Below are 110,507 nucleotides of genomic sequence, written 5' to 3'. Positions count from 1 at the left end.
ATCCTCGACAAAACCTTCACCGTCACCCCCAGCAAAGTGGACCCTGCACGTTGCACGCCTGACTCCTGGTGAGCAATTGTGCACGGGGGGGGGGGAAGGGGGGGGGCTCCAGCACTGCAGCACGGTGCTATGGGTCCGCTCAGTGCCTCCCCCTCCCCCCCACAGCATCACAGTGACCGTCTGCTTCGCCTACAACCAGAGCGCCGGTGACCCCACGTACAAGGAGAGGATCAGTGAGTGCACGTGGGGGGGTTGGTGCAAGGCAGCGTGCGTGGGGGGGGGGGGGGGGAAGTGCATTGTGAGGGCACGAGCGCTCAGGTGGGTAGAGGGGTATCTTTGCACGTGTAAGGGGTGTGTGTGAAGGGGGGGGACACACGAGCGAGCTGCAGCCCCATTGCTGTGCCATCCCCCTCCCCCCCAGCCCTGGAATACACCCTGGAGGCAGACAAGGAGCGACACCCCCCCCAGGGTGAGGTTTTTGGGGACGCACTCGGCCACGTTCCGCGGCGCCTTCCGCATGCCTGACACACGCTGCGAGAGCAAGGAGCTGCTGCTGCTGGTGAGAGCACGAGGGTGTTTGCACCGCTGTGCACCAGGGGACGTTGTGCTGTGCATCGATGCACTGGGGGGGGGGGGGTTTGGCTGCAGTTTGTCCCTCCCTGCTGCAGGATAACATCCGTGACAAGCTGCACCCCATCGTGCTCTCCATGAACTACTCACTGGTGGAGCAGCCCCGCAGCTTCCAGCTCGGCCCCCACTCCCTCAACGCATTCCCTGTTCTCAACCAGGACCAGTCCCACCAGAACGAGACCAAGGTGCTATGGGGGGGTGCAGGGAGGGGGCCTGGGGGGTGGTGGGGATGTGACCGAGGTTTTCCCCATGCCAGGTGGAGTTCCAGAAGGAGTGCGGCTCCGACAACAAGTGCTACAGCAACCTGCAGCTGCAGAGTGCCTTCGTCACCGAGCAGAACCAGCCCCTGCCCAGGTGCTGTGTGCTCTGCTCCCCACCCTGCCCCCCCATCCCCTTATCTGTGCCCCCCATCCCGTGTCTGTGCCCCCCATCCCGTGTCTGTGCCCCCCATCCGTGTCTGTGCCCCCCATCCCCGTGTCTGTGCCCCCCCATCCCCGTGTCTGTGCCCCCCATCCCCGTGTCTGTGCCCCCCATCCCCGTGTCTGTGCCCCCCCATCCCGTGTCTGTGCCCCCCCCCATCCCCGTGTCTGTGCCCCCCCCATCCCGTGTCTGTGCCCCCCATCCCGTGTCTGTGCCCCCCCATCCCCGTATCTGTGCCCCCCATCCCGTATCTGTGCCCCCCATCCCGTGTCTGTGCCCCCCATCCCGTGTCTGTGCCCCCCATCCCGTGTCTGTGCCCCCCATCCCGTGTCTGTGCCCCCCATCCCCATATCTGTGCCCCCCATCCCATATCTGTGCCACTCTGTGCCCACGCTGCTCCACGAGTTGGGCTCAGTGATCCCTAAGGGTCCTTTCCAACCCGGGGTATTGATGATTCCATGACATGAGGGCTATGCTGTGCCATCCCACAGCCATATCCACGCTGTGCCATTCTGTACCCTGTGCTTTGCCATCCTGTGCTGCACTGTCCCATACACGTAGCCATGCTGTGCCCTATACATGTGCCCATGCTGTGCCATCCCATATCTGTGCTGTGCCACCCTGTGCTTGTGCTGAGCCAGGAGCTGATCCTTAGGAGTCTTTTCCAGCTTGGGGGATTCTAAGATTACAGAACACAGAATGGCCAGGGTTGGAGGGGACCTCAAGGATCTGAAGCTCCAACCCCCCTGCCACACGCAGGGCCACCAACCTCCCCATTTCACAGCAGCCCAGGCTGCCCAGGGCCCCATCCAACCTGGCCTTGAACACCTCCAGGGATGGACGGGGCATCACAGCCTCTCTGGGCACTTGTCCACGTGATTCAGATCATAAAAGAACAAGTTTATGCTATGCCATCCCATGCCCATAACTGTGCTGCCCTGTCTTATCTCCATCCCATGCCACATTCTGGCCCCATTCCCTGCCCTTCCCATTCCCATTCCCTGCTGCATCCCATCCCTGCCCTGTCTCACCCCAATCCTCATCCCTCCCCAATCCCATCCCATCCTGCCCATATCCCATCCCCTTTCCCTGCCCCATCCCACCCCATGCCCACCCTGTAACACCTCATGACTGCAGCATTCCGATCCTGACCCACTCTGGGTTCTCTCTCCCCTAAAGATGTCCCTGTAGCACTGGGTGTCCCCATGGGTGGGTGTCCCCATAAGCCCCCACCCCCTTGCTGAGCATCCCTTCCCCCCCCCAGGCTGAATGGCACTCAGGTGCTGCACTACAGCCGGGACACACGCAAGCTGCACCTGAGCATCAACATCACCAACACCCCAACCTCTGCCTCCAATGGGGAGGATGCCCACGAGGCTCTGCTCAACATCACGGTGCCCAGCAGCCTCCTGCCCTCCTCTGTCCGCCCCGTGAGTGCCATCTGCCCGCCCTGTTTGGGAAGGGATCCAGGAGGGGGGCACTCTGAGCCCCCTTTTTCATGCCCCCCCCCCTCCCACCCTCTGCAGAGCGGTGCGTGCACCTTTGCGGAGACGGTGCTGTGCGAGTTGGGCAACCCCTTCAAACGGAACCAGAGGGTGAGTGCTGCCCTGGAGCAGGGAGAGGCTGTAGGGGGGGGGTCCCTACCACCCCACACCCACGGAGGGGGGGTTGTTGCAGGCAGAGCTGATCATCACCTTCGAGGCCATCGGCATCACGCTGGACACGCGGGAGGTGGCGGTGTGGCTGGATCTGTCCACGTGAGTGGCTCCGTTTTGGGGCGTGGGGGGGAGAGGATGGGGCAAATGGTTCTGGGGGGGATGCTGGGGTCTCCTGTGCTTGGTGGGGGAGTGCTGGCGTTGCATCCGTCAGCACTGATGCTCTGGGAGAGGCTTGATGTGGTGGGGTTGTGGGCAGGGTGGGGACACGGGGATGTTTAAAGGGTGGCTCTGAGGGGAGCAAAGGGATGGGAAAAACAGCACTGGGGGGGACATTGGGGTCTCCTGTGCTTGGTGGGAACGTGTTGGTGTCACATCCATCAGTGCTGCAGCTCTGGGAGGGGCCAGAGGGAGGAGTGTGGGCAGGATGGGGCACCCTGGAGTGGCACCCTGGAGTGGGGGGCATTGCTGGGCGCCCTGGGGGTGCCAGAAGGGATGGAGGGGAGGGGGAGGGACGTTGGCTTTTCCTGTGCTCGAATGGAAATGCATCTGTGCATCCAGCACGCATACATCTGCGTTGGTGCCCTGTAAAGGGTGGGGGGCACAATGCACGCCGAGCTGGGGGGCAACAGGGATGGCATTGGCACTGACACGGTGCACTGTGTGCAGGCAGAGCACGCAGGACGACCTGCAGCCCGTGCTGGCCCAGCTGCTGGTGGATTACAGCCTGCAGTCCTCGCTGAGCGTGTGAGCGCAGCCCCCAGCCCCCCGCACAGCCCCATCTCACAGCACTGCCTCACGCTCCTCCCCTTCACACCCCCACCCCCCAAATTGTCCCCAGAGCCCCCGCACACCTGCAGTCCCACTTCAGCGGGGCGGTGATGGGCGAATCGGCCATGCGCAGTGAGCAGGATGTGGGCAGCCCACTGGCCTTCGACTTCCAGGTGAGGCTGGGGACATCGAGGGGGGAGCAGTGAGGGGCTGGGGGGGCTCCATCCCCCCAGTGCCACCCCCACGCTGTTCCCCACAGGTGATGACTAAGGGAGAGGCTTTGGGCACGCTGGGCACCATCGTGCTGGGCTTCGAGTGGCCCTATGAGATCCCCAATGGCAAATGGCTGCTGTACCCCACCGAGATCCGAATCAACGGCAACGGCACCTGCAGCCCCCCCCGGGGGGGTCGTCAACCCCCTCAACCTCACGGTGAGCGGCTACCAGGTGGGGGTACCCATGTTTTGTGTTGGGTTCGGCCTTGTTTTGCTCACCCTGTGCCGTGGGGCCGTGCCCACACTGATGGCTTTGGGGGTTTTGCCCCCCCCCTCACCATCACCCAGCTGCTGGAGGATGGGACCCCCACCCGGCACCGACGGGAGCTGGGGGGGGCTGAGCCTGGAGAGCCCCCCATTACCTTGGCCACAGGCAAGAAGGCCAAGTCAGAAGTGCTGCTGGTAAGTGAGGGGGGCTACAGGGGAGGGCTGTGGGCTGCAGAAAGTGGCTTTGGGGGCTGCAGAGGGTGGCTGGGGGCTGCAGAGGGTGGCTGGGGGCTGCAGAGGGTGGCTGGGGGCTGCAGAGGGTGGCTGAGGGCTGCAGGCATATGTGACAAGCTCAGGGTGCAGCTGGGTGCACACACTGCTGGCTGCAGCCACTGGGAGGCAGCTGTCTGCTGCCAGAGTGCTGTGAGCAGCTTGGACATCGTGCAGGAGGCAGCCTGCAGAGCAAGCAGCTGTTTGCATGCACTGACCGTGCAGCAGTGTGTGCATGCAGCAAGTTGGGGCTGGCACGTGCAGCTCTGTGTGCATGCAGTGACCCCAAACTGCACGTCTGTGTGCAGTGCCCTCAGGCTGTGTGTGTGCAGTGACTCCACGTTGCACATCTGTGTGCAGTGATCCCCAACTGCCTGTGTGCAATGACCTGAAGCGTGCAGTGACCCCGAGCTGCACATCTGTGTGTGCAGTGACCCCAAAACTGTGCAGTGACCCCCAACCCACACGCAGCGCACCCCCCGCTGCATTCACATGCACTTCCCTCACCTCCCACCCCCCCCCCCATCCCAACGTGGGGCAATGTGGGGTGGTGTCCCCCCACCTTCCCCCTCCCTCCACCAACCTTGAGGTCCCCTCCTGCCCCCTCCTAGAGCTGCTCCCAAGGCACAGCACGCTGCCTTTGGTTCGAGTGCCCGGTCCCTGCAGCGCAGCACCCCGCAACCTTCCGCGTCCGCGCTCGAGTGTGGAACAGCACCTTCATCGAGGTCAGTGCTGCAAGGGAGGGGGGGGGGGGGCCGAAGGGGATTATTTGGGAGGGATGGGGGGAGTTCAGCCCCGTCCCCACGGTGCTGCTGTCCCCAGGAATACCGCAGCTTCGACCGGGTGAAGGTGGACGGCACCGCCACGCTGTTCCTCCGCACCCATGTCCCCACCATCAACATGAGGAACCACACGGTGCGGGTAAGCAATGGGATGGGGGGGGGGGTCTGATGTGGGGTGAGGGTGAGGGGCAGCTCCCCATGTGCCCCCCCCCCATCCCAATTGCCGTCACCAGTTCTCAGTGGATGTGGATTCGGAGCTGACGGAGGAGCAGCCGCCGCAGGTGGCGCTGTGGTTGGTGTTGGTGGCGGCGGCGGCGGGGCTGCTGCTGCTGGGGCTGATCATTGTGCTGCTGTGGAAGGTGAGAAGGGGGGAGGCGACGGTGCGCCGTCCCATAGCCATATCCACCCCGTGCTGTGCCGCCCCGTATCCGTGCTGCGCTGTGCCAGACGTGTGCCCGTGCTGCGTCATCCCACGCCGATGCTGTGCCACCTTGTGTCCATGCTGTGCCATTCCCTGCCTATGCTGTGCCATGCCATGTCTAAACCTGTGCTGTGCCATCCCATGCCATCCTATACATGTGCCCGTGCTGTGCTGTGGCATCCTGTATCAGCTGTGCCATGCCATCCCATATCTGTGCCATGCCATCCTGTATCTGTGCCATGCCATCCCATATCTGTGCCATCCCGTATCTGTGCTGTGCCACTATAGCCTGTGCTGTGCCAGGAGCTGATCTTTACGAGTCTTTTCCAGCTTGGGGGATTCTAAGGTTACACAATGCCAAGCTTATGCTTTGCCATCCCATACCCATACCTGTGCTGTCCCCATCCGGTGGCACATCCCACCCCAATCCCTGTCCCTTCTCCATCCTGCCCCATTCCCTGCTGCATCCACATCCCATCCCCTGCCCTGTCCAGCCCCGCTTCCCTGTCCCATCCCACCCCGTTCCCCATCCTATCCCATCCCACCCCGTTCCCCATCCCATCCTCTTTCCCTGCCCCATCCCACCCCATCCCTGCCCCATTCCACGCCCACCCTCTGCTGTTCTACCCCCTGCCCTTCCTGCAGAAGGAAGGGGTGCAGAGCTGACAGCCACACCAAGGGATGCTCGGGGATGGTGAGCGGTGGCAGCACCTCCAGCATCCCCCCAACGTCCTCAGCCCGGTGTGGCACCTCCGGGGACAAGGGTGGGGTTGGGGGTCCTCGAAGGGCGCGGGGTCCCCGAGGTGCCCTGAACCGCGTCCCCACCCCCCCACCCCCCCCGCAGTGCGGTTTCTTCCGACGGGCCAGCACGCGTGCAATGTACGAGGCCAAGGGGCAGAAGGCGGAGATGCGAATCCAGCCGTCGGAAACCGAGCGGCTGACGGACGACTACTAACGGGGGTGGGGGGGGGGAAACGCAGCCCCACTGCACCCCCCGGCGCCCGCGCCGCCCGCCCGGTAATGCCCCGCACCCGCACGGGTGGCACCTGACGGCCTCTTCCTCTTCTTCCTCTTCTTCTTCTTCAGCCTCTCCACTCCTTGCCCTGAGGGCACGGGGGGGAGGGGGAAAGAGGGGGGGGTGGTCCCGGCTCTGCTGTCTCTCTGCCCCCCCGGCTCTGCTATTCACCACTCCGGAGCCTCTTTCCGCCCCCCCCCCCCACACACACACGCGCCGCCGCTTGATTTATATTTCTTTTTCTTCCCCCCAACCCCGCAGTGTGACTTCTTCCAGCGGACTCGCTATTACCGGGTGATGCCCAAATACCACGCGGTGCGGATCCGACAGGAGCAGCGCTACCCGCCCGCCGGCCCCCGGCGCAAGAAACACTGGGTGACGAGCTGGCAGCAGCCAGACAAATACTACTGACCCCCGCGTCCCCCCGCTCCAAGCCCCCCGCCCCGGGACAGGGCAGCGGTGGGGGTGCGGTGTGATTTTGCACAAGCACAGCATCGCTCCTTCCCTGCGGCTTGCGTGCTCCTTGCACACCTCTGTGCCTCTTCCACGCTTGGGGGCGGGGGGGGAGCCTCGTGTTGCCCCCCCCCCCCCCCTCCTCCTCCCTCAGCCCCCATTGGTTCCTCCTGAGTGCCTTCCTCGTGGTCCTGTGCTGACGCTCTCCCCCCTCCTGTGGTGGCTCCCCGCGGTGGGACGCGCTGTTGCACGTGGGGACGCGTCCTTGCACATGGGGACACACTCACTGCTCCCCCCCCCCCCCCCCGTACACCCTTCCCCCCCCACACACACTTTGCCTGTGCGCTGGGTTTGGGGTTCCCCCCAGCTTTGTGCTATGGGGGGGGGGGCTCGTGCCTTCCTCCCCTGCTTTCTCCTCCTCATCCTGCACCTTCAGCCCTTGCTGGGGGTGGGTGCAGGATGGGAGCTTGTCGTGCATCCCCTCCCCCCACAGCAGCTGCAGCCCCTATGAGGGGCTCTGGGGGCTGCCCCCCAAATCCACACAGCTCTGGGGGTTAAATTATTCCATGTCTCTCTGTGCGTTTTTGTGTCAAGCTCCAGAGTGGGATCGGTACTGGGGTTTGGGGGGGGGGGTCTGTGCCCCCCACCTCGGCCCATGCTCACCCCCTCTGCTGGGGGTTAATAAAGCCTCGCTCTGGGATTTGTAACCTCTCATCTGCCCCTTGTCTGCTCCGGGGTGGGGGTAAAAAGGGGGGGGGGAGGGTAAAAAGAGGGGGTGGGGGAGTAAAAAGAGGGGGTGGGGGGGAATGGATGCCCCAAAAGGGGAAAGGGTGTGTCAGAAGGGGGGGGAAGAAATACCCTGAAAGGGGAAAATGCTGCAGGCGAGCCGTGACAACAGTGGAGCTGTTCTGTCCCCATGCATGGGGCAGAACCACCACCACCCCCCGTGGGTTTAGGATTGAGGGGAGTCATGCGGTGTGTGCGGGACCGGGCGGCTTAAACCGTGGGAAAAGGGCAGTGGGAGCGCGATGGGCACGAAGGGGTTAATAAGAATGGGCGTGGTCCGACCATCAAGGGGCGGGGCCAGCTAAGGGGCGTGTCCCACGTCAGCCACGGCTGCAGGGCGGCCGCTGATTGGCGGAAGGGCGGTGATTGGCGGAGAGGGGGGGCGGGTTGTTTGCGTGCGGCGGGGGGGGCGTGGCCTAAGGGCGCGGGGTCAGAGGGGGGGGGCGCGGGCGCGGGGCCGGGGGGCGCGGGGCGGCCATGCGGCTGCTGCGATGCCTGCGGAAGCGGGCGGCCCTGGCCGGGGTGCCCACCTACATCGAGCACTTCAGCAAGTTCTCGCCTTCGCCGCTCTCCATGAAGCAGTTCTTGGACTTCGGTGAGTACCGCTCCTCCCCCTCCTCCCCCTCCCCTCCCCCAACCCCGGTGACGGCCCCTCGAATAGTGCCTCCCCTACCGGGGTGCAGCAGGGAGAGAGGGCAGCCCCTCCCCCCCCCCCCTCCCCCCCCCCCCCCCTCCCCCTCCCTCGGCCTGTTGAATTCGCCGTGTCCGTGTGTCCGTGTGTCCGTACCCCTCTGTCCGTAAACAGCCGGTCGGGGGTGGGGCTGCCCGGTGATTTCCACGCCCCCCCCGCCATGGGCACGCCCCCCCCCCCCCCCCCCCCCCCGGCGGCCGCCATCCCTACGCCGGCAAACACCTGAGGTAGGGGGGTGGTCCCCAGGTTGAGACCCCTTCCTCCCCCCCAGCATTTAAGCTCAGGGCCGTATTTACCTGCCCTGCTGAGGTTGGCAGCCGGGTTCCTCCCCGCGTTCTGCCCACGTCCCCCTGCCCGCGTCCCCCCGAACTGCAGCGCTGTCCCCTGGTCCCCATTCCCTGGGGTCTGTCCCTGTGACACCTCCCCCCCCCCCCCCACCTCCCCGTGGGGTGAACCCCATCTGATGGCACCCAATGCCCTCATCCCCTATGATCAAGGCACACTGGTTGTACTGGGCTGTACTGGTTCTCTCCTGCTGAGCTGCCCCCCATGCCTTCAGTGCTCCCAATACTGGAGGAAGATCTATGAGGAGCTGGGGGGGGGGGCGGGGGCTCATCCAGCTGCAGGGCTGCTGCTGACCCCCCTCCCGCCTCCCCCCCAGGCTCCAGCAATGCCTGTGAGAAGACATCCTTCGCCTTCCTGCGGCAGGAGCTGCCCGTGCGCCTCTCCAACATCATGAAGGAGATCAACCTGCTGCCCGACCGCGTGCTGCGCACCCCCTCCGTGCAGCTGGTGCAGAGCTGGTGAGCAGAGAAGCGTGGGGACATCGCCCCCATCGTCAGCTGCTGGGTGGCACCGGGACGGGTCCCACCGTTGGCACCTGCTGTGTGTCCCTATGGGTCCCACTGCCATCCCCCACAGGGGTCTGGTCCTACTGCCACCACCTGCTGGGTGTCCCTGTGGGTCCCACCACTGTCGTTGGCCCTATTCACCTATGGGTGCCACTGTTGTCGCCAGGAGGGGGCCCACCATTGCCACCTGCTGGATGCCCCTATGGGTCCCCCTACAGTCACCCAGTGGGGTCCTGCTGTCACTACCAGATGCCCCTGTGGGTCCTATTGCTGTCACCCGTACGGATCCGGTCCCACTGCCACCACATGTCCCTATAGGTCCTATCACTGTCATCTGGAGGGGTCCCACTATTGTCACCTATCTGCTAATGGATCCCACTGCTGTCACCCATAGGGGTCTGATCCTACTGCTACCATCTGCCAAGTGCCCCCTTGGGTTTCACTGTTGTCACCCAGAGGGATCCCACCAATGTCACCTGCTGTATGCTCCTGTGGGTCCCACTGCTGTCACCCATAGGGGTCCCATCATCAGCCAGGTGGCCCCATGTCACTACAGTCACCCAGGGGGATCTCACTGCCACCATATGCCCCCATGGGTCTCACTGCTGTCACCCACAGGTGTCTGATCCCACTGCCACCACCTGCTATATGGCCCCATGGGTCCTACTGCCGTCACCAGGGGGGGTCCCACCATTGTCACCTGCCACATGCCCCTGTGGGTCCCACCAAAGTCACCCAGGGGGGTCCCACTCCCACCACATGCCAGCTGTCCCCATACATCCCACTGCTGTCACTCAGAGAGTCTTACTGCCACCGCTTGCCATATATCCCTATAGTTCATATTGCTGTCACCAGGACGGGTCCACCGTTGTCCCCTGCCCTGTGCCCCTATGGATCCCACTGCTGTCACCCAGGGGGGTCAATCCCACTGCCACCACCTGCTGGGTGCCCCCATAGGTCCCTCTGCCCTCACTTGCCTGCTGTCCCTGTGGGTCCCACCTCCATGGCCTACACTGATCCCACTGTGACTTCTGTCATTGCTGCCACCTCTGGTGCCCCCCGCCACCGCTGCCAGCTGTCCTCCCCAGCAGGTCCATGGGCTGCTGGTGGGGGTTGGTGGCACAGGACACAGACATCCCGCATAGCAGCACCCATCTCTTAGCCTGGGGTGACAGTGGCTGCACGGGGACACTCACAGGGGTCCTCAACCGACGGTGCTGCCCCGTCCTCCTGTCCCTGCTGTCCCCTCTCTCCCCTTGGCCGGGGGGGGGCTGTGTGGGTGTGCTGGGGGCAGGTTCTGGGTGTCCCTTTAAGGGCGGTGCTGGCAGCCTGGCCCCGCTCCCAGCTCCCAGCCACCACGTGATGAGTTGTTTGTGTCCTCAGCTCTGTGCCAGCACTGCCAGTGGCACTGGGGGGGGGGGAAGGGGGGGGCAGTTGGGGGGTAGCAGGGCCTGGCAGTGCCCCTCTGTTCAAGCACACGTATGGGGGGTGGGCAAATCGCTGTGACCTCCTGGGGGGGGCTCTGTCTCTGCTGTCCCCATGGTTGCCATGCTGTGGGGTGGGGGCACGAGCACGAATCCCCCTCCCCGTGAGCACAGGGTGGTTTAGTAAGGTGGGGTGCTGAGCCCCTGTCCCTTTGTCCGTGTCCCCTCCGTTTGGGGTGGCCGTGGGGTGACCATCTCCTCCCCCAGGTACGTGCAGAGCCTGCTGGACATCATGGAGTTCCTCGACAAGGATCCTGAAGACCAGACCACGCTGGGGCAGTGAGTGTGGGGTGACCCCCCCACCCCCCCCATAGCGTCACCTCTGGCACCACAGCCCCATTTTGTATTCTCCTATGGGGAGAATCCCACCTATGGGAACCCCCATCCCCCCCCCCCCCCCAACCCCAGCTGCCCCACACTCCGTATCCCCCCTCAGCCCCCCCCACCCCCTCAAACCCCCCACTCCCAGGTTCACCAATGCTTTGGTCACCATCCGTAACCGCCACAACGACGTGGTGCCCACCATGGCACAGGGAGTCATCGAGTATAAGGACGCCTATGGGGACGACCCGGTGTCCAACCAGAACATCCAATACTTCCTCGACCGCTTCTACCTGAGCCGCATCTCCATCCGAATGCTCATCAACCAGCACAGTGAGTGCCCCCACCTGCACCCCCCCCTCTGTGTCCCCCCCTCCCAATTCTGTTGTCACCTGGTTGTGCCCCACCAGCGCTGGCCGTCCCCAGAGCATCCCAGTGCTTCTGAGCATCCCATTCCCACCCCCGCTGTCCCTGTCGGTTCTGGAGGCCCATTCCTGCTCTGGGTATCCTCGCCAACCCTGAGCATCTCTTGTCACCCCCTGCGTCCCCATCCACCACCATCCCTTAGGACCTGAGTGTCCCCACCAGCCCTGGACACCCCCTGCTATCCTGACATCAGCATCCCCCAACCCTAAAGGTCGCTGAGGTCATCGATCCCAAGCATCCTGCTGCACCCTCAGGTGTCCCCCCAACCCTCAGGCGTCTCCTCTCACCCCTATTTGTGACCCCCCCCAACCCTCAGGTGTCTCCTCTCACCCCTATTTGTGACCCCCCCCAACCCTCAGGCGTCTCCTCTCACCCCTATTTGTGACCCCCCCAACCCCCAGGTGTCTCCTCTCACCCCTATTTGTGACCCCCCCCAACCCTCAGGTGTCTCCTCTCACCCCTATTTGTGACCCCCCTTCCCCCCCCCCCCTCAACCCCCAGATGTCCCCTTCCCAACCTCCAGGTGCTCCTCCCCCACCCCCTCAGCTGTCCCCACCCCCATAGGTGTCCCCCCCCATCCCCACGTGTCCCCTGCCCATCCCCCAGCACCATGCCCTGCCCCATATCCATCCCCTGCCCCTCTATATCCCTGTCCCCCACATTCCCACCCGCCTTAAATCCACCCTTGGGCATAGATGGGTGCAGCGGAGGGTTGAAGGGGGCAGATCTGGGGGTCCTACAGGGATGATATATGGGGTCCTAACCCCCCCTCCCCTCCTTTCTGTGCCCCCCCAGCACTGCTCTTTGATGGCAGCACCAACCCAGCACACCCCAAACACATTGGGAGCATCGACCCCCACTGCAGCGTGGCCAGCGTGGTGAGAGGTGTGTGGGACTTTGGGGTGTGAAAGTATGGGGTGTGAAAGTATGGGGTGGGGGGGTCAAAGAGGAAGGGGGGGGGGGGGAGAGGCCTTTCCAGCAGCTGAGGGTCTCTCTGATCTCCCTGCTGTGGGATCTTTCCATCCGGGAGCCATCTGTGTCATGAGTTGGGTCAGCAGGTCTGCATTGGGGTCCAAAAATGGGGTCCAAAAATGTCCATTGGGGGTCCAAAAATGAACTATTTACAGGGGGGGGGGGATACAAAAATAAAGGAGCCCCCAAACCTGATGGGAACCCCCCTCTGCATTGCCTTCTGCAGACGCCTACAACATGGCCAAGCTGCTGTGTGACAAATACTACATGGCCTCTCCTGACCTGGAGATCGAGGAGGTGAACGGTGAGGGCTTGGGGGGGGGGGGGGGTAGGGGGCGACCCTATAGGGAATTGGGGAGGGGGCAGAGGGGGGATTTTGGGGTGTTGGGGTTGGGGAAGGTGGTGAGGCTGATGTGTGCCCTGCAGCCAGCAATGCCCAGCAGCCCATCAGCATCGTCTACGTCCCCTCACACCTCTACCATATGCTGTTCGAGCTCTTCAAGGTGAGGCTGCAAATTGGGGAGGGGGGGGTTGAGGGGGTGGGTGGGGGGCTGGGGGGTGTTTGGGGTGTCCAGTAGGTGTCTGGGGGGTGTTTGGGGTGGGGAGAGGGGGCTGCGGAGGTGTGCAGGGGGTGTATGGGGGCGGGGGGGGGGGGTTGTCCAATAGGTGTCCGATGGGTGTCTGGGGGGGTCTGGTGGGATTGAGGGGGGGGGGTGGGGGTCCACAGGGGGCATCCAGGGGGTGTCTGGGGGGCGTCTATCTGATGTCTGTCTGCTGGGATGTTTAGTGGGGTGTTTGAGGGGTGTCCTGTGGGTTGTTTGGGGGGGGGGTCTGGGGGGTGTCAGAGGGGTGTCCAGCAGGAGGTCCAGTGGGTGTCTGGGGGGGGGGGGAGGGAGGGTCTCATGAAGGGGGGTCCAGTGGGGTATTTGGGGGTGGGGGGTGTCCAAGGGGTTTCTGGTGGGTGTATGGCGGGATGCCCAGTGGGTGTCCAGTGTGATCTGCAGGGGGTCCCTAAAGCCCCCTGCCCATAGAACGCCATGAGAGCCACCGTGGAGAGCCACGAGAACAGCCCCCGTCTGCCACCCATCCACGTGTTGGTGGCCCTGGGACAGGAGGACGTCTCCATCAAGGTGTGTTCAGGGTCACCCCCCCCCCCCCCGCCCCGGTCCCCTCCCCATCCCTGCTTGTCACACAGGGGGCTCGTTGTCACCGTCTGTCACCTCTTGCAGATGAGTGACCGGGGTCTGGGTGTCCCCCTGCGTAAGATCGAGCGTCTCTTCAGCTACATGTACTCCACGGCGCCCACCCCACAGCTGGGGGAAGGGGGGGCCCCCATGGTCGGTGCCCCCCTGGTAGGTGGGGAGGGACCTCAGGGTGGGGAAGTGGCACTGGGGGGATTTGGGGATGGCTTGGTGACATCTGGGGGCACTTGGAGTAGCGTGGGGACATTTGGGGGTGTGGAGGTGGCACTGGGGGTGGCACTGATGACTTGGAGTCACTTAGAGAGGCGTGGGGGCATTTAGGGACACTTGGGAGGTGGCCCCGGTGACACTGAGGGTCACTTGGAGTAGCATGGGGACATCTGGGGACATGGGAGGTGGCAATGAGGACATTTGGAGTCACTTAGAGTGGCATGGGGACATTTGGTAGGTGGCAGTGGGGACGCTTGGAGTCATGAGAACATTTGGGGACATGGGAGGTGGCACTGGGAACGTTTGGGGGTACTTGGAGTGGCAGGGGGACACTTGAGAGGTGGCACTGATGACCTTTGGAGTCACTTAGAGAGGCGTGGGGACACTTGGGGACACTTGAGAGGTGGCCCTGGTGACACTGAGGGTCACTTGGAGTAGCATGGGGACATCTGGGGACATGGGAGGTGGCACTGATGACTTTTGGAGTCACTTAGAGTGGCATGGGGACAGGTAGGGACACTTGGGAGGTGGCCCTGGTGGCACTGAGGGTCACTTGGAGTAGCATGGGGACATTTGGTAATGCCTGGAGTGACATGGGGACACTTGGTAGGTGGCTTGGAGTCAATGGGAGTAGCATGAGAACATTTGGGGACATGGGAGGTGGCACTGGGAACGTTTGGGGACACTTGGAGTGGCATGGGAACATTTGGTAACAGTGGAATGACATGGGGACACTTGAGAGGTGGCACTGATGACCTTTGGAGTCACTTAGAGTGGCATGGGGACATTTGGGGACACTTGGGAGGTGGCCCCGGTGACACTGAGGGTCACTTGGAGTAGCATGGGGACATTTGGGGACACTTGGGAGGTGGCAATGAGGACATTTGGGGTCTCTTGGAGTATCGTGGGGACTTTTGGGTGCTTGGGAGAAGGCACTGGGGACATTTGGGGGCACTGGGGAGGTGGCATGGGGACATTTAGGGGTGCCTGGAGCTGTGTGGGCATGGTTCATTTTGGGGCGCTTTGCTGTGACGTGGTCGGGTTTGGGGTTGGCATGGAGAGGTTTGGGGTCACATGGGGGTATTTTGGGGTGATGGGGGGCATTTGGGGATCAGCATGGTGAGGTTTTGGGGGGACAGAAAGGTCCTGGGGGGGTCACCACTGGTATTTAGGTATAGGGGTATTTTGGGGCCACCGTGGTGAGGTGTGGGGGTGGCAATCGGATACTTTGGGGTTACGTGGGAGTGTTTTGGGGTCAGCATGGTGAGGTTTTGGGGTTGCATGGGGATATTTGGGGTTGGCATGGTGAGGCTTAGGGGTTAAGTGGGGTCATTTTGGGGGTGGCACGGTGAGGTTTGGGGGGAGGGGGTGGCACTTGGATGTCTTGGGGTCACAGGGGGGGATTTTGGGGTTGGCGTGGTGAGGTTTGGGGGTGACATGGGAGTATTTTGGGGTTGGGATGGTGAGGTTTTGGAATTACAGGTGGGTATTTTGGGGTTGCAGGGGGGTATTTGGGGTCACCACGGTGAGGTTTTGCAGCAGACTGGGTTCTCTGGGCACGCGTGGAGCGGCGTGGGGACGCGTGGGGTCAGATGGGTGAGCGTGGGGCTGGCATGGGAGTATTCTGGGATGCCACGTGGACCTTTGGGGCTGGTGTGGGGCCGTCTTATAGAGTGCATGGGGCGGCAGATGGAGGTTGGGGACTTGGCAGCGACCTCAGGGGATGCGGCACTGGGGTGGCACACAGACAGCAGCGTTCATGCGGTGCCACCCGCGGTGCTGGGGGGGTGGGGAGGGGGGTGTTTTGGGTGCTGACCCCCATTGCCTGCACCCCACAGGCCGGCTTTGGGTACGGGCTGCCCATCTCCCGCCTGTACGCCAAGTACTTCCAGGGGGACCTGCAGCTTTTCTCTATGGAGGGTTTCGGCACCGACGCCGTCATCTACCTGAAGGTGGGGGCGACCTCCCCGCACCCCTTCCCCTCTGTGGGATCCCTTTGGGGCCTTGCCCAATTCTCCCCCCCCTGTGCCTTAGGCTCTCTCCACGGATTCGGTGGAGCGGCTGCCGGTGTACAACAAGTCGGCGTGGCGGCACTACCAGGCCAGCCAGGAGGCAGGGGATTGGTGCGTGCCCAGCACCGAACCCAAGAACACCTCCACCTACCGTGTGCCATAGGGTGGGGGGCACCGCCTGGACCCCCACTGCGCCGGCACTCAGGTCCAGGAGCTGGGGGGTGGCAGTGGGGCATTAGGAGAAGGAGGGGGAAGCCCTTGTTGTCTCCAGCCCATCAGCCTCAATGCCTGCCCCACGGTGGGCAGCGAGGGCCTCTCCCCCCCCCCCCCCCAGACCAGTTTGAGCAGCAGCACTTTGTAACCCCCCCCCTCTCCCCCGGCAGCACTGGCTGTGGGACGGGACCCCCCCACCCCAAAACTCCTTGCGTTGCACTACTGAGTTGTCCTCACCCCTGTGTGCCCCCTCCCTCCCCCCCCCCCCCCCCCCATGCCCCCTTAGGGGTTGCCCCCTCCCCCCCCTCATACCCTCTAAGGGGTTGACCTCCCCCCCCCCCCAAGCATGCCCTGACCTTCTAGGGATTCTGCCCCCCCTCCCTCCCCCAATGCTGACAGTAAATTGGGTGTTGACTGAGTGCCTGGTGTGGTTTTTTGGTCTCTCACCCCCCCCTCTTTGTGTCTTCCCCACGGCAAAGCCCTTTCTTCCTGCTCTCTGTGCCTCAGTTTCCCCACCCTGGGATCCCCATGGGGTTGGGGGTGTCATAGGGTGGCACCTGGGGGTGGTGGTGACAGGGGGAGGGACAGCCAGGTTTGGGGACAGGAGCTGCTCTCTTCCAACTCCCCCAACTCCAGCACAGAACCCCCCCTTCCCCCCTCTTCACCCCACCAGTCAGGCTCACTCTGGTCGCTTTGCACTGGCCCTTCAGACCCTTTTATTTCCTGGGGGTGTCCCATGCCGCCAGCGGGCCGGGGGCTGAATGAGGGGTGTGGGGGGGTGATGGGGGTCAGCATTTGCTTACCACACCTCAACTGGGGATGTGTGTCTGGGGGGGGAGGAGGGGGGTCAGGCCATGCACTGTCCTCGGTTGGTGCCGCAGCGCTGAGGGGTGGACGAGGGATGGCAGTGACCCCCCCCAGACCCCTTGGGGTGGGGAGGATTAGCTGGGATTGAGGGGGGGAAATGAGATGGAGAGAGGGGTGGGGGGGGGGGGGGGTGTCCAACGTGCTCTTTGCATCCGGAAGAGGGGCCCACGGGGGGAGGGGGGGTCCGCTGCGTGCCTGTGGGGTGCAGGGGTGCAGGCGGGGGGGGACACCCGTGTCGCTCTGTGCCCATCTCAGCCTGGCACCGCGGTCCCTCGGCCACGGTGTGCGCCATGCCGGGACCGGATGTCCCCTGGGGTGATGGCTGTGGGCAAGGGATGGGGTCTGGGGGCTCTCTCCTGCCCCCCCCTCCCCCCCCCCCCCCTAGCTCCGCCGCTGCTCCTGGTCCCTTTTCTTCTGCTTCTCCCGCTGCTTTTCCGCCTTCTCCTGGGCTTTGCGCTCCTTCTCCGCTGCCAGGCTCAGCTCCTTCAGCTTGCGCTTGAGCACGGCGCGATCCTGAGAGCTGCCCACGCCCAGAGCCTGCCAGCACACCGCTGCCAGAAGGGGCACGCGGCCCCCCCCAGCCCAGCTTCGGGGTCTGCCCCCCCCCCCTCCACCCTATTCACCAGCCCTGTGAGGGCTCTAGAAGCCAGTCTGTTAGGCTGCCTGAAGCCTGTCCTGCCTTCTGCCCCGCAGAGCAGCTCGTTGGGGTACGTGGGACCGGCTGTCCTTTGAGCTCCATGATGTGCCTACAGCCAACCCACAGCTGTCCTGTGGAGCAGGCTGTTGGGGTACCTAGAACCTGTTGTCCTTTGAGGAGCCCGTTGGTGAACCTGGAACCTCCCAGTCTCTGTCTCATGGAGCTGCCTGTTGGGTCATCTAGAACCTGGTGTCCTCTGCATCCATTGGGTTACCTAGAACCCACCTAGATCTCCTACCCCATAGAGCTGCCTGTTGTGGTACTTAGACCCCAACTAAACCTGCCCTGTTGAAGAAGTCCATTAAGGGATCTAGAACCCACTCAGACATCCCATCCCATAGACAGAGTCGCTTGTTGGGGTACCTAGAGCCTTTTATCTTCTGATGAGTCAATTGGGGTACCTAGAACCCTCACAGACCTCCTACCCCGTGGAGCACCTTGTTGGCACGCCTAGAAGATCTTGCCTCATGCATCCCTGAAACCCCCCACAGGTGTAGGAACCCTCAAGTTCCCTACCTTGAGCTTGGCCCCATCGAGGTGCAGGAGCCGGGGGCCATCGATGCCATGAGCCGAGAACTCCTCCACGTACTGCTCCAGGCTGAGGCTCTCCAGCCACTGCCCGACCTGGTGGCACGTCCAGCCCATGGCCGCGCCGGGGGGCTCATCCAGGAACTGGGTGTGTGATCCAGGTGTTAACAGGGGACGTGTGGCACCCAATGGCATCAAACTCATTCCCCCACCTCTGGGACTCACCTCGTCTGAGGACTGTGACAGCGTGTGGTAGGGGTAGGAGCACTTGGTGGCAGCAGGGCCGGGCAGACGAGGGCTGGAGCTGGGCGGTGGGGAGTCCTCACTCAGCGTTGAGTCCTATGGGGCAGCGAGAGGAGCAAGGGCTGGACCCCAGAGCAGCATGCAGCCCCCCAGCCCCCTTCCTGCAGCCATCCTCCCTGCTGGGCTCCGACATCCCAGTTCTCTTTACCCTACTGAGCTCCGATTCCCTCCCCTACCCAATCCTATGCTGCTTCCATCCTCCCCCCAAAGGTGTCCTGACTCTATAGGGCTTTGATCCCTTCCCCTAGAGTTAGCTTGATCCTACAGGTCTTTGATTCCCCCCCTTTGCTATAGGTATCTCGACCCTATGGAGCTTTGATCCTCACCTTCCCCGTAACTTCCTTCACTCTACAGGGCTTTGAACTTCTCCCCAATGGCCATTTTGACCATATGGGTCTTTGTCCCTATAGTGACTCAAATCCTAGGGACTTCGACCTCTTCCCCTATAACTGCTTGAGCCATAGGGGCACTGAGTCCTGGATCCTGGCCCTGTAAGGCTCCTGTACTCCCGTCCCTACAACCACCCACCCCAATGGAGATTGGAGACCACTGGCACTGACCTGGGAGGCAGATTTGGCAGGGCTGAGCCCATCGTGCCGGGGGGAACTGGTGGGTGATGCAGAGCCAGGTGAGGCTGAGCCCCGGGCACCATCTGAGAACCAGGAGAAGGGCAGGAAGGGTGACCCCGAGGGGCGGCCGGGACCTTCTGACACCTCCCTGGGAACAGAGCTGTGTTAGGGTCCCAGAGCTGCCCCCTGTGATGCACAGGGCCTGGCAGCCCCCAATGTGGGGTAGGGGTCTCAACCTGCTGCCCATGGACAGGCGGTTGCTGCCCTTCTCCTTGCGGCTCTTGCTGGAGGATGCCCGGCGAAGGGTGACCCTGTGTGGGAGGGGCTGCTTTGGTGGACAGCTGGGTTCCCAGGGGCTGTGCTCCCCACAGCCTCCATCCATCTGTCCATCCACCCACCCATCCACCCACCCACCCATCCATCCATCCATCCATCCATCCATCCATCCATCCATCCATCATCCATCCATCCATCCATCCACCCATCCATCCATCCACCCATCCATCCATCCATCCATCCTTCCATCCATCCATCCATCCATCCACCCATCCACCCATCCATCCATCCATCCATCCATCCTTCCATCCCTCCATCCATCCATCCATCCATCCATCCATCCATCCATCCATCCATCCATCCATCCCTCCATCCTTCCATCCATCCATCCATCCATCCATCATCCATCCATCCATCCATCCATCCATCCATCCCTCCATCCATCCATCCATCCATCCATCCATCCATCCATCCCTCCATCCATCCATCCATCCATCCATCCATCCATCCATCCATCCATCCCTCATCCCTCCATCCATCCATCCATCCCTCCATCCATCCATCCCTCCCTCCATCCATCCATCCATCCATCCCTCATCCCTCCATCCATCCATCCATCCATCCATCCATCCATCCATCCATCCATCCATCCATCCCTCCATCCATCCCTCCATCCATCCATCCCTCCATCCATCCCTCCATCCATCCATCCATCCATCCATCCATCCATCCATCCATCCATCCATCCCTCATCCCTCCATCCATCCATCCATCCATCCCTCCATCCCTCCATCCATCCATCCATCCCTCCATCCATCCCTCCATCCATCCATCCCTCCCTCCATCCATCCATCCATCCATCCATCCATCCATCCATCCATCCATCCATCCATCCATCCATCCATCCCTCATCCCTCCATCCATCCATCCATCCATCCATCCATCCATCCATCCATCCATCCCTCCCTCCATCCATCCATCCATCCATCCATCCATCCGTCTCCACACCTCTATGGAGACCCCTCCTCCACATTCCCACCGCTCCCCACCACCCATCCTTCAACCCTCCCCACTTCTGGCTCTCACCCCAAATCCAGGAACTTTCTCCTTGTCTTCTTATCCAGCCCCACGGTGGGGCTGGCCGGCTCGGGGGGGCTCATGTCCCTGCTATCATCTGCGGGATGAGGATGGGGTGTCACCCTACGCCCCCCACGCCAGGATGTGGGCAGGGGGCCGGGGGGGGAGGAGCTCACCTTCGCTGTGCCGCTGGAGCCACGCATCGCGGCGGGCGAAGCCGGGCGAGCTGTCGGAGCTGGGGCAGGACTTGGGCGAAGGTGTCCCCGCCAGCCCCTCCTGGGACGAGGCGTTGGTGAGGGGCCGATAGCGGCCGAGGGGCGGCGAGGGGGCCGGGGGGGGATCCCCCAACACCCTGCACACCGCCCCCGCCTCGAAGGAGAACTCCGAGCGGGAGGAGGGCGAGGGGGCCAGGAGCAGCGGAGCGGCGGGGGGCGAACGGCCGGGGGCTGCAGGGCTGCCCTCGGCTCCCTGGGTGGGGGCACAGGGCAGGGTGGAGGGGGGGGGAGGGGTCAATCCCCCCCCCCGTCGGTCTCCCCCTGGGGGCTTCCAACCCCCTCCATCGGTTCCCCCCTCCCAGAGGCGTCTCTTTCCTCCCACCGTCCCCTTCCCCACGTCCTTCCCTGGGCGCGGTGCCCCCCGGCTCTCACCGCCGCCTCCAGCCCCTCCTCGCCCTCGGTGGAGCTGGCGCTGTCTCGCAGGCGGGAGCGCGAGGGCCGGTGCCTCCGGCTCTTGGCTAACAGCCGGGCTCGAGCCTTCTGCAAACTGCTGTCCAAACGCGGCGTCTCTGGAACCACAGCGGTAAAATCTGGGGGTGAAAGAGAGACCGGGGCAGAGAGAGAGAGACGGACAGACAGACGGACAGGGGAGGGACAGGGGGAGGGGGTGTGCGGGTAGGGATGGATGGACGGATGGGTGGACATGCGGGTGGGCAGAGTTGCATGGATGGGGATGGATGGACGGATGGACGGGGATTGGTGGGGATGGATAGGGATGGATGGAGGGATGGGGATGGGGTATGAATGGATAAATGGGGATGGAGGGATGGGGATGGATGGGGGGATGGACAGATGGATGGGGATGGATGGGGACATCAGGATTGGTGGAGATGGATGAATAGATGAATGGGGATGGATGGGGATGGAGGGATGGGAATGGATGGACGGATGGATGGATGGATGAATGGGGATGGGTGGGGATGGATGGACAGATGGGTGGACAGATGAATAGGGATGGGTAGACAGATGGATGGATGGATGGATGGATGGATGGATGGATGGATGGATAGATGGATGGATGGATGGATGGTTGGATGGATGTGGATGGATGGATGGATGGATGGATGGATGGATGGGTGGTTGGATAAGGAATAAGAGATAGGGATGGATGGATGGGTAAGGTCAGGTTAGGACATGGGATGGGACAGCAGTGGAGGGACAGATGGACATGCAGTCAGGAAAAGAACAGCCCGGTGCAGAAGGGACAGAGGGACAGCAGGGCGTTGGAGGTAGGGCAGGAATCAGAGGACAAACGGGATCCCAGTGGGAAGGGCAAAAGGGGAAGGAGGGTGTTGGGGATGTGGGTGGGTGGGGAACCGCGGTGGGGGGGGAAGGGGGGGGACAGGGGAAGGAGGGACAGAAAGAAGAGTTCAAAGAGAGGCCCGGTGCGTGCGGTGTGGGGTGTCCCCATCAGCCATGGGCCTGGTGCTCTGCGTGGGGTCACCCCATGGCTGAGGGGCTGAGTACCACCCTGCTGTGCCCCAACCCCACGTGTGGCTCTGTGCCACGTCCCCTGCTGCGTCCCCGTGTCGCCGTGGTTCTGAGCGCAACCCGGGTGGCCCAAAAGTGTGTCTTTGTGCCTCTTGTTTGTCCTTCTCTCACCACTGCCCTATAAGCATCCCCACGTCTCTGTCCTGCGTTCATCCTTACACCCATCCCAACGTGTCCCTCTGCCCTACACGACTCCACACCCCTGCTGCCCTATATGCCCCATGCGTGTCCCCTCCATCCCGATGCCCACACGCACGCTGTCCCCACGAGGTGACCCCCCCTCACATCACCACTGGCAGGCAGGAAGGCATCGAGGGGACCTGAGGGGGGCCGTGTGGGGGACAGCCCCCATCACAGGGCTGCTGCACCCCACAGCCCCCAGGGAACTCACCGAAAACCTCATCTGCATCCTGCAGCTTGGAGACCGACATGGTGGGACCGGGCTGGGGGAACAGGCAGGGAGCAGAAGGGGGGAGGCAAGGAAGGAAGGGGGGGGGATGAATAATGATGTCAGTATTTATGTACCGGTCAGGAAGGGGTTAAATCCCCCAATGTTTTGGGGGATGTCACAGCTGGGGGGAGCTCCGAATGGTGGCATTGGGGCGGGAAGGGGAGGGGAGGGGAGAGGAGGGGGGGGGATGTGAACCCGACTCCTCCCTACCCCCGGGGAGGCCAATGCTGGGAGGGGGCGGCGGTAAGGGAACGTACGGGGGGGGGGGAAGGGGGGGGAGAGGAGATGTTGTGTGGGGATGGGGGTGTACCGAGGGTGGGGTGTACCGGGGATGCTCCATGGGGGTGGCGGTGTACCGGGGATGCTCTACGGGGATGGGCCCGCCCGGGGGTTACGCCCTGCTCCCCTCCCCACTCACCCGCGCTCCTCGGGCATCCTGGGCGCCTCCCCCCCCCTCCGGGTCGGGGCCGAACCGGGCCGAGCTGAGCCGGGCCGGGGCTGTTGGAAATCGGGCGAACCGAGCCGAGCAAAGCGGAGGGCGCTGCGGAGCGGGGCCACCCCGCCGGGCCGGGGGCCGCGGGGGGGGGGGGAAGGGGGGGGAATCAAGAGTGGGAGGGGGGACAGGAACCCGGAAGCGGCCGTGGGGGTGGGGAGGGAGCTGGGGAGGGGGGGGGGGGGGGAGGGGAAAGATGGGGGCAGGGATCCGCCGCCCCGCCCCGCCCCGCCCTGCCCGGTGCGGTGCGGTGCTCGTGGTGCTGAACGGACAGCGCCCGGCAGCGCCGCGGGCACGCGCATGGCTTGCACGCCCCTTGCACGCGCGCACTCGGCTTGCACGAGCAGCCTCCCCCCCCGCAGCCCTCCCCCTCCCACTCCCCCCCCCCCTCAACCCCGCCGTGCCCCCCCTGAACGCGCGGAGGTCCCGGTGCCCCCGATGCCCCTCATCCCGCTCATCCCTCCCAACCCTGCCTGCACCCCCCGGATCGCTCGCTCTCCTCCCAGTGCCTCCCCCCCCTCAGCCTCCCATTCTTCCCAGCGACCCGCCTCAGTCCTCCCAGTATCCCCCAATCCCTCCCAGTTCTCCCAGTGCCCCCCTCACAATCCTTCCTTGTCCTCCCCACCCCTCCCAGCCTCCCAGCGACCCCCGTTCCGCCCAATGCCCCCCCCATCCTTCCTACTGTTCCCATTGACCCCCACTTCTCCCTCTCCATCCCTCCCAGTGCCCCCCCCATCCCCCATAATCCTCCCCATCCTTCCCACTCCTTCCACTGACCCCCCCCCCCCAGTTCTCCCAGTCCCTATCCTTCCCCCTTCTCCCATTGATCCCCATCACTCCCAGTCCTCCCCCCCACAACTCCCAGTGCCCCCCCTCCCCATCACCCCCCACTCCTCCCATTGCCTCCATCCTGCCCAGAAACCCCCCCCCCAACCGCCCACCCCTCTCACTTCCCTTCCGGCGTGACAATGAGGAGCTGGGGGGGGACAATGAGGTGCGTTTATCTGTGGGGGGGGGGGGGGGAGGGGGGGTGCAGGGCTGGGGGGGGGGGGGGGATGCGAGGACGTTGCGTTACAAAACGAGGACCGGTACATACATACGTACATATATATATAGTATATACACCCACAGGTATACGTGTGAGATTAAATAACCCCAGCACCCCCCCGGGGCTCGCGCTCCCCGACCCCCCCTTAAATACTTCCCCCCCCCCCTCCCTCCCCTTCCCACAATGTGGCTCCAATCCAGTCGGATCCCCCCTCCCCACCACCCCGCTGCCCCCCTCCCCACCCCCCCCCAACTCTCTGCCCCTTCCCAGTATAACCGCCGCTGGCTCCCAGTTGCCCCCACATCCAGTTACTGTCGGAGACTCAGTACTTTGGGGGGGGGAGGAGTGGGGGGGGGGGGGGGGGCAAATAGAAACAAAAACTAAAGGGGTTCCCCCGCCGCCACCACCACCACAGGATGAGGGGAGGGGGCTTCCGGTGGGGGGGTGGGAGGGGGGGGGCGCCCCAGAGAAATACTGTGATTTACTGGGGGTGTATTTACAATTGGGGGGGGGGGGGGCACCACCTCCTGGCGTTGCTCCCCTCACTGGAGCGGGATCCCCGTGCCCCCCCCCTGCAGGGAAGGCAAAGCCCTGGGCTGGGGGAGGATGAGGTTGGCAAGGGCAGAGCTTGGCGAAGGCTCTGTGCGTGTGTCCCGTGTCCCCCCCCCCCCCCAGCACCTCAGTGGTGGCAGTGGGTGTGTATGGGGCGGGGGGGGCGGTGGACCCCCCCCCAATATAGAGGGGCTGAGGGGTCCCAGCACCTAGCTCAGTGCGGGGGGGGGGGGAGATGGGGGCAATTCCATGTGGGGGCACACAAAGGCAACCCCCTCCCCCCCCGCCCCCCCCGGACAGTGCTCCAATGGAGTCCCAAGAGGAGGGGGTGGCGATGGGGGGCTTCCAGCCTACCCCCTTTTTCTCCTCAATACGGTTCACATTTCTGGGGGAGGGAGATGATTTCTGTTTGCCCCCCCTCAACAATGTCCAGGGAGGGGGGGGGGGGGAGAGGGGGAGGGGTCACATTGAGAGGAGGGCGCTTTTGGGGAGGGGGAGGCCTGTGGGGGTCGTGCCCCCCCCCCAACCAGTCCATCACGTTACCACGAGACTCACACTGGACAGACACGAATGTGGGGTGTCCGCCCCCCCCCCCAAATAAAACCCTGTTTGCATCCCCCCTCCCCCTTCTCTGTGTGCCCCAATGGGAGGTGGGGGGCACCAGGAGGCCTTGCTGGGATCTCACCTCCCCCCCCCAGTGAGAAGGGGTGGGAATGGGGGACAGAGGGGCTGAGGGGAGAGGGGCAAACCCCCCCGCGCCCCCCCAAATCGCTGCGGTTTGAGGGTGGTTTAAGTCGGGTTGGAATTTTTCAAGGTCTGCAGCTTGGCCTCCAGTTCGGAGATCTGAAAAACAGCAAAGGGGAGAGGTCTCAGAGGGGGGGGGGGTGGGGGGCACGGAGGGGATGTGGGGAGGAAACGTGGGGCTGGGGGGGGGACGGACGACAAGAGGATGGGGACACCGTGTGTGGAAGGCGTGGGATGGGGGCGTGGAGACGGGGATGGGGGGACAGAACTTGGAGGACGCAATGGGGGGGGGACACGGAGATGCTGGGTGGGGGACGAGGGGGAAAGGATGGAGACACGATTAGGGAGGAACAGCGCAGACAGGGGAACGGGGTGGAGTATTGGGGGGACAGTGTGGGATTGGGGGGCGGGGATGGGGGGCTGCAGCCAGCTGGTGGGTGAGAGGCTGTGCGTCATCTGGGGGTGTTTGAGGAAGGGAGGGGAACACGGAGGGTCCCCTGGTGCCCCCCGGCCCCACACCGCAACCAATGGCACTTCCCAGGTGCTCCGGGCTCCCGGGGGATGCGGTGACCCCGTAGGAGATTTGCTATGACCCAGCACAGCTCTCTGATCCCTGGTTGGGATCTGGTGGAGCCAGCATGGAATCTCAGCGTGACCCACGGTGGGATCCAACATGACCAGCATGGGACCCGGCTCCAGGCTGAGGATCAGGTTTGACCCAGAGCCTCGCACACATCTGCCAGGACCCATTGTGGGATCCCATGAGCGCAGCCCGGGATCCGGCACCCAAAACAATCTCTTTTGGTCCATGGGGGGGAACGTCAGACCCTGCAGGATCCAGCACAGCCCAAGGTCTGGGCAGATCCACCGCCATCCCGTGCGGCATCCAAACGCCTGGAGGAGGATCGGGCAGCGCCCAAACGGATCCCCTCGATCCGGGACAATGGGAGCAGAATCCGTTGGGTTGGGCAGATCCATTGCTGCCCAACGTGGGATGAGGAGCAGAGCGGAATTCCTGCGATCCATGGCGGGAGCGGCGAGGTGGGAGCGGCGGTGCAGCGGGACCGGGCGGCGGTGGAGCCATGGCCGGATCCGGCCTTGCCCACGGTGGCCCCGGGGCTCAGGGGCAGCCCGCATCCCGGCACCCGGTGCCCACCTTCTCCTGCAGCTTCTCCATCTCTTCCTTGTGCGCCAGCTCTGATTCTTCCAGCACCCTCCGCTGCGCCGTCTCCTTCTTCAGGAACTCGATTTCCCTGCGGGGAGACAGAGTGTGGGTGTGCGGCGCTGGGATGGGCGTCTGTGCCCCCCTCCTTGGGGCAGGGAGGTGGGGAGGGGGATGCTGGGGTTTGGGTGTAGAGGATAATCTGTGCCGTGGATCTCACAGCGGGCGGTTTCTCCTCAGGGTTTGTCTGCAGAGAGAAGGGGTGACCAGGGAGGTTTTGGTGTCCTGAAGAGGAATGGATGCCCAGGGGATGCTCCACGAATAGGGGCTGGATGGTGCATGCCCAAAGGATGGTCCGTGCCCAAGGGATGTTCTACGCCTAAAGGATGCTCCATGCCTAAGGGCTGATCCATTGCCCAGGATAAAAAAGGATGCCCTGGAAGGGTTTGGTGCCCTGAAGAGGAATGGATGCCCAGGGGATGCTCCATGTGTAAGGGATGCGTGATCCATGCCCAGGGAATGGTCTATGGATAAGGGTTGGATGGTCCATGCTCAGAGTATTGTCCATGCCCAACAGATACTTCGTGCCCAGGGGTGTTCTATGCCTAAGGGATGCTCCATGCTTAAGGGATGATCCATGCCCAGGAAAAAAAAAAGGATGCTCAGGAAGGGTTTGGTGCCCTGAAAAGGAATGGATGCCCAGGGAACAGACCATGTGTAGGGGATGGATGGTCCATGCCCAAAGGATGCTCCATGCCCAAGAAATGGTTCATGTCAAGACAAAAAAGGATGCTCTGGAAAGGTTTGGTGTTCTGAAGAGGGATCAATGGCCAAGGGATGCTCCATGCCCTGAGGACGGATGGTCCACGCCCAGAGGATGGTCCAAGCCCAACAGATGCTCCATGCCCAAGGGTTCATCCCTGCCCAGGAACAAGGGGTACCCAGGAAGGGTTTGGTGCCCTGAGGAGGAGTCAGTGGGATGCTCCATGCCCAGGGGATGGTCCGTGCCCAACAGACGCTCTATGCCCGCAGATGAAGGCAGCCCAGGACACCTTCAGTGCCTCAAGGAGGAGTCGATGCTCACGAGACCGTGGCAAAGGACAGAGCTGTGCCTGGCGAGGAGGTGCTGCCTCACAGACGGGTCTGCACCAAGGGCACGGCCCATGCCCGGGAGATGGACTCTGCCTGGGGTGTGAGTCCCAAGGGACAGCGCGTATCCAGGACGAGGGGTGCCTGGGAGGGGGGTGGGTGCCCCGGGAGAGGATCAGCAGCCAGGGCCCTGCCCTCACTTTTGCTGGTACTCCTTGATGAGCCGTTTGGCCTTGCTGTACTTTCGCTCCAGGGTCTGGTACTGGGCCTGTGTCTCCTTGAGGTGCTCATCCACCGCCTGGCACAGGTTCTGTGCCTCCATCCAGTACCCCTCCAGCTTCTCCATGCGCTCCTTGTTCTCCTCCACGCTCTGCTCCAGCTGGGCCTTCTCAGCCCGCCACCGTGCCTTCTCCTGCTCCAGGCACTGCAGCTGGGGGACAGCAGGGTCAGGGCACGGCAGGGCACAGCATTGCATGGGATGGCGTGGAATAGTGCAGCGTGGGATGGCTTGGCTTGGCCAAAAAAGCAGATATGGCATGGCATGGAGTGGCATGGGATGGAATGGCATGACCGAAGAGCAGGTGTGGCACAGCACGGAATGGAACAGCATGGAAAGGCATGGCATGGAAAGGCATGGCATGGGAAGGCATGGCATGGGATGGAATGGCATGGGATGGCTTGCCATGGCCAAAGAGCAGGAATGGCACAGCATGGCACAGTGTGGCACAGCACCTCTGGGTGGGCTGTGGGGGAGAGGTGTGGGGATCTAGGGGGGGAAATGGAGGGATGAAGGAACTTGCTCACCTTCCTCTTCAGCTGCTGGATCTCCGCCTCGGTGACAGCATGCTTGATCTGGAGCTGCAAGAGGAGCCGGGCATTTGCAGGGTATGGCAACATGGTGGGACACCCCCACCCCACCCCCATGTGCCCCCTGGGCCCTCCTCACCTCCTTGAATTTGTGCACCAGCTTCTCAGGGTCCATCTCAACGGGGGAGAGCGTGTCCTCGTTCTCGGCCAGCTCGAACACCTCGATGGCCATCTCACTGCTGGGGAACATGGGGCTCATCTCCTCCTCCTCATCCGTGGCGTATTCCCCTGTCTGCAGCGGTCACAGAGCAGCATTGGCACACAGCAGCCCCCCACCCAGGGAAACCGAGTCAGCCCAGGCAGTGAGGGCCACGTCTGCGCTGCCCTCACCTCCTCATCATCCTCAGTGTACTGCGTGTAGCGCTGCTCGATCATCTCCCGCTGCCACCGCTCCTGCTCCAGCGTCTGCTGGATCAGCTGGGCCACCTCACTCTGCTCACCTGGCTTCTCCCGCCCGATGAGGAACCTGTGGGGACAGCGGGCACTCGCCTGGGGACAGCTTAGGGCACGGGTGGCGGCAGGGAACCGAGAGTGGGGGCAATGTGCTGAGTGTGCCCCCCAGGTGGCACAGCTGGGGGGAAAATGGAGAGGCTCAGATGGGGACGTGGAGGTGGCACAGCTGGGGGACAACTGGGGGACTCAGATGGGGGACACTCAGGTAGTGACAAATCTGGGAGGACATCACAGGGCCTGTGTCTGAGATAGAGGGGCATCCTACGCTGTCCTGGGGGGGATTTGTGGGAGCAAAGTGGCACAGGGCAGGCAGTGGGCATGGGAACAGGAGGGAGCAGGGATGCTGTGGGGCAGCATCCCCACTGCCGGGATGCAGTGGGAGCGCTGTGGGGGATGCCTGCCCCCACATCCCCAGCCCTGGGCCCTACCGGACACGGCCCTTGGTGTTCCTGAGCACGGAGGCAGCGAAGCTCTGCGTCACTCCCACCAGGCTGGTGCCATCCACCTCCACGATGAGGTCGTTCACCTGGATCCTGAGGACAAGGGGACCGTCACAGCGCGACCGTCCCCTGCCCAACCCCCAGACACCTCCCAGCTCCAAATGCCGCCAGCAGGAGCCAGGGTGGAGTTTGGGGGTGGGCATCCCATACCTGCCGTCCCGGTGGGCCGCCCCTCCCTCCGTCACCGTCTTGACGAAGATGCCCAGCTTCTCCAGGCCCATGTCAGCCCCTGCGCCCATGCCGATGATGCTGATTCCCAGCCCTGCAGCATCTGTGGAGACAGAGATCCGTGTCCCAATGGGGCAGCAGCAAAATACCCAGGAGCAGGAGTCACCTCAGGGTCCTTCCCAAGGAGCCAAGTGAGCCCCGGAGCACAGGACAGGGATGGGACCCACCTTTCTCCAGCTCCACGGGGAAGAGGTCGAGCCGCTCCACCCTCTTCTCCAGCTCATACTCTGCTGATGCAGCCATGGGGTCAACATCTTCATTGCGGCGGTCGTAGTCCTCATTGGAGTAAGTGCTGAAGACCTGAGGTGGGAGGGAGGTGGTGAAAGGGACGGGGCATGGGGGTGGTGGATCCTAGGAGCCATGGGAGAATCTCCAGCACAGCACACGGTGGGATGAGGAGGAGTCTGAGGAAGAATGGAGGGCTTGGGATGTGCTGGGAGATGGGGGTTCTGTGCTCTGCATCCCGGGCTGGATGGAGGGATGGACAGATGGATGGGCGGATGGAGGGATGGAGGGAGGGGTGGTTGGACAGACAGATGGACCAAGCATAGATGGGTATGGACGGATGGATGGGCAGAGGGATGGGTGGATGGGTGGGAGCCAGATGGGGCGCACAAGCAGTGGCTGCTCCAAGTCACGCAATTTGGGGGTGCAGACCTGACCATTGCCCTGCTCCAGCCTCATCCTCCTCCCTTCCCCAGCGAGGGACTCCCCAGCTCCCAGCCCAGCATCTCCTCAAGGGCCAAAGCACTACAGCAGCCAGGAAGGGGACAGTTCTGCCCTCCTTTGCACCCCACAAGTGCTGTGCACACCAACGCAATGCTGTGCTCCAGACTTGGGGGGGGGGGGGGTCACCCAGGCACTGAGTGTGGCAGATGTCCCCAGAGGGGCCGCAGTGCTGCAGGGCGAGTGGATTAGGGCTAACACCACGCTGCTAAAGCCTTGCACAAAGGGTATTAGGGATGAGTGTCAAGGGCCATCGCACAAAGCCTGGTGACACCGAGACAAGCAGGACCCTCCGGGGTGGCACCCCCAGGGACAAGCCGGGTACCTGCCCCACATCTGCACGGGGTACCCAGAGGGGTCAGGTATGGCCCCTGCTTGTCCCACTGTGCCCCTGAGTGCTGTCCCCAAGTCCTCGGAGTGCTGGAGACGTGCAGGGGACCTGGAGCAGTTCCCAGAGGAGACACAGAAGGAGGGAGCAAATGTGCCAAGGGAGGGGGCTGGCAGCAGGGACCCCCATCCCCACTCTGCAGGCGCTGGGGGTGTCCCCAGGTGCTCCCATGGTTTGGGGGCTCGGGATGCTGACAGGTGCTGGGACAACTGTGTGCCCACCGCACCCCACAGAGGGACAGAGCAGGGGACAAAGACGGGGGGGAGCAGAGCACCCCACAAAGCACATCTGCACCTCCACAGCAGGGATTCCTTCCTGGAGCCCAGACGGCCGATCCCCGCCGTGCAGAAGCCCCGGCGCACAGCCAGCAGCGCGCGGCCACCATGGGACCCCATCCCCACGCGGTGCCACCACGGTGCCAGCGTCCCATCCCAGGTGGGGCCACCCACCCGCCGCTGACTCAGAGCCAGAATATAGGCCGTGCTGCTATAAATAACCCAGCCAGGCACAAAGCAATTTCTGTTCCTCCAGCCGGGGGGATACGAGCACGAGAGAAAGCCCTGAAATGACGGCACGGCCTCCATCGCCCTCCGTGCCATCGCTGGCACACGGTGGGGGTGATATGGGGACCCCAAATCCCAACGCTGTCCCCCGTGTGGGGACAAGGAGGGGGATGAGCAGCTCTCGCCGCTGGCACCCGCCCACCCGTGAGGCACTTCCCTTTCCTCCACTTCCCGAAATGGTCCCAGTGCTGAGCCCAGGGGGGGTGGGCATCAACCTTCCCTGCAGGGGTGGCAGTTTGGAGGGAGACCCAGCACTGACAGGTCCCGGGGACCAGGTCCGGCCCGGTGGCACCTGGCAGGATCTGGGGCCTGGATGAATATTTTGCTCATTCCCTCCCAAAATGAGTCCCAGCCCGCCCTGGTGCACCCTGGTGGGTTGGAAGTGCGTGCCATCAGATCCCAGTGTCCTCCACGTGCCACCAACACAATATCTCACAGCCAAGGTCTCCACCCCATTCCGTGTCCCTTTCCCCTCCCCACGTGGCCGTGCGTCCCCAGCAGCACAGCTCCCAGCTTCCCGGGGGGCTCATGTTGGGCACATCGCAGACCCTCTGCCCTTCCCCATGCTGGGCCATCAGCATTCCATAGAGGCTGCCCAAGCTTGGCCATGGCCAATTGGCCAGGAGCTTCCCATCTCCATGGCTTCCAATCTCATCGCTGGATGATCGGGGACCCCCAAAACTCCCCTCTTCTCCCTTCTTTGGAGACCCCAAAGCACCACGGCCGGACTCACCTGGATGGGCGCCGTGCTGAACTGGATCTTGCGATTGGGAACGGGTTCCTCTTCCTCAGACAGCCCCGGGATCTCCATGCAGCTGGATTCGGGCTCGTAGAGCCCATCCGCCTCCTCATCCTCATCCAACCCGCTGCCCCCCGAGTCCTCCCCGAGCCCACTGTAGGCACTTATGTCCACCAGGTCCGCCTCGGAGAAGTCCTCCTTCTTGGACTCATCGTACAGCTCGCTCTCCTCCACCCGCTCACCCTTGCCTCCCTCCTTGGCGTCGGGGGGCTCCTCACCCCCATCCAGGCACGGTTCGGGGACCACCGACCCCTCGGCCCCTTTGGCCACCTCGGCCGCAGCCGCGGGCTCCTTCACCTCCACCTCCGCCTCCGACTCTCCGCTCTCCTCCACCTCCACAGGTTTGATCTTGCAGACCTCCTGCACGCGCGGGACGCTCCCATCCTTCTCCGCCGACCTCGGCGCTTTGCCCATCACCTTCTCCTCCTCCGCAGGACGCGGCCGTGCGGGCGCAGCGCTGCCTTCTGCGCAGCCCTCGGCTTTGCCACCCTCTCCGCCCTGCAGGAAGACGCGGGACCTTTTGCTCACCAGCTTGGAGTTGAGCGGCCCTGCGCGCCCCGGCGTCTTGTGCAGGTTGTTCCTCAGGTCAGCCTTCTCGAACACGGCGCTCAGCTGGCTGACGGTGGGCGACACGGCCTCGGTGTCCAGCTTATCCAAGGACTCGGTGCTGCCGTTGAACTTCACCACCACGTCCAGCTTGCGGTCCTGGAAGCCGGCGCGCTCTTTGCGCAGCAGCAGCTTGGTGGTGGTTTCCTTCTCCTGCGGGCTCCTCTCGAAGATCTTACGGGTCTCCTGCAGCTTGGAGAAGGGTTTGTCGGGCTTGGAATCGAAGCGGCTCACCCTCTCGGACACGCTGGTGCCCAGCTTCAGCGGGCTGCCCTGCTCCATGCCATCGCTCAGGCTGCCGGCGCGGGGCAGGGAGAGGCGGACGGGTTTCTCCTTGCCCTTGGCCAAGTCGCAGGCGCCCTCGGGGCCCGGCGCCGTCCCCATCTGCAGGAACATGTTCTTGATGCGATGGACGTTGGAGCCATACTTCTTGCTGCGGGCTTTCTTGCCGTCCTCGCCCTCGGCATCCTTTGTGGGCTTCAGGGCCTGGATGGTGGCCTCGTACGCGTTGCGGTGCGGGGACGCGCTCCTCAACCCCCCGCTGCCCGCCCCGCTGCCCGGGGCCCCCCCGCTGCCCCCCGGGGCTGCCGCCCCGCTCGCTGCCTCCGTCCTCAGCATCCTGCCCCGAAACCTCCGTCACCGCCGCGCCGCATCGCCCGCCGCCCGCTGGGCACGGGGAGGGGGCCGTGCTGGGGGGCCGCGGGGACCCGGTCAGGCCATCGCCAGCCTGGGGGGGCCCAGCGCGCCCCCCCCCTCCGCCCCGGCCCTCCTTCCTTCCTTCCTCCTTTCTCCTCCTCCTCTTCCCCTTTCTCTCTGCGCTGGTGATGGAGCGCTGCCGCCCGCGATCCGCCCGCCCCGCTGCCCGCAGAGCCCTCTGGGTCTTAGCGACGCTCTCCTGCTCTTCCTCTTCCTCACCGCTGCGCTTCGGCCTCTCTGCTGGATGCCCACAGCTCTGTGTGTGTCCCCCCCGGCCCCGGAACGCTGCTGGCGCTGAGCCTGCTGCCACCGGCGTCCCCTCCCCTCAGCCCCCCGCTGTCCCACTGCATCCCTTCCACATGGTTGGGACCGCATTTCTCCCCCCCTCCCTTGGCACTGTGCGTTGTCCCCACAGCCCAGCGCCGTCCCCACGTCCACCCCCTTCCCCCGAGGCTTTCAACCCTCCATGCCCGGGGTCCCCCATGACAGCTCTGGGAACCCCCAGCGCTGCCCCTCTGCATCCTCAGTTCCATCCCCACAGCCTCCAGGATGGTCCCTGGGTCTCCCCAGTTCTGGCCAAGTGCCCCCCACCTTTGTACACACACCCCCCGTCCCCATACCCCCCCCCCCCATCCCTGAGTCCCTCCAGTTTTGTTCCCTTGTGCCCCATCCCATATCCTCTCGGTGTTAACACCATATCCCCCATTCTTTTCTCCATGTCCCCCCCTGTCCCTGTGCCCCTGCTGGCTGTCCCCACGTCCCCCTCTCCCATCCCTGTGCCCCTCCAGATTTGCCCACGCATTCCCTGCTCTGATCCCTTTGGTCCCCATGAACCCAGAGCTCCTCCAAACCCTGCTCTGGGGTGCCTCTTGATGTCCCTATAGGGTCCCCATTTGGTTTCTGTTTCCATAACCCCCCGCCCCCCTCCCCAAGGCACTGCCAACCCACCCACACCTTGACCAGGGGGTCAGGTGGAGGAATATTTTGGGCTTGTTACTGGGGTTTTACTCCCTTCCCAGTGCATACAGACACCGTAGGAACCAGAGCGCACAGCGCAGCCCCACTTCGGGGCCCTTTTATGACCAGCGCCCCCAAAACAACCGCACCCCATGCAGGCTGGGGGCCAAAACGGGGACACCACCCCCCTCCCCCACCAAGCGCCATCCCCACAGGCCCCTGCATGAATGCAGACGAGGGCAGCAGGACCCTGCAGCGCCGGCCCTTTGTGCGTGACGCGATGTGACGCAGCGCAGAGCGACGGCTCCCCCCCGACCCCCCCCTTCCCCTTCCGCTGCAGGGCCTGCTCACCCCCAAAGCCCTACAGCATCCCCACCCCCCCCTCCAGTCCCACTCACTGCTGGGGGAGCCTTGGATCTCCACCCCGTGCACGCACATACATGTGCACACGCGTGCTCTCCATCCACCCCTGCGCACACGCGTGTGCAGCGCACCGCTTCTGCTGTGCTGGCAGGCACTCAGCTGTCCCCAAGTGTCCCCACATCCCGAGGTGACGCGTCGTGCTGTCGTGCCCCGTTGTGGCACAAAGCCATCCCACTGTGCCCCACCACGTCCCTTCATCCCCACCTCACTCTGCTGGGCCCCACTGTGCTCCGTCGTGCCCCATAGCGCCCTGCTGTGCCCACCTGGATCCTGTTGTGCCCCACTGTGCAACGCTGGGCCGCACTGCTCCCCGTCGTGCCCCACCGTGTCCCGTGATGTCCTGTTGTGCTCTGCTGTGCCCAGTTACATCCCCCTGTGCTCTGCTGTTCCCTACGGCCTCGCTGCACCCCGCTACACCCCACTGCATCCTGCTGTGCCCCACTGCGTCCTGTCGTGCCCTCTTGTTCCCCTCAGTGGCCCCACTGTGCACAATCCCACACCACTGTGCCCCACTGTGCCCCACTGTGCCCCCCCCACCCATGGTGCTCTGAGCCCTTTCCGACCCCCCCACTCATCCCACAGCCCAGCTGCCATTCTGCCACCCAGGAGCGGTGGCACAGGGCCGGGCTGGCAGGGGTTTGTCCCATCCATTCCCCTTCCCCCCCCCCCCCCCCCCCCAGACGGGGCCCCCCTCCGTGCCACCCTGCTGTCACTGTCACTCAGGCGCTGGCTGTGCTCCCAGAGAAGATGGAGGCGGCCGCCCTGCTGTGGCTCTGGGCTCTGGCAGGCGAGTGGCAGCCCCAGCAGCAGCGTGGGGACACGGCTGGGGGTTTCCCCATGGGGAGGGGGGGTGGGGGGACCCTCAGGGGTGGGGGGTGCCAATGGGAGAGCTGGGTAAATCCATCCAGTCCTTGGGGGTGGGGAGTTGGTGACAAGGGGACAGAGGGGACAGAGGGGATCCCTGTGTTTGGTGGGAGCAGGGTGAGGGGAAGGGGCTGTCCCTATCCATGTCCCCGTCCCCATTCTTGTCCCCCTCCCCAGCACCTCCTAAATATAGCTGGCACTGTTGGGACACGTGTCCTGGGGGCGGCCACGTGTGCCGCGGGGCTGCTGGAAATGGGGAAACTGAGGCAGGGAGGAGCTGTGCCTCCACTGTGGCTCCAGCCCTGTTCCTGACCGCAGCCCTGGCCCTGGGGGGCACCCAGACCACCTTGGGGGGCACCCAGATCTCCCTCCCCGACCACCGCATCTCCCTCGAGACTGGAGCCATCTTTGTCCATGAGCTGGAGAGAGAGCTGTTCCAGGAGGCCTTCCTCAGTGAGAGCGAGGAGGAGGATGGTAAGGATGGGGCAGAGGGGAGCGGGGTAGGGGGTGTCCTGCAGGGCTGGGCTTGGGGGAGGTCCAGGATTGATCCTGAGGGGCACTGGCTTACATTTGTCCCTGGCAGGCGTAACTCAGGTGGGCTGTGTGTCCCTTCCTCCTAGCCTTCAGCAGTCCATCCCTCCGTCCATCCACCTGTCCGCCCATCCATCCATCCCTCCACACATTCTTGTGTGCCCCCACCCCTTCACCCACCCCGGGACCTCCTGCTCTCGAGCACGGCTCCATCCCATCTGCCCAGCACGCACACTAATATGGGAGGTTACCCCATATTAGGGATATCTCACTCAAAAAGAGGAGCAGGACGCTTCACGGGCCCAAACCAATGGGGACACGTGGGCTGGGGAGGCCTTGCGCTGCGGGGTCCTTCCTGATGGCACACGTCCCTGTGTCCCCACGTCTGTCCGTGCATCCCGACACCCAGGAGCTCCCCCCATCACCTTCCATGCCCACCTCTGGGATCACCCCGACCTGCCCCGGTGGCTGCGCTGCGCCCAGCGTGGGCCCCACAGCTCAGCATTCCTCTATGGCAGCCCCACTGCTGCAGAGGTGGGCACGCAGATCATCGAGGTAAGTGCAAAAGTGCACGAACCCTGTGCAAAAAACAAGCAGCCCTGTGCAGAGTCCATCACCTCTGTGCAAAGCGCGTGACCCCATGCAGCGCACGCCACCCTGTGTGAGCGTGTGGTCCTGTGAGTGCACGGCCTTGTGCAAAGCATGCAACCTCGTGCAAAGTGCGTGGCCTCGTGCAAAGCATGCAACCTCGTGCAAAGTGCGTGGCCTCGTGCAAAGCATGCAACCTCGTGCAAAGTGCGTGGCCTCGTGCAAAGCATGCAACCTCGTGCAAAGTGCGTGGCCTCGTGCAAAGCATGCAACCTCGTGCAAAGTGCGTGGCCTTGTGCAAAGCATGCAACCTCGTGCAAAGTGCAGGGCCTTGTGCAAAGCATGCAACCTCGTGCAAAGTGCGTGGCCTTGTGCAAAGCATGCAACCTCGTGCAAAGTGCAGGGCCTTGTGCAAAGCATGCAACCTCGTGCAAAGTGCGTGGCCTTGTGCAAAGCATGCAACCTCGTGCAAAGTGCGTGGCCTCGTGCAAAGCATGCAACCTCGTGCAAAGTGCGTGGCCTCGTGCAAAGCATGCAACCTCGTGCAAAGTGCGTGGCCTCGTGCAAAGCATGCAACTTTGTGCAAAGTGCGTGGCCTCGTGCAAGGGCTTGGCACGGAGTGCTGCAATCAGTCACCATGCAGGTGCTGGCGGCCAACCGGCTCAGCTATGAGACAGCGGCACAGCGGCTCATCATCTCCATCGTCCCCTCTCCAGGTGAGGCTTCCCCCCCCCCTCCTGTCCCCCTCCCCAAATCTCTGTCCCTGAGCCCCACGGGGGGATGTGCAGCAGCCCCCATGGATCCCCCCACATCCCGCAGAGGGGGATCCCCCCTACCAGGGTGAGTTCCTGGTGGGGAACCACAACGTGGAGGAGCTGCTGCCGGAGGCCGTGCAGGAGCGGTTTGTGCAGGCAGTGTCTGCAGTGTGGGAGCACGACGACGTCCACATCATCAACATCACCTCTGCTCTGGACAGGGGGGGCCGCGTCCCGCTGCCCATCGAGGGGCGCAAGGAGGGGTATGGGGCCGGCTGGGGGGTGGGGGGGTGATGGGAGAATCTTGGTTGGATCCACAGGGGGGGGTTGGCGGTGGTCTCGGGGTGTCATCCCGTGGCGTCCGTGCCATGCAGGGTGTACGTCAAGGTGGGCTCCCACGCTGCCTTCTCCCCCTGCCTGCTGGCTGCCAGCTCTCCGCAGAGCCTCTTCCACTGCCGTCTGGGCCAGCAGCCCCTCGCCTCCTGCTACGACACCTTCGCACCCCACTTTGCCATCCGTTGGTGCAACCTCACCCTGGTGAGACCCACCCCACAGCCCCCCACACCCCCCAGGCCGTGCCTGACATTGACCTCCCTCTCCTTTCCAGCTGCGGGTGCTGCCCACCCCCACAGCACCAGGGCTGGTGTGGGGTCCCGGGGTGTTGGAAGGGAGCGGGGATTTCCAGCCCCCCACCTCATCCCCCCCCCAAGATCTGCTGCCTGCTTTCCTGGTGACGCTGCTGGTGCCGCTGGCGGTGGCTGCGGTGCTGTGCGTGGTGCTGGGCCACCTCATGTGCTGCCGTCGGGAGGGAGTGTGAGTTGGGCACTTGGGGGGGGGGGGGAGTCACGTCCCTTCCCCCCCTGGGTGGGGTGTGGGGAGCTGATGTGGTGCCCCTTTGCCTTGGGGCAGTGTGGGGGTGACCGCTTTCTCACCGCCTGCTTTGTCGGTTGTTTCTTTCCCCCCCCCCCCCCCTCTGATCTGTTCTGTAGGGCAAAGAGGGACTTGGAGACGTCTGAGTAAGTCTGTGGGGTGAGCTGGGGGGGACGGGGGGGTGGCTGGGCTGCAGAGCAGGCTGGGTTAGGGGAGAGCTGTGGGATCGGAACAAGAACCACAGAGCCACGGCACCAAAGGATCACGGATTCATTGCCATCGAGTGACATCGATCAGAGGGGAGCCCACCTGGGCTGCCCCCAGGGTGGGGCAGCCCAGGGACAACGGGGCTGGGGGTGGTGATGATGATGGAACCTAGAGGTGCCCCCACCCCAAAGGATCCCCCTGCACTCCAACACCCCATAACCCCCCCACAGACGGGGCTCAGAGAGCAGCAGCTCTTTGCCATCTCTGCCATCACGCTGGGGCTCTTCTGACAAGAAAGACCCCCAGAATCCCCCCCCTTACCCCCTTCCCCACCTCGGGCAGCATCCAGCTTGTACACCACACCACCATCCACGGTGACACGGAGGAGCTGAGGAGCATGGCTCGCAGTCGCGACGTCCCCCGGCCGCTCTCCACCCTCCCCATGTTCAACGTGCGCACGGGGCAGCGCACCAACCCCATGGCGGGACCCCCCGACGGGGCTCGGGACCCCCTGATCCCACAGCAGCGGTGAGCCGGGAGGGGGGGGGGGGGGGCATGGGGGAAGCCCCCCTTAAAGGGGAATGACCATTTCCTCCCCATTTCCAGGTAACAGGCAGCGTGGCTGTGCCCCCCCCTCCCAGGATGAGCTTGCTGCGAGTTCCCTTCTGCGAGCTGTTGGGGTTTGGGGGTTGGATTTTGCTGGTAAAATTTGGCTGTTTGCAATGAGATGCGATTCCTCAGCTTTATTTCCCAACGCTGGCAGCCAAGCCTGGCTGCTCTGGGGGAATTAGAGGGGGGATTGGGGGTACAGCCCCATACATCACAGTGACTCTGCACCCCTTACCCCCCTCCCCATTCCTTTACCCCCATCCGCTCCCCCTTTTGCTGTGAGGGGGATCCGAAGGGGGCTCCCGGAAGGCAGATTCGGGGGTGGGGGGGTGTCCCCATGTGTGGGTGCACCCCGACACCCCCAGCTCTCACCTGCAGTCCTGCTGGGTGCGGGCAGCAACCTGGAGCTCCTTCTGCTCTCTGCTGCTCCGCTCTCTCCCGGGCATCCCGCTCAGCCCCCCCCCCGGGACACCACAGCCCCCAACCCCAGCCGAAGAAAGGGCTTCTTTCAGTGCAGCGGGGCAGGCGCCCGGGGGGGGGGGGTTAGGAAAACACAGGGGCGTGTTTTGGGGGAACAAGGGGAGGCATTGATAGGATGGGATGGAGAGGAGGAGAGGAGAAAGGGCCCTTTCAGCCCGGCGCAGCGTGAAGGTGTCCGTGCTGAGGCGCGTGGCACCGCTGGCACACGCGTGTGCTGCTTCTCCCATTGCACACCTGAGTGCACACGCAGGGGTTGCTTGAAGGGGGGGGGGGGGGGGACGGACACCCCTTGCTGCCCCTCACTCCGTGCTTGCAAATATTTGCACCGTGGTGCAGCATGGCAGAGCGGAGCGCCGTGGTGCATTTGCACGCCGCGTCACGCTTGTGCACCACTGAGTGCAAACCTCGCGCGCCCCGTTTCCATCCCTTTTCATGGCCCCCCCCCCCTCACCCAACGTCTGTGCCCCCCCCCCCCCAGCTCACTGAGGTGTGTTTGTGTGTGAGCACCCCGTGTGTGTGTGTATATGGGGGTTCCCTCAGCTGTGCGCCCCCCACATTGTGCCAACAGCCCACCTTGTGCCAACAGCCCCCATTCCCCCTCACGTTGCCCCCTGCCCATCCTTCCCCCCCCCATTCCCCCTCACGTTGCCCCCTGCCCATCCTTCCCCCCCCCATTCCCCCTCACGTTGCCCCCTGCCCATCCTTCCCCCCCCCATTCCCCCTCACGTTGCCCCCTCCCCATCCTTCCCCCCCCCATTCCCCCTCACGTTGCCCCCTCCCCATCCTTCCCCCCCCCATTCCCCCTCACGTTGCCCCCTCCCCATCCTTCCCCCCCCCATTCCCCCTCACGTTGCCCCCTCCCCATCCTTCCCCCCCCCATTCCCCCTCACGTTGCCCCCTCCCCATCCTTCCCCCCCCCATTCCCCCTCACGTTGCCCCCTCCCCATCCTTCCCCCCCCCCCCCCACCCCACAACCCCCTCCCCATCCTTCTCCCCCCCCTCCCCCCCACAACCCCCGGCCTCCCAGCCCCATCGCACTCCCCCCACTCCTTGAGGGTGGCTCCCAGTCCCTCTCCCTTCCCTCTCTCAGCCTATGGGCTGATCGAGGAGGAGGAGGAGGAAGGGTGGGGGGAGGAGGGGAGGTGGGCAGCACAGAGCACAGTAGCGAGGCAGGAGGAGAGCAGGGAGGACGGCGCAGGGGCTGCGGTCCCCACAACCCCAATCCCTGAACCCCCATTTCCCTGGAGACGCGGGAAGAGACAAGGGCACAACGGGCAGCAGGTGGGTCGGATCATTTCACATGCTTTATTTCAGCAGTCGACAGAATTTATGGAGAAAAAAAAAAAAAAATGGAAAAAAAAAAAAAGAGACATCTCAAATTCTTTCTCATACACAGACCAAAAAAAAAAAAAGAAAAGAAAAGAAAACAAAAAATGAAACTTTCGGTACAAATACGCGGAGATGGGCCGGGAGGTGGGCTGGCGAGAGGGAGGGTTTGGGGCAGAAAGCATGGATGGGGGGGTGGAGGGATGGATGGTTGGGTGGGTGGTTGAGTTGTTGAGTTGTTGGGTTGGGCTGGGTGAACGGTTGGGTGGATGGGTGGGTGGTGGTTGGGGGGGTGGTTGGGTGGTTGAGTGTTTGGGTGGATGATTGAGTGGATGGATGGATGGATGGATGGATGGATGGATGGATGGATGGATGGATGGATGGGTGGATGGGTGGATGGGAGGATGGGAGGATGGGAGGATGGGAGGATGGATGGATGGATGGATGGATGGATGGATGGATGGATGGATGGGTGGGTGGATGGATGGTTGGGTGGATGGAGGGATGGATAGAGAAGCTGCTGGGGGATGCGTGCAGAAATGAGCCACCTGCTGAGCCCTGGAACTGAACGCCTTTGCTTTGCTTTCCTTTCCCTTCCAAAGCCGCTGGGCTCGACCCGGCGTTGCTTTGCTCTGGGGTTAGGGGGTGAAATAGCACCTTTAGGAAATTCACGAGTGGACTCGGTCAGCAAAAGAGGTGAATTAGGAATAATAATGATAATAATAATAGGAACAGAAAGTCAGAAATCAACGCAGGACGCGTCCGGTCACAGCGCTGCGTCTGTAGCACCACAGGTCCCAGCATGGGACCAATAGGAAAGAGAGCAAACATGGGGACAGGAGTCCTGGGGTGGGGGGAGGCTTTGAATAAGGGAAAAAATGAAAAAATATATATATAAAAAATGGAGAGGGGTAAAAAAACAAAATTGAAAATAAAGTGGAGAGAACGTAGCACCTTTGGTCTGAACCTGGCAGGAAAGTCCCGGCACGGCTGAAAAAAGGGAACAAAAACCCCACGATGAACCTAAAACTACTTGGGAAAATAGAGAAAAAAAAAAAGAAAAAAAAGCAAAAAAAAAAACCAGAAAAAAAGCCCTTAATGAAGCAAAACCACAGCGGTGAGGTAGCCTTCCAAACAGGAGGAGATGCGCTGACGGGTCGCGGCCGCTCGGCTCCGGGGTTGGGGGGCAGCTGGGTGCGCTGGGGAGTTGGGGGTCCGCAGACGGCTGAGGCTGCGCTGTGTGTGAGAAAAAGAGAGGGGAAAAAGGGGGAAACCCCCCCCCAAAAAAGAAAACACAACCAACAAGACATGGATAGGAGAGCGACAAGGAGGCGGACATCGGAAAGGGCCTCGAGGCGCAAGAAGCGAAGAGCCCAGCGGGGAAAGGGTGGCGATGGGGGGTGGGTGGGTGCTCCCCCCACCCCGCTATGGGGCAGCGCTGGGGTACGGCCATGGGGGCTCCAATGGGGGGGGGGGGGGGGCGAGCAAAGCGAACCCACTTCCTGGCGGTATGGTTTGAAAAAGCCATTTATTTTTTTATCATTATTATTATTATTACTATTTTTTTTTTCCTTTGGTTTAATGCCTTTTTTTTTTAGTTTTTTTTTTTTGGGTTGGTTGGTTTTCATTTTTTTTTTTTTTAATCTTTTTTGAGGGGATTTTTTTTTTTTGGTTGGTTTTTTTTTTTTTTTTTTTCTTTTTTTTTTTTCTCCCTCATTACGGAAACGCAAACGATTTCGAGAGGCGCTGCATAGAAACCGACACGAATTGAAAGTCCATGTGAAATTTTTCTCCTTTTTTTTTGGCAGTTTTTTTTTTTTTTTTTTTTTTTTTTTTTTTTTTTTTTTATTAATTATTATAATTATTACTCTCTCCTGTCGCGCGTGGGGCTTTTTTCCTGTTTACAAAAAGCAGACGGGCCCGATGTCAATGCCAAATTCCTGGTCCGGAGCACCAACGTCCATAGGAGCCAAGTCAATGATGGGCAGGCGCGAGGTCTTCGTCGTCTTGTACTCGATGACTGTTTTGCCCCATGCTCCAGTGTGACTCTGTGGGGTCGAGGCCGTCAGGTACCCGCGTGCCCCCCCCCCAGCCCCTTCCCCGTGTCCCCATCCCCCCCTGTGCCCCCTTTGTCCCTTGTCCTCACCTCCCCATTTCCCCCATCCGCGTGTCTCCCACCCCCTTGTCTCCATGCTCCTCCCCACGTTCCCTAACCCACGTCCCATCTCCCCATATCCCCTCACCAGATGCTCCCCACCCCAATGCCCCTCATTCCTGTGTCCCCACGTCCCCACATCCCGCTTGCCCCCATCCGCCATCCCCACGTCCCCCATCCAGATGCCTTCCGCCTCAATGCCTCTCGTTCCTGTGTCCCCTTGTCCCCCACCCTTGTGTCTCCCATCCCCAATTCCCCACATCCTCCATCCCCATGTCCCCCACCCGACCCCATATCTCCATGTCCCCACGTCCCCCTGTCCCTAGGTCTCCATCCCTATGCTCCCACCCCCATGTCCCCCATGTCCCCCATCCATGTGTCTCCCATCTCCATATCCCCATGCCCCCAAGTGCCCCATCCCCATGTCCCCCAACCACGTGTCCTTCATCTCCTACTCCCCATGTCCCTTTGTCCCTCATCCCCACGTCCCCCATCCCCATGTCCCCATGTCCCTTTGTCCCTCATCCCCAAGCCCCCTACTCCCATGCCCCCCCATCCCCATGTCCCCCATCCCCACTTCCCCCTCCCAAACATTTCCCATCCCCACATCCCCATGTCCCCCATCTCCAAGCCCCCCATCCCCGCGTCCCCCGTCCCCACAGCCGCTCACCGTGCAGCCATCCTCGGTGACCCCATAGGTGAAGCGGCTGTTTCCTTCGGCCCTGATCTCGATCTCGTTGGCTCCCTGGAGCAGCAGAGCCTTCTTCAGGTTGCCGGTTTCCTGGTCCATGTAGGCGACGCTGTTCTTGCAGTGGTAGGTGACGTTTTGGGTGGCCTCGGTGGACATCAGGCGCAGGAAGGTCAGTTGGATGGCAACGTCAGCCGGGTTGGAGCCCTCACCGCCGTACTCAAACTGCGGGCGAAGAGGCGTTAGGGACCAGATGGCGCTGCATCACTTTGCCCCACATCTCCCCCCCTGGAGCCCATCGGCCCACCTGGAAGCCGTCGCTCATCGTCTCGCCAAACCAGACGTGCTTCTTCTCCTTGGGGTTCTTGCTGAGGTACCAGTTCTTCTGGGCAATGGTGGCTTGCGTGGGGTAGACGCACGTCTCGCCTGTCTCCATGTTGCAGTAGACCTTGATGGCGTCCAGGTTGCAGCCCTGGTTGGGGTCGATCCAGTACTCGCCTGCGGGGCAACAGATGGGGTCAGGGGGCAGCGAGGGGCTGCGGGGTGAGGAGGGATGGGGGGAGGTGAGGAGTGGAGGCAGGATATGGGGAGGGGCGTGAGGAATGACCAGGAGGGGAGGGGGTTGAGGTGAGGAGTGGCCATGAGAGTTGGAGTCGGAGGTGGGGAGGAGGAATAAGGGATGGGGATGGTGGGGGGGGGGGGCCACGGGAGATGAGGATGGAGGTGAGGATTGGCCAAAAGGGATGGGAGGGGAGGAGGAACTGGAGATGGAGGTAAAGGGGAGGAAGAGGAGATGGGGACAGAGGTGAGGAGAAGTGATGGAAAGCAGGGGTAGAGGTCAGAAGAGAAATAAGAGATGGGGATGGAGGTAAAGGGGAGGAACAGAGGATGGGGATGGAGGTGAGGAGCAGCCACTGGGCACGGGGATGGGGAGAGGAATAGTCCATGGGGATGAGGACAGAAGTGAGGCAACCACGAGGAACAGAGGATGGAGAAATAAGAAGTGAGAAGCCGTGAGAGGTGCAAAATGGGAGGAAAACCCATGAGAGATGGAGAAAGGAGGTGAGAAACGGCCGTGGGAGATGGAATACGGAGGGATAAATAAGGAACAGCCGTGAGAGGGGGAGGATGGAAGGATGAAGGTGAGGAAGAGCCGTGAGAGACGGAGGGGGTGGGTGAGAGCATCCAGGAGGTGAGGGGTGGGTGGGAAAGACGGAGGCGAAGATCCGTGGGTGATGAAGACGGAGGGACGGAGGTGAAGGGCAGATAGGAGGGATGGAGGTGGGAGCATCCAGGAGGGATGGAGCTGAGGAGGACCCTGGAGGCGCTGGGCGCTGCTGGGGGGCACTGACCGCTCTTCCAGTCGCCGTGGCACATCTTCAGGTCCCGGCAGGTGCGTGCTGGGTTCTTGCGGGTGCCTTCGGGGCTGCGGATGTTCTCGATCTGTTGGCTGAGGCTCTTCAGGGTGGTGTCCACCTCCAGGTCACGGTCGCGCATCACGTTGGCATCGTCGGCTCGGTAGTAGCGGCCGCCGTCGTGCGCCTTCTCTTGGGGTGGCTGAGGCAGGAAGCTGAAGTCGAAGCCGCCGCTGGGGGGGCCGGGAGGACCTGGGGGGCCAGGAGGGCCGGGGGGACCCTGCAGGAGGAGGAGGAGGGCGGTGAGAGTGGAGCGAAGGCAGCAGACCCGGGTGGGCAGCGGCGGTGGGGTGGATACGTACAACAGGGCCGACTTCACCGGTGCGACCGCGGGGGCCGGGGGGGCCGATGGGGCCGGGCAGCCCGTTGAGACCGTCTTTGCCGGCGGCACCGGCGGAGCCAGGAGGACCCTATGGGAGAGGAGAGGTGGTGAGCACAGATGGGACCCCAGCGCCGTGGGGGGACGCGTCCCCTGTGCGGCCCCACGATGCTCAGCCCTGGATGGATGTCTGTGCGTCGGGGACTTACACGTGGACCGGCGGGACCAGAAGCACCAGAAGGACCTTGTTCACCAGGAGCGCCCTGTGCAAAGCGGGGCAGAGAGAAAGTCCTGTGAGCATCTCAGGACGTGGGGCAGCACCCGCTGCTGCCATCCCCACACCTGGCGGCACTTACAGGAGGACCAGGTGGGCCCTGGAGACCGGAGAAGCCTCTGTGACCCTTCATGCCTCTGTCACCCTGTTCACCGGTTTCGCCTTTGTCACCACGAGGACCTTGGGGACCCTATGGGAGGAGATGAGCTGAGCACAACCCAAAGAGCACGCCGTCCCCACGTCCATGGGGACGAGGAAGGACGAAGGACAGAGGAGGGGGGCACCAACTTACAGCAGGACCACGAGCACCAGCGGGACCAGGGGGGCCGGCGGGACCAGCGGGGCCCTGGGACAGGAGGGAAGGGGATGGTCAGAGCATCGTCCCACAGCAACACCCCAAGTGGGACGAAGGGTCGCCTCCCCCCGGTGGGCAGCCCCCTCCTGTGCCGGGATCCAAGCGCAGGGACAGTTCTGACCCAAACCTCAGTCGAGTCAGTGCTCAGATGGAGAATTGGGGCTGGGAGGGAGCGGATGGGGCCCTCCATGAGCAGAGCAGCACTTACGGTCTCACCGCGATCTCCATTTTTGCCAGCAGGACCGACGGGGCCGGGGGCACCGGGGGCACCGGGAGCACCAGGGGGGCCGGCAGGGCCGGTCTCACCACGGTCACCCTGAGAGGAGGAAGAGGAAGAGGAGGAGGCAGAGCAGACATAAGCGTGGATCAGCACAGCCTCGCCACCCCAACCCAGCACCCCACCCCTGGGCACTCACCTTGGGACCAGCAGCACCGTCACGACCGGGGGCACCTTCAGCACCGGGAGCACCCTATGGGACAGCAAGACCCCCCGAAGCCCCTCGTTAGGATGAGGATGCTAACGAAGGGGGGACCCATCGCTGAGCCCAGCATCCACGAGTGCCACGAGCACATCCAGCCTTCACCCTACCTCACGTCCAGCTTCACCAGGGGGACCAGCAAGGCCAGGGGGGCCCATGGGGCCGGGAGGACCGCGTTCACCAGGGGAACCTGAGGGACCCTGCTTGCCGGGTTCACCCTATGGAGAAGAGAGCGCAGAGGCGTCGGACACCAGGAGCACCCATCAGCCACACGGTGAGCTGGGGGGTCCCACGGGGGTACTCACAGAGGGGCCGGGCAGGCCGGGGAAGCCTCTTTCACCTCGCTGTCCTGGGAGACCGACGACACCGCGCTGACCGGCGATACCTTGGGGTCCGGGGGTGCCGGGAGCGCCCTGGGGGGGACGAGCAGCACCTCCATGTGGGCACCTCCGGATGGAGGGCAGAACCACGGGGTGACACGGCCTGGTGTCCGTGGAGGGGTCACGCTGTGGGGTGACTTACAATGGGACCGTCAGCGCCGGGGGAGCCTTTCTCGCCAGGGGGTCCGGGGGGGCCAGCAGGGCCAGGTTCACCGGGGCGGCCAGCAGGGCCGGTCTCACCGCGGGGTCCTTTGCCACCTTCCTTACCGCTGGGGCCGGGGGGGCCGGGAAGGCCGATGTTACCCTGGGTAAGGGGGGGGGGGGGTGATGCAGTCAGACCCCCCCGCAGGGTGGCTGCGCGGTGCCAGCGGCGTCCGGTGCCAAATGGGTCACGGTGGCCACGTGGAGCTGCCTGGAGCTCTGCCCGGCATCCACACAACAGCACGGTGCCAGCGGCCCCCCCACACCCCCCGTCCCGCCGCTGCTGTGGGGCGCAGCACTTACGGAGGGGCCGGGGGGACCAACTCTTCCAGCAGCACCAGGGAAACCAGTAGCACCCTGCGAGGGAGAAACGCTGCGGTCAGAGGGGCTGCACGGAACACGGGGGCACCATCAGAACCAGCGGCCAGGAGGGAGGCGCTCACCCCACGGGGGGGTACAGCTTTGAATGTGGGGGGGAGGTGGGAGAAACGAGCCGTCTTCACCCACTGCACCTCCCACCCCCCTCATGGGACCGGCCCCCCCTCCCCACGCATGATGCTGCCGGCCCAAACAGCTCCCATAGTTTGGGGGTGAGATGCAGGAGGGGCTGAGCCACCCATGGGTGCACACCCCCACCTCCCCCCAACCCGGGGAGCCGTGCAACCCCCCCACAAGATCCATATACTTACAGGGGGTCCAGCGCTTCCGCGAGCGCCTTTGGGACCGGGAGCACCAACAGCACCCTGCAGTTGAGGGGGGAGGAAAAGAGGGGTGAGCAACACTGTGGAGGTTCTCCTTGGGGGGCACCTGGGGGGGGGGGACTTACGGCAGGGCCGGGAGCACCAGTGGGGCCAGCAGGGCCAGGGGGACCAGCGTCACCTTTGGCTCCAGCATCCCCAGTTTCACCTTTAGCACCAGGCTGGCCATCGGCACCCTATGGGACAGAGCATCGGGGTGAGCGAGGGTGAAGTGTGGGGTGGGGGAAATCCGAGGGGGGGGGGGGAGAGCATCTGCAAGGACACTTACAGGAGGGCCAGCAAATCCAGCAGGACCGGGGGGGCCGGGCTCACCACGGTCACCCTAAAGGGGGAGGAAAAGAGGGATAATGGCCGTCACATCAGTTATGGGGTGGCCAAGGATGCCAGCGCGGCCGAGCCATGCGGTGTTGCAGACACTTACAGGAGCACCACGGGCACCAGTGGGCCCAGCAGGGCCGGGGGGGCCAGCTTCACCCTGACGGAGGGGAGGAAGAGGAGAGAAGGCCGTGAGGTCAGAGCAGCGGTATGGGGTCGGTGTGGGACGCGGGGACACCTCCCCATAGCGTGCAGGTGAAAGATGCCCCCACCTTGTCACCAGGAGCACCAGCGGGGCCGGGGGGGCCGATGGGGCCGGTCAGACCGCGGAGACCATCTTTGCCAGGAGCGCCGTCAGCACCTTTGGGACCGGGGTCACCCTGCGTGGGGGGGAGAAGGCACAGAGGGTCACCTGTGGGGTACGGCCCGGAGCGTCCCGCTGCTCTGCGCCCCATAAGGACCACAACCCCCCTTGGCTCGGGGAAGAGCCGCGCATGGGGGGCACTGGGATGCCCCTGCAGGCGGTGAGCGGCTGTGGGAGGGGAGGGGGCTGCAGGCAGAGGGTGAATGGGGGGCATTGGGAGAAGGGGGGGGGGGGGGGGCACGCACTCTGTCACCCTTGGCGCCTGGCAGGCCGGCAGCACCGCGTTCTCCGGGCATCCCCTGCAAGCCGGGGGGGCCTTGGTTTCCGGGGGCACCGGGAGCACCGGCGTCACCCTGGGGAAGAAACACAGCGATGGAGGTTAGTGAGAAATCAGCGCCGTCTCTGCAAGAGAGCCCCGTTCCGCAGCCATCCCCACCTCCCTCCACCCCCCAAAAAGCAGAACCCCCCCATACCCACCTTAGCACCATCGTTTCCGGGAGCACCGTTAGCACCACGAGGACCCTGAGGGCCGGGGGGGCCTTGGACACCGCGCTCACCGGGGAAACCTCTCTCACCCTGCAGGAGGAGGAGAGGAGCTGAGTGCGGCCGTTCGGAGCAAGGGGGGGGGGGGGGGGGATGAAGGGGGGCTGAGGGGCTTCAACTCACCCTGGCACCGGCGGGACCGGGGGCACCGGCATCTCCGGGGACACCCTATGGATGGGATGGAGGTTATGGGGTGGAGGTTATGGGGTGGAGGTTATGGGGTGGCGCATTGAGGCACCGACTCGGGTTGATGTCCGTAGGGATGGTGATGGCGCACTCACCTGCTCACCGGGTTTGCCAGCCTCTCCTGGGGGGCCAGCAGGGCCAGGAAGACCCTGCAGGGGAAAAGGAGGAGAGGTGGGGGGTGAGAATGTGGGATGCAAAGGGGGGGTGGCACCGCTGTCACCACGAGGTGTCGTCCCCTCACCTGGAAGCCGGGGGCTCCGGCGGGGCCTTGTTCACCTCTCTCTCCAGCGGGACCCTGCAGGAGGGGGGAGAAAAGTGAGGGGGGGGTTGGGGGGGCGGCGGAGCACCCACTGCATCAGTAGTGCATGGTGGGGGGGGGGGGACACAGATACTCACAGTGGGGCCGGGGGGACCCTGGGCACCGGCTTCACCATCCTTACCAGCAGCACCCTGAGGGGGGAGGAGGGGCTCAGAGCACTGCGTGCACCCATGGGTGCTGGGAGCGCGTGGGGCAGAGAGCTGTGAGTCTATAGGGCTGAGCTGTGAGCCTACAGGGCAGAAAGCTGTGAGCCTATGGGGCTGAGCTGTGAGCCTATGGGGCAGAGAGCTGTGAGCCTATGGGGCTGAGCTGTAAGTCTATGGGACAGAGAGCTCAGAACTTATGGGGCTGAGCTGTGAACTTACGGGGCTGTGAGTCTATGGGGCTGAGCTGTGAGCCTATGGGGCTGTGAGTCTATGGGGCTGTGCACTGTGAGCCTATGGGACAGAGAGCTCAGAACTTATGGGGTTGAGCTGTGAAATGGGACAGAGAGCTCAGAACTTATGGGGTTGAGCTGTGAACCTACAGGGCTGAGTCTATGGGGCTGAGCTGTGAGCCTATGGGGCAGAGAGCCGTGAGACTATGGGGCTGTGAGTCTATGGGGCTGAGCTGTGAGCCTATGGGGCAGAGAGCTGTGAGCCTATGGGGCTGTGAGTCTATGGGGCTGTGAGCCCCATAGATTCATACGCTGTCAGCTTATGGAGCTGTGCTGTGAGCCCATAAGGCCATGCACTGTAAATCTATGGGGCTGTGCTGTACTGTGAGGTTATGGGGCTGCACTGTGAGCCCGTGGGGCTGTGCTGTAAATCTATGGGGCTGTGCAAGACTGTGAGATTATGGGGCTGTGTGCTGTGAGTCTGTGGGGCTGGGCTGTGAGCCAATGGGGCTGCGCGCTGTGAGCCTATGGGGCAACGTGCTGTAAGCTTATGGGGCTGTGCTGCGAGTCTGTAGGGCCAAGCACTTTTGTGAACTTGTGGGGCTGTGCTGCGAGCTGATGGGGGCTGCATGCTGTGAACCTGCAGGGCTACAGCGTGAGCCTATGGGGCTGTGCAGTGAGCCTATAGGGCTGTAGTGGGAGCCTATGGGGCTGTGCAGTGAGCCTATGGGGCTGTAGTGGGAGCCTACAGGGCTGTGCACTGTGAGCCTATGGGGCCACGTGCTGCGAGCCTATAGGGCTGTAGTGGGAGCCTATGGGGCTGTAGTGGGAGCCTATGGGGCCGTGCACTGTGAGCCTATGGGGCTGTGCACTGTGAGCCTATGGGGCTGTGCACTGTGAGCCTGTGGGGCTATAGAGGGAGCCTATGGGGCTGTGCATTGAGCCTATAGGGCCACATGCTGCGAGCCTATAGGACTGTAGTGGGAGCCTATGGGGCTGTAGTGGGAGCCTATGGGGCTGTAGTGGGAGCCTATGGGGCTGTGCTGTGAGCGAGGTGTGGGGCAGGACAGAACTGTGGCATCCCTGGAAGGAGATTCCTGCCACGTCTCCTCCCTGCTGCCCTGGATCCTGAGCTGCTGGCAGCTTCCAGCCTGGACCGATGGCCACCAGAGCTGCTGTTCCCAATCCCCATCTGGGGTTTTCCGGCCCCATAGATCTGCCCCTAGCAATACTCACAACAGCACCAGGGGGGCCGGGAGCTCCTCTCTCACCGGGTTTGCCAGGCTCACCCTAAAAGCAAGAGAGTGGGGTGAGACGTGCGTCAAAATCGCAGCGCCGTGGGATGGACCCCCCTGAGCCCCCCCCCAAACTGTGGGGCTGTGTGAGACCTGTGCCTCAGATCTGACATGAAACCCTCGTGCACCCCAAACCTGTGGGCAGACCAAACCCCCCCATTGGAGCACCCCATCCATGCGCACTCACCGCAGCACCTTTGGGACCGGGGAAACCCATCACACCGGCTTGACCTCTGGCTCCGGGGGGGCCGGGGGGGCCGGGGCGGCCATCTTGACCAGCGGGACCCTGAGGTGGGAAGAGCAAAGAACCCGTCAGTGAACTGCACGGTTATGGGGCGAGGAAGGGGGGGTCTATAGGGGTTACTTACCGGGGGTCCGGTTTTGCCGTCGGGACCGGGGCTGCCGGGGCTTCCAGTCAGACCCTGGGAGGAGCGTTAGGGCCGGGTCAGGGCACGGGGCTCGGGGCGGCTTTGGGGGTGGACGTGGGCAGGGCCGGCTGTTGGCTCTGCCCGCCGCACGGCGCCCCCGCCGCGCTCACCTTGGCACCGGGGAGACCGGGTTCTCCGGGGCGTCCGGCTTCACCGGGGGATCCTTTGGGGCCGACGGCACCGGGGGAACCGCGCTCTCCGGGGGGACCCTGAGAGAGAACGGAGGTTATCGAGATCCGGGATGGGGAGGGGGCGCAGAGCTGCGCTCACGCAGGTAGGAAAAAAAAACCCACCTTGGGACCGGCGATGCCGTCAGCACCGGGGAAACCGCGGCTACCGGGAGCGCCCTGCGAGGGGTGGGAGAACGGTCAGAGCGGGGTGGGGGGACCCTATGGGGCACAGCCGTGGGGCCGAGCAGCCGAGATGCTCCAAGGAAACCTCGAGGCTCGTGGGATGCCGCGGGGACATCGGCGTTTCCATCGGGCTGAAGCCGGGGGGAGGACAAGGCGGACTCACCCGTTCTCCTGCAGGACCGGGCAGCCCAGCAGGGCCGGGCTCTCCACGAGCTCCTCTCTTGCCTTCCTCACCGGCGGGGCCGGGGGGGCCTTGGACACCAGCGGGACCCTGCGGGGGGAGAGCGGGGTGAGCGGCCGCGAGGAGACGCTGAGCCGGGGCTGCGCTGAGGTCGGTGGCTCCTGGGGACACTTACGGGTTCGCCTTTGGCTCCGGTGTCACCTTTGTTGCCTGGAGCGCCGGGTTCGCCCTGGGAAAGAGGAGGGGAGATGCTCAGAACCGTGTTGGTGGGAGCGGGGAGGGGGTGCTGAGCCCCCCCGGCCCCGGTGCTGGCAGCTCGTAGCGCCGTGGGAGTGCGGAGATGCGCCCGGTGGGGCGGTGCACCGATGGACCAAAGGATGGAGCCATGGCAACGCCATCGACTCGGTGCCCCATCGCCATCCCAGCGCTGGAACGAAGGGCTGAGAGCCGACCACAGGGCGGGCGGAGGGGTGGAGGGGGGATGCGGGGGTACTCACGCTGTTCCCTTTGGGTCCGGGGGCACCGCTGGGACCTTGGGGTCCGGAGGGACCGCGAGCACCGGGGAAGCCGGGGGCACCGGCGATGCCAGGAGCGCCCTGAGGGACGGGCAGAGGGGCGGTGAGGGCGAGGGACCCCCGAACCGGGAACCGCGTGCGGCAGCGCGACGCGACGCCAACAACTCACCGTAGCACCTTTGGCACCGGGTTGACCGTCGGCACCGGGGTTACCCTGGTGGAGAGAAAGAGGAGGAAGAGGAAGGGTTACGTGGGAGCCCGAGGGACGCGAGGCTGAAGGGCGGGACGCCGTCGGGGGGAACTCACGGCGGGACCGGCAGCGCCAGCTGGGCCGGGGGGACCGGGTTCGCCACGGGCGCCTTGGGGACCTTCGCTACCGCGAGCACCTTGGGGACCTGTTTCGCCCTGGGGAGGAAGAGGAGGGAGGAAGAGTCAGGGCCGGGCCGCCCGCAGCCGCACCGCTCCTCCTTTCCGCGCAGCGCAGCCGTTGGCGGCGCCGGCCCCGTTGCCACCGACGGGCGCTGCGGAGCACGGGGGAGGAAATCCCCCATCCCACCTCCCCCAAAACCCCCAGCCGGGCTGTGGGGCCTCGGCCGAGGGGCGGAGGTCTTACCTTAGCGCCAGCAGCGCCGGGGAAGCCGGGGGGACCCGCGGGACCGGTTGGGCCCTAAGTAGGGGGAGAGGACGGATGCGTCAGACGAGAACAGCGCGGCGCATCGGCCTTACCGGGAAGCGCGGCTCTGGGATGGGGACCCTTCGCAGGAGATCCCCCCCCCCAGGCCTGGCCGGGGGGAGCTCGGAGGGTTGGGGGCACTCACAGGAGGACCGGCAGCACCGGGAGCACCGTCGTTACCGCGAGCGCCCTGAGGGAGAGAGGCGGCCGTGAGCTGCGGCGATGGGGGGCGCGATGGGGTGCCGAGGGGGTCCGAGCCCCGGGTTCCCCAATACTCACAGCGGGACCGGATGGACCGGGGCGGCCTCTCTCGCCGGGAAGACCGCGAGGACCCTGCGGAGGGACAGAAGGGTCAGGGTGGGCTGCTTTCCCTTTAACATCTCTGTGCCCCCTGGCCCCAGTGATGCTCTCGTTGCTAAGCCCCCCTCCCCCCACCTCCCCTAGGGATGCAGCCCCTCAGGGGGCAGTGAAGGGGGGGGACTCCCAGCACCCACCCAGCACCCACCCAGCACCCACCCAGCACCCACCCAGCACCCACCCAGCACCCACCCAGCACCCACCCAGCACCCACCCAGCACTCACCATCTGCCCAGGAGCGCCGTTCTCTCCAGGGCTGCCAGGCTCACCCTAGGACAACAAATAATAATAACAACAATATGCCAAAAAAAAACCAAATTGGGGTTTTCTGCCCCAAAGTGGCAGCAGCGGGGGTGGGTGGCTGGGTGAGCTGCTCCAGCAGCTCTGCTCACCTTGGGACCAGCGGGGCCAGGCTCACCCTTGGCACCATCCAAACCACTGAAGCCCTGGGGGGCAGAGGAGGGGGGTCAGCATCAGTGCCCCCAACCCCCCACCCCCTCCCAACTCATTGGCTGGGTGTTGGGGTTCCATGGGGGTTTCCTCGGCTTGGGGGTGTCCTCAGTTCGCCCCACATCTCAAGGGGGGATGCAGAACTCACTCTGTGTCCCTTCATGCCCGGCAGACCAGCAGTTCCAGGGAGGCCGCGTGCGCCCTACAAGGAAAGGCCGTGGGGTGACACAGAGCCACGGGTCCCCGTGCCCCCGTCCCTTGTGTGCTGTGCACGCCGTGGGCCCCCCAACCATGGGGGGAGCCTCACCTGGGGGCCAGGGGGTCCACGCTCGCCAGGACGGCCGGGTTTGCCAGCTTCACCCTATAGACAAGGACATGGTTGGTGGCGCAGCCCCACAGCGCTGAGCCCTCGGGGAGGAAGGGGGGGGGTCAGTGCCACCAGACAGGGAGGGGGGGTCCGACCCTCTGCCACTTACATCATCGCCGTTCTTGCCAGGGGGGCCAGCGGGGCCGCGGGGGCCCATGGGTCCCTAGGAGATAAGAAAGGGGTGTGGGGGGGGGGGCTGTGGGGTGCAAGGCTTCCCATTGCTGCCCCTTCCCAGCAGTGCTGGGGGTTGGGGGGCAGAGCTGCAGTTCCTGCACTTACGGAGGCACCAGGCTCGCCGGGTTCACCAGGGGGACCTTGGAAACCTTGAGGGCCCTGTGGTTCAGTGGGGGAAAAAAAGGGGGGGAAAAATGGGTCAGAAAAAGGGAAAGCTGGGTCTGAAGACCCCGATGATGAGTTCAGACCCCCCCTTCCCCATCCCATGTGGATCCCCATCACTGTGGGCTTCCTTATGCATGGGGGGGGGGGGGGGATGCTGCATCCTGCCCTCATCCAACCTGCGCCCACCCCTGCCACCAAGGGCACCCAGACCAAAGGGTCCCTGGGGGGCTTGGCCCCAAAAATGAGCTGAGGAGGAGGAGGAGGAGATACTCACAGGAGCACCAGGAGGGCCAGGGAGACCACGGGGTCCAGCAGGGCCCTGGGGGGGGACAAGGAGACAGAGCTGAGCGCGTGCCGCCCCCCTCCCCATCCTCGTCCCGTTGCTGCATCAGCACCCCATCCCCACCCCATTCCTACCCCACTGACGTCTCCACTGCCACCCCATTTCTGTCCCAGCGCCATCCTGCACCCATCCCCAGCACCTTGGCTCCTTACCGCCCTGCTGACGTCCCTCTTGCCCCCCTCACATCTCTGTCCCCTGCACCTATTTCAGTCTCCGTTTTATTGCTGCCTTATTGTCACCCGCCGCTGCTGCCTTTCTGATGTCCCCATACCAGCCCAATCCCTCTTTCCATTGCCACCCCATCCCTGTCCCATTGCTACCCCTCTGGTGTCCTTATTGCTACCCATTACCCACCCCCATCTCCACTCCATCCTTGTCCCACCGGCACCCATCCTCATCTCTGTCCCCATCACCACCCCTTCTTGCCCCCGTTGCCGCTCCATCCCTGCCTGCAATCCTACCCTATTCACCTCTCCATTGCTACCCAACCCCTTTCCCAGTCACCATCCCCTTGCTGACCCCATCGTCACCCCTTCTTGTCCCCATTGCCATCCTATCCCTGCCCCCATTCCCACCTTACTGATGCCCATGTTGTTACCCAGTCCCTTTCCCTATCACCACCCCTTGCTGTCCCCACTGCCACCCCCCATCCCTCTTCCCCTTTCCATTCCACCTGACCCCATGGCCACCCCATCCCTGTTCCCAGCACCACCTCATCACTGTCCCCATTGCCACCCCATTTCCGTCCCCATTAACACCCCGTCCCCGCTCCCCTTGTCACCCCCATCCCTGACCCCATTAACACCCCATCCCTTTCCCCTTGCCGCTCCACCTGTTCCCATTGCCACCCCATCCTTATTGACACCCCAACACCGTCCCCACTGCCACCCCACCTCTGTCCCCACTGCCACCCCACCCCTGTCCCCATCACAGCCCCGCAGCCCCCACCTCCCTCCCCCCACACCCGAGCTGCACCCCCAGCCCCCCACTCACCATGGGGCCGGGCACCGCCATGCCACCCGATTTCTCATCATAGCCGTAAGACATTTGAGGAGCGAAGTTCTGTGGGGCAGAGGGAGAAAAAGGGCTGAGCAGGAAGGGGGGGAAGGACAGGGGGAAACCCCAGCCATGGGTTGTGCTGATGAGGACCCCCCCATACTCACTCCGCCGAGGCCTGGAGGTCCTGGAGGGCCTGGGGGTCCGGGGAGGCCAGGCTGTCCAGGGATGCCATCTCTGCCAGGGGGGCCGGGGAGTCCCTATGGGGGGGGAAGGGAGGGGGGGAGAGGGGGTGAGCAGCAGTGGGGCAGCCAGTGTGGGTGTGTGTAGGGCCGGGTGCCTGGGGTACAAACCCTGTCTCCTCTGGGGCCGGTGTCTCCTTTAGGACCCTGTAGGGGAAAGGTGAGGGGGGGGCGGTTATGATCCCGTAATTCGGTCCCCTAATATGATCCCAAATGGGGATCCGGGGGGGGGGGGTTTGGGGGCAGCCAAAGGGTTTGGAGGCGGCGGTGGTTACCTCTACTCCAGCACTCTCTGGATAGACGGGGGAGGCTGCGGGAGGAAGGAGCTGCGTTGAGATGGGGGGCAACCCCCCAAAAGCACCCCGGAGAGGGGCGGGGAGGGATGGGAGCCGGGGGGGGGGGGGGGGGAGCGGTACCGTCGACATCGGGGCAGATGGGGCAGCATTCTCCGAAGGGGATTTCGGCGTTGGGGCAGTCGGAGGTGTCCTCGCAGATCACCTCGTCGCAGAGGATGTTGCCGCTGTCGCAGACGCAGATCTGGCACGGTTCGGGTTTCCACACATCCTTATCGTTGTACGTCAGCCCGTCCTGGACGCAGCTCCCGGTCTGGACTGAGGGGGGTGGGGGGGTGGGGGGGGGGGGGAAGGGGGTACAGGGGGGAGTCAGTGAGGAAAGGTTGCGCTCCCCCCCCGCCCCGCAGCGCTGCCGCTCGACAGCGCCGTTCTCCCTTCATCTGGTTCTCATCAACCCGGCTCTGTGACACGGGAAAAGCACCGCCGCCATCGGCTCTTCCCACTTAGTCTGGAATTTAAACAAAACCCCCGTCCGGCAGCCGCGTCCCAAAGCCGGGGGCCAAGGAAAATAGCGGGGGGGGGGGGATGGGGGGTGCGGGGCGGTGCCGGGATCGGGGGATCCCCCCCTCGTCTGGGCTGAAATTAGAGCCGGGATGAGGCGGGATGGGGCCAGATGTGGGAGCTGCCGAGTGTGGGGCGGCTGCCAGAGAGTGGGGCGGCCCCATAGTGGAGCCGGGGGGGCCGGGAAAAGGGGAGGGGGGGGGGGGTTGCGGGGCCGCACCGCTGCGCGATGGCAAAGGGGGAAAAGGGGAGAAGCCCTGTAACGAAGTGCGCGGGGTTGGAGAGAATCAAAAGGCCGAAAAATGAAATGAAAGAAATGAAATGAAAGCAAGATGTCGTGCTGTGTCCCCCCGTCCTCCCCCCTCCCCCCCCCCAAAAAAAAAATAAAAATAAAAATAAAAATGCGAGGGCAAAGCGCAAAGAAATGCAAAATCGCCGCCGCCAACAACGCGACATCGCCAACTCCGACAATGCAACAACGCCGACCCCGAACTGCAAAGCTGACCCCCAAAAAAAGCAGAGCGCTGCCACCCCTAAAAAAAAAAGGCGAAATGTCACCCCCAGAAATGCAGGATTGAGCCCCAAACAAAAAATGGAACAGCAAAGTGCAAAGTTGCCCGCGGTGCTGCGGGCGTTGCACAACGCGCCGAGCCAAAGGAGAGCGGCACAGCGGGTGGGAATGGGCCCAGGAGGGAAACTGCCCCGAAAAGAGCCACAAAACCCGTAAAGCCACACAGAACCGAAGCCCTGGGAACGGCCGATGCTCGGAGCAACGCGGCGCAGCCTGGCGCCACCCCGCTGCCACCCCACTGCCACCCCGGTGCGCCCCATCTCCGCAGCGGCAGCGGCGCGGCTCTCGGGGCGCCCAGTGACCCCATTTGTGCCCCCCGCCCACCCCACGCTGCACCCCGCAGACGGACGGGACGCTCCGCTCCCCCCCGCCCCGATGTCTGGGCAGCGCTATGGGGCGGCCGGAACGTTTTCCTTATGAATCATCTGAGACTTTTCTAATTCTTTCCTGATGGCTTTCGCAGAGCCGGGGGCCGGGCCCCTTCTCCCCTCTCCTCCCTCTCCCCGCTCCCCCCTCTCCTCGCTCTCCCCATATCCCACCTCCTCTCCCCGCTCCCTCCACCCTTCTGCCCTCCTCCTCCTCTTGGCCGCAGCCCCACGCGCCCCACGCGCCCCACTCCTCTCCCAGCCCCATTCACCCCTATTTAACTCCGTTCTCCTTCTCTTCTTCCCCACGGCACGCACCCCTCTCTCCACCCCATCCCTCCGCCCGCTACTTACTGTCCTCTTCTCCTTGCCCGCGGGTGAGTAGTACAGTCGCTGCTATCAACAGCAGTAACCGAGAATCCACAAAGCTGAACATGTCTAAATATTAGACATGTAGACTCTTTGGGGCTCTTTGTCTTAAGGTCGGGTCATTCAGGGCCGATCTCACTCCGCAGCTCCAATCCAGACCCCAGCAGAAACTTCCTACTGCCTTCCCACCGCTCCGCCTGCCCTTATATACGGTCCGGCGGCGCCGAGAGGTGGGACCCATCATAGCCTGCGCGGGAGCGCACGGGGGATTTTGGACGGCCCCTCAGCCAATGGGAAGGGACCCGCCGTCCCCCCATCCCCCCCCAGTCTGCACACGCATACATGGCACCCCCAGAGCGGGGAGAGCGGGGTGGGATGGGGACCCCGAAGAAGTTGGGATGGGGATCCCAAAGAGGATTGGATCCCGAAGCGCTTGGAATGGGGAACCTCAAAGAGTTTGGGATGGGGACACCGAAGCGTCTGGAATGCGGACCCCAAAAGAGTTGAGATGGGGACCCCAAAGCACCTGGGTTAGGGACGCCAAAGTGGTTGAGTTGGGGACCCCAAACTATCTGAGATGGGGACCCCAAAGCACATGGAATGGGGACCCCAAAGTAGCTGAGTTGGGGACACAAAACTATTTGAGATGGGGACCCCAAAGCAGTTGAATTGGGGACCCTAAAGTAGCTGAGTTGGGGACACGAAACTATTATTTGAGATGGGGACCCCAAAGCACATGGAATGGGGACCCCAAAGCAGTTGAATTGGGGACTCCAAAATAGTTGAGTTGGGGGCTCCAAAACACCTGGAATGAGGATCCCAAAGAACTTGTGACACTTGGGGATGCCAAAGTGGCTGGGATGGAGACCCCAGAGAGGTTGAGTTGGGGACCCCAAAGCTCTTAGGATGAGGACCCCAAAGTATTTGGGATGGAAACACCAAATCATTTGGGACGGGGACCCCAAAGTGTTTGAAATGGGGGATTTACTGCAGTTGGTATGGGGACCCCAAAATGTTTGCTATGGGGACCCTGAAGCGATGGATTTGGGGACACCAAAGCTGGAACGGGAGCCCTGAATGTTCTGGGATTGGGACACCGGGGTGCTTTGGGATGGGGACATCAAAGCAGATGGGACGGAGATCCTGAATCATTCGGGATGGGGACCCCGGAGTGGTTGGGGTGTGGGGGCTTTGGGGTGTTTTGGGGGCTTTTCTCATGGCTGTGTGCTGTGGATGTGGGTGGAGGCGGCGCTCTGTGGGTCCGGGTGCCACGCAGCCCTACGCAGATGTGTGCCCCCATTTGGGGCTGCGAGAGCCCCCTCCCCCTGTGCCCCACACCGTGCCCCCACCCACGGCCCAGAGCTGCCCCCGCCGCCCCATGGGGTCCCTCAGCGCCTCCCGTCCCCACAGGCCGAGCTGCCCCCACTGCACCCACGGCCCCAACCAGGAGACGAAGACACCCAAAAACTGCAGCAGGGACCCACAGATTTGTGGGGGGGTTTTTCTTGCACTTTTCCCCCCTCTTTCCCATTCTTTCAGCCCATTCTTTCTCCCTTTCTCTCCCTCTCCTTTTCTTCCTCCCCCCCTGGCACGCCTCCACCGCTGTTTCCACATTTGCAGAGCCACGTTGGTTGGAAAAAGAAAAAGCTCTCTGACAATAATCCACAGCGCACCGTGCAATTTGGGGAGGCTGTAATTACGCACCCAAAAAAACTGCCATGCATCCTCAGGGCCGCCCTGGGTCCACGGGATGGGATGGAGCCCCACGAAAGCCGTGTGGCACCGAGCAAAGGGGGGACCCCAGAGGGGATGGGGGGCAACGGGGCGAGCGGGGGGGGTTCGGATGTCACATGGCAAAGCAGTGGGGATGGATGGAGGGAACGGACCCCAAAGGCGACGACTGGGAGCAAAGAGCGTGGAGAGGGGGGGGGTTACAAAGAGGGGGGGTGGGGGGCAGAAGAGACACGTCAAATGGGAGAGGTAAAAAAAAAAACCACCCAAACTAAACGCCGCCGACCTCTCCAGGTCTTTTTTTCCGGGCTGTAACGAAAGGCGGAGAAGAAAAAAAAAAAAAGAAAGAAAAAAAATAGCGGCGATGGGCGCGCGTTGCTCGGCCGGCGGTGCGGAGCTGCGCTGGCCGCCGTTCAGCGCTGTATCTGCGCATCCGAGACACGTTGCAGCCCAAGGCTCCTCCAATCCGACCCCGGCGGCTCGCGAAGGCCCTGGCCCCGCTCCAGCCCCGAGATGTGTCTTTAATTTTTGCAGCATGACAGAAAAGAAAAGAATGTCATTCGCTTCTCCTTTTTTTTTTTTTTTTTTCTTTTTTTTTTTTTTTTCTTGCTGTTTTTCGTTTTCGTGTGCGTGGATGGGAGGGAAAAGGGAAAACGGGGAATGGGGCGGTTGGGGAAGGAGGGGGGGGGGGGGGGGGGGGATGGATGGTGCCACCTCATCAGCCGCCCGTCCCAGGAATGCGGGCTTTGGTGCAGGGATGGGGGGAGGGAGGGAAGAAATCCCCCCCCCCCTTTAAAAAAAAATATATCTAATAATATGTAAAAAAAAAAAAGGGATAAGCAGAATAAAAAGCTGGAAAAGCCATTAGGATGGGATGCGTGCTGGGAGCTGCAGGCCTGCTGCTGTGGGCGTCCATCCTGGATGGGGACAGACAGGGGGGTCCTGACCCCCCCCCCTCGTTCCAATGAGCCTCGCCGACCCCGCACACAAAAACTCCCCCCCAAAAAAGGCTTTTTTTTTTCCACCACCCCTCCAAAAAAAAATTAATGAAAATAATTAAAAAATAATAAAAGTTCTTTTTCCACCCGCCGAAACTTCGACGGCTGCAGCTTCGCCTCCGCAGACGAGGAGGGGGCGGCCGGGCCGCCCATCAGCAGGGCGCTGGGTTCGGGGTCGGGCCCTATAGAAACACGGCTCGGATGGGGCGGGGGGCTCCGGTTTGGGGTCGGGCCCTATAGAAACACGGTTCGGATGGGGCGGGGGGCTCCGGTTTGGGGTCGGGCCCTATAGAAACACGGCTCGGATGGGGCGGGGGGCTCCGGTTTGGGGTCGGGCCCTATAGAAACACGGCTCGGATGGGGCGGGGGGCTCCGGTTTGGGGTCGGGCCCTATAGAAACACGGCTCGGATGGGGCGGGGGGCTCCGGTTTGGGGTCGGGCCCTATAGAAACACGGCTCGGATGGGGCGGGGGGCTCCGGCTGCGGGCTTTGTGTGCCGGCGCCGCATCTGGAGCGCGTTAACTCCGTTCGGCAGCGCGCACACATGGAGCGGATTAAATCCCTTCTCGCTTTCCTCCCCGCCCCCCCCACCACCATCCATCACCCCCCTTCCTCACCCACGGCCCCGCAGTGCTCTCTGCACCCCCCCCCCATCTTCGCCCCCCCCCAGCGGCCCCGACACCCCAAATCCCAGAGCGAGGGCTGGGCGGGTGGAACCGGGGGTGCCTCAATGTGGGGTTGGGGAGTGCAGGTTTGGGAGCCCGCTGCTGTCTTAGGGCATCCTCAGAAAGGTGCTGGGGGGGGGGGGGGGGGGGGGATATTCCACCTTTTAGGTGTCGGTGGGGGGGTATTTGCCCTATAAAGATGAGGGGGGGCATCCCATCCCCCCAAAGGTAGAGGAGAACCGAGGGTGGGGGCACCGAGGGTGAGGGGATCCCAAGGACGTGGGGATCCCCAGCGTGGTGGTATCTCAATGGTGGGGGCACCCTAAGGGTGGGGGCGTCCCCAAGATGGAAGGGGTCCCAAGGAATGGGGGGGTGGGGGGGGGATCCCAAGGATTGGGAGGTGCTGAGGATGAGGGTGCCCCAAAAGTGCATCCTCCATCCTCCAAAAATGCTGAGCAGGGGGTGTTTCTCCCATGCAGGTACTGAGGGTGGGGGATTTCACTCCAAAAAATACATTGGGGGGGGGGGGGGGGAGAGGATATTCCTCCATAAAGATGCTGGGGGGGGGGGGGGGGGGGGGAGGATTTGACACTAAAATGATGCTGGGGAGTGGGATATTCCCCCAGAAAGAACGTGAGGAGGGGATATTGCCCCATAACGATGCTGAGGGTGGGGGATTTTTCCCCCCAAAAAAGATGCTGAAGGGAGGTTATGGGGGGGTATCCCCCCCCCCCCACCCTATAAAGATGCTGAGAGGGGGATATTGCCCCCAAAAGATGCTGGGGTGGGGGGGATATTCCCCTATAAAGACACTTGGGGGGGGGGGGGCGATACAGATGCTGAGGGAGGGGATGTTCCCCCATAGAGACGCCCGGTGGTCTTTCCCCACATCCCAACAGGGTCTGACCCCAAAGCTCAGCCCCATGGGGAGGGTGGGGGTCTGTGTGCCTCAGTTTCCCCCCCCCCACGGCCGCAGCCCACAGCCCGCCCCACCCCGGCTATTCCTGAAGCCCAGGCACCCTCCAATTGTGGCCGGCAGGGCAGAACCCCGTAATCACGGCACCGACTGCTGCCGCTATTTCCAGCCGTGCTCAAAGCAGCCATGGGCGTAATTGGCCTCCGGGCAGCCAGAGAGACGTGGCTCCTCGCCCTAAAATAGGACCTGCGTGTCCCACCGGGGACCCCCGGCCCTGGGGGGGGATGCAGGTGGATGGGGTGGGGGTTGTAGGGCGGCCCCGCGCTGCGTCCCCTGTGCGTGGGATAAGGGCTGTGGGGTCGGGGTTATGGAGGGGGTGGGGGGGCAAGGGCGAGGTGGGAGAATCACCCGAATGTGGGGTGGGGGGGTGTTTAGGATAGGGGCAACCTAAGGGTGGGGGGGGGGATCCCCAACGTGGGGGGATCTCAATGGTGGGGGCGCCCCAAAGGCAGCGGTCATCCCCAAATGTGGGCAGGTGTCAAAGGTGGGGGCACCCAAAGGGTGGGGGGATCCCAAGGGTGGGGGGATCCCAACATGGGGGCACCCCAAGAGCGGGGGCAGCCCTAAGGTAGAAGAATCCCCAACACAGGGAGGTTCCAAGAGTGTGGGGATCCCAAAGATGGAGGGATCCCAAGGATAGAGGTGTACCCAACACGGAGAGGGTCCTGAGGATGGGGGGGGGGGGGGATCCCAAGAAATGGGGGGGGTCCCAAGAATGAGGCTGCCCCAGTGAGGGCTTCCAAAGAGTGGAGGGGATCCCAAAGGTTGGAGCATCCCCAGCATGGGGAGATCCCCAAGTTGGGGGCACCCCAAGGGTGGGGGGGGGATCCCAAGGACAGGAGGATCCCCGACATGGGGACACGGCAAGGATGGGGACACCCAGGGGGCCTCAAGGACGGGGGGGATCCCAAGGATGGGGACACCCCAAGGGTGAGAGCATCCCAAGAGCGGGGGGAACCCGAGGATTGGGGGGGGGGGGGGGGTCCCAAGGATGGGGGCAGGGCTTTGCACCCCCATTGAGCAGCAGCAGCAGCCCAGCCCGGGCCCCCGCCGTCTCAGCTTGCAGAAGCTGAGATGGAAATTGTGAGGGACGAGGTAACACCGAATATTTTCCATTGCCCGTTTTCTTTTCTTCTCTCTCTTTTTTTTGCAGTTTCTTTCTTTTTTTTTTCTTTTTTTTTTTTCTTTTTTTTTTATTTTTCCTGCTTTATTTCACTCTTTGATTTCATGGAAGAATCCTCGCTCCCAGTCGTGGCCCCACACAACCCCCCCCCCCCCCCCCCCAGCCACAGTGATGCCCCCAACCCCATCCGAGTGGGACCACGGGGTTGGGAGGGATGCAGGGGGGACCCCTGAACCCATATTTCCCCCCCCCCAAAAAAAACCTCCTGGACCATGCAGAGGGATTCTCACCCCACATCCCCTGCAAAGGGCTGGGATGGGGTGGGAATGGGAATTGGGTATAGGGATGGGATGGGATGGGATGGGATGGGATGGGATGGGATGGGGGTGGGAATGGGATGGGGATGGGATGGGATGGGATGGGATGGGATGGGAATTGGAATGGGGATGGGGGTGGGAATGGAAATGGAAATGGGAATGGGGTAGAAAGGGGATGGGTAAGGTGAAGGGGATGGGGATGGAAATAGGGATGAGATGGGATGGGATGGGGAAGGGGATGGAGAAGGGGGAGGAGATGGGGTGGGGATGGGGATGGGGTGGAAAGGGGATGAGGATGAGAATGAGGATAGGGATGGGGACAGGACGGGGGTGGGGATGAGATGGGTTAGAAAGGGGATCAGAAAGGGAATGGGATAGAAAGGGGACGGGGAAGGGGATGGGAACGGGGTGGAAAGGGGATGGGATGGGGACGGCGCTGCAGACGAGGGCCAGGACTCCTCTCTGCCGGCCGGCTCCAGAGCCTGGCTGGGATTTCTGCGAGTGACCTCATCCCCAGGGCTGGGACCGAGATCCCGCTGCCACGTGGCCGAGGCGTGGGGCTGCCGCTGCCCGCCTCGCACCCTCCTCATCCTCGCTGTGTGGGGGCCACGGAGCTGCTGAGCCTCAGACCCTAAAAGCTCCCAGGGGGGCTGCAGGGACCCCCAGTGCTCGTGTGGGGGCAGAGCTGTAGGGTCCCCCCCCCCCCCCCCCCGACAGAAGAGGCGACATCCTCTGGTTTCCAAATGGCACTGAGCGCACTCAGCACCGCGCCGTCCCAGTTTTGGGGTCTCTCGGTGCTGGGGGGGGGGGGGGGGAGTTTGAGGCTGAATGTGGAGTTTTGTGGAAGCAGCTGTGGGGAAACGGGGGACAGAGAAATCGAGAATGGAGCAGTGTGTGCCCAGAGGGCGTCCAGAATGGCCGTGGGTTGGGTGGGGGCTGCTGGAGTGGAGGTGGTGGGGATTGGGACGGTTGGGCTGGGGGGGTGTTGGTTTGGGGGTGTTGGTGGGGGTTGGGGGTCTTTGGGTTGGGTTGGAGGTGTTGGTTTGGGGGTGTTGGTGGGGGTTGGTGGTGGTTGGGGGTCTTTGGGTTGGGTTGGGGGTGTTGGTTTGGGGGTGTTGGTGGGGGTTGGGGGTCTTAGGGTTGGGTTGGGGGTGTTGGTTTGGGGGTGTTGGTGGGGGATGGTGGCGGTTGGGGGTCTTTGGGTTGGGTTGGGGGGTGTTGGTGGGGGTTGGGGGTCTTTGGGTTGGGTTGGGGGTGTTGGTTTGGGGGTGTTGGGTTGGGTTGGTGGTGGTTGGGAATCTTTGGGTTTTGGTGGTGGTTGGGAATCTTTGGGTTGGGTTGGGGGTGTTGGTTTGGGGGTGTTGGGGGGGGATGGTGGCGGTTGGGGGTCTTTGGGTTGGGTTGGGGTGGTTGGGTGGAGGTTGGTGGTAGCCGGGTTGGGGTTATGGGGTTGGGGTTGTTGATGGGTTCAGGTTAAAGGTATTTGGGGTGGTTGGGTTGGGTTTACCGGGTTGGGGCTGTCGGGTCGGGGATTTGGGTGGCTGGGAGAGTTGGGTTGGGGTGGTTGGGTGGGGGTTGTTGATAGGTTGGAGTTAGTGGTATTTGGGGCTGTTGGGTTGGGGTTCTTGGGTTGGGGTCGTTGGTGGGTTAGGGCTCATGGCATTTGGGGTGGTTGGGTTGGGATTGGTGGTGGTTGGGGCTGTTGGGGATTTGGGTGGCTGCGAGCGTTGGGTGGGGGTGGTTGAGTGGGGTTCGGTGGTGGGTTAGAATTAGTGGTACTTGGGGTTTGGGTTGGGGTTTGGGGTGGTTGGGGCTGTTGGGATGGGGATTTGGGTGGCTGGGGTTGTTGGTGGGTTAGGATTCATGGTATTTGGGGTGGTTGGAGTGGGGCTGTTGTTAGGTTGGGGTGGTTGGGTTGGGCTCAGCGGTAGCTGGGGCTGTTGGGTTGGGATTTGGGTGGCTGGGGGTGTCGGGTTGGGATGGGGCTGTTGGGCTGAGGTTGACACTGCTGGCTGGTGGAATTGGGGTCGCTGAGCTGTGGTTTTGGGCTCTGCCCTCCCTGTCGGTGCTTCGGTTAAATTGAGGGACCCTCCAAGCACACAGACAGGAGGTGGGGGGTGGAAGGACAGACAGCGCGTGCAGACAGCGGGGTCCCTGGGTGAGGGGTCTGCAAGACAGGGAGCAGGGCTGCAAGGGCTGGGAGGACCCCCCCCCCTCACTCCCCCCATCCCGGCCCCATAGAGCACCACTCCGCGGTGCCCAAATCCGGCCTCTGCTCTTCCTCCTCCTCCTTCTCCTCCTCCTCCTCCTCTCCTCTCCAGCTGCTTCCCACCGCTCCCAGCCCCACGTCAGCACCGCTCCCCCCAGTTCATCCCAGTTCCCTGCCTGACAGACCAGCATGGATGATGGGGGGGGGGGGGGTGTTTAACTCTTCCCTCTCGAGCTGCTGCTCCCCCCCCATCCCCATTCACCCCCCATTTCACACAGCCCCCCCTTTTTCCATGGGGTCCCCTATTCCCACACTGTCTCCCCCCCATCCCCTCTGCATCCACAGTCCCTACAGTTAAATATTCTCCTCCCCCCCCCCCCCACTGCCCCTATTCCCGTGGGTCCCCCCCGTTTCGGTGGGGTCCCCCAAACCCACGGGCTCCCCCCATCCCCTCCACATCCCCCCATTGCCGTAGAACCCCCTGTTCCCACGCCGTCCCCCCCATATCCACGTTACCCCCCCAGCCCTTCCGCACTCCCCCCATTGCCCGGGGCTCCCCTATTTCCCCCCACACCGCCCCTATTCCCACGGACTGCCCCCATCCCCACGGTTCCCCCCCCTTGCCCACCTCCTCCCTCCACCCCCCCCCCCCCGGCCCCGCCACGTCCCGTCCCCAGCTGCCGGGCCCTGCCGCTTTGGCAGCGAGATTTGGCCATCGTGGAAATACGAGGGGGGGTGCGAGGGGGGGGGGGGGGGGGAGGAGAATATATGGGCCAGGGTGGGGGGGGGGAGGAGTGGCCTCGCGGAGGGGCGCGTCCCGCTTTGCAGCGGGCGGAGCCGCCCGACAAAAGGCTTTCAAAAGGATGGAGACGGAGCACAGCCAGAAAAAAGTCCTCTTCTCCCCCCCCCCCAAACAACAACAACAGCAACAACAACAACAACAACCCCCCCCCCCACCCCCCCAGCAAAAAAGAAAAAAGGGGAAAAAATCCCAAAGCAGCCCCGCAGGACCCGCAGGATCCTCAGGATTCTCCCCATGCGCAGCTGCGTTCAGCGAGAGGGAAACTGAGGCACGGGGGGGGGGAAGGGGAAGCGCTGTGGGGCGTTGCTCTGCGCCCGGAGCTCCTCCCCCGGCTGCCCCCCCCCCGGCGTGGGGCACGCGGGCCCTCCGACCCCCCCGCCCGGACACGTCCCTGCTGCATCCACGTCGGCAGCAGAGGGGGAGGGGGGGACCCCCGGGCTGCGCTGGGAGCAGCGTTTGGGTTTGGGGGTCGGGGGGTGGGGGGGGGGGGGGGGGCCGGACTGACATCCACAGCGCGGCTGCGGCCAGAGGTGTGAGGGAGCTGCACTGCGGGCACCTCTGGGGTACATCGTGGGCAGCTTTGGGGTAAAACCATGGGCACCTTTGGGGTACACAGTGGGCAACACTGGGGTTTAACCATGGGCACCTTTGGGGTTACTGCATGGGGAGCAATGGGGTCAAACCATGGGCAACTTTGGGGTACACAGTGGGCAACACTGGGGGTTAAACCATGGGCACCTTTGAGGATAAACCACAGGCACCTTTGGGGCACACCATGGGCAACACTGGGGTTTAACCATGGGTACCTTTGGGGTTACTGCATGGGGAGCAATGGGGTCAAACCATGGGCATTTTGGGGTACACCATGCGCACCATTGTGTTTAAAGCATGGGCAGCACTGGAGTTATGGCATGGGCGCCATTGGGGTACACAGTGGGCAACACTGGGGTTAAACCTTGGGCACCTTTGGGGCACACCATGGGCAGTATTAGGGTTACACCATGGGCAGTATTAGGGTTACACCATGGGCAGCATTGGGGTACACAGTGGGCAGCATTGGGGTTACACTATGGGCACCATGGGGGTTGAACCATGAGCAGCATTTGGGGTTATTGCACGGGCACCATTGGGGTTACGCCATGGGCAGCAGTGGGGTGACACCATGGGCACCATCGGGGTTTCATGGTGGGCAGCACTGGGGTTAAAGCATGGGCACTATTAAGGTTACAACGTGGGCACTATTGGGGTATTTAGCATGGGCAGTAATGGGGTTACACCACAGGCACTATTGGGGTTACACCATGGGCACTATTGGGGTTACACCATGGGCACAATTAGGGTTACACCATAGACACCATTGGGGTTACACCATGGGCATTATTGGGGTTACACCATGGGCACTATTGGGGTTACACTATGGGCACCATTGGGGTTACACCATGAGAACTATTGGGGTTACACCATAGACACCATTGGGGTTACACCATGGGCACCATTGGGGTTACACCATGGACATTATTGGGGTTACACCATAGACACCATTGGGGTTACACCATGGGCACCATTGGGGTTATACCATGGGCACTATTGGGGTTACACCGTGGGCATTATTGGGGTTACACTATGGGCACCATTGGGGGAACACTATGGGCACTATTGGGGTTACACCATGGGCACCATTGGGGTTACACTATGGGCACCATTGGGGTTACACCATGGGCAGCACTGGGATCCCCCCAGAAGCACAGAAGGAGGAGGGGACCACGGTTATGGGGCAGAGGGGGAGCAAAGGATCTTCCTGGAGAGGCCACGCGTTGCTGTTGGGGTGAGCGTGCAGCTCCTGCACCCATCCTGCACGGTGCTGGTGGGACGGGTGCACAGTGCAAGGTGGGTGCAAGGAGTCAAACGGGTGCACAGCGCTGCATGGGTGCACGGTGCAGCATGCATGACCGGCGTGCAACATGCATATGGTGTGCAACATACGTGTTGTCAGCAGGCAACGTGCAAACAAAGCCTGCAGCGTGTTCTAAGCGTGCAGCTTATGTGCCTGCCAGGTGTGCAACATGCAACCAAGTGCAACGCGTGTCCTCCGTGTGCAGCACGGTGCCAGGCAGGTGCAAGGTGCGTTTGGTGCTGGGTGGGTGCTTGTTTTTGGGTGGCTGCACGGTGCCAGATGAGCGCACAGCGGGTGCACGGTGCTCGGTGTTTGCACGGTGCAGGATGGGTGCGCAGTCGTAGGTGACTGCATGGTGCTGGGTGCGTGCAAGGTGTTGGGTGGGTGCACAGCTCTGGATGGGTGCGTGGTGCAGGATGGGTGCACGGCGCCGCTGGGTGCACGGAGCAGGATGGGTGCACGGTGGTGGTGGTTGCATGGAGCAGAATGGGTGCGTGGTGTTGGTGGCTGCACAGCTCTGGATGGGTGCGTGGTGCAGGATGGGTGCACGGCGCTGCTGGGTGCATGGTGGTGGTGGTTGCATGGTGTAGGATGTGTGCACGGTGCTGAGTGGGTGCACAGCGCTGCTGGGTGCACGGAGCAGGATGGGCGCACGGTGCAGGATGCGTGCGCGGTGCTGCCGGGTGCACGGAGCCGGGCGTTGCACATCGGCTGCTCCATCCCCACGGCCGGATGCCAAATTCCAACGCCCACACAGGAAGCCGTCGAGGCTCTCGGAGCTGTGCAGAGGGCCGGGCCGGCCGGAGAGATGCAAGCGAAGGGCTGGAGGAGAAAAAGCAGGTCAGCTCCGAGCCGCCAGCGTCACCCTGGCACGGAGCAGCCGGCCTTCGAGGAAGCAGGGCGAGGGATCGGCCGGGACGTCCCCGGGCGCACAGCGTGCAGCTGGCCAGGGTGTGAGAGCTCGAGGAACGGCCGGCCCCGAGCAAACGCTGTGGTGGTGACCCTGGGGGTCCCGGGGGTGAGGAGGAGGGGGGCGGCCATGGGGTGCCGTGTGTGGGGCCGGAGGGAGCGGAGGGAGGAGGCTGCAGCAGCGAGTGTTGTTTTGGAGCTGTGATCCCATCTCGCGTTGATGTGGCTGCATCCCTGCAGGGCTCCATCTGTGGGTGCAGCTCCATCCCTGCAGGGCTCCTTCTGTGGGTGCAGCTCCATCCCTGCAGGGCTCCATCTGTGGGTGCAGCTCCATCCCTGCAGGGCTCCATCTGTGGGTGCAGCTCCATCCCTGCAGGGCTCCTTCTGTGGGTGCAGCTCCATCCCTGCAGGGCTCCTTCTGTGGGTGCAGCTCCATCCATAGGAACGGCCCCAGCCACGGCTGCAGCTCCAACCCCTCACAGCTGCATCCGTGGGCACAGCTCCACCCCTGATGTCACCCCACCCATGGGTGCAGCTCCATCCCTGCAGGGCTCCATCTGTGGGTGCAGCTCCATCCCTGGTATCATCCCATGCCCGGGTACAGGCACAGCTCCGTCCCTGCATGGCTTCGTCCCTGTTATCACCCCATCCGTGGGCTCAGCTCCATCCCTGGGCTCACCCCCTCTGCTATCACCTCCTCAGAGCAGATCTCCAGCTCTGAGCGCAGCTCCCATCCCCTCCCTGTGCCCCCACCCCACTCCATCTCCTGGCATCTCCCCATTGCTCACCCCACTCCATCCCACTGCCATAAACACCCCTTCCAACCCCCCTCCCTCCACATCTCCACATCCATCCCAACCCCACAGGGATCTCCGCTTATCTTCCCCCCCCCCCCCCCCTCCTCCCCCCTTCACTCCCCCAGACCTCGAGAGCACAAACACAGAACAGTGGAAAATGTGACTGCAGTGGAGCTGCAGGGATGTGGGGCTGAGCAGCGCCAGCTGGAGCAGCACGGCTTGGCTGCAGGGCAGTGGGACCCAGCGGGGGGGAGGGGAGGGGGCACATCCTCTTACCTCACACCCTGCACTCCCAGGCTGTTCACCGCCCCACGGGGACACACAGCCTGGTAGAGGAAGGGGCTGCAGGACTCCAGGCTGGCTCAGAGTGGGGGTCACGGGGCTGGTGGCAGATGGGAGGATGGAAATGCCATGGGATGGTGACACACGGACAGGATGGAGATGTGAAGTGGTGGTGGCACATTGGGCGAAGGGGATGTCGTGGGATGGTGGAACACAGGCAGAACAGAGATGCCATGGGATGGGATGAAGCTGGGATGCAATGAAATGCACAGCCGTGACAGCAGCAACATCCCAGGACTTGCTCAAACACAACAACCATGAAGGGAAAGGAAGGGAAAGGAAGGGAAAGGAAGGGAAAGGAAGGGAAAGGAAGGGAAAGGAAGGGAAAGGAAGGGAAAGGAAGGGAAAGGAAGGGAAAGGAAGGGAAAGGAAGGGAAAGGAAGGGAAAGGAAGGGAAAGGAAGGGAAAGGAAGGGAAAGGAAGGGAAAGGAAGGGAAAGGAAGGGAAAGGAAGGGAAAGGAAGGGAAAGGAAGGGAAAGGAAGGGAAAGGAAGGGAAAGGAAGGGAAAGGAAGGGAAAGGAAGGGAAAGGAAGGGAAAGGAAGGGAAAGGAAGGGAAAGGAAGGGAAAGGAAGGGAAAGGAAGGGAAAGGAAGGGAAAGGAAGGGAAAGGAAGGGAAAGGAAGGGAAAGGAAGGGAAAGGAAGGGAAAGGAAGGGAAAGGAAGGGAAAGGAAGGGAAAGGAAGGGAAAGGAAGGGAAAGGAAGGGAAAGGAAGGGAAAGGAAGGGAAAGGAAGGGAAAGGAAGGGAAAGGAAGGGAAAGGAAGGGAAAGGAAGGGAAAGGAAGGGAGCTGCTTACCTCCTGAAGGCCCCAGGAACGCAGAGATCTCCAGGGAGATCCCCTCACCTCTCCTGGCAGCCCTTAAAGAGGGCTGGGAAGGGGTGGATCCTGGCTCCAGCCCTCCCACCCACTCAGCTGTATTGCATCGCATGCACCTGAGCTCCCTGGGCTGGCCCTGCCTTCCCCCAGGTTCTTCATCACTGCTTCAGGCTGGGACTTAACATTGCCACTCCAGATGGTGGCACGTGGGCAGGACGGAGACGTCCAGTAGTGGTGGCACGGGGGGGGGACTGAGATGTTCAGAAATGGTGACACGTGGGAGGTTGGAGCTGCCGTGGGGTGGTGGCACGTGGGCAGAACAGAGACTTGCAGGGATGGTGGCGCAGGTGGCAGGATGGAAACAGCAATGGTGGCACGTGGGCAGGGTGGGGATGCCATGGAGCAGAGAGTTCAGGGGACGGTGGCACTTGAAAGGATGGCAATATCATGGGGTGGTGGCACGTGGGAGGATGGAGGCGAACGGTTTGGCACATGGGCAAGATGGAGACGCCATGGGAAGTCGGAACGTCGTCAGGATGGAGACGTCGTGGGATGGTGATGAATGATGGAGATTTCCAGGGATGGTGGCACGTGGAAGGATGGAGGCATACAAGGGGTGGTGGCACAGGGGCAGGGGGGAGATGCTGTGGGGTGGCGGCACGCAGACAGGATGCAGCAGTTCAGCACGGTGACACACGGAAGGATGGAGGCACCCATGGGACGGTGGGCAGAGCAGAGATGTCCTGGGATGGGGGATAGAGGTGTTCAGAGATGGTGGCACATGGGCAGGATGGAGGGACGATGGTGGCACGTGGAGAGGTGGATATGGCAAGGGATGGTGACACAGGGCGGGATAGAGATGCCACAGGGTGGTGGGACACGGACAGGATGGAGATATTATGGGATGGTGGCATGGGGGGGGGGGGATAGAGGTGTTCAGAAATGGTGGCATGTGGGCAGGGTGGAGCTGCCGTGGGATGGTGGCACATGGCAGAGTGGAGATATTATGGGATGGTGGCACAGGAAGGACGGAGCTGCCATGGGATGGCGGCACGTGGGCAGCACAGGGAGTTCGGAGGGTGGTGGCACATGGGCAGATGGAGACGTTGTGGGATGGAGGCACGCAGACAGGATGGGGACGTCATGGGATGGTGGCACATCCAGGATGGTGGCACGTGGACACGATGGAGAGTTCAGGGGCGCAGGAGGGATGGAGATGCCGTGGGATGGCGGCACATGGGCAGGGTGGGGATATTATGGGATGGCGACACACGGACAGGACGGACGTGGGGACGCCAGGAGGCGGCGCAGTGCAGCCCGGTGTGGGGCGGCGCCGAGCTGCGGCGTTGGGAGCGTTTGGTTCTCATTATGGGCTGCTGGCAGCGGCGGTGGAAAAAATAGCAGGGAGTGCAGAGCTGGGAGGGAGAGGGGCCGTGGAGGGGGGGCTGCAGTGTGCAAACTGCAGCGTGCACAGCCAGCGTGCAGCTGTGTGCTCAGCGTGCAAAGAAAGCGTGCAGCTGTGTGCTCAGTGTGCAAAGAAAGCGTGCAGCTGTGTGCTCAGCGTGCAAAGCCAGCGTGCAGCTTGTGCTCAGCGTGCAAAGAAAGCGTGCAGCTGTGTGCTCAGCGTGCAAAGAAAGCGTGCAGCTGTGTGCTCAGCGTGCAAAGGAAGCATGCAGCTGTGTGCTCTGTGTGCAAAGAAAGCGTGCAACTGTGTGCTCTGTGTGCAAAGAAAGCGTGCAGCTGTGTGCTCAGCGTGCAAAGGAAGCATGCAACTGTGTGCTCTGTGTGCAAAGAAAGCGTGCAGCTGTGTGCTCAGCGTGCAAAGAAAGCGTGCAACTGTGTGCTCTGTGTGCAAAGAAAGCGTGCAGCTGTGTGCTCAGCGTGCAAAGAAAGCATGCAACTGTGTGCTCTGTGTGCAAAGAAAGCGTGCAGCTGTGTGCTCAGCGTGCAAAGAAAGTGTGCAGCTTGTGCTCAGCGTGCAAAGAAAGCGTGCAGCTGTGTGCTCAGCGTGCAAAGGAAGCGTGCAGCTGTGTGCTCTGCATGCAACATGCAGTTAAAGCATGCAAAGCGTGTGCTCAGCATGCAACATGCCATCTGCACGCATGCTGGGTGTGCAACATGTAACTGAGTGCAACGTGTGTCCTCCGTGTGCAACCTGCTCGCAGCGTGCGACGTGCAACACGCCTGCTCAGTGTGCAACGCGCACACGACATGCAACATGTGTGCAACATGCATGCAGCGTGCAACACGCGTGCTGAGTGTGCAGCACGCATGCTTGCACGCTCGTGTTGGTGCTGCACACTGCAGCCGTGGCTCTGCTCCCCCCCCCTTTGGGGTTGTGTGGGGGCACCGGAGGCTGCGCGGCATCACAGCCCTCGTTAAGGAGCTGAGCCAATTAACGGCGGCACCAATAATCCCATAATGCGATCATCCCGCTCAGCACGGCGCTGTGGCACCCATGGGTGGCACCTCCACCCCCCAGCCCCTCACCACTGTGTGCCCCATTGCGCCGGCTGTGTGCACCCCATAGCACCCCCTATATCCACCCCATGGCATCCCCTATACCCACCCCATAGCATCCCCTATATCCACCCCATGGCATCCCCTATACCCACCCCATAGCATCCCCTATATCCACCCCATGGCATCCCCTATACCCACCCCATAGCATCCCCTATATCCACCCCATGGCATCCCCTATATCCATCCCATAGCACCCCTATATCTATCCCATAGCACCCCTATATCCACCCCATGGCATCCCCTATATCTATCCCATAGCATCCCCTATATCCATCCTTGGCATCCCCTATATCCATCCCATGGCATCCCCTATATCCATCCCATAGCACCCCTATATCCACCCCATGGCATCCCCTATATCCATCCCATAGCATCCCCTATATCCATCCCATGGCATCCCCTATACCCACCCCATATGCATCCCCTATATCCACCCCATAGCATCTCCTACATCCACCCCATAGCATCCCCTATATCCACCCCATATGTATCCCCTCTGTGCACCCCATGTGCCACTCCTGCACCCCTATATCCACCCCATGGCACCCCCTATCACTATCCCCTACATGCACTCCCTGTGTGCACCCCATGTGCCACTCATACGCACCATGTGCACCCCATGGCATCCCCTATATCCACCCCATAGCACCCCCTATATCCACCCTATAGCACCCCCTATATCCACCCCATAGCATCTCCTATATCCACTCCATAGCATCCCCTATACGCACCCCCCTCGTGCACCCCACAGCACCCCCCATATGCACCCCTATGTGCACCCCATGTGCCACTCCTGCACCCCTTGTGCACCCCATGGCATCCCCTATATCTGTCCTAGGCATCAGCTCTGTGCACCCCACAGCACCCCCTAAGTGTACCCCCCATATGCATCCCCTATGTGCACCCCATGGGTGGGATGGGAGGGGATGGGAGGGGATGGGAGGGGAATGGGAATGGGTGCATGGAATGGGACAGGGATGGGGATGGGATGAAATAGGATGAAATGGGAATAGGGATAGGGATAGGGATAGGGATAGGGATAGGGATAGGGATAGGGATAGGGATAGGGATAGGGATAGGGATAGGGATAGGGATAGGGATAGGGATAGGGATAGGAATGGGGTGGTGTGGGGACAGGGACAGGGAAGAGTGGGGTGGGATGGGGTGAAGGGGGACAGGGATATGGATGGGAATGGATGGGAGCAAGAAATGGGATGGAGATAGGGATAGAAGGGACTGGGATGGGGTGGGATGGGATGGGATGGGGATGGGATGGGATGGGATGGGATGGGGGTGGGATGGGATGGGATGGGATGGGATGGGGTGGGATGGGATGGGGTGGGATGGGGTGGGATGGGATGGGATGGGATGGGATGGGATGGGATGGGATGGGATGGGATGGGATGGGATGGGATGGGATGGGATGGGGTGGGATGGGATGGGGTGGGATGGGGTGGGATGGGATGGGATGGGATGGGATGGAGCCGGGGTCGGGCTCATCTGCAGCCCCCTCAGCAGTGGGGCAGAGCGGCAGCCCGGATGGGGGTTGGGGGTGCATTGCGGGGCTGCGGGCCGTTCCTGCTTGTCTGCTGCGGGTCCCCCCTGCTGTGCCCGCACGGAGCGGCGCTGCGCGGAGCCGCGATGCGGAGCGAAGGAAGCGGAGCGCCGACAGCGACCTGAGGAGCGGGGACAGGAGGAGTGGGACAGCAGTACAGTGAAACAAAGCGATACAACGGGACCCAAACACCGCCCCACACCCCGCATTTAGGGCCTCACAGCACCGCCCGGGCCGAAGTCTGTGTGCGGGGCGGTGCGGGTCCAAAGTCCGAGCGGGCGCGGCGGCGATGCGCGGTGTGTGCGAGGGGGGGAACCGCACGGCAGGTGCGTGCGGGGCTGCGGGGCTGCGGGCGGCGTGGACCCCCGGGAGGGTTGGGAGGGTCGGGGGTAGGGAAAACGGCACCGACGCGGCCTCCGCTGTGCGCAGGGCGATGTCCGTCGTTCATCTTCATCATCATCTTCATCTCCGTCACCATCTTCGTTGTGCTCCTCTTCGTGTGCCGACTGTTCTGCTGCAACCGCGCCGCCCCCCCGCTCAGCCGTGAGCCCCCCGGCCCCGCGCCCCCCCCGTTGCACCCAATGCCCGCCCTGCCCAGCCTGCCCGGGGGGGGCGGGATGTTCGGCTTGGAGCCCCCGCCCTATAGCGAGGTGCGCCCCATAAATGCGGGATGGGCGGTGAGAGGGGCGGGAGGGGGGGGAGGGGGGGAAGGGGAATGGGGTGAGAAGGCTGCGGGTGCTTCCTATGGGGCCTGGGGTGTTATGGGGCTGGGGGTCATGGAGCTGTGGGGCTGGCAACGATGGAGTTGTGGGGTCAGACATGATGGAGTTATGGGGTTGACACTGGTGGAGTTATGGGGTCAGAAATGATGGAGTTTCAGGGCTGGGAGTGATGGAGTTGTGGGGCTGGAAGATGACTGCATTATGGGGATGGCAACGTGGAGCTGTGGGTTCAGGGATGATGGTGTTGTGGGGTCGGGAATGATGGAGCTATGGGGTTGAAAAGGTGGAGATGTGGGGTCGACAGTGTGGAGTTGTGGGGTCAGAAATGATGGAGTTTCAGGGCTGGGAGTGATGGAGTTATGGGGCTGGAAGATGACTGCATTATGGGGCTGGCAATGTGGAGCTGTGGGGTCAGGGATGATGGAGTTATGGGGCTGGAGGTGATGGAGGTGTAGGGCTGGGAAGTGATTGCGTTCTGGGGCTGACAATGATGGAGCTGTGGGGTCAGGGATGATGGAGTTTAGGGGTCGGAGGTGATGGACTTATGGGGTTGGGGGTGATGGCGTTATGGGGCTGATGCAGTTATAGGGCCGTCCCCACTGACTCCCGGTCCCCACAGGTGGCAGCGCAGCCCTCGCTGTTCCCGCAGCGCGACCGCAGCGTCCCGGCGTCGCCTCCCCCCGGCAGCCCGACCCACTTCTATGGGGGTTTGCAGCCCCCCCCGGGCACAGCGGATCTGTGCGGCGCTCTGCGGTCCCCCCCCGCCCCGGCGGCGGCACTGAGCTCCGCCTCGCTCCCTTCGTGCCCCCCGCGCTCCGTCTGAGCCCCACCGACCGCCCCCCCCCCCCCCCCGGCGCTGCTCCGATGGAGCTCCGTGCGGGGATCTCAATTTATTGTGGCAATAGAACAGAAAGAGCCCGCACTGCGCTGCTGAGCCGGGGGGAACCGTAGGGGTGGGGGCACAGCTGTGCATCAGCCCCCGTCCCATCCCATCCTACATCCTGTATCCTGTATCCTATATCCTATATCCTATATCCTACATCCTATATCCTATATCCTATATCCTATATCCCATATCCTATATCCTATATCCTATATCCTACATCCTATATCCTATATCCTATATCCTATATCCTATATCCTATATTCTATATCTGATCCCATCACATCCCATCCTATCCTATCCTGTCCCACCCTCTCCCATCCTATATCCTATTGCATCCTACTCCATCCTATTCCACACCATTGTATTCTGTATCCTACTGTATCCCATCCCAACCCATCCCCTCCCATCCCACCCTATCCTATCATATTCCATCCCATCCAATCATATCCCATCCCATCCCATCCCATCCCATCCCATCCCATCCCATCTCATCCCATCCCCATCCTTTCCCTGTTCCTATTTCATCCCATCCCATCCCATCCCATCCCATCACACCCCCATCCCATCCCATCCCATCCCATCCCATCCCATCCCATCCCATCCCATCCCATCCCATCCCATCCCATCCCACCCCATCCCATCCCATCCCATTCCATCCCATCCCATCCCATCCCATCCCATCCCATCCCATCCCATCCCATCCCACCCCATCCCATCCCATCCCATTCCATCCCATCCCATCCCATCCCATTCCATCCCATCCCATCCCATCCCATCCCATCCCATCCCATCCTATCCCATCCCATCCCACCCTATCCCCATCCCCAGCCCATCCCATCCCAGCCCATCCTACATTCTATTCTATCTCCTCCCACCCCCATCCCGCCCCCCTTCCCATCCTACCCCCGTCCCCCCATCCCTCTCAGCTCCCCCCATCACAGTGCTGCGCTCCCCGCTCTCGCTCCACGCATTGCTGCCTTCTCCTTCCTCTTGAGCCTCAGCAGATCCACGTGCAGCACACGGCCCAGCACGGCTGAGGTACAAAGCAGCGCCCCCTGAACGGCCCCTGCCAGCCCACAGCTGAACACGTCCTGGCCTGGGGACGAGACCTGGCTGTGACACGGCCACCCCAGGGGGACACGGGGACATGGGGATAGGGTCACCCCATGGGACATCCCGGGTGTAAGGAGAGCCTGGCTGGAGCTGAGCATGGAAAGATGGGGATATGGGGCACGGGGACAGGGGGATGTGGAGAGAGGGGACATGGGGACATGGGGGCACACAGACATGGGGACATGGGGATGTGGGGACACGGAGACATGGGGACATGGGGACACAGACGTGGTGACATGGGGACATGGGAAGATGGGGCGTAGGATCATGGGGACACAGACGTGGGGAAATGGAGTCATGGGGACTTGGGGACACTGGGATGTGGGGACATGGGGACAGGGAGAAACAAGACCAGGAGACACGGGGATGCAAGGATGTGGGGACACGGAGCACATGGGGACACAGGGACACACAGACGTGGGGACACGAGGATATGGGGACATGGGGACATGGAGAAACAAGACCAGGAGACTTGGGGGTACAGAGATGTGAGGATGCAGGGATGTGGGGACACAGGCACATGGGACGTGGGGACACACAGACATGGGGACATGGGGCACACAGGGACACGGGGACAGGCACAAATGTGGGGACATGGAGTCATGGAGACAGGGGGACTCTGGGACATGGGGGCATGGAGAAGCAAGAGCAGGAGACACGGGGACGCAGGGATGAGGGGACACAAAGCGCACAGGGACACAGGGACACACAGACATGGGGACACAAGGATATGGGGGCACAGGGAGAAGCAAGACCAGGAGACACGGGGACGCAGGGATGTGGGGACACAGGCACATGGGACGTGGGGACACACAGACATGGGGACATGGGGCACACAGGGACATGGGGACAGGCACAAATGTGGGGATGTGGGGACAGTTACAGACCTGGGGACATGGGGTCATGGAGACAGGGGGACTCTGGGACATGGGGGCATGGAGAAGCAAGACCAGGAGACACGGGGACGCAGGGACGAGGGGATGCAGGGATGGGGGGACACGGGCACATGGGACATGGGGAACACAGACATGGGGACACAGGGACACGGGGACAGGCACAAATGTGGGGACATGGAGTCATGGAGACAGGGGGACTCGGGGACATGGGGGCATGGAGAAGCAAGAGCAGGAGACACGGGGACGCAGGGATGAGGGGTCATGAAGCACACAGAGCACACAGAGCACACGGGGACACACAGACATGGGGACACAGGGACACAGGAGGTGGGGACGGCCACGTACCCGTCAGGTAGAGGTTCCTGACAGGGGTGTCCGCCCTCATGGCTGCCACCACCTCGGGGCTGAAGCGCCGCAGGTCGTGCTCAGCGCCGTACATCTCCCCGCGCGGCGCCGCCAGGTAATGCGCATTGCTGAGCGGCGACGCCGCCTCCACGAAGTCCACCTGCACGGCCCAATGGGGGGGAGAGAGAAGGGGGCACATAGGGCACACCGGGGGTCTCCATCCCCTCCAGCCCACCCCATTCCGGGTACCCGGCCCCACGGAGCGCCCCGACGCCGTCACCTTGTCGCGGAGGTGGGGGAAGCGCAGCAGCGCGCGCTGCAGCAGGCGCTGGGCGATGTCGGTCTTGTAGCGCAGGTAATCGTCCCCACGGCGCCTGGGAAGACTCCCTGCCCAGCCCTCGAACCATTCGTAGCGCGCCATGGTCAGGATGGTCATGCATGAGCGGCCTGCGTGGGGGGCGCAGGGGGAGATCGGCCCTGAGGCCCCCCTGTGATCCGTTGCAGGGCGCCCCTGGTGCGCACCCCATGGCCGCAGCCACCGAGGGATCGCAGTCTTCATCGCTGGGACGTCGCCCCCAGAGTTCACCCCGTAACCCCAGCCATTGGGGTGACCTCGGCCCTAATCGTGGGGCTGTCACCCACCCCAGTGCCCACCCCATAACCTCAACCACTGGCATGACTTTGGTCCTAATCATGGAGATGTTCCCCCCCCACCAGTGCCCACCCCATAACCCAACCATTGGGATGACCTTGGTTGCCATCATAGGGATGTCAGCCCTGGTGTCCACCCCATAACTACAGCCACTGGCATGACCTTGGTCTCCATTGTAGGGATGTCACCCCCAGTGTCCACCCCATAACCTCAACCACTGGCATGACTTTGGTCCTAATCATGGAGGTGTTCCCCCCCAGTGCCCACCCTGTAACCCCAACCATTAGGATGACCTCGGCCCTAATCATGGGGCTGTCACCCACCCCAGTGCTCACCCCATAACATCAACCACTGGCATGACCTTGGTCTCCATTGTAGGGATGTCACCCCTGGTGTCCACCCCATAACCTCAACCACTGGCATGACTTTGGTCCTAATCATGGAGATGTTCCCTCCCCTGTGCTCACCCCATAACCCCAACCACTGGGATAACCTTGATCTCCACCGTAGGGATGTCACCCCCGGTGTCCACCCCATAACCCAACCATTGGGATGACCTTGGTTGCCATCATAGGGATGTCAGCCCTGGTGTCCACCCCATAACTACAGCCACTGGCATGACCTTGGTCTCCATTGTAGGGATGTCACCCCCAGTGTCCACCCCATAACCACAACCACTGGCATGACTTTGGTCCTAATCATGGAGATGTCCCCCCCCCAGTGCTCACCCCACAACCCAGCTATTGGGATGACCTTGGTCTTCACCATAGGGATGTCAGCCCTGGTGTCCACCCCATAACTACAGCCACCAGGATGACCTTGGTCTCCATTGTAGGGATGTCACCCCCAGTGTCCACCCCATAACCTCAACCACTGGCATGACTTTGGTCCTAATCATGGAGGTGTTCCCCCCCAGTGCCCACCCTGTAACCCCAACCATTAGGATGACCTCAGCCCTAATCATGGGGCTGTCACCCACCCCAGTGCTCACCCCATAACATCAACCACTGGCATGACCTTGGTCTCCATTGTAGGGATGTCACCCCTGGTGTCCACCCCATAACCTCAACCACTGGCGTGACTTTGGTCCTAATCATGGAGATGTTCCCTCCCCTGTGCTCACCCCATAACCCCAACCACTGGGATAACCTTGATTTCCACCCTAGGGATGTCACCCCCGGTGTCCACCCCATAACCCAACCATTGGGATGACCTTGGTTGCCATCATAGGGATGTCAGCCCTGGTGCCCACCCCATAACTACAGCCCCTGGGATGACCTTGGTCTCCATTGTAGGGATGTCACCCCCAGTGTCCATCCTGTCACCTGACTCTTGGGATGAAGCCAGTCTTCACCATGGGAGCGTTGGCCTCAGTTCCCACCCCACCCCACTTGGGGGATGCCCAGCCCCAACCACGGGGATGACCTTGATCCTAATCACAGAGTTGTCACCACCCCAGCGCCCACCCCACAACCCCAACCACTGGGATGACCGTGGTCCTAACCATGGAGACATCACCCCCATGCCCGCCCCATCGCCCAACCCTTGGCAGATGAAGGAGGTGCTGAGCTCATGCCGTCATGTGGATGGGGTGGAGGGGGAGGGGGCACGGTGAGGACCCCTCACCTGGGTGCCGCTCCTCGTAGGTGGGGTCCTTGGCGGCAGGGAAGGTGATGAACATCATGGCCAGGTTCTCAGGGACGTCCTCGCGGCTCAGGGCAGCGTATTTGCTCATCCTACAGGAACAGCACTTGTCCCCATCCCTGCCCCCGTCCCTGTCCCACAGTGGGGGTCCCTTACATGGTGTCCAGGTCGTTGTGAGGGTAGATCCAGAAGTTGGTGGCTGGCAGGTCCAGCTCGGCCGCGGTGCCCCGCAGCCCCACAAACACCAGGAAGGAGCCCATCCCGTGCTGCACCATGGCCAGGCGGGAGCGGATGACTGCGGGGACAGGGGGGCATTGGGGACAGTGGCACCCTGTCCCCTGGAGAGGGGTGGTGGGGGCACAGGGGATGCCATGGACACCAGGGGTGCTGGGGACATCAGGCGGGGACACCAAGAGCACTGGGGACGTGATGATCTCTGAGGGTTCTGGAGACACTGGGGACACCACGAGCAATGGGGACACCAGGGGTGTTGGGGACATCAGCAACACCGGGGACACCAGGAGCACTGGGCCACAATGAGCTTTTGGGTGCTGGGGACACCGGGGATATTGGGGACATCGTGGGCACTGGGGGTGCTGGGAACACGGGAGATACTGGAGACACCATGGGCACCGGGGACACCAGGGACACTGGGGACACAATGAGCTTTGGGGTGCTGGGGACACCAGGGGCACCAGGGACATGGGAGACATTGGAGAAGCCACGATCACTGGGGGCACCAGGGACACTGGGGACACCATGGGCACGGGGGAACCCAGGCAGACGGGCGCCATGGCGGCACACACCGGGGTGGGCACGCAGTGGGGAGGGCAGCAGCCTGCCGAAGGTGTTGAAGATCCCAGCATCAGAGATGACAATGCGTGCCCGGATCTCCACCTCCTCCTCCTCACCGCCCTTCCGCACGGCCACCCCTGCAGCACAGCGTGTTGTCACCCATCCCCATGTTGTCACCCATCCCCATGTTGTCACCCACCCCACACTGTCACCCATCCCATGTTGTCACCCATCCCACGCTGTCACCCATCCCCATGTTGTCACCCATCCCATGTTGTCACCCATCCCATGTTGTCACCCATCCCCATGTTGTCACCCATCCCGTGTTGTCTCCCACCCCACACTGTCACCCATCCCATGTTGTCACCCATCCCATGTTGTCTCCCACCCCACACTGCCACCCATCCCATGTTGTCACCCATCCCATGTTGTCACCCACCCCCATGTTGTCACCCACCCCACACTGTCTCCCACCCCACATCCCAGCCCCCACGCTGGCCTCTCACCCACAGCGGTGTCACCAGAGACGAGGATGCGTGTGACAGCAGCCCTCACCAGCACGGCCCCCCCTGCGCGCTCGATGAGGGGCACGGTGTGGAAGGCGACCTCGCTGGCCCCCCCCCGCGGGTACCAGGCGCCGCGCTGGTAGTGGTGAACCATCAGCATGTTCACCAGGAAGCTGGAGTCCCGGGGTGCCGTGCCTGGGGACACGGGGATGGTGACAGTGCCACGACATGGCCCTCCCCGTCGTGATACGACCCTCCCCTAGCGCAATGTGGCCCTCCCCGTCATGATACAGCCGTACTCTGTCATGACATGGCCCTCCCCATCGTGATAGGGCCCTCCCCTACCACAGTGTGGCCTTCCATATTATGATATAGCCATCCTCTGTCATGACATGGCCCTCTCCATCATGATATAGCCATCCTCTGTCGTGACAAGGCCCTCCTCATCGTGATACAGCCATCCTCTACCACAACATGGCCTTCCCTATCACGATACAGCCACCCCCTGTTGCAACCCACCTCACCCTATCGTGACACAGCCCACCTCTCCTGCAGCAATGTCCTGCTGTATCACGACACAGCCCTCCTCCCGTTGCAGCAGTGCCCTCCTTATCACAACACCCCCCTCCTTGCAGCAACAGCCCCTTCTCTGTCGCGATATCCTCCTCCCTGTTGTGATAGCCCACTCTCTGTCATGATAGCCTCCTCCCCATCACGATAGCCTACTCCCTGTCTCCATATCGCCCTCCCCATCACTATAGCCCCCGCCCCATCACAACAGCCCTCTCCCTGTCTCGATAGCCCCCTCCCCATCCTGACAGCCCGCTCTCTGTCACGACAGCCGCTGACCATAGAAGAGGTAGCTGAACAGGGCACGCAGGTCCTGGTTGTCCGTCAGCCGGGCCACCCCCTCGCTGTGGCTGGTGGCCGCCATGCGGAAGACGGGCGACAGGCAGTGCAGCAGGCCGCTGCGCACCAACATGGCCGCCAGCCAGCGCGGCACCATCTTCAGCAGCGCCAGCAGCGCCACGTGCTTGGAGGCCACCTGCAGCGCACGGCTCCGCGTCGCCCCACGGCCGCCTTCGTCCCCAGCATGGCTGCCACCCGACACCCCCGCCGCCTTTGCCCCCCCCCCCCCTTTTCCCAACCGCGCTCATCCCAGCCAACCCCCCTCCCACGCCCCCCGTGTCCCAACAACCCACATCCCGGCCAATCTCGCCACCCCGTGTCCCATCCAACCCCACCACCCGCATCCCCAACACCTACATCCCACCACCCGACCACCCGCTCCCCCCACGGCCACCGCCTCTGTCCATTTCCCCACCACCCCCATCCCCACCACCCCCGTCCTCCCCATGGCCACCATCCGTGCGCTCCCCAACCCTCCACCCGTGTCACCACCCACGTCCCCCATGCCCCCACCTAGCTAACCCCATTACCCATGTCCCCACCACCCCCGTCCTCCCCACAGCCACCATCCATGTCCCAACCACAGTTGCCCTCCCACAGCCACTACCGATGCCCACGTCCCCACCGCCTCCATCCCCACAACTCATGTCCCCTCCACCCATCTCCTCCCCATGGCCGCCATCCACATCTCCCAACCAACTCTGCCGCTCATGTCCCACCGCCAGTGTCCCCACCACCCGTGTCCCCCACGTCCTCACCATCCCTGCCCCCCTCATGGCCACCACCCATGTCCCTCATTGCTCTCCACCCATGTCCTCCCCATAGCCACCACCTGCGTCCCATCCAACCCCATCCCTCACGGCCCCCATCCCCATCTTCCCCATGGCCCCCACCACCCTTCTCCCAGCCAACCCTACCGATACTCACATCCCCTCCACGTCCCCCTCTGTCCTCACCACCCATGTCCCCCTATGCCCACTACCCCTGTCCCCTCCACCCCCATCCCCTCAATCCCCACAGCCACCACAACCACCTTTTCACCCCCAGCCCAACCCAAACACCCACAGACCCGCATGGACACCACCTCCCCCAGCAGCTCGGCTCAGCTGACCCCCCCCCCACTGCCCCCCACTCCCACTCCCCCAATGCAGCCCCACCTTGGACAGCCTCATGAACTCCCGGATCGCCGCCTTCTCCTCAGGGAACTGCTCCTCCAGTGCAGCAACGAAGGCAGCTTTGCCGGCACGGAGCTGATAGCAGCGCGGGCCCAGGGTCACCTCATCATAGGGGTCAGGCAGGCGCTGCCAGCACAGCTGCCCATCTGTCAGCTGGTCCAGCAACACGCGCAGCATGCTGCCCTCGTGCATCTGCCCCACGTAGTGGATGCCTGCAGGCGCCAGGAGGGCAGGCATGCGGTGTGTGCACGCATTATACATGTGTAAGGTATGCACGGCGCATGTGCACACACACGTGGCCTGCACACTGCATGCACACACATGCACTGCAGGCAGACGGTGTGCACGCTGCAGACATCACGCATTCCTGCACGCTGCACGCATGCCCTGCGTCCATTCACCCCACATGCAAACAATGCGTGCACCACGCACACCCTGCCCACGCCGACATCACACGTGCTGCATGCACGCTTTGCACAGCCGTTGCGCTGCAGGTTGGATGCACGATCGCAAGCTGCAAGCACCACCAATGCATGCTGCTCCTTACCCACGTCAAACTCATTGCCCCGCTCCTGGAAGGTGTGGCAGCAGCCCCCAGCCTGGTCGTGCTGCTCCAGCACCAGCACACGTTTGCCCACCTTGGCCAGGATGCACGCAGCTGCCAGCCCCCCAATGCCACTGCCGATGACAACAGCATCCAAATCCTGCGGCACGCGTGCAGTGCTGAACCCTGTGCATGGAGAGAGGAGCGTTGTGCTGCTTGCATGCAGCAGCAGGAGGCGTGCACCCACACAGCATGCAGTGTGCACCCACGGATGCACAGCATGCACCAGTGCAGCATGGTGTTGTGTGCGCCGATGCAGCATGCGGTGCACATCCACAGCACATGCAATGTGCACTCAGGAGGTGTGCAAGATGCATCTGTGCAGCGTGCACTCATCCAGCACACAGTGCATATCCACCCAGCGTGCAACATGCAGTCATGCAGCGTGCGCTTGTGCAGCACGCAGTGCACATCCACACAGTGTGCAGTATGGAGCCATGCAGCATGCAGTATGCACACATGCAGCATGCAATATGCAGACATGCAGTGCACATTGGTGCAGCATGCCGTGCATGTCTATGCAGCGTGCAAGATGCACGCATGCAGCATGCAATATGGAGCTGTGCAGTGTGCGCTGGTGCAGCACGCGGTGCAGATCTGCGCAGTGTGCAATATGCACCCACGCAGCATGCAACACGCACCTGTGCAGCTCACAACTGCATGTTGCCCTGCATGCGTGGCTGCAGCAGGCGCCGCGCTCACACACAGCACGCGCTGCAACTGCACGGCGTGAGCCCGCGGGGATGGGCAGACGGACAGACAGACGCACACACAGACTCACCCCTCCTCAGCACTCTGTTACGGGCGTGCTGGTCCATCACCAAGGGCCGGGGAGGTCGGGGGGCTGGGTGTGCAAAGGGATTCCCAGCAGAACCCAGCAGGCGTTGTGCCAGCAGCCCCAGCAGCAGCACGGCCAGGCACAGAGGCAGCAGCAGCAGCAGCGGCGAGGCCCACATGGTTGCAGCGGGGCAGCGCTGCAGCTCGGATGCAGCACCTCGGGGACGGGGTGGTGTGGATGCAGAGCACCTCGTCTGTGTGTGTGACCCCCAACCCCCCCCCCAAGCTGTCGGATTGGGGGCTTAGGGGGCAGAGCAGCTTATCGCTGCAGCGGCTTACGGACACGGGCTCGCAGCCAGCAGTTTTGCACCCCGTGTGGCAGCACCCCCCCTCCTGTTGTGTCATCCCCCCCCCCCCTGCACACACATCGTGCTGCTGGGACACAGAGCAGCGTGCACGGATGGTGTGTGCGTGCGTGGCACGTGTGCAGCTGTGCAAAAGGGGGGACGCACGGAGCCGGGCAGGCACGGATCTGCGTGTGCAAACTGTGCAAAGCACGCGGGTGTTTGCACACCCTCACACCCAGCCCAGCTCCGCTGCCTGCAGCTGTGCTGACATCTCCTGGCTGCAGGGGGAAGGGCACTGCACACACGTGTGCAAACACACACAAAGTGAGCCCCCCACGCACCCCTCCCCAGCCCCACAAACCCCCTCTGTGTGCTAAAATGGGGCCAAAGATGCGTTTTCAGGGATTAAGGCATCGGTGGGAGAGGGGACGTCGTGGCGGGGGGACGCGCACGGGGGGCGGAAGGGACACGGGTGGCACCGTGCCCACCCTGCGCTGCCCCAGTTCTGTGGGTCTGGGGACACGGGAGCTGCTTTTCTTCTCTTTCACTTTAAGAAAAGGCACAAAAGCGCCACAGAGGGGTGAGGCAAGGATGGGGGGACATGGGGAGGGGGGCGTGGGAAAAGGGGACGTGGGGAAATGGGGACATAGGGGCTCTGAGATGTGGGGACACAGGCATTTGGGAACACGGGGACATGAGGACCCCCGGGTGGGGCAGGGGGACAGAGGGGATGCAGAGATGCAGCACGGAGCCCCCCCTGTCCCCACATCCCCCCATAGCAGCGACAGCAGCACCACTGAAGGTCATTAATTGCGGGCTAATTACAGGTTGGGGTCCTCATTGGGGTCATTGCTATGTGGGGGGGGGCCCGGGCGGGGGGGCACCGAGATGAGTGCAGAGCCCAACCCTGTGGGGTCAGGTGGGGAAACTGAGGCAGGGTCTGCTCATGCGCAGTGCTCTGTGCCGCCACCTGGTGGACGGACAGCGCCGCTGCACCGCCTGGAGGACCTCGGACCACAGAGAGCGCAGTGCAGAGCGGCTCCGGCGGGAGGAGCTCCAACCGTCCTCAAAGACTGGTGGAAGCGTGTGCACAGAGCAGTGGTGCAAGGCTGAGTGTGCACAGAGCAATGCTAAGTGTGCACAGTGCAATGCTGTGTGTGCACAAAGCAATGCTAAGTGTGCACAATGCAATGCTAAGTGTGCACAATGCAAGGCTGAGTGTGCACAGAGCAATGCTAAGTGTGCACAGTGCAATGCTGTGTGTGCACAGAGCAATGCTGTGTGTGCACAATGCAATGCTGTGTGTGCACAATGCAATGCTGTGTGTGCACAGTGCAATGCTAAGTGTGCACAGTGCAATGCTAAGTGTGCACAATGCAAGGCTGAGTGTGCACAGAGCAATGCTAAGTGTGCACAGTGCAATGCTGTGTGTGCACAGAGCAATGCTGTGTGTGCACAGTGCAATGCTGTGTGTGCACAATGCAAGGCTGAGTGTGCACAGAGCAATGCTGTGTGTGCACAGTGCAATGCTAAGTGTGCACAATGCAAGGCTGAGTGTGCACAGAGCAATGCTGTGTGTGCACAGTGCAATGCTAAGTGTGCAAAATGCAAGGCTGAGTGTGCACAGAGCAATGCTAAGTGTGCACAATGCAAGGCTGAGTGTGCACAGTGCAATGCTGTGTGTGCACAGAGCAATGCCTGGCGTGCACAGTGCACAACTTGTGCACACACCTCGTGCTCGCTGGGCACAGACAGCAGCACAGCGGCACCCTTGCTCTCCATGCTCACACACACAGCTGCACGCACACCACTGCACACCCCGCTGCGCCCGTTCCCAGCACCAGGCAGAAGCAGGAGGTGGCTGCAATGAGGTTTATTTTGGGGGTCTGGGGGCAGTGTGAGGGGGGCTGAGGGGCTGAAGATGTTGCAGGACCCCCCACCCCCCAGGCAGTGCTGGGCCACGCAGTCAGCACCGCACCCGGCGCTCAGCACCCAGCAGCACCCATGGGCTCCTCACACAGCGCCTGGCTGCTGGACCGCCGGCCGTACCTGCAACAGGGAGCACAGTGCAAGGGAGCTGTGCATTGCAAGGAGGAAGGCACTGCAACAAGGAAGGCGTTGCAACAAGGAAGTGCAATCAGGAGCTTGCAAGAGCGGGAAAGCTCTTTGCAGCAGGGAGTGTGTTGCAGCAGGAGTTGCGTTGCAACAGGGGCGGTGGCACAGCAGCTGGATGGGTTGCAGTGAGGGGGGCTGGGTTGCAGCATGGAATGGGCTGGTGTTGCAAAAGTGGGGCAGCTGCAAGAGGAAAGCACGTTGCAACAGGAGGTGCATTGCAACGGGGCAGCATGCTGCAACGAGGAAGGCGTTGCAGCAAGGATCTGAGTGCAGTGGGCAAGCAGGTTGCAGGAGGGAGAGCATTGCAGCGAGTGCAAGCAGGCAAGTGGGTTGCAAGAAGGAGAGGATTGCATTGGGGAGCGCATTGCAAGGGGGGGCAATTTGCTTTGGGAAATGGCGTTGCAAGGAAGAGTTGCAATGGCGGGGGTGTTGCAAAAAGGGATGTGTTGCGATGGGAGAGCATTGCAATAGGAGAGCATTGCAATAGGACAGCATTGCAATAGGACAGCATTGCAGTAGGACAGCATTGCAATAGGAGAGCATTGCAATAGGAGAGCATTGCAGTAGGACAGCATTGCAGTAGGAGAGCATTGCAATAGGACAGCATTGCAGTAGGACAGCATTGCAGTAGGACAGCATTGCAGTAGGAGAGCATTGCAATAGGAGAGCATTGCAGTAGGACAGCATTGCAGTAGGAGAGCATTGCAATAGGAGAGCATTGCAGTAGGACAGCATTGCAGTAGGAGAGCATTGCAATAGGAGAGCATTGCAGTAGGACAGCATTGCAGTAGGAGAGCATTGCAATAGGAGAGCATTGCAGTAGGACAGCATTGCAGTAGGACAGCATTGCAGTAGGAGAGCATTGCAATAGGAGAGCATTGCAGTAGGACAGCATTGCAGTAGGACAGCATTGCAATAGGAGAGCATTGCAGTAGGACAGCATTGCAGTAGGAGAGCATTGCAATAGGAGAGCATTGCAATAGGACAGCATTGCAGTAGGACAGCATTGCAGTAGGAGAGCATTGCAATAGGAGAGCATTGCAGTAGGACAGCATTGCAGTAGGAGAGCATTGCAATAGGAGAGCATTGCAGTAGGACAGCATTGCAATAGGAGAGCATTGCAATAGGACAGCATTGCAGTAGGACAGCATTGCAGTAGGAGAGCATTGCAGTAGGACAGCATTGCAGTAGGACAGCATTGCAATAGGAGAGCATTGCAATAGGACAGCATTGCAGTAGGACAGCATTGCAGTAGGACAGCATTGCAGTAGGACAGCATTGCAGTAGGACAGCATTGCAGCCCTGCTGCTCACCGGTGCCGTGTGACCACGTTGAGGTACTGCTGCAGGTCGTTGTAGAAGCGGATGAGGTCCTCCACAGGAGCATCGTCCCCAGGGTAGCTGGGCTGCGAGGGGCCGGCGGCGGCGTGGGGCGCAGCGAGCAGCAGCAGGCTGCAGGCCAGCAGCAGCAGCGGCGCAGCCCGGCGGGGTGGCATGGCTGCAGCGCAGCAGCGCAGTGTCAGCTGGGCCCTGCACACCTTGTGCCCGCACTCCCTGCTCAGCGGCCCATTTCTGCCCCATTTCTGCCCCATTTCTGCCCCATTTCTGCCCCATTTCTGCCCCGCTTCTGCTGCTCACCTGATTCCTCAGGACGTGGCACAGGGACACGACGGCAGCACTGGTGGCGGCTCCGATCCCTCAGTGGCACCGCTGCCGTGCCGAGCTGCCCTTATATCCCATCCCTCACCCCCCCCCCCCCCGGGCTCTGTCCCCTGCTGATGTCACCCCGGTTGCGTTGCCAGGGAGGATGGGGGGCGCGGGGAGAAGGGATGGAGGGGGTTGGGGGGGGACGGGGACGGCTGGCCCCTCGCCGTGCCCTGGTTAATGTTTGACTCTAGGGATGGGGGTCCGTGGGGGGGCGAGGGGGTGGTTGCTGTCTTCAGAGTGGTTCCGTCCTGGGGATGGACAGATGGACAGCAACACCGGGACGGATGGACAGAGGGTGCAGCCATGGCGGGGGGACAGATGGCAGCAGGACGGGGGGACATCGGGGGGGCAGGAGGTGAACGAATGGCTGCAGGCAGCATGGGGGGCAGCAGCTGGAACCCCCCGCTCGTGGCTGTGAGTGGCCATCCGCCATGGCCAGGCTGGGAGGTCAGAGGGATTTGGGGTGGGGGGCTCAGAGGGGCTTGGGGGGGGTTCAGCCCAGACACGGCCCAGACAGCCCCCAATGGCCGCAGCCCCCCCAGGGACCCCACAGCACGGCACACGTGGCAGCCAACACACGGCGCCGCCCAGCACCCTCACAGCCCAGCGCGCCCCCCGTGTCCCCAGGCAGCGCAGACCCCTCACCCACCCCTGTTTCCCCCCCCCCTGCTCAGTGCACCCAGCGCCCCCTCCCGAGTTTCCACACCAGTACAGCTCAATGCTGACACCCCCCAACACCCCCCATCCTCTCCTGCACCCCTCTCTCCTCCTATCCATCCCTCCACCCTCCGCATCCCTCTGTCATCCCCTCCTGCATCCCTCCATCCCCTCCTTCATCCCCCCCTCCATCCCCAAATCCCTTTTCCCACCAACTCCTGCATCCCTCCATCCCCACCTGAGTCCCCCCCACATCCCCCATCCTCCTTTCCATCCCTATATCCACTTCTCCATCTCTCCACCCTCTGCATCCCTCTATCTGTCATCCCCTCCTGCATCCCTCCATCCTCTCCTCCATCCCTCCCTCCCTCCTTTTCCATCCCTCCATCCCTTTTTCCACCCTCGCCCCCTCCTCCCTCCTTCCCTACGCCCCACACCCCCCGTCCCCTCCTGCACCCCTCCATCCCCCCCTCCATCCTCTCCACCCCCCTGTATCCCCTGCTACGTCCCTTTCATCTCTGCCTCCATCCACCCCTCCACCCATCCACCCCTCCCACCCCCCAGTTTCTCTGCCATCCCAACCTGCACAACCACAGTCCCTCCCTCCCCCCTTTTCCATCCCTCCACCCCTTTTTCCACCCTCTCCCTCCTTCCCTGCCCCCACACCTCCATCCCCTCCTGCATCCTTCCATCCCCATCTGAGCCCCCCCCCCCAAACCCCCCATCCTCTCCTCCATCCCCAAATCCCATTTTCCATCCTCTCCCTCCCCTCCACATCCCCTCCTCCATCCCTTTCACCTCTGCCCCCCATCCATCCCTATACCCCCTCCCTCCCCCCCCACTCCCTCCCTAATTTCCACCCCCCCCCCCCAGCACACACAGCCACACTGGTGCCCACATCATGCTCTTTATTGCCACTGGCAGCAGCGTGTGGGGGCCACACGGGACCCCCCCCAGCAGATGGGATCTGTGTGTGTGTCTGTGTGTCTGTGTGTCTGTGTGCCCCCCCCTCGTTCATGGGACACCCCTGGGCTCTGGGGGTCCCCCCATGCAGTGCTCATGCAGCCCCCAGTGCTGCACCCTCAACTCAGATGGGAGCAACACGGAGAGATGGGGACAATTTGTGGGGTGGGGGGATATGGGGGGAGGGATTGGGGTAATGGGGGTCACCAGGCGGAGTCATCGTGGATGTCGGACCTGTGGGGACAGCAGGGGTTACGTGTGGGGACACAGCTTGGGGGGTCGGGGGGGGGTCAAGGGTGGGGGGGAGGTGATGATGCTCACCACGGCGCGTCGCTGCGGGGACCCGCGGGCTGCACCAACACTGCAGGCACGGAGCTGCTGCGCTTCCCGTAGCTGTGGGGACGTGCAAAGGGCTGCACGTGGGTGTGCAAATAATGGGAGCGCGGGGGGGTGCAAGCAGGAGCTCAGGGACGTGGACATGGGAGCGGGGCGGGTGTGCAAAGGGGAGAATGGGGGCGTGCAAATGGGGCTCATGGGTGGGCAGTGGGGAGCATGGGGGGGGGGGGCAGGTGGCCGTGCAAACGGGGCCGTGCGAGGCTGCAGGCGGGATCGCATCTGTGGGAGCGGGTGGGTGTGCAAAGGGGAGCTCACGGGTGTGCAAACGGCTGCACGCAAGCGAGGGGGAGCCTGCGGGTGTGCAAAGGGGAGCACGCGGTTCTGCTGCAAACGACAGGTCGTGGGCGTGCAAATTGGGGGGGGGCACAAAGCGTGCAAGGGGAGCGCGGGGACGCGCAAAGGGGAGCGGGCAGGTGTGAGAAGGGGAGCCAGCGGGTGGGCAAACGGGCGGCCGTGAGCGCGCAAACGGCCCCGCACGGCGCTCACCGCTGCCGCGTGACCAGGTTGATGTAATGGCGCAGCGCGGAGAAATACTGCGCGATCTCCTCGGGCGACGCCGCGTCTCCGGGGTTTTCGGGTTTCGGTGGATACGCGGCCGCGCAGAGCAGCGCGCAAAGCGCCAAGGCGGGCAGAAGGCGGAGCGCGGCCAGAGGCATCTGGGACGGATGGCGGCCAGGGGGGGGCGGGGGAAAGGTCAAAGCGGTGCCCCCCCCCCCACCTCCAGGAACCCGCGACCCTCGGGGTCCCATCCGACCCGAAGCCGCTCTGTCGGTTCCGTGTTGTCCCCTCCTCCCCCCCATTGGGATCCCCCACAGGTCAGAGCGTGGATGTATCCCTCGTCACTGCGACACCCCCCAAAAGGGACCCCCCCAAAGGGGACCTGTCACCCCAAATGGGCACCCCCAAAAGGGGGACACCCCACCCAAAAGGGACCCCCCCCCCCCAAAATGGGGACATCCGCCCAAAGGGGACCCCCCACCAAAAGGGACACCCCCCAAAAAGGAACAGGATACCCTCCACAGGGACCCTCCCCAAAAGGGGACACCCCCCCAAAAATGGATCTGTCACCCAAAAGGGACCCCCTCTAAAAGGGACCCCCCCCCCAAAGGGACATCCCCCCAGAAGTGACCAAAAAGGGACGCCCCCCAAAATGGACACCCTCGAAAGGGGACCCCTCCTCAAAGGCGACCTCCCCCTCCCCCCCAAAAGGGGACACCCCCAAAAGGAACCCCCTCCAAAAGGGAACCATTCCAAAATGGACATCCCACCCAAAAGGGACCCCCTACAAAAGGGAAACTCCCCCCAAAAGGGGGCACCCCCCCAAAATGGACCCCTTCCCCCAAAGGGGACCTTTTCCAAAGACCCCCCCCCCCCCAAAAAGCAAAACTTCTCCCCCACCCAGCACCCACTCAAGGTTGCGCTCCCACCCCCGGGACCCCCATCTCCCCCATAGGACAACTTCCCCCCACAGACCCTCAAGGAGACAATCTCCCCATCCCACAGACCCCCCCCCCAACATCCCCATCCCCAGGGGACCCCTCCGTCCCCGGCAGCCCCCCCCCATCTGCCCCCTTACTCACAGTGCCAGGCAGTGGGGTGACAGCACAGGGGACGCCAACCAGCCGCCGTGCCCTCCCTGCTTTTATAGCCTCCGGGGGGGCCCGGCTCCTCCCTCCCTCCCTCCCTCGACCCAACACAGCGAGGACCCCGCAGCCCCCCCCCCTCTGGCTCTGCTGCACTCTCGGTGCCCCCCCCCCCCCCGTGTGGCTCACGGATGGAGGAATGGTGAAAGGTGTGGGGGTCGATGTCACACACAGATGTGGCACAGGGACACGGAATGGCCGCGGTGCAGGGAGGGGGTGCAGATGGGACACAGGGACGTGGCACAAAGGACAGAGATGCCGCACAGGGACACGGCACAGGTAAAGGACAGGGATACAGCAGGGAGGTGGCACAGACGTGGCACACGGATGGAGCAAGGATGCGGCACAGGGAGGTGACACAGCACGTGGATGTGGCTGTGACATGGGGACATGGCACGGACGTGGCACAGACATATGGCACAAACATGGCACAGATTGGGGACAGGAACACGGCACAGGGGCAGCATGGGGACATGGCATGAATGTGGCACTGGGTCACAGCACGGGGACATGATACAGACATGGCACAAACATGGCACAGGGACGTGGCATGGATGTGGCACATGGACACAGCACAGATGTGACACAGGGACACAGCATGGCTGTAGCACATACATGGCACAGGGACGTGACATAGATGTGGCACTGGGACATGGCACAGCATCAACATGGCACAGATATGACACAAACATGGCACAGGAACGTGGCACAGCACAGGACAGGAGCATGGCAGGGATGTGGCACAGGGACATGAGAGCACGGCACAGACATGGCGCTGGGACACGGCACAGGGACGGCACCAACATGGCACAGGGACGGAGTACAGGGACACGGCACAGGAACGTGGCACAAACGTGGCACAGCATGGATGTGGCACAGACATGACACAAACATGGCACAGACAGCACAGGGACACGGCACAAGTATGGCAGAGACATGGCACAGATATGGCACAGGGACACGGCATGGATGTGGCACAAACGTGGCACATGGACATGGCACAGACATGGCACAGACACGGCACAGACACGGCACACGGTCATGGCACAAACGAGGCACAGACATGACACAACCATGGCACAGGGACCCAGCCACAGTACCAACAAAGCCACAACACCCGTGAGAGGCACAGGAGGTGACAGCGGCACACAGACAGGGGGACATCAATCACACAGAGGGACAACGGGCACGGCCAGCCCCGGGGCAGCGGGCAGGACAGCGCGCAGAGCCTCTGCTGCCTCAGTTTCCCTCCCCCTCGGCACCCAGCAGAGCACGGAGCCGCGCAGCGCCGCCACTTCATCACTGCCGCCACCTCCGCAGGATGGATGAGCTGCCCTTTCTGCTCCCCCCTCGCCCCCCCAGCCCGCGTTAATTCGTTATGGATTTGGTATTAACGAGCAATCACCCATCTGAGGCCGTGACGCACGACGTGGGGGTCAACAGAACCAAATCGGGGGGGGGGGCAAGGCTGTGTCTCTGGATGGGGAGCAGCAGGGATGGGATGCGGGGACGCGGTGCTGGCTGAGCTGCACGCCCGGCAGGAGGGGACGCGGCCGCGCTGCCGTGACCCGGCCAAGCAGCAGCATGGGCTCAGCTCGTGGCGGTGCCACCACGGGGCTCCCGGCCCCACGGCTGCGCGCAGCCCGGTGAGCAGCGCGCGTCGCCCCGCGTCCCGCAGGGCTCGTTTGGTGCCACGCTGAGCCGCGGGCGCGGAGGTGGCCAAAGGCGCCCCGTGTCACACGCACAGAGCGGGGCCGCAGCTGTGATCCGCGGATGGCATCGACCGCCTCGATGTCACCTTTCGCGTCCCCTGAGGGGAATTGGATCGGTGCAGCCGCGTGCCGGGGACACCGAGGGCGAACCCAGCGCTGCCGGACCCCCATCCCACCCGAGGGGGGGCACAAGGGCTGCCGCCCATCCCCATCACCCCCAGAGGGACCGGGAGAGAGGCAGCGCCGCTCCCAGCACCATCGATGTCCTCAGGCGGAGGGGGGGTCGGCACAGCTTCTACGTGCCCCCCCCAGCACCGACCCCAGCACCGGGGAGGGGGGGGAAGAGACGGAAGCGACGTTTCTGCTCCATTTCCCCCAGGTGACAGCAAACAGCCGTTTTCCAAAGGTCACGCGATGGCTCCGGCAGCGGGGGCAGCGCGGCTGTGGGGAGGGGGGGAGGTGGGACGCGGCCCCCCCCGGCTCCGTGCAGGGACAGCAAACAGGCGCTGCCGCCTCCCCGCTCTTTATGGCCCTGCTCTTTCCGCCGGAGACGCATTAAGGGCCCCGCAGCCCTTATCAGCCCCTATCAGCCCCGGCAGCGCCTGTTTGCTCGGCTCCACGCGCTTCCGATGAGCCGACAGGGACGGTGGGGACAAGGAGGACGCGGTCAGCCCCTCCCCGCACCCCCACCGCAGCAGCCAGAAGCCCAGCAGCACGAAGAGGGAAGCCGCCCCCCCCCCCCCAGGGCACCCCCTGCCTCGGTTTCCCCACCTCGAGGAGGGGGGCACCCCATAGCGGGGCCCAGAGCGCCCCCACGAGGCACCACCCGACGGAGCACAAGGATTTCTCCTTCCGCCGGTCCAGAAAAAGGGGGGAGTGGGGATTTCAGGCCTCTTTGGAGCCCCCCCCCCCGCAGCAGGGCACAGCCACCACCTCGTCCTGTTATCAAATATTTACATATTTTAAAAAAAAAAAATAATGATCATCATCATAATAAATAGCAATCCTTCCAATAAAATAACCCCAAAGAAGGCGTCCAATGCGCCGTCCCCAAGTCCCGCTCAGCCGTCGGTGGCCAGGATGACGACGGCGCCGAAGATGCCCACGTTCTGCCCGATGAGCTTCATCTGGTTCCAGAACTCCACGCGCCGCGCCTCGTGCCAGTAACCGATGTTGCCATCGATGAGGAGGATGGCGAGAGGCAGCAGCACGGCCAGGACCTGCGCCGCCACCCGCACGTAGTAACCGGAGAGGAAGGCCAAAGCCAGGAGGCCGTAGAGCACGAAGAGGAGCTGCAGGGTGAGCTCGCCCCCCAGGATGTGGTTCAGGTAAGCCAGGCGGTCCTCCTTGCTGTGCTGCAGCGAGTAGGCCTGCGGGAGGGGGGCTGCGGCTGTGGGATGGGTTCGGTGCCGTCGCCTCCCGCCCCCCCGGTGCCCCCCGTACCTGGCAGATGAGGTAGATGCCCAGGAAGACCTGGCCTGTGGACTGCAGAGAGCGGCTGCGGGGCTTCTGCCGGTACAGCTCGCCTGCACCGCTGGCCAGGATGAGGAAACCGCCGATGATGGCGATGGTCCGGGAGTACATGCGCACCTGGGGGGGCCACCGTCGGCGCTGAGCCCCCCGGGGATGGGGAAGGGAGTCCCTGGGGGTGCGTGGGGGGGGGTCTCACCTTCAGCCAGTCGCCGTAGTGCACCTGGCCGCCGACGTGTGAGGCGTACGTGGCCACGGCGAGCTGCAGGGCGGCCCCCAGGGCGAACCAGCGGCGCTTCACCCCGAAGGACATGAAGCTGGCACACAGCACGGCCACCCCCATGTCCACATACAGGTATGGCACCGGGATGTCAGGCTTCCTGGGGGTGGGGGCACGGCAGCTCCAGCCCCGCTGGCACCCCCTGCTCCCATCCCCACGCCACATCTGCACACCCCGCCCCCTCCCAGGGTTCCCTTCCCATCAGCTCTCCATTCTTGAGGCCTACACGACCGCCGGAGCCACCAGCTGCCCCAAGACCCCCAGCCCCACGGTTGCCCCAAGCCCCCCAATGCTACTTCTGGAGAACCTCAGCTGCCCCACGCTAACCAGCATCCATGGCCCCACACCAATCGCGGCCTCTTCGGCCCCAGGGCTCTGCCAACATCCTGCACCCCACACATCCCCCATGCCCCAACCCCAGCTGCCCCACACTTAACTTAGGCTCCTCCAGCTGCATCACAGCAACCCTCAGCCCCTCCTTCACCACGCTTAACTCGTGGCACACAGCTGCCCCACACCTGCCCCACCGACTCCCACTCCCCATACCAACCCAAGATCCTTCTGCTGCCCCACAGCAACCTTTGCCCCCTTACTTAATCCAAGCCCCACACACCCACTCAGTCTCCCTTAGGTGTCCCACGCTAAACTCCAGATGCCCCATAGCAGCCCCTAGGTTGCTCCATAGGTGCCCTATACACAACCTAGAACCCCTACCGCCCCACACCAATCCCAGTGCCCCCCAACTAACCCACACTTAACCCAATGCCTCCCCTCCCAGAACGATGCCAGCTGCCTTGTACCCAGCTTCCCCATAGTGACCCCAGTGTCCCCCAGATGCCCCCCACCCACCCCAGACTCCTTACTTCCCCCAGTCCCACCCCACCTGCCCCACACTCCCCCATACCCATGCTCGGTCTCCCCTGGCTGCCCCACACTTGATTCCAGCGCCCACCATCAACCTCACACCCACCCCCGTACCCCCCAGCTGCCCCACACCCACCCCACGCCCCCAGCTTACCCCAATTCCCCGCAGCTGAGCCGCAATTAACCCAGACATCACCGCACCCACACTCACCCTCTCCCCCCAGCAGCCGCCCCACACTCAACCCCCGCCCCCCCTCGGCCCTCCGCGGCTCATCTCACCCTCCCCGCTCCCCCGCTCCCTTCCCCCGCACCGCCGCCCGTCGGCCCGCTCGGCGCACAGCAGCAGCCCGCTGAAGCAGTGCCAGAAAGGGAAGCGGGTCAGCAGCACCCCGCCGCCCGCCGTCAGCAGCCGCAGCGCCCGCCGCCTCCACCCGCGCCCCGCCGCCATTTCGGGGTGGCCTGAAACCGGAAGGCCTAGTGAAGGAGCCGGAAGTCCTTTGCGCACTGCGCCGGAAGTCCCGCCGCCGGAAATCGTGGGGCGGGACTTCCGGCGCGGCCCGGTGTCCCCTCACAAACCCACATCGCCACACCGGTGATGGTTAAAAAAATCTCGGGTTTTATTGTTTTTTTTTTTTTTTTGCTAAACAATACTAAAAAAATTTTTCTTTTTTTTTCCTTTTTTTTTTTCTTTTTTTTGCCTTTTCTTTGTTTTTTTTTTTTTGTTTTTTTTTTTTTTCTTCTCAAACTCCAGAAGGCAGGGCTTGAATTAAACTTTTTTTTTTGTTTTTTTTTTTTGAGCCATTTCTTCTCTTCAAAAACAGAACAAAAAAAAAAATAAAAAAAAAATTCAAACAAAGAGGGAGGAGGGGGAGAATCATGGCAAAAAAAAAAAAGAAAGACAGTAAAAAATGAAGGAAATGGGGAAAATTGAACAGAAAGAGGGACCTCCCCCCTCCCCCCCCCCCCAGAAATGAAGTTTGGGCTCTTTGGGTGAAAACGTGGGGATTCGGGTGGTTTTGTTGTGGGTTTTTTGTTTCCTTTTCTTTTTTGCCATGATCCCAAGAGAACTGCCGGAAGCAGAAAATATTTAAAGAACATTTTAATATATATTCATATATATCTTTAAAGATAAGAAAAATAGGACTAATTCAAGCCTTGCCCTGTGCAAACAAAATTAAAAGAGGAGCCTGCGGGTCGCAGGTCCCGGCTCGGGGCTGCTGCTGCTTAGTTTTATTTTTGGAGGCGTTCTGGGGGGAGGAAACGGGAGCTGCTCCCTTTGGGGGGGGGCGAAGGACCCCCTTTGGAAAAATAAAGGGGGTGATGGGGAGAGGGGATCCAAAAATAAAAGTAACCGAGCGCGAGCAGCCGATGGGAAAGAAACCATGGCGGACAAAAGAAAGTCTGTTAGTCAAGTAATGCATGAGCTTTTAAATTATTCTCTTTTTTTTTTTTTTTTCTTTTTTTTTTTTTTTTTCTTTTTTTTGTGTGTGTGTGTGTGTTGGTTTTTGTTTTGTTTTCGTTTGTTTAAAGTCTAAGGTTTGGAATCGGCGAGCTGCCCCGTTCCGCAGGCAGGACATCGGTGCCGGCAGGCCTCAGGACGACAGGGCGCTCTCCTTCTGTGTTTGCTGTGCTTGTGAACGCTGCATTACCTTTTGGCTTTCCACATCTCTAAAGTGTTTCTCGACCTGTGGGTGGGGAGGGGCTCAGCACGGCCGAGGAGGGGAGGGGGGGTGACCCCCACTGCCCCCCCCCATTTTGCTGTACTCACTATTTTGCGTACGTGCCCCAGCGCGCTGCCCTCTTTGCCTTTACAGTTTTCCACCTGGTACGGGGGGGCGATGACGACTTCTTCCATCACAACTATGTTCTTCTCCTGCCATTTACAGTCCTTAATGCTGCGGGGGTGGGGGGCAGAAGGATCAGCCCAGCCGTGTCCCCCTCCCCCCCGTTCCCATTCCACCACCCAACGCATCCCGCTGACCGCCTGCAGGTTTTTGGGGGTGACACCAAACAACGCAGCCCCCCCCCCCCCCCCCTCCTCCAGGCCATGTGGGGACCCCGAAAGCACAGTGTGGGTGTGGGGGAGGCACAGAGACTCACGTCTTGTGGATGGTCTGGAAGAGCTGCTGTCCCTCCAGGGAGACCCCCGCACTGATGGCGTACGCCTGGCTCAGCTTCTCCTCCTTCTCCATCCGTGCTTTGTTGGCGAGCTGGGGGGGGGGGGGGCACAGAGATGCTGCACACGCTGCCTGCGCCCCACACCGCCCCCAAGGATGGCTGCACACCCACCAGCTTTCCCTCTGCCTCTCCCCAGTTATCAGGTGCCGTTTCAGCTCCCAGCCACCTTCATGCTAACGCGCGACAACCTGGGCAAGCTGAGTCCGAACCGACCACAGCATCAAGGCTTGGAGGTATGAGCAACTTTACCCCAGAGCAGTTACTGCAGCCCAAAAAAGGTAACAGCAACAACAACAAAGTCAGCTTTTTGGGAACAGCAGCAGCAATCCCTCTGGCCTCACACAGTCCATGTGCAGGGAGGCCTCCGCTGGGGCTCACGCTGACGCAGCGCAAGCAGCCATGAGCAAGGAGCAGGGCGCCCAGCACACAAGGCCATGGAGGCTCCCAGCTCCTTCAAGAGCTCGTGGAGAAGCAGCAAAAGGTCCAGGGCTTCCCCTCAGCCCTCGCATGGAGCCTCTCCCCCTCACCCTGGCTGCTGAGAAGCACTGCAGACACTGAACAGCTGCTGACAACGCTGCATCCCAAACGGCAGCAGTGACCCCTCTGCAAGCCCGCTCCGGGTCCAAAAAGCCCAATTTCTCAGGGAGAATCGGGCACTTCCTGCAGCAAACACTGCTCATCCCTCCAGCACAGCTTCGCTTTGCCTTCTCACCCAAACACTGCGACCCACAGCACCCAGGGCTGCAGCTGTGAGCCACGAGCCACACCGCTGGCAGCACAGCGATGCCCTGCAGGGAAAGGACCCAAAAGTTCCTCTCCCGTTTGCCCCGGCCAGACCAGAACAAGAGGTGCCACCTGCCAGCCCCCAGCCTGCAGCACCCCTACGGCTTCTTCACTTCCACTCAGCACTGGGACCTTTCCTCAGCTCCGTGCCCTCGTGCACAAATGGCCGAGTCACCGCCCCTCTCCGGCCCCATTGGCGCGAGTGGCAGAACTGCTGGGACAGCCCCTGGCACCAGGAGCAGAACAGGGCGCTGAGCACAGCACTGCAGGGCACCAAACCCTGCACCACCACCATCGCCATCCCCCCCCCCATCTGCTCCTGCCCCACAGCTCCAGCACCGCCTGCAACACTACAGCAAGGATTTCGATGCCAGGAAGTCCGAAGAGAGAACGTGAGAAGCGGCGCCACGTCGGGTGCTGCCCACCTCCCAGCCACGTCCCTCTGTGCCATCACTGCATCTTCACAGCATTTGTGCCATCTGAAATCTGTCTGCTTGCTCATCCGGGGAGGGGGAAACTGCCAGGCAGGGGACGTCCAGCCGCTGCCACCACCAGGCGCGGGGACACGGCTGCTGCCACGAGAAGCTTCCAGGTGGGAAAAGGAGGAACCCCCCTGCAGCCTCGCAACCCTCAGGGCTGCGTCCCAAAGGCGTGGGCTCAGCTTCCCTTCATCACCTGCCCCCCCCCCTTTTTGAGGAGGACGCACAAAAAGCCGCTCCTCAAAACTCAGACGACAGCTGGGCTTCACAGCTCCTGTGCCACCCCTCCGCCAGGGGGCCGCGCCAGAAATTCTGCTTCTGAAGCCGAGCAGCATCCATGCAGAGAGGGCAGCGACCTCCCACGGCTTCTCCCTGCCCCCAGGAGCACAGAACGCAGGCTGATGCGTTCAGCCAGCAGGCGCTGCGTGAGCGGGGCAAGAGTTCAAAGGGCAAGGAGCAGAAAGAGAGCCTGAGCTGCGCCCCTCCTCGAGGGAAGCCCTCCTGCGCTGCCCACAGCCACAGAAGCTCCTGGCTGAGCAGCCCCACAGCACAGAGGCCCACGGGTCGCACAGACCCCCAAGCCCTGAACGGAAGCTGCACGGAGTCACAAACGACACAGGCTTGCAGTTAAAAGCCAACCCAGCGCTGCCAGCACGGCCTCCCCCAGCCCACAGGCGGCCCCCAGCCCACCCCAGTCACCTTCTTACCTTGCTAACATTGAGTGAAGCTAAAGGAGGAGGGGTTTCCGTGCGGTCGTTAATTATTTCCACTTCTGAAACATACTGTAGGTTTACAAGCAGGATGTCTGCGTGGTTGGGCTTCCCACTGGAAGAAGGGCATTCTGGAGGGACGAAGCATTAAGGAAAACAAACCCAGGCAGAGAGGTGCTGAGCACAGAGAGCCAGCAGGTGGTTTTCCATTGAGTTTTCCACCATCGCTGCCCCAGCTCTGCCAACCTGCAGGACCCCCAAACTCTCCTTTGACTCACTGGATGCTGACGTGCTTTTCCCAACTACAGCAGAGATGTTTTCAGCCCCAAACTGCCACGACTGCACCGCACACAAGCTGGGATATCGTGTGATCTCCTCCAAGAAACCTGAGGTGCAGCTGCCCCGTTCTGAGCAGTGCAATGCGCTCCCTTAGGCACTGGCTGCTCTGCAAGTGAACCCAACCACCACCCTACCTCAAACTCACACAATTTTCTCCCCCAGCTGCTTCCTCTGGCAGGCAATAGCTGAGCCCACAGCCTCCCCAGGAGGACAGGAGCTCCTCACCTTCCTCACCACCCGGGTTTGCTGTGCTTGGTGCCGCAGCACGGCTGGGAAACGTAAACGAGACAACGGTGCACCACCCCCAGAAAACCTTTCCAGAACCGACACCAATTCCTGAGCAATCTGTTCCCAGGGAGCTGCACTGCAGGCCCTCGCTGCTGTCTCCCATTGAAGAGCAGCCCGTGGGGCTCAGCCCTCCTCAGCCCCACACGCCACAAAGCCCTCGTGAGCAAACACATTTCTGCACAGCACACGGCACGAGGGATGTGGCGCAAGAGTCTCTTCCCTGAGAGGATGAGATCACAGCAGATCTGAGGTTGGAACGGACCCACAAGGAGCAGCAGGTCTGACCCCTGGCTCCACACAGCACCACCCAGAAACGAAACCTTACAGCTGAGAACGGAGGCTGAGTCAGAACCGCCTGCTGCTGGGCATCTCTGGGGGTCCCGTTCCCCCTCCAGAGCTGCGGGACGTTTCCCACAACGCTCCAACACTCCTCACTGATGCAGCCTGCAGACGGGGACCTCCTGCAGCTCCTGCCCTCTCTCACAGCTCCAGAATCAGCCCTGCGGCCACAGAATCACCTCAAAGTTCCTCCAGCCTCTTTCAGTACCATCCCTGGGCTCCACGTTTGCCTTCACGAGCTTCCTGCAGTCCCTCTTCATGCTCTGCACCAGCCCACCCCCCTCTTGCTCTCACATCACTGCCAGGTTAAAAAGATAAAGCGCATCCTAGTGCATACACACACACACAGCGATGCATTTTAAGGCCTGAGCACTGCCCTCCTGCTCCCTCCACACAAGGCCTGGGCAATGCCAGAGCTCTCTCTCCTTCCCCACAGCATTTCTCCTCCACCTCAGTCACAACCAGGGCTCCCCTGTACCCCCCCATGCGCCCTTAGAAGACTCCTCCCGCCCTCCCCAGATCTCACTGAGCCCTGCTCACCACGCTGCTGCCTCTCTCTGCAATCCCAAACAAGCGCTATCCCCAACCAGAGCCTCCCCCAAGCTCCTCCTGGCCTCAGAATCCCCCCCTAGCCCCCCCACCCCCCCAGGGCCTCACGGTGCTCTGTCCAAAGCCCCCCAGGAGGTCCCAATCGATGCTCCCCGATCCCCCCCAGCAGGGCTGCCCCCTCTCCAGAAGCACCCTGCATCCCCACCCCACCCCTTGCTCACTGCTCTATGGATCCCCTCCCTCCCCAACAGCCCCTCTATCCACCCCTCACCCCCCAAGCTCCCTTGTCCTACAGGACCCCAATAACCCCCCCCACAGATCACACTCCCCAGTAGCCCCATCGGAAGCCTCCCAACACCTCCTCCCTCGATAACATCCCCCCTCCACAGCGCCCTCCACCACCCAGCAAACCCCCACAGATCCCCTCTTCTCCTCCCCCTCCCCCCCCAACCCTCTCCATACATCTCTCCACTTCACAGGAACTCCGTTACAGAATCACAGAGTCGCACAACATCCCAAGCTGGAACGGACCCCTCGACCCTCCTCCCCACTCCCCAGCATCCCCCAATACACCCCAAGCTCCACCAAACCCCCATCGCACACCCCCTCACCCCCCAATAACCCCCCCACCCCACCGACCCCCTCCAAACACCCCCTCAGCCCCGATACCCCCTCCCCACCAGCCCCCCTCTCCCCAATAACCCCACACGGACCTCTCACCCCATCCCTAAACCCCTCACCCCTCCCCCGCCCAACCCCCATCCCCCTCCACCCCCCCCTTTCAGCCCCCCCCCATCCCCTCAGTGAGGCCGGGCCGCGGTTCGCTGTATCGCCGGCCCCGTGGCGGCGCGGCGGATGGATACTGAGCGCCAGCATCTTGCTGGGGTAATCGAAGGCGACGACCTCGCCCTGCAGGCGCTGCTCCTGGCAGGTGCGGCACGACACCTGGCTGCCCACGCTGAAGCACTCGCCCGGCGCCGCCATTTTCTCTCAGCCCGCAGCGGCCGCCGCGGCTCGGCTCGGCCAAGGGGGGGGCGGGGCGCCGCTCGACGTCACCGCGCTGCGTGATGACGTCGCGCGTCCAACCCCCCCCGCGCGCGCGCGTGCGCGCGCTGCGCGCCGACGTCGCCTCGCCGCGCCGCGCGCCGCCGCGGGGCGGGGTGACCTTGGAATGGCGAGGGCTTTTTGACCCTCGTGCCGCTCCGTAGCGGTCGTTTCGCCGGCGCCGCAAGGCCTGCCGGGAAGTGTAGGAGGAAGAGGCGGTTAGCGGCCTGCCCGCGGGGAGGGCTGCAGGGACCCCGGCCCCCGGGTGAGGCCCCAAACCGCCCTGCGAGCTCCTAGGCCGGCCCGGGCCCCGCCCGCTGCCTCCCCGAGCCGTAACGGCCCGATGCGGGGTTTCCTGAGCGGGGAGAGGGCTGACGGGTCGCTCTGCGGGTCCTTCGGGGGGCCCCCATCGCTGCGCTGTGCCCAGGGCTGCGCGGCTCGGCCCCGTGTCCGCACCGAGCCTCTCCCGTGCGGTGCTTTTGTGCCCGCCAGCCCGTTATCCGTTTTCCTCTCTCCATCCCCATCGTCCCCATTATCCCCATCCCATTCCCCATCCCCTCCTCCATCCCCATTTCCCATCTCCACCCCTCCCTCCATCCCTCCCCCATCCCATCCCCATTATCCTCATCCCGATATCCATTCCCACTCCCCATCCTTTCCCCACCGTTCCCATCCCCATCCCATTCTCTGCATCCCCATCCATCTTCTTCCTCTACCCATCCCCACCATCCCCATTCCCCATCCCATTCCCCATCCCACCCCCATCCTCCCCTTACCCAGGACCCCTCCCTGACTCTCTCCCTCCCCACAGCCCACAGCATGGAGGCCCTACACATCTCTGGGATCCACCTCGCCGAGTTGCTGCAGGCCGGGCCGCCGTGGCTGGAAAACTTCTGGCTCACCATCACCTCCGTGGCCGACCCCAAATGCATCTTCACCGTGTGCTTCCCGCTCGCCTATTTCCTCGACCGCAAGGTGGGGGTGGCAGTGCTGTGGGTCGGGCTGGTGGCCGAGTGGCTCAACGTGGTCCTCAAATGGTGAGAGCACAGCCTGTGCCGCTGGGTCCTGCAGGGCTGGGGGATCCACGGCCCCACAGCCGCCCTCCTGCTGCTGCCCGCAGCCCCCAAACCCTCGGGGGCCGTGTGGGGCGCTGAGGCTTTGGGCTGCATCCATTCACTGCTCTGCTCTGTCCCTCCCTCTCAGGTTTTTATTTGGGGAACGCCCGTTCTGGTGGATCCATGAGTCGGGCTTTGCCAGCCAGCAGCCACTCACACTGCGTCAGTTCCCCGTCAGCTGCGAAACGGGACCAGGTGAGCTGTGTGTGTCCCTGCAGAGCACCTGGGGGTTCCATCCTGGTGACTCCAGGGACACAGCGGGGAGAGTGTGGAACTGAAAGCACACAAGGCACTGTACAACACCGGGCTGCTGGCTTCAAGGGACACCCAGGGGCTCCTTGGTGTCAGTGCTTAGCATAAGCAGGACGGTGAGAGCCCTTCCTGCCAAGCTGGCACTGGGGAAAGCGTTTCCTGCATCAGTTCCCCGCCTGTAGGACAGATTTATTTACTCTCTTGCTCTGTGAGGAAATACTCTGGGTCCCGCCTTCCTCCCTGGCAGCGCAGAGGTGGGCAGGGCAGCCTGGGGATCCCAGTGCTGGCGGGATGGGGCAGCCAGGGGTTGGCAGCAGAGCTGAGAAGTGACCAGCAGGGAACAGGATGGGCTGGCACAGCTCTGGGGCCAGGAGACCCATGAGGCAGTCTGCACCGGGCTTCTTTTCTGCCACAGCTCTGTGCCTCTTGGTTTTGGGGGCTTGCAGGTCTCCTTGCTCCCCTATTTGAGCATCTCGTGCTTTGCAGGCAGCCCCTCCGGCCACTGCATGATCACTGGGGCAGCACTGTGGCCGCTGGTGACTGCACTGACAGCATTGGCATCCCGACACTCCAAGAGGTGAGAGCTGGGGCACTCCTGGAGTCCCCAGAAGGCATTTTGGGGGGGGAAGAGGGAGATGCACTGCAGGGCTCTTTCTGCTGGGCTGGATGGGGAACGCAACTCTGGCTGCTGTGGATCCGCTCACCCAGCTCACCTCTCGCAGCCTGGTGCTGAAGCTGATCCCCTTCAGTGCCTACACGCTGCTGCTGCTGGCCGTGGGCCTCTCACGGGTCTTTGTCCTCGCTCACTTTCCCCACCAGGTGCTCGGTGGCATTGTGGCAGGTGAGCGGGGCGAGGGTCCCCCCCTCCCATCCCCTCCAGGAGCCCCCACATCCGTCCTCAAATCCCCCCCCCAACCCGTCTCTGCTCTCCCCGCAGGGGCTGCCCTGGGCTGGGGCCTGCAGGCTCACACCCCGGCCACGCGCTCTCTGGGTTTCTTTGCTGCCACATCCCTGGGGCTGCTGCTGGGCACGGTCGCTCTGCACAGCCTCATGGTTGCTGCTGGCGTTGACATCGACTGGTGAGCAGCTGTGGGGAGCGGCTGGGGGGGCTCAGAGCCCCGGGGGGGGAAGGGGTTCATCCCTGAGAACTGACTCCACAACAGAGAGGGAAGGCAAAGGGGGGAGGAGGGGGAGGGCACAGCGATCTGCCCCCCCCCTGGCGGCTGGAGCTCACAGAATCACAGAACTGTAGGGGTTGGAAGGGACCTCCAGAGCTCATCGAGTCCAACCCCCTGCCCAAGCAGTTCCTACAGCAGGTCGCACAGGTCGGCATCCAGGCAGGTCTGGAACATCTCCAGAGCAGGAGACTCCACCACCTCCCTGCACAGCCTGTTCCAGTGCTCCTCACCTCACTGCACAGCCGTTCCTTCGAACCGCGAATGTTTTTGCCCTCGATTTCCAAAGGGACCACCGGCCTTACCATGCATTTCCCAAGGCCTCCACGGGCTGAGATCGGCCCCCCAAAGCAGCGCCCAACCCCTTCCCCCGCCCATCGGGGAGGGCTCTCGGCTTCACCCCACCTCTCTCCCCGTTCAGGTCCATCCGTTTGGCCACCGCTTGGTGCAAGGACCCCTCCTGGCTGCGCCTCGACACGCGGCCCTTCGCCTCCATCTGCCGCGTGGCCGGCAGCGCGCTGGGGCTGGGCTTCGCAGCCGGAGACCCCCAGCGCTGGGATAAACCGTTGCCCCCCCGGCAGCGAGCAGCCTGCGCCGTGTTGGCTTTGGCGGCCGTTCGGGGGCTGCAGCACATCCCCCAGCCCCAGCAGGTGACACTGTGGTACGCCTCCAGCTTCCTCAAATACGCTGCCGGGCCCGGGCTGGTGGCTGTGCTGCTGCCCCGCATCGCCCGCATCGTCGCCCGCCCCGAGGGCTCCCCGCACGCTGAATAGCGGGGTGGGGGGTTGGGGGGGGGATCCCCGACTTCGGCACGGTGAGCCCCGCGTGGCCCCAGCGCCCCGTCTCCGAACGCCGTGCCAATCCTCTCCGAACGGGGGCAGCCCTCACTCCTCAGCCCCCCAGGTTCCTCTTAGGAGGGGGCAACCCCCAACCAACCCCCCCCTCCTCCAACCTGCCCCCATTTCCTCCCCCTGGGGGGGGGCACCGCTCATCCCCTCATCCCTGCCTGCCCCCAATAAAGGCGCTGTTACACTCCACCGCCGCCCCAAAACTCTTTGGGGGGGGGAGGAGGGGGGGGGGGGGGGGTTGGGCACAAGGACGCGGCCCCCCCCAACCCTCAGGCTGCGCCCCCCACGCCCACGGCTATTGCCAGAAACAGTTTTATTTATACAAGGACGAACATCGGTGACATCTTACAAAATACTCCAACCCATATCGAGAGGCGGCGGACGGACAGAAAGAAACGGCGAGGGGGGGGGGTGATGATGGGGAGGGGGGGGTGGGAAGCAGTGACCCAAAGCAGGGCAGCCTCACTCTCAGGAAGGCCTGACCCCCCCCCCCCAATTCCACCTGCATTGGGAGAACAGGGCAGCACCCCCCCCCCCAAAATGATGATGGGGAGAGGAGGGGGGGGCGCTCAGTCCATTAAATTGAGGACCTGCTCCCCCCCCCGCAGCACAACACTGCCACATA

The 110,507-nt window shown here is 62.8% G+C and overlaps 13 protein-coding genes across 20 annotated transcripts; 6 read left to right on the top strand and 7 right to left on the bottom strand.

Moving 5' to 3' along the window:
- Window positions 1-3: 3 nt before the first annotated feature.
- On the top strand, window positions 4-6,823 carry ITGA3 (integrin subunit alpha 3; the record flags this gene model as incomplete). Its single annotated transcript, XM_052670782.1, is given in 19 exon segments — window positions 4-68; window positions 166-233; window positions 422-459; window positions 461-559; window positions 669-815; window positions 887-984; window positions 2,315-2,480; window positions 2,577-2,645; window positions 2,728-2,807; window positions 3,375-3,452; window positions 3,547-3,649; window positions 3,736-3,870; window positions 3,872-3,907; window positions 4,039-4,152; window positions 4,839-4,952; window positions 5,050-5,148; window positions 5,243-5,368; window positions 6,275-6,447; window positions 6,707-6,823. Coding segments are annotated over 18 exon segments (1,746 nt in total), but the record flags the coding sequence as incomplete, so codon positions are not given.
- A 1,310-nt stretch (window positions 6,824-8,133) lies between these two features.
- Window positions 8,134-16,225, top strand: PDK2 (pyruvate dehydrogenase kinase 2). Its single transcript, XM_052670778.1, has 11 exons — window positions 8,134-8,279; window positions 9,037-9,178; window positions 10,918-10,989; window positions 11,180-11,364; window positions 12,253-12,342; window positions 12,656-12,733; window positions 12,856-12,932; window positions 13,461-13,559; window positions 13,659-13,781; window positions 15,680-15,793; window positions 15,876-16,225. Exons 1-11 carry the CDS (start codon window positions 8,162-8,164, stop codon window positions 16,014-16,016), a joined length of 1,239 nt encoding a protein of 412 aa, XP_052526738.1. The 5' UTR covers window positions 8,134-8,161; the 3' UTR covers window positions 16,017-16,225.
- Window positions 16,226-17,124: 899 nt separating this feature from the next.
- On the bottom strand, window positions 17,125-23,173 carry SAMD14 (sterile alpha motif domain containing 14). 3 transcript variants are annotated; one of them, XM_052670773.1, is made up of 10 exons: window positions 23,019-23,173; window positions 22,541-22,592; window positions 21,031-21,188; window positions 20,560-20,851; window positions 20,393-20,480; window positions 19,267-19,341; window positions 19,022-19,178; window positions 18,384-18,497; window positions 18,147-18,302; window positions 17,125-17,470 (listed from the first exon to the last, which is right to left on the bottom strand). In XM_052670773.1, the coding sequence occupies exons 2-10, from the start codon at window positions 22,578-22,580 to the stop codon at window positions 17,315-17,317; spliced, it is 1,236 nt and encodes a 411-aa protein (XP_052526733.1). In that variant the 5' UTR covers window positions 22,581-22,592; window positions 23,019-23,173; the 3' UTR covers window positions 17,125-17,314. The 3 variants fall into 3 exon arrangements, with proteins under 3 accessions (XP_052526733.1, XP_052526735.1, XP_052526734.1); XM_052670775.1 differs by having other exon boundaries at window positions 20,560-20,659; XM_052670774.1 differs by having other exon boundaries at window positions 21,031-21,167.
- Window positions 23,174-25,397: 2,224 nt separating this feature from the next.
- On the bottom strand, window positions 25,398-33,670 carry PPP1R9B (protein phosphatase 1 regulatory subunit 9B). The gene is made up of 10 exons (XM_052670769.1): window positions 32,147-33,670; window positions 29,904-30,036; window positions 29,659-29,779; window positions 29,437-29,541; window positions 28,886-29,021; window positions 28,635-28,787; window positions 28,493-28,546; window positions 27,889-28,118; window positions 26,594-26,690; window positions 25,398-25,536 (listed from the first exon to the last, which is right to left on the bottom strand). The coding sequence occupies exons 1-10, from the start codon at window positions 33,434-33,436 to the stop codon at window positions 25,483-25,485; spliced, it is 2,373 nt and encodes a 790-aa protein (XP_052526729.1). The 5' UTR covers window positions 33,437-33,670; the 3' UTR covers window positions 25,398-25,482.
- A 1,926-nt stretch (window positions 33,671-35,596) lies between these two features.
- Window positions 35,597-39,435, top strand: SGCA (sarcoglycan alpha). 3 transcript variants are annotated; one of them, XM_052670771.1, is made up of 10 exons: window positions 35,597-35,681; window positions 36,077-36,232; window positions 36,699-36,844; window positions 37,521-37,593; window positions 37,697-37,895; window positions 38,007-38,169; window positions 38,240-38,445; window positions 38,622-38,648; window positions 39,052-39,237; window positions 39,316-39,435. In XM_052670771.1, exons 1-10 carry the CDS (start codon window positions 35,642-35,644, stop codon window positions 39,317-39,319), a joined length of 1,200 nt encoding a protein of 399 aa, XP_052526731.1. In that variant the 5' UTR covers window positions 35,597-35,641; the 3' UTR covers window positions 39,320-39,435. The 3 variants fall into 3 exon arrangements, with proteins under 3 accessions (XP_052526731.1, XP_052526732.1, XP_052526730.1); XM_052670772.1 differs by lacking the exon at window positions 39,316-39,435 and having other exon boundaries at window positions 39,052-39,241; XM_052670770.1 differs by lacking the exon at window positions 35,597-35,681 and having other exon boundaries at window positions 35,876-36,232.
- Window positions 39,436-42,908: 3,473 nt separating this feature from the next.
- On the bottom strand, window positions 42,909-59,142 carry COL1A1 (collagen type I alpha 1 chain). 3 transcript variants are annotated; one of them, XM_052670765.1, is made up of 51 exons: window positions 58,935-59,142; window positions 57,207-57,401; window positions 57,066-57,100; window positions 56,902-56,937; window positions 56,716-56,808; window positions 56,546-56,614; window positions 55,484-55,528; window positions 55,150-55,203; window positions 54,980-55,033; window positions 54,811-54,864; window positions 54,652-54,705; window positions 54,446-54,499; window positions 54,279-54,323; window positions 53,976-54,029; window positions 53,842-53,886; window positions 53,637-53,690; window positions 53,330-53,428; window positions 53,193-53,237; window positions 53,006-53,104; window positions 52,684-52,737; window positions 52,491-52,598; window positions 52,268-52,321; window positions 52,085-52,183; window positions 51,915-51,968; window positions 51,734-51,832; window positions 51,488-51,541; window positions 49,953-50,006; window positions 49,798-49,851; window positions 49,652-49,705; window positions 49,494-49,538; window positions 49,305-49,403; window positions 49,073-49,180; window positions 48,736-48,843; window positions 48,570-48,623; window positions 48,417-48,470; window positions 48,217-48,324; window positions 48,080-48,133; window positions 47,694-47,747; window positions 47,332-47,493; window positions 47,115-47,222; window positions 46,920-47,027; window positions 46,747-46,800; window positions 46,539-46,646; window positions 46,268-46,321; window positions 46,058-46,165; window positions 45,911-45,964; window positions 45,685-45,792; window positions 45,320-45,602; window positions 44,275-44,465; window positions 43,950-44,192; window positions 42,909-43,172 (listed from the first exon to the last, which is right to left on the bottom strand). In XM_052670765.1, exons 1-51 carry the CDS (start codon window positions 59,014-59,016, stop codon window positions 43,026-43,028), a joined length of 4,362 nt encoding a protein of 1,453 aa, XP_052526725.1. In that variant the 5' UTR covers window positions 59,017-59,142; the 3' UTR covers window positions 42,909-43,025. The 3 variants fall into 3 exon arrangements, with proteins under 3 accessions (XP_052526725.1, XP_052526726.1, XP_052526727.1); XM_052670766.1 differs by having other exon boundaries at window positions 46,629-46,646; XM_052670767.1 differs by lacking the exons at window positions 51,915-51,968; window positions 52,085-52,183; window positions 52,268-52,321; window positions 52,491-52,598.
- Window positions 59,143-76,863: 17,721 nt separating this feature from the next.
- On the top strand, window positions 76,864-78,965 carry LOC128074710 (basic proline-rich protein-like). The gene is made up of 3 exons (XM_052670764.1): window positions 76,864-76,932; window positions 77,036-77,256; window positions 77,948-78,965. Exons 1-3 carry the CDS (start codon window positions 76,896-76,898, stop codon window positions 78,149-78,151), a joined length of 462 nt encoding a protein of 153 aa, XP_052526724.1. The 5' UTR covers window positions 76,864-76,895; the 3' UTR covers window positions 78,152-78,965.
- Window positions 78,966-81,415: 2,450 nt separating this feature from the next.
- On the top strand, window positions 81,416-84,975 carry LOC128074723 (soluble scavenger receptor cysteine-rich domain-containing protein SSC5D-like). 2 transcript variants are annotated; one of them, XM_052670785.1, is made up of 2 exons: window positions 81,416-81,466; window positions 82,322-84,975. In XM_052670785.1, exon 2 carries the CDS (start codon window positions 83,337-83,339, stop codon window positions 84,306-84,308), a length of 972 nt encoding a protein of 323 aa, XP_052526745.1. In that variant the 5' UTR covers window positions 81,416-81,466; window positions 82,322-83,336; the 3' UTR covers window positions 84,309-84,975. The 2 variants fall into 2 exon arrangements, with proteins under 2 accessions (XP_052526745.1, XP_052526744.1); XM_052670784.1 differs by lacking the exon at window positions 81,416-81,466 and adding an exon at window positions 82,072-82,122.
- Window positions 84,976-89,962: 4,987 nt separating this feature from the next.
- LOC128074717 (pancreatic hormone-like) lies at window positions 89,963-91,587 on the bottom strand. Its single transcript, XM_052670777.1, has 2 exons — window positions 91,406-91,587; window positions 89,963-90,026 (listed from the first exon to the last, which is right to left on the bottom strand). Exons 1-2 carry the CDS (start codon window positions 91,585-91,587, stop codon window positions 89,963-89,965), a joined length of 246 nt encoding a protein of 81 aa, XP_052526737.1.
- Window positions 91,588-93,587: 2,000 nt separating this feature from the next.
- LOC128074715 (pancreatic propolypeptide YG-like) lies at window positions 93,588-95,445 on the bottom strand. The gene is made up of 4 exons (XM_052670776.1): window positions 95,395-95,445; window positions 94,301-94,470; window positions 93,740-93,811; window positions 93,588-93,652 (listed from the first exon to the last, which is right to left on the bottom strand). The coding sequence occupies exons 2-4, from the start codon at window positions 94,468-94,470 to the stop codon at window positions 93,622-93,624; spliced, it is 273 nt and encodes a 90-aa protein (XP_052526736.1). The 5' UTR covers window positions 95,395-95,445; the 3' UTR covers window positions 93,588-93,621.
- Window positions 95,446-98,106: 2,661 nt separating this feature from the next.
- Window positions 98,107-100,314, bottom strand: TMEM101 (transmembrane protein 101). The gene is made up of 4 exons (XM_052670779.1): window positions 100,095-100,314; window positions 98,839-99,019; window positions 98,613-98,759; window positions 98,107-98,539 (listed from the first exon to the last, which is right to left on the bottom strand). Exons 1-4 carry the CDS (start codon window positions 100,229-100,231, stop codon window positions 98,231-98,233), a joined length of 774 nt encoding a protein of 257 aa, XP_052526739.1. The 5' UTR covers window positions 100,232-100,314; the 3' UTR covers window positions 98,107-98,230.
- A 553-nt stretch (window positions 100,315-100,867) lies between these two features.
- LSM12 (LSM12 homolog) lies at window positions 100,868-106,494 on the bottom strand. Its single transcript, XM_052670781.1, has 5 exons — window positions 106,312-106,494; window positions 103,931-104,064; window positions 101,884-101,993; window positions 101,552-101,678; window positions 100,868-101,468 (listed from the first exon to the last, which is right to left on the bottom strand). The coding sequence occupies exons 1-5, from the start codon at window positions 106,430-106,432 to the stop codon at window positions 101,376-101,378; spliced, it is 585 nt and encodes a 194-aa protein (XP_052526741.1). The 5' UTR covers window positions 106,433-106,494; the 3' UTR covers window positions 100,868-101,375.
- A 139-nt stretch (window positions 106,495-106,633) lies between these two features.
- Window positions 106,634-110,071, top strand: G6PC3 (glucose-6-phosphatase catalytic subunit 3). The gene is made up of 7 exons (XM_052670783.1): window positions 106,634-106,757; window positions 107,304-107,529; window positions 107,696-107,802; window positions 108,346-108,436; window positions 108,582-108,700; window positions 108,797-108,938; window positions 109,456-110,071. The coding sequence occupies exons 2-7, from the start codon at window positions 107,312-107,314 to the stop codon at window positions 109,805-109,807; spliced, it is 1,029 nt and encodes a 342-aa protein (XP_052526743.1). The 5' UTR covers window positions 106,634-106,757; window positions 107,304-107,311; the 3' UTR covers window positions 109,808-110,071.
- Window positions 110,072-110,507: the final 436 nt, after the last annotated feature.

This window comes from Tympanuchus pallidicinctus, unplaced genomic scaffold (genome assembly GCF_026119805.1).
Source record: "Tympanuchus pallidicinctus isolate F22 unplaced genomic scaffold, pur_lepc_1.0 scaffold94, whole genome shotgun sequence".
Classification (NCBI taxonomy): domain Eukaryota; kingdom Metazoa; phylum Chordata; class Aves; order Galliformes; family Phasianidae; genus Tympanuchus; species Tympanuchus pallidicinctus.
This window is presented reverse-complemented; position numbering and strand designations above follow the sequence as displayed.

Coding starts and splice junctions, on each gene's coding strand:
- PDK2 (XM_052670778.1), top strand. CDS start 8,162: ATGCGGCTGCTGCGATGCCTGCGGAAGCGGGCGGCCCTGGCCGGGGTG. Junction 9,179..10,917: donor GTGCAGCTGGTGCAGAGCTG/GTGAGCAGAGAA, acceptor CTCCTCCCCCAG/GTACGTGCAGAGCCTGCTGG. Junction 12,933..13,460: donor TGCTGTTCGAGCTCTTCAAG/GTGAGGCTGCAA, acceptor CCCTGCCCATAG/AACGCCATGAGAGCCACCGT.
- SAMD14 (XM_052670773.1), bottom strand. CDS start 22,580: ATGTCGGTCTCCAAGCTGCAGGATGCAGATGAGGTTTTCG. Junction 20,852..21,030: donor AGGAGGGGCTGGAGGCGGCG/GTGAGAGCCGGG, acceptor GCCCCCACCCAG/GGAGCCGAGGGCAGCCCTGC. Junction 20,481..20,559: donor GCTCCAGCGGCACAGCGAAG/GTGAGCTCCTCC, acceptor CTCATCCCGCAG/ATGATAGCAGGGACATGAGC.
- PPP1R9B (XM_052670769.1), bottom strand. CDS start 33,436: ATGCTGAGGACGGAGGCAGCGAGCGGGGCGGCAGCCCCGGGGGGCAGC. Junction 29,542..29,658: donor GCGGCCCACCGGGACGGCAG/GTATGGGATGCC, acceptor CCTTGTCCTCAG/GATCCAGGTGAACGACCTCA. Junction 28,788..28,885: donor ACACTGAGGATGATGAGGAG/GTGAGGGCAGCG, acceptor TGACCGCTGCAG/ACAGGGGAATACGCCACGGA.
- SGCA (XM_052670770.1), top strand. CDS start 35,902: ATGTCCCCGTCCCCATTCTTGTCCCCCTCCCCAGCACCTCCTAAATAT. Junction 36,845..37,520: donor TGGGCACGCAGATCATCGAG/GTAAGTGCAAAA, acceptor GTCACCATGCAG/GTGCTGGCGGCCAACCGGCT. Junction 37,896..38,006: donor ATCGAGGGGCGCAAGGAGGG/GTATGGGGCCGG, acceptor CGTGCCATGCAG/GGTGTACGTCAAGGTGGGCT.
- COL1A1 (XM_052670765.1), bottom strand. CDS start 59,016: ATGTTCAGCTTTGTGGATTCTCGGTTACTGCTGTTGATAGCAGCGACT. Junction 55,204..55,483: donor CTGGCCCTCCTGGTGCTCCT/GTGAGTATCTCC, acceptor ACTGAACCACAG/GGCCCTCAAGGTTTCCAAGG. Junction 51,969..52,084: donor CCGGTCTCCCCGGTGCCAAG/GTGAGCGCGGCG, acceptor CGCTCCTCCCAG/GGTCTGACTGGAAGCCCCGG.
- LOC128074710 (XM_052670764.1), top strand. CDS start 76,896: ATGCGCGGTGTGTGCGAGGGGGGGAACCGCACGGCAG. Junction 76,933..77,035: donor GGGGGGGAACCGCACGGCAG/GTGCGTGCGGGG, acceptor CGCTGTGCGCAG/GGCGATGTCCGTCGTTCATC. Junction 77,257..77,947: donor AGCCCCCGCCCTATAGCGAG/GTGCGCCCCATA, acceptor CGGTCCCCACAG/GTGGCAGCGCAGCCCTCGCT.
- LOC128074723 (XM_052670785.1), top strand. CDS start 83,337: ATGGGGACACCAGGGGTGTTGGGGACATCAGCAACACCGGGGACACCA.
- LOC128074717 (XM_052670777.1), bottom strand. CDS start 91,587: ATGCCACCCCGCCGGGCTGCGCCGCTGCTGCTGCTGGCCTGCAGCCTG. Junction 90,027..91,405: donor AACGTGGTCACACGGCACCG/GTGAGCAGCAGG, acceptor TCCCTGTTGCAG/GTACGGCCGGCGGTCCAGCA.
- LOC128074715 (XM_052670776.1), bottom strand. CDS start 94,470: ATGCCTCTGGCCGCGCTCCGCCTTCTGCCCGCCTTGGCGCTTTGCGCG. Junction 93,812..94,300: donor AACCTGGTCACGCGGCAGCG/GTGAGCGCCGTG, acceptor ACGTCCCCACAG/CTACGGGAAGCGCAGCAGCT. Junction 93,653..93,739: donor CCCCGCAGCGACGCGCCGTG/GTGAGCATCATC, acceptor CTGTCCCCACAG/GTCCGACATCCACGATGACT.
- TMEM101 (XM_052670779.1), bottom strand. CDS start 100,231: ATGGCGGCGGGGCGCGGGTGGAGGCGGCGGGCGCTGCGGCTGCTGACG. Junction 99,020..100,094: donor GAGCGGGCCGACGGGCGGCG/GTGCGGGGGAAG, acceptor CCCCACCCCCAG/GAAGCCTGACATCCCGGTGC. Junction 98,760..98,838: donor ACTACGGCGACTGGCTGAAG/GTGAGACCCCCC, acceptor TGGCCCCCCCAG/GTGCGCATGTACTCCCGGAC.
- LSM12 (XM_052670781.1), bottom strand. CDS start 106,432: ATGGCGGCGCCGGGCGAGTGCTTCAGCGTGGGCAGCCAGGTGTCGTGC. Junction 104,065..106,311: donor CAGCAAGATGCTGGCGCTCA/GTATCCATCCGC, acceptor TCGTCCCTCCAG/AATGCCCTTCTTCCAGTGGG. Junction 101,994..103,930: donor CTTCACTCAATGTTAGCAAG/GTAAGAAGGTGA, acceptor CCCCCCCCCCAG/CTCGCCAACAAAGCACGGAT.
- G6PC3 (XM_052670783.1), top strand. CDS start 107,312: ATGGAGGCCCTACACATCTCTGGGATCCACCTCGCCGAGTTGCTGCAG. Junction 107,803..108,345: donor CAGCTGCGAAACGGGACCAG/GTGAGCTGTGTG, acceptor CGTGCTTTGCAG/GCAGCCCCTCCGGCCACTGC. Junction 108,437..108,581: donor GCATCCCGACACTCCAAGAG/GTGAGAGCTGGG, acceptor CACCTCTCGCAG/CCTGGTGCTGAAGCTGATCC.